The sequence below is a fragment of the Gigantopelta aegis genome, chromosome 6, assembly GCF_016097555.1.
Source record: "Gigantopelta aegis isolate Gae_Host chromosome 6, Gae_host_genome, whole genome shotgun sequence".
Classification (NCBI taxonomy): Eukaryota; Metazoa; Mollusca; class Gastropoda; order Neomphalida; family Peltospiridae; genus Gigantopelta; species Gigantopelta aegis.
Window position 1 is genome coordinate 29,157,368 of NC_054704.1, and position 144,179 is coordinate 29,301,546.

General features: G+C 35.8%; 4 protein-coding genes and 1 long non-coding RNA gene across 13 annotated transcripts; 2 read left to right on the forward strand and 3 right to left on the reverse strand.

Annotated features, from left to right (window-relative positions):
* Positions 1-7,275: 7,275 nt before the first annotated feature.
* Positions 7,276-12,581, forward strand: LOC121374475. The gene is made up of 4 exons (XM_041501573.1): positions 7,276-7,884; positions 8,835-9,144; positions 10,883-11,069; positions 12,455-12,581. The coding sequence occupies exons 1-4, from the start codon at positions 7,276-7,278 to the stop codon at positions 12,579-12,581; spliced, it is 1,233 nt and encodes a 410-aa protein (XP_041357507.1).
* Positions 12,582-21,448: 8,867 nt separating this feature from the next.
* On the reverse strand, positions 21,449-65,775 carry LOC121375930 (regulator of telomere elongation helicase 1-like). 2 transcript variants are annotated; one of them, XM_041503655.1, is made up of 35 exons: positions 65,632-65,775; positions 62,920-63,056; positions 60,671-60,899; positions 60,142-60,226; positions 59,561-59,642; positions 58,379-58,439; positions 57,773-57,857; positions 56,297-56,381; positions 55,640-55,705; positions 54,734-54,884; positions 54,351-54,389; positions 53,631-53,709; positions 53,036-53,136; positions 52,594-52,655; positions 51,147-51,221; positions 48,089-48,170; positions 45,788-45,920; positions 44,716-44,829; positions 44,155-44,195; positions 43,021-43,106; positions 41,896-41,973; positions 41,430-41,507; positions 40,970-41,095; positions 40,237-40,352; positions 39,537-39,660; positions 38,492-38,660; positions 32,454-32,557; positions 31,870-31,908; positions 29,617-29,676; positions 28,567-28,662; positions 27,001-27,145; positions 26,405-26,536; positions 25,243-25,953; positions 23,830-23,927; positions 21,449-22,075 (listed from the first exon to the last, which is right to left on the reverse strand). In XM_041503655.1, the coding sequence occupies exons 2-35, from the start codon at positions 63,019-63,021 to the stop codon at positions 21,986-21,988; spliced, it is 3,924 nt and encodes a 1,307-aa protein (XP_041359589.1). In that variant the 5' UTR covers positions 63,022-63,056; positions 65,632-65,775; the 3' UTR covers positions 21,449-21,985. The 2 variants fall into 2 exon arrangements, with proteins under 2 accessions (XP_041359589.1, XP_041359590.1); XM_041503656.1 differs by lacking the exon at positions 65,632-65,775 and having other exon boundaries at positions 62,920-63,124.
* A 178-nt stretch (positions 65,776-65,953) lies between these two features.
* LOC121376439 (stathmin-like) lies at positions 65,954-96,261 on the forward strand. 8 transcript variants are annotated; one of them, XM_041504306.1, is made up of 10 exons: positions 65,976-66,032; positions 66,183-66,263; positions 79,265-79,315; positions 80,156-80,272; positions 83,118-83,278; positions 83,726-83,917; positions 84,803-84,943; positions 87,982-88,122; positions 88,351-88,468; positions 93,807-96,261. In XM_041504306.1, the coding sequence occupies exons 3-9, from the start codon at positions 79,306-79,308 to the stop codon at positions 88,438-88,440; spliced, it is 852 nt and encodes a 283-aa protein (XP_041360240.1). In that variant the 5' UTR covers positions 65,976-66,032; positions 66,183-66,263; positions 79,265-79,305; the 3' UTR covers positions 88,441-88,468; positions 93,807-96,261. The 8 variants fall into 8 exon arrangements, with proteins under 8 accessions (XP_041360243.1, XP_041360240.1, XP_041360244.1 ...); XM_041504310.1 differs by lacking the exon at positions 80,156-80,272 and having other exon boundaries at positions 65,986-66,032; XM_041504307.1 differs by lacking the exon at positions 66,183-66,263 and having other exon boundaries at positions 65,996-66,032.
* Positions 96,262-100,084: 3,823 nt separating this feature from the next.
* Positions 100,085-116,956, reverse strand: LOC121375039. The gene is made up of 4 exons (XR_005958270.1): positions 116,729-116,956; positions 112,070-112,169; positions 101,955-102,070; positions 100,085-101,134 (listed from the first exon to the last, which is right to left on the reverse strand). It is a non-coding gene; the product is annotated as an uncharacterized LOC121375039 (long non-coding RNA).
* Positions 116,957-136,945: 19,989 nt separating this feature from the next.
* Positions 136,946-138,575, reverse strand: LOC121374476. Its single transcript, XM_041501574.1, has 3 exons — positions 138,362-138,575; positions 137,928-138,121; positions 136,946-137,473 (listed from the first exon to the last, which is right to left on the reverse strand). The coding sequence occupies exons 1-3, from the start codon at positions 138,573-138,575 to the stop codon at positions 136,946-136,948; spliced, it is 936 nt and encodes a 311-aa protein (XP_041357508.1).
* Between the last annotated feature and the right edge of the window lie 5,604 nt (positions 138,576-144,179).

Here is a 144,179-nt window from a genome sequence, read left to right on the forward strand (position 1 = left end):
TTTAATTTTTTTCATCTTCAGAATGTGTTGGCATAAAGTTGCATTTTAAGTAGTTATTAATACATGTTATGAAGGTACACTATACAGTACATAGCCGTAAAACATCATCTTCAAATAATTTCACTTTTTTACTAACGTGATGCTTCACCGGGTGGGATTTAACTCATTCGTTAGAACACTCAACTGAGATCGAAGTCCCCCTCGGTAGCTCATTCTCAGATCTTTCCAACCAATAACCCATGATTGTTTTATTGGTATGTGCTGTCCTGTCTGTATGAAAGTGCCCATAAAAGATAGCGGGTTTCCTCCAAGACTACCTGTCAGAATTACCAACTGTTTGACATTCAATAGTCAATGATTAATATCATGGAGGTCGTGGACCCAGTGTTTGACACCACTTGACGTTTTTAATGAACGCCCAGATGATTCCGGCTGATCTCCGCCTCCGCCACGACACGCCCCCCGCTGTCCCGCCCGCGCCATTGCGTCCCCTCCGTGCAGACGTCTCGTCCGTCCCGCCGCGACATTCCATCGGTCTTGCCGCGCGCCGCTTACCGCAGCCGTCCCACCGCGACATCTCATAGGTCTTGCCGTGCGCCGCTTACCGCAGCCGTCCCGCCGCGCCGCCCCCGCTTCAAACTTACAAAATATGGAGTCAGACTGCATTTGAAATGTTCGTGTCAAACATTGTACTAAGAAGTGATTCATTGACGGAATATATTATAAATTTGCATATAACAAGTAATTCCAACTTGGGGGGAAATCATGGGGGAGGTAGGTGTGTGTGTGTGTGTGTGTGTGTGTGTGTGTGTGTGTGTGTGTGTGTGTGTGTGTGTGTCTGTGTGTGTGTGTGTGTGTGTGCTTGAACAATATATTACTTCTGGTTTTTATATCGAAATAACCTGTTAAAACCCATACACTTATATTGTATCATAACAGAAACATTCACGGATCAGAGTTAAAGATGTTCAATGCACACATGGTCTTTGTTTTGTTTTTCTTTCCTTCCCTTCAGAATTGCTTCTGGTTTTTATCACGTCTAGAGTTCAAACGTAAGTGTGAGTATCCGGTTTCAGTCTCACTCTGTAAATCATTTCTCAAATTCTTTAAGTGGTCAGATATTAGGGCCAGAGCATCAAGCAGTAATGAATATCATAAAACACGATCCATTCAGCGTATACAAACGTTGTATATAATCACCCCCTCCATGACAGACCCTCTTGGACCTTTAGCACCATAATATGATACAATTCAGAATCGGATGTTTCAATTGCATTTTTCTCTATGTTAGCATAAGTGTATGACATATATTGTGATAGACAGTGTATTAAGGAGTGGATTAAAAATGCATTATATGGATTTACTTAAAGATGTATTGTATCTTCAAAAGTACGAATATATTATATTAAGAAACAAAAATCATATTTCAAATAAATAAAATATGTACGTTAGGGGCACTCCGCTCTCACACACTCCCCCTCCCCTATCCGTCCCCTTCCCTTCCGCCCCTCCCTCCGCCTCCCCCCCCCCCCCCCCCCCCCCCCCCCCCCCCCCCCCCCCCCCGAATCCAACACTATATATATTATCGTCATCGAGATGTGTGTCTGTGTGGGGTAAACAAAATTCAAGTGGGCTCACACATAGTTTAGATTATAAGGATATCAGATGAACTGAACGATTCACAGCTGACAGATATCGCATTTCAATTTGACTCCCGGACTGTGGCGCCTTATAATATAAGTTATATCGTATAAGATTAGTTGCTAAAATCATTCTCACAAGTAAGCATCTATGTGGATTTTTCCTATGGATATTATTCTAATATAGGTGAATGTGGCAAGACTTCCAAACGTTCCAGCATCCAGTTTCATTCAGGACTGCATCATAACGGTCGGTACCACACACACCTATGAATCATGTGGGTTTTTTGTTATTGACTGAATATGTTACACTTTTTTGGAAATACGAAACAAGACTACATAGGAATGGTTTTGCTGATAAATGTATAATACAAATATCAATGTATCATTTATTAACGTTTCACATCCAAACATTACTTTTTCTTCTTCTCTGGGATACTGGTATTCAATGTTGGGTATGATGTCTTTAATAAGCTGCTATATAATATGAAAAAAGGGGGTGGGGGTATTAATTAACATATGTCTTTTTTAGTAATCATTGTCTTCAAATACGCATTTAGACAAAATACTGTATTGAGCATTACATCGTTTCTTAAAATAAAAACTGGAATGTACACAGTAAGAGTGAAAAAAAATGGGTGGGGAATATTAATTAACATATGTCTTTTCAGCAATCATTGTCTTCAAATACACATTTGGACAAACTACTGTATTGAGCATTACATCGGTTCTTAAAATAAAAACTGGAATGTACACTGTAAGAGTGACGTCAATATTACACCAATTCTTAAAATAAACGTGTCCACACCCTTCTGGGGGGGGGGGAGCGGGGCATAGTGACGTCAGTATTGCATCAGTTCTTACAATGAACACGTACGCACCTTTCTGGAGGCGGGGCCTAGTGACGTCAGTATGGCATCATCCCCCTACAGCGCAGATTGGCGGCCATCTTGGATGTGAACTATGCAATAGTGAACTCGATATACCCTATAGTGAGGCCCTTACTACTGTTTCATATTATTGTTATTTATGAGAGCAAACAGTAACGGCACTACGTTTATTGACATTTAAGCAAACATACTGCGGTGACACTCCATAACTCACGTATTCATTTATAGTCGGCAAACAAAAGCATTTCAGTAGCAACTTTACGCTGAAAGCCAGAGGCGCGCATAATACAATTTATATTCCTAATATATATTAACGATACTGAAATACACCCTGGTAATAACCTCTATTTATATATACAATCAGTGCCCCACGATTGGTATGTTGGAATGTGTCACCCTGTCTGTGGGAATGTGCATATAAAAGACCCCATGTGGTGGGTTTCTTCTGAGACTACATGTCAGAATTACCAACTGTTTGACATTCAATAGTCGATGATTAATAAATCAATGTGCTCTAGTGGTGTTGTTAAACAAAACAAACTTTTCCCCCACTCATGGTCAGGTCAGGTCAGATTATAGGGTTTTACGTGCACATTCAGAACAAGCTGTTGAAGCGCACGCCTGTGAAGGGGGGGGGGGGGGGTACAGCGCTCGCTCGCTGTGCGGTCGGTCTGGGATCGATCCCCGTCGGTGGGCCCATTGGGCTATTTCTCGTTCCAACCAGTGCACCACGACTGGTATATCAAAGGCCATGGTATGTACTACCCTGTCTGTGGGATGGTGCATATAAAAGATCCCTTGCTGCTAATCGAAAAGAGTAACCTATATGGTGGCGACAAAGGGTTTCCTTTATCATTGTCTGTGTGGTCCTTAACCATGTGTTTGACGCCATATAACCGTAAATAAAATGTGTTGAGTGCGTCGTTAAATAAAACATTTCTTTCTTTCTTTGCCTGTGATGGACGCAGATGCCGGCTCCTCCGTCTAGGGCAGGAAAAGGGTTGGGGTGGGTGGGAGAGGGGACCGCCCGCGCTGGCAAGTGCAAGAGAGCACCAGCAGCCCGACAGGGATCGGTAGCGGGTGGGGGTAATTTTGGTGCTATCGAATTTTGAATATCCCATAGAATTAAGTCAAAAAGGAAAATATTTTGCGCATTTATGAAGTGATTTTGGCGCGTTTTGGAACGGTTCATCAAAAGACAAAGAAGAGCTAGTGCTTAATTTAAACTTAGTTTGCCGAAAGTAGCTCTTATTGGAACCTAGCCTATTCGTGGCCGTCGTTGTTAACTTCCCGTGGTTGCTTCAGCCCTTAAAATGGCTTGATCTGACGAGGGATCATGTTTTTTTCCCCCGGTTCTGTCCTTAAAAGGACATGGCTGGTCCGCAGGGGCAACTCGTGAGAGACTCGTTGTTAATTTGCAATTGTGTATATATGTATGTACGGACCAAAAATAAACGAGACAAAGAAGAAAGGATTGGACTATTTAATAATACCAAAAAAAAGAATTAATTTGGACAAAAAAACTTCGAATGAAGGTCGTAAAGAAACCCCTAGAGTGACAGTCATTAGATGTGGAAGGTGTAGTGGTGTGCTGAAATACAGGTCCTTTTGAGAAGCTGGATACGCCTTTTTAAAAAACAATATTTATTCAAATAACTGAAGTGGATCTGCAAACAGGCGATAAGCCTATATAAATGCCTCTTCACGAGATGTTACATACTGTATAAATGTCAATGAATGACATAAAATATAACATTACAAAATATAATTTCAGCCATTACAACTGCCCCCCTCCGCCCCCTCCCCCAGGGGGTACGGCCCTGTGAATTATATATATATAGTCAAACTTCGATAACTCGATATTGAAGGGGGACGAGGAAATAGTTCGAGTTTTCAGGGAGTTCGAGTTTTCGAAATTAATATATAAGAGTTCAAATTTGTAACTACATTGCAGCTGGTTGATTTCGCATAATATTGTAAGAAACGTGCGCTTCGCTGCCTACCTCTGAACTATGCATCCCCAGTTATTGTCACCATACTCCCACGCCACCCAGTCCCATCCGTTATTAGTAGTTTGTATAGCAACTCGGCCGAAACCGTCGCTTCAGATCGAGATATCGAAGGGGGAGTTATCGAACTTCGAATATATAATTAGAATTTTGAAGCGAAACATGCAAATGGTGCACCAGACTAATATTATAACAGCATAGTAGAACATGCATAATTTATAAAGTAAACCGCTGTGATAAGATGATGAAATTGTGTACAGATTGTACTATCTGAACAAGAACATGACACTAAGGTATAGTTCAGTCGTTATGGCTGGTATAGTGGTATTAAAATGTAAATATTTGACTATCTGTTGAAAAGATAAGTGGAAAGTGCTGAGGTAATTTCACCTCGTAAAGGAACCTGTGTGTTTAAACAATCGTATTATTATATATCAAAGCTTATCTCACTTTGACACGTACATATTGTCAGATGAACGATTTACGCGGCGAGTGAGTCATAATTTTATTTTCTGTACTAAAACGAGAATAATGAAAGTAAAATTATAGGCGTTATTTTTTGTATGAGTCGATCAAGTCACAGAAAACAATGTTTGTTTGGGTGTTTTTTCATAAATCTTTTACAATAACTCATATTTATGCATCTTTACCTGGATAAACAAGGAAGGTAGGCATATTTGATATCTTTTTATTTCCCGTTCTTTCTTTTAAACAATTAAAACCCACGATCACATCTAACATGTTTTCCCCTTCTTTTTCTTTCTTTCTTTTTAGAAGGGGCGGGGGAGGGGGTAGTTGCTTTTAACAGTTTATTAGTGAATAACGGGGTTTAAAAAAGAAAAGAAGAGTAATATGAAAACAAAACCATTGTTTAGTTATTTTGTTCTGTTTAACGGCACCACTAAAGCATCTTGATTTATTAATCATCGGCTATTGCATGTCAAACATTGGGTCAATATGACATATAGTCCCATTAGCAGCAAGGGCTATTTTACATGCACCATCCCACAGACAGGATAACACATACCACGGCCATTGATATACAAGTCGTGATGCACTGAATGGAACACGAAATAGCCCAAATGGGCTCACCGATGGGATCGATCCTAGACCAACCGTGCATCAGGCGAGCGCTTTACCACTGGGCTACATCCCGCCCCTCCTGTGTTGTGTTTAAAATACATTTTCAGTGAGGCATTATATTTAATGATTTTGCAATTACTTTAGTTTTCACTCCTTTCAAACTTGAAAATAGATTTAGAAGTTGAAAAGGCAATTCACAATTAGAAAAGACATCTCCTTTCATAAAATGCTTTATTTTAAACAAGCATTGAAAAATATAGTACCAAAATAATAATCTTATTCAGCCATTCTGCAATGCAAAATTGTTATTATAGCAAAGCATAAATACATCCCAATAATGAGTTGGTCGTGGAAACAAAGAAAACGCATTGTGAGCCTATTTTTTAAAAATCACATTATAACCAAAATCTGATATGGAGTTTGTACCCGATCCGTCAGTGCCCCCCCCCCCCCCAACACTCCCAGATTCGTTCCTACGAACCTGTATCTGCTAGTTTCACACAAAAGACTATGAAAACTTAACCCTAGTATACTCAAAGCAATCCGTAATGTTGATGATGAAATTAATGATAAATAATTTCCATACATAAAATGTTGTTTAAATTAAATTTTACTTTTGACAAAGTTTTGGAAAATCTTCGTTTATATAGTCAGTTGAAACTGGCGAAGAGATGCAAATGCTAGAATATATTTATTAGCTGTCCAACTCAACAGTTATGTAATAGTTCACTATATTAATTAGTTTCATTATTGTCTGAAACGTTTTGGTTCCACGTTAAACGTACCGACAAATGCATATTACTTTATATAATTCAATAATTGTGTTTCTTGATGCTAAATTTAAGAACACATTTTTTTTAACGACAGTGTGTTTATAATAACAAATAGGAGCAATAATGCACGCGACTATATAAATAAGTGACATGGAATTGGTCAATCACCTGATGACGTTTTTGGGTATCCCTTTCCAGTTTCTCACACCAGGCCTGGTGGTTATAAAACGTTAATGTCATTAATGTCAGTTGTATAAGCACGGGCCCTAAACATGTTGTTTTCAGTTACCTGGGGGATGTGGACCTGTAAACCGGAACTCTGCCGTAGGTCCGATAGAGGGAGAACCTTTGTTTGTCTGTTAATAACACCCTTTGCTACTGCTGAAGGTTCTATCATCGAACAGTTCTTGTGTATCGTTGCATCCAAGTGCGATTTTCACGAGACAGATTTAACACTTTATATAGTCCGTATGCTTGAATTTCACGTATACGTAATAGTTACATGGGCGTCCTCAGCAGAGGTGGGAGCACACCTGTTTCTGGACTTCAAAGTATATGTTGCTATGGTGAATTTTAATTGTAAAATGCAGGGAATTGCGTCGTAGAGCATCAATCATGTTTTCACACTTTCTGCAAGAGGATGCCCCCGAACCATATATATATATATATATATATATATATATATATATATATATATATATATATATATATATATGTTAACGCCACAGATTTCATATAGGTTCATATGGATCCATGTTAGACCCATTTGTGTATGCTCAAGTCCCGTCACTGGCAAAATAAGGAATAGGGGTAGACGCGTTTATTTGATATATTCATCTGCTCTTATTTCAGATGTTGATTTTAATGCAACAGTCCAACTATGGATGAAGTAGAAAGATACAAACAATCCAGAAACAATGGTTGCTGTATGTATGAAGATTGTCCTTATCCATTTAACGGTGATGTCAGAACACATATGGAAGAGTATCACAAGTGTTACGAGTGTGATATGTGCGATCGATCTTTTTTTCTTAAGCAGGCTCTAATCGACCATACGAATTCAATGGGACACAATGTTGTATGTCGTGCTTGCAATGAAACATTCTCCACCAAATTAGACCTTCATTTACACCTAAGGGAGAACAAACATTATCGCCGGCAGCAACACTTCTCTGAATCGTTTCAAGAGCAACCTCATTCGACAGAATACTCTTGCATTGACATTTCCATTAACTTTTTCTCATCAGAGTCACGTGAAGTTTCATCACAACCAGACATTGTTATTGAAAATGACGAGTCTCCAGTTTCACTTAAAGGAAGATTCCCACACATCTTCAAAGGAAGTCGGGAAGGAGAATCACTAAATAAGTTCATGGAGAGACTTGTTCGGCCTAATGACGAGTACATCAGACGGTGTGAAAATCTGGTGAACAGACTGAAAAAGTTCATGGAACACAACACTAAACTCCACGTGAAAAAGGTGTTTGTGGTTAGTATTAAAATACATTTGGTCCTCATGGTATTTATGTCCAAAACGTAGTAAAACAAAAATTTGAAATAATTAATATCTAACACCTAGCCATCTAACATTTATTTCGAAGGGCCCATAAATTCGCTCGGCACTCTATATATGCGGAGGGTTATTTCTCGTTCCAGCCAGTGCACCATGACTGGTATATCAAAGGCCGTGGTATGTACCACCCTGTCTGTGGGATGGTGCATATAAAAGATCCCTTGCTGCTAGTCGAAAAGAGTAGCCCATGAATTGGCGACAGCGGGTTTCTTATCTCAATATGTGTGGTCCTTAACCATGTCTGACGCCATATAACCGTAAATAAAATGTGTTGAGTGCGTCGTTAAATAAAACATTTCTTTCTTCTTCTTTTTTCTATATATGCGAAAGTTTTCAAACATTTTATCAATATTATATCAATTATATATATCAATGTTTGTCAATACATTTATCAATGTTTGTTTGTTATCAATAATTAAAATGTTCTGAATTGTCACACCCTGACGACTTCCTATGGTGTATCTTTAAAAGGTCCTCACAAGACCCAGTATCACAAAAATCCTGGCGCATGCCGAACCGTCAAATGACTTGTTAACGCTTAACTTTGGTTTTTAGGCTGGCTCGATGTTATTGAAAGACTTTTTAATGACCAACATTTCAAATATTTTCAGCAGAATATATTAGTGGCGATATATTAAACTTTGGTCGTTCTAATATTTGTACTAGGTTAAATTTAATTTAATTTCCTACTGGACAAAATCCATGAAGGAGTTTGGGCTTCTTACAAAACTAAGACGACCAGAAAACAATTGAATATACGCCACTGTTTTCTAAACAAGAAAACATATCTAATATGTAAATATAAGAGTCGGAAACATCTTACAATGCAGCAAACTCAGAAATGTCCCTTTAACTTTGGTTTTCAGGCTGGCTCGGTGGGGAAAATGACCAACATTTCAAATCATTCAGATGTCGATCTTATTGTGTTCATTGATGACTATTCTACCATGAAGGAGTTCAAAACTAATCTTGGAAGTGTTTTGGAAAAGTTAGAGCGACATGTACGAAATGATTTAAATTGGGCAAAAGAGGTGACACACAAAAACACTACGCCTCACGCTGTTCAATTCGAAGTAAAACTGAAAGGATACGATGATGACGACGATGACGTGATTCAAGTGGATCTGTTGCCAGCACTGGATCTTTTTCCAGCATCAGACGAACTTGATGAACGAGGTACAGGTTATCAATCAGTCCATCTACCGCTAAACTCAACCTGTCGTCAACGGTTACGACGGTTGTGTTGTAATTTCCCAAACTCTCGACTTACGATGGGTGCGCTCTGATTAACAACTTACAGGTCGTACGAGAATCAAGTTGTAAGAGCGCTCAGACTAGCAACTGAACAGTCATAGAAGTCGTGACAGTGGAAAGTTAGCCAAATTAGTACTTGCAGTTGGTAGTCTGAACCGAGCATATCAGTCAACCACTTGAAACATAATTACACCCACTGAAGGTTCAAGCACATATGTCTTGGACACGCCTTCAGAGTTATCAGCGAAATGACAGGTATTAAGTTCGATATGTTGCCCATTGTTCTGATAACCAATTTCGTTTTGCATAACCTGTAAATTATATCCTAAATTTAAAAAAAGAATTTTGTTTTGTTTAATGACATCACTAGAGCACATATATTTATTAATCATCAGCTATTGGATGTCAAATCTGGTAATTTCGAAATATAGTCTTAGAGAGGAAACCAAGTACATTAGTAGCAAGGGATCTTTTATATGCTCCATCCCAGACAGGATAGCACATACCATGGCCTTTGATATACCATCGGTGATCCACTGGCTGGAACAAGAAATAGCCCAATGGGCCCACTGACAGGATCGAACCCAGACCGACTACACATCAAAGCAGGTGCTTTACCACTGGGCTACGTCTCGCTCCTTTCTAAATTTAATGCGAGAATGAAAATAATCTCTTTTTTTTTGCAAACTTGGAAGTGTTGACAATTATATGTAGCTTATAGCTCGAGGGTCCTCAAGTCACATTCAGTTTAAAAATGTAAAAATATGTGCACTCTATGCAACAGATTTCCCCACATTTTTCGACAGCCAAACAGTCGACACATAGTCTAAAATACAAGTACACATACTTTCCTGAATCTGATGTCATAGTGATTTAGTGTGATTGTTTTTAGTTTACTCATAACATTAAAATTATGTTATTAATGACTAGAACTAATGCTACAAGAGGGGCGAGATGTAGCCCAGTGGTAAAGCACTCGCTCGATGTATGGTCGGTTTGGGATCGATCCCCGTCAGTGGGCCCATTAGGCTATTTCTCGCTCCAGCCAGTGCACCACGACTGGTACATCAAAAGCCGTGGTATGTGCTATCCTGTCTATGGGATGGTGCATATAAAATATCCCTTGCTGCTAATCGAAAAGAGTAGCCCATGAAGTGGTGACAGTGGGTTTCCTCCCTCGATTATCTGTATGGTCCGTAACCATATGTCCGACGCCATATAACCGTAAATAGAATGTGTTGAGTGCATTGTTAAATAAAACAATTCTTTCGTTTTTTAATGCTACAAGAAAGCCCCACCCCACCCCACCCCTATCTGAAACCAGCCAGGTTTCTTCTGCATCACCTGTACAGAAATATATAAATTTAATGTCATAACTGAACTCCAAAATAATCAAACTAAAGGTTTGTGGTATCAAATTTACGAAGCTGTGTGTATTTAAGACAGAGTACTTAAAAATCTTTTGGATTAAAATAGACAGATTTCACGTATAAATACAATACAGCTCAAAATTGACATATTTCACATATAAATACAATACGGCTCAAAATCGACACATTTCACATATAAATACTATAAGGCAAGACTATACTCGAGCTATGTTATATGATGATTTTAAACAAATAAAATAATACAGAAAACACAATCACTGTATTTTTAGATCTCATGGAGGAATGTAAGCTGATCTATAAAGACATGAAGTCAAAATCTTCCATAGAGAGAAGATACTATTCTGTATGTTTTGCCGAGATCCAAACAGAATTTGTGAAATCCACTCCAAGCGATGTTAGGGATTTGATTAGACTGCTCAAGTATTGGAAATATGTATGTATGATGTACATATTTATGCAATATTTATCATCTAATTCTATATTAATTTTTTACCATTATTTACTAAATATAGGATATATTGTCATTAAAATGATTATGTCAATTTTAAATTTGTTTTGTTAATTTTAATACATATATTATTATTATATATTTGTTTAGTTATAACGAATAATAAGCCATGAACGTTCTTCAGTAAATACTTTAGGGAGGTGTAGTATGCATATTTATGGTCATAGTTTGGTTCATATATTATATTAACCATGTATGTTAACATTGTCATCTATATTATTCTATTTGGCAATGTGCATCCTTTAACAGTTTGCTAATAGTATAGTCAGCTATTTTGGGATGGGATGTGAAGAATGATTAGACGAGTAAAATTAGCTCTACTGGTCTACCAGTAAACAAAAATTATACAAATGATTTTGCGATTAAATGATGTTTATTAATGACAGTATGATTCATATGATATTTTACACTCTTTTATTTGCGCAATAGCTCGATGTGGCCCCTAACTCTTACCAGCTTGTACTTAAAATGCTTTATGGTGTAATATTTTTTGAAAATGTTTCTTGCTAAACAGAAAAGAAAAATAATGTTTGTGTCACAACACAACATATTTTAAAACTATTGCTATTTGGAAGGAAATGTTTTATTTAATGACACACTCAACACATTTTATTTACAGTTATATGGCATCAGACATAAGGTTACGGACTACACAGATATTGAGAGAGGAAACCCGCTGTCGACACTTCGTGGGCTACTCTTTTCGATTAGCAGCAAGGGATCTTTTATATGCACCATCCCACAGACAGGATAGTACATACCACAGCCTTTGGTACACCAGTTGTGGAGCACTGGCTGGAACGAGAAATAGCCCAATGGGTCCACTGACGTGGATCAATTCTAGACTCGCTATTTGGTGTCTAATGTATGGTTATTTCAGCACTTGGTCTTAAGAACAAGAAAAGAAACCTGTTGCTACAAAAGCTATGCCTACCAAATAGCAGCAAGGCATCTTTTAGTTGCTTTGTCAGACAGGAAAGTACCTTTGGCATACCATTGGAAAGGCACTGGTTGAGGTGGGGAAACATTAGGGAGATACATGTGCACCCGTCATCTTCCCTAAAAGATTGTGTATTTCATTAGCTCATTTTATTCTAGTATTCTTAGCTCACTTTGGTGTGTGTGTATGTCTCTGTGTGTATGTATCTGTATGTGTCTCTGTGCATGTGTTTGTTTTGTGTGTGTGTGTGTGGTGGTTGTGGGGGAGGAGGGTTAAAAAAAATTCGTCTAGACCTCTTATTAAATTAAGTGTAAATGGATTTCCATTAAAGCTGAATAAGATAATAATCAGCTAATAAAAGTAGACCTTTTACAGGATTCATGTGATTTTCAGACTGAACATGTTCCGGTTACATCATGTTTCCTGGAGTATTTGGTTATACACTTATGGCAAAATGAATGGGATGAAGCTGAAGAGCTGGATGTTCATCCTAAGGTTAAAGAGGTTGTTTGTCAACTGAAAAACATTCATGAACTGGAGATAACATGGCCAGACAGGTACACATCTACAGAGTATAATCCTCTACGGTAAGTATTCCACATACTTTATATTCAGTTTTCTCATTTTTAAAGGAAAGGAATGTTTGAAAAAAGAAATTTTGCTTTGTTCAACGACACCACTGGAACACATTCATTAATTAATCATCGGATATTGGATGTCAAACATTTGGTAATTCTGGCTTGTAGTCATCAGAGGAAACCCACATGTTTTCCTAATGGAACAGGGAATCTTTTATAAGCACTTGTACATATGTACATGTTTATATAGAAATGATGTGAACCACTTTATGCACTGTTCAGAGCAGATCGACCACCACTGATTGGGTTTTTCTCATTCCAACCAGTGCACCACAACTGGAAAAAGGCGATGGCATGTGGTTGGTTTCCTGTCTGTGGGAAAGTGCATAAAAAATATCCCTTGCTGCATTAAGAAAAATGTAGCAGGTTTCCTCTGATGACTACGAGTCAGAAATACCAAATGTTTGACATCCAATCACTGATCATCAATTAATCAATGTGCTCTAGTTGTGTCGTTAAAAACAATACTTCTTTTTTTCTTTTTTTTTGTTCAGAGTATTGCTAGAACTTTGTATTTTAATCACATTCACAGATAATTTTCAAAGCCCAGTAGTAAAGTGCCCTCTTGATGCATTGGGCTATTTCTCATTCCAGCCAGTACACCAAGCCCGGTATATCAAAGGCTGTGGTATGTACAATCCTGTCTATTGGATGGTGCATATCAAAGATCCCTAGCTACTAATGGAAAAAATGTAGCGGGTTTCCTCTCTAAGCATAGATGTCATAATTACCAGATGTTTGACTATTGCCAATGATTAATCAATCAATGTGCTCCAGTGGAGTCGTTAAACAAAAAAAACTAACTCTCTTGAATAGTGATGTAATTTGTATAATTTCTAGTGTAAGATCCTTTTCAGCACTTACATGAAAACAAAAGTAATAATAACACTTTTTACACATTATTGGGAATACAAAGTGTACAGTAAAATAAATTCATAGATCATAATTTTATTATAAAGTTAACCTTGAACTCATCCTGAAGGCTAACTGAGCCTCTGAACCTCTACATATTATTTCAACCTGTTTAGTGTTAAAACCTACCAGTACAGCAATAACACCATAAATAGTCACATTTTCAAATAAGTCAAACATTTCATTGCTGAAAGCAATTGTTTTGACTGGTAACAGGGACAGAAATAAGCAGAATTTTTCCCTAGTCCACCAGACAAGTACATCTACAAATCTACTTGTCTAACAATATTTTTACTTGTCCAAATAAGTTGTTAGGGTTTTTTCATGTGCAAGGACAATGTTTTTCATTATGCATTATGCATTTTTACTTGTTCACTGGACAACTGATGTACATTTTGCTTATCCAAGCAGATTATTACTTGTCAGGACAAACGAATAAATGCTTACTTCAAACAATGGATAAAACTTTCCACAGTCTTCTACTTTATTCTTCTTGTTTCTCTGGTTCTAATTTATATACAAATATTTATATTTTGATTGGTTAAAAATGCAGTAGTTTTACTTTTCTCAATATTCTTTTATTTTATCTCAACATATCCATGTTGCTGATCAATTGTATAATGTAGGTCAGGTCAGGTCAGAGAGTTTAACGTACACATTCAGAGCAAGCTGTTGTAGCGCACGCCTGTCCTGGGCGCAGGTGTCGACCTCAGCGGGTTCCTCCGTCCAGGACAGGACATAATGTAGGAAAAGGTCTTTATATAGGCTATGCCTGTTGATCAATCCCATCTGATCTGTAAATATCATAAACAGAAATAAATATTGTTTAAACCAATACTGTTCATATTCCGTCTTTGAAATATTTCACACATATTTTAGGAAAAAGCCAGTTCTGTTGGATCCTATGAATCCCCACATCAATGTGTTGTCTTTTGGTAATGATGAGTTGAAAGACATTGTGGAGAAATCAACTGAACTTCTTAACAGAATGAATACAAAGAAAAGAAGAAGAAGAAGGAATAAACAGAAGCCAACAACCCAAAGGCAAATTCAGAAGCCAACAACCCAAAGGCAAATTCAGAAGCCAACAACCCAAATGCAAATCCAGAAGCCAGAGAAAGAATCCAAGAAATCATGTTGTAGATGCATTATAAGTTAAACACATTAGAAGTCTGGTACTGACATATCATGTAGTAATTAATTTATCATCCATAAGTCAACGTGCCACCATTTGTCATGTCAAGACCAAGACCAAAGTGTTTAACGTGAACATTCAGAGCAAGCTTTTGTAGTGCACGCCTGTCCTGGGCACAGGTGTCGGCCTCAGCTGGCTCCTCCATCCAGGACAGCAAAGGGTTGGGGAGGGAAGAGGAGAGACCGCCTGCATTGGCAGGTGCAAGAGAGCACCAGCAGTCTGGCAGCAGCCAGCAACAGGCGGAGGGTGGTATGGTGCTATGTAATTTGGAATATTTTCCGTAGGATTGAGCCAAAAGGAAATGGGTGCGCATTTTTGTGAAGGAAATTTTGCGCAATTTTGAACAGTCAGTCTAAAGACGGTCAGTCTCTATTTGCTGTAGCAGCTTAATATAGTCTGGGTTAAAAAAATAGTTCCTCATAAAAAAAAAATAGTTTCTCATAAAAAAAAAAACACCTACAAAATTCTGATATGCCTTTTGAAATCTTTCTTTGATGATTACAATCGTAGGTCAACCTCTGTAGTATTTAAATAACCCATTGGTTTGAAGTTACTTATTATAATGTAGTACTAAATGATAACAACTGTGCAAGTCGTATAGCTCCACTCGTATAACAGCAACACAGGGCGGTACTCTGACTGAAAATATTTAGTGGTCGTCCCATGCTGATTTTTTACACAGTACTCGTCAGTTGAGAGCACTCCCTAAAAATAGTCATGTGACCCTCTCGACAGTGTTGTATTTTTCACAGAATATATTCTAACATAGAAATTGCATTGAATTGCATGGAGTTGGTGTGCAACCTTAACGAATGTGTTAAATTCAAAAAGTGGTATTCCTGAGAAAACATTTTAAAAACATTTTTATGTGATGCTCAGTTTGTACTTATATTTTCTGTTCTATCCAAAATAACATGAATCTTATGTAACGGTCACATTATAGTTATTTGAAAATGCTTAAGGCATTAAAACAACATGTCGAGTGAGCTCTGAGGTCTTGTGGATAAGCTGCTGGACAATCAAGCTGATGACTGTGGTTCAAATCCCATCAAAGCTGGCTCACACATTCATTCATCTTTCTCATCTATCACCCTCTGCCTATCATTCTCATTATCTTAATATAAAAAAACATTCCAATTTCTCCTACGATTTTAATCTTTTTTCCATCCTTTCTGTCAGTTTCCTCTGACTCCATCACCCATCTGTCTCAACTTCCTCCATGGTTGCAGTCTCTGTGTATTTCCTGCACCCACATGGCATCCTCGTCCTCTGCCGCTAATAAAGCTGGTCTGACCCATGGCACTAACAATGCCAGAAGTAATTACTGAACACTCCCTGAAGAGGTTAGACTAAGCCCACAGCTAAAAGCTGATGGAGAATGGCAGGTGTGTGGCACATATAACCACAAGAGACAAGCACCTGTCGTGGTTGGAAAGACAAGGACTGGGATGTGGAGGTGGACAGCGAAAGAAGTTGAAAGACAGGAATTGCCAGATCGGGAAGAAATGAGACGGAATTCAAAGGAGAGAAAGGAAAGGGGGCAGTGGGATAAAAAAAAAAGAGCCAAAAACCAAACAAACAAAAAAACAAAAAACCCAACAAAAAACAAAACAAATGTCATATAATAATGGTAAGTATTGAGTAACTGATTTTAATTTTTTAATAGGTGGAATGTAGTTTACATATGTCAAACTAAGTGGACAATGCAATCTGATGGATATTGTTTACTTATACCAAAATGTGTCGATGATTTGAAATGGCCACACCTTTGGTTTGTTCACTGGTTTTCATTAATATATAATATTTGTGTTATTTTAGGCTATTATGGTATATCTGGAGTATGCAATTTGGTGTCTAACATATGGTTATTTCAACACATGCTTGAGAGAGGAAATGCTTTTGTCACATAGGCTACTATGACCAAAAAAGCAGCAAGGGATCTTTTATATACCTTTTTTATTGATATATCTGGGTGGTGGGACAAAGCCCAGTGGTAAAGAGACCGTCAATGGGCCCATTGGGCTATTTCTCTATTTACCACTGGTATCAAAGGCTGTGGTATGTGCTATCATGTAAATAATGATGCTGGTAATGTTATTTTCAGCAGTGTATTGGTAAAAAAGACGACCGTCTTTTTGCGAAGTGGACGTTGTTCACAGCAGGGTGGGATCTAGCTCAATAAGTATTTACCACTGGTATCAAAGGCTGTGGTATGTGCTATCATGTAAATAATGATGCTGGTAATGATGTTATTTTCAGCAGTGTATTGGTAAAAAAAGACGACCGTCTTTTTGCGAAGTGGACGTTGTTCACAGCAGGGTGGGATCTAGCTCAATAAGTATTTACCACTGGTATCAAAGGCTGTGGTATGTGCTATCATGTAAATAATGATGCTGGTAATGATGTTATTTTCAGCAGTGTATTGGTAAAAAAGACGACCGTCTTTTTGCGAAGTGGACGTTGTTCACAGCAGGGTGGCATCTAGCTCAATAAGTATTTACCACTGGTATCAAAGGCTGTGGTATGTGCTATCATGTAAATAATGATGCTGGTAATGATGTTATGTTCAGCAGTGTATTGGTAAAAAAGACGACCGTCTTTTTGCGAAGTGGACGTTGTTCACAGCAGGGTGGGATCTAGCTCAATAAGTATTTACCACTGGTATCAAAGGCTGTGGTATGTGCTATCATGTAAATAATGATGCTGGTAATGATGTTATTTTCAGCAGTGTATTGGTAAAAAAGACTACCGTCTTTTTGCGAAGTGGACGTTGTTCACAGCAGGGTGGGATCTAGCTCAATAAGTAGAGTGCTCGTCTGAGCTGCTTGTGTCGCAGGATCGAACCACCTCATTGGACCCATTCTCTGATTGGGTTTTTCCCATTCCAAGCAATGCACCATTACTGGTATATCAAAGACTGTGGTGTGTGCTGTCCTGTCCATGGGAAAGAGCATATAAAAAAAATCCCTTGCTGCTAATGGAAAAATGTAGCGGGTTTCCTCTAAGACTATGAGTAAAATAATTACCAAATGGTTGACATCCAATAGCCAATGGTTAAAGGAATGCTTAAGCAAGGCTTTTGGACTGGTATGCATAGTCAACGATATATAATGCACATTATTGCTTAATATCAACAAGTATATTATTATATTTAATTAATAAAACGGTTAAATGTGATGGCTATTATATATAACGGGTGCAGCCATTTTGTTCCATTCCAGTGAATATGCCCTCTGGCGGTTACATAATACTTAACTGTAACGGCAGGAATGAGTCTTAGAACTAGAGAAACAAATCTACCTGCTTTTTGCGGAATGATAAAATAGGCATGCATTGCAATGTTCTGTAATAATATACATCCCAGTAAGCCAGCAATAAGTATATATTATTTTTCAATACAAAATAAACCACCATTGTCAAAGTGGCTACACAGCAAGAAAAATAATTATACCATGTTTTGTCCATGCATTAACATACATACTGAAATGATACACAAATTACATACTGGTATTGTGTAAGATTACCTGTCGCCCCTAAAATGGTAATGGGCATGGTTTATTACTGTAACAAGTTCTGTAAAACTATTGATTAAGTAGACTTTTCCATCTAAAATCAAAGAACTGACCAATTACATAGTTCCAAAGAATAGAAAATTATCACTTGGGTATCGTGTATTGTCGTTTTTGCTCCAAAGTAGCATACCAATAGGCCTAATAGTGTACATTTTTCCTTTGGATTATTTAACAGAGAAAATACTATAACCCTGTTTCGTTCAGTTAATGTAACTTGAAATTAATTTAGTTAAATAGTTTATTACATTATCACGTCATTTATGTTGTTTTACAAGTCAGGAGAAGCGCCTTGTCGTAAATTATTGCTTTTGTTTACACTGTGCATACAGGAGTTGGGAGGAGCTGACATCACTTTGCCCCAAGCTAGAGTACCGAACGCCTCGAAATAAAAGAAAATGGCTGCCCCCAGTTAGCAGGAATAATCACGTTTTTTTATTAACTCTAAACTTTCGTGTTTTTCATTTGTTAAAGTATGTGTTGGTGGTCCGGATATGAATCTTTCCAACACATAAGGCTTATGTTTGAAAGGAAGACATGTTTTATTTAACGACGCACCCAACACATTTTATTTATGCTTATATGGCATCAGACATATGGATAAGGACCACACAGATATTAACTGACAGAGGAAGTACACACTAATGCATTTCCCACATTTCTAGCACATACTAAAGTCCTAATAAAAATTATACCACACCATGTTTTAATGATCCACAGACAGGACAGAACATACGAAGGTACCATCATACCCCAGGTTAGCACCATACAAATGAAACTATCCAGCCACCTTATGCATAGAGATACATAAGGGTATTAGATGGGTAACTAACCCACAATTAGGAAATTATGGATTTTTTAAAAAAAATTAGGAAAAAAGGCTGAATGCTTTTTTGTGATATAGGATAACACATCATGACTGATTTCTATAACTTTTGCTGTTTTATGCTTTGTGAAATGATTATGTCAACAGAAGAGAATCCTCAAAATTTCAGGACCCTACTCCCCACCCAGCCAGCTCTGATAGTGTTATCCCATGTACATATGACCTGTCACATGGTAAAACCTACAACTTTTGGTAAATAACAGGTAATATTCATAAAAAAATAAATCTCAGGTATTTGGGCTCTATCTTAATTATATCTTGTAAAAATACAGCATCAATGACATCACTTTAGATGACATCAAAATGAAATTTCAACATTATTACCATATTCTAGGTTACTTCCTGCCCAATTTCAGTGAAATCAAAGTTTTTGGAATCAGTACTCTTTTTTTTATTTTCTGTTTACCCAGTATTTTAAGTTATATATTCCGATTTAAAAAAACTAATTAAAAAATTTAAAGTGATATATTCTGATTAAAAACAATAAAATGTACAGATCCCATACATGAATGTAATACTAAGTAGTGACAGATATGAAATTTAGGGAACTACATTTCACCCCACTTTATTCAGATTCCACCGGCCTCGGTGGCGTCGTGGCAGGCCATCGGTCTATAGGCTGGTAGGTACTGGGTTCGGATCCCAGTCGAGGCATGGGATTTTTAATCCAGAGACCGACTCCAAACCCTGAGTGAGTGCTCCGCAAGGCTCAATGGGTAGGTGTAAACCACTTGCACCGACCAGTGATCCATAACTGGTTCAACAAAGGCCATGGTTTGTGCTATCCTGCCTGTGGGAAGCGCAAATAAAAGATCCCTTGCTGCTAATCGGAAGAGTAGCCCATGTAGTGGCGACAGCGGGTTTCCTCTCAAAATCTGTGTGGTCCTTAACCATATGTCTGACGCCATATAACCGTAAATAAAATGTGCGTCGTTAAATAAAACATTTCTTCTTCTTATTCAGATTCCTGTATTCACCATGGAGTAATTTTATATTTTGTTGGTGTTGTACTATCGAACAATATCGTTTCATTCTTAGGTTGGTAGGGGACATGTTGTATCCTGGAGTGCGGGATGTAGCTCAGTGGTACAGCGCTTGCCTGATGCGCGATCTATCTAGGATCGATTCCTGTCGGTGGGCCCAATGGGCTATTTCTCATTCCAGCCAGTGCTCCACAACTGGTGTAACAAAGGCCGCTGTGGTATATACTATCCTGTCTGTGAGATGGTTCATATAAAAGATCCCTTGCTGCTAATCGAAAAGAGTAGCCCATGAAGTGGCGACAGCAGGTTTCCTCTCTCAATATCTGTGTGGCCCTTAACCATATGTCCGACGCTATATAACCATAAATAAAATGTGTTGAGTGAGTTGTTAAATAAAATATTTCTTTCTTTCTTTTTGTATCCTGGTAATTCGAGCGGACAAAGGGTCAAATGGTTTTTTATATATATATATATATATAGTTTTCTTTCTGTTGTGACAAATGTTCTCGTTACTCCATTTAAGCAGGACGGCCGACCTGCTATTGCATTTTGCTGCCCCACTTTCATGTTTTGCCGCCCCTTTATTTTTTTAACCACCTCTCTTTATTTTCCCACATACAACTATATTTTACAGCACCCAGCTCCTTAATTTCATGTTGCACTTTTTTTCCACACTGAAAAAAAATCGATCAGTCTACATCAAAGAAAACAAGCCAAGGTGTGGAAAAACTTCAGTAGCTTATGATAGTTACCGTAAAGTAATTTAACACTATTTTAACAGCCTCAGTTGTGCCCCATAGCAGTATTCATTTGTATGTTTGATACACACAATTAAAGTTATATTTCATTTGAGCAATAACAACACTTTATTTTTATTGTTTTATCATTTATGGCATATAAGATTATCTGTCCTATTTGCTTACAAATTAAAAATATTCTAAAGATGACAGCTTTAAAATAATGCAGGACAGCTTTAAGTAATTGTATCTGCAACTTGAAGATGTGTTTTGGTACAACTGGGATATTTGGTACAATATCTATAAAATTAATATGTGCATGTGGTACTTATTTATATAAATGAACAAAGTTAAAAGTTTGTTTTGTTTAACAACATCACTAGAGCACATTGATTTATTAATCATCGACTATTGGATGTCAAACATATTATAGTCATAATGGGGAAACCTGCTACATTTTTCCATTAGTAGCAAGTGATCGTTTATGTGCACCATCCTACATGTAGTTATGGTCTTTGATATACCAGTCGTAGTGCACTGGCTGGGACAAGAAATAGCCTAATGGGCCCACCGACGGGGATCTATCCTAGACTAACCATGCATCAGACTTGCACTTTATCACTGGCTACGTTCCGACCCAATAAATGTACAAATACAATTTGTTTGTAAATATATTATAAAAAATATTATACAATACATATATTTTATGTTAAGATTAAATTGAACAAATTGATTAACTATCTGATTTGCAGATCTGGGCCCGTACTTATAAAACTTTTAGAGTCCAGACTCAATCTCAAATGATGTCACATGACATTTATGTCTCAGCTTTTATTAGTCTCGAGTCTAGACTCCAAAAGTTTTATAAGCACAGGCCAGAATGTACAATAGATTTTGATCTGCTTAAAAATAAATTGATCAACTATACAATAAATATATATTAATCAAAAATATATTATCCACATTACAATATCACATCAAATTATTATTGAGCAAAGTATGTTCTACTCCACATTAGGACCTGAGGTAAACAGAAGCTGCTTTAAATCCCTCCTCCTAACTGGAGCTCCACAACCAGGACACATCTTGTTGCTCTGAAAGTAAAATATATACTGATCAATCTATAGAAGGAATTGTCTTATGCAATGTCAATCTTAAAAACATTTCAGAAACAAGACTATTTTCTTTTAATCTATGGTTTTACACTGTGCATAAAGGTAACCAAAAACAAGAATACCAGTGAGGTACATGATACGCCTGTAATACGGCTGTCAAAAGTAGGTCGCAGTGACCTTGTTATGGTACCTAACACACCACTATCCCAAACTGTACCTGCATGCAAGGTTTGATGATCCTATATGAACTGATAAGGAAGATATGACCTGGACACGGATTTCCTTTAATGTGCAGTAATGCATGAAAAGTAGTTTGGTGACCTAATTATGGTATGTGATACACTGCCACCCCAAGTTGTAGTTGTATGCAAGGTTTGATGATCCTATATGAATCAATAAGGAAGATATTCAAGGCTAGTAGCTCTGGGTAAGAAGAAAATTTTACTAAATTACCTATTAAATTTTTTAAAATGCAGAGATTTGTTTTTTTAAATATCAATTACCTTGTACTAATAATCAGGAAAACTTTGCAAGGTCTGCAAAAGTAGAGGCTCATTGTGAATTTTTCATTAATAAGTACAGCAGCCTTATTATTTAGATAATTCATAACTCCTCTTAGAGAGTTGGTTATGCTATTATTACCCATTGTTACTTTTAAAAAATTGTGCTATCTAACCATTAGTCATTACATCACATAACTATACATACATTACACAATAAGTAAGCTGCATTTTTTTATAGCCAAATGTTAACAATACAAAATAATACAACTGTGATTTTATTAAAAAAAAATTAAAAAAAATAAAAGTTATGAAACAAATGAGTCCAAATTTTCCTCCAAATGTTTGTAGATCCTATAATGTGTATGTTTGTGTAATCTGACTCATGAATGGAAACATTAAATGAATGAAAGGGAAGTTCAGACTGTAACGAACAACCAACCAAATGTCATTGTTTTTAAGCCAGCCAAAGTGTGCAATTATCGAAAAACATATTACCCTGGATATTTTAACCCATATGGCAGGGAACATATTTTAACCCATATGGCAGGGAACATTTTGTTCAGTATCAGAAAATGCCACAGGCGTACAAGCTCCCATTTTTTAAAGGGGGCAGGCTGGCTTATGCCCAAATTAAAAAAAATGCCCGAATCTGGATAACAACATTTATTTATATTACCATTACTACCAAACAGCTATATAGGTTTGCAAACAAATTACTACGCATTTTTACAACTAATTTTGAGGGTAGAATTATGGAAATACATGGCAAAAAAGGTTTCAGGTTAGCACATTTTGCCCGAATATCCAATGATATGAATTATTGGCATTTTAATAAAGGGATGATAATAGGAATTGTATTAGTGCTCAGCCTCGTATCTATGGTAACCAGGGGTTCGATCTTAACAATGGCACCAATGGTAATTGTAGTCGTTGATATATACCGTCGGCAAAGATCCTCAATGATGACAAAATGTATATACCTGGTGTACATTATCTGCCAGTGTATCACATTTGTATATTTGAAATATGTCTACATACAAAAAAATAACCTTTCAGTCATGTTTATTTGCTGCAAAAATAACTTTAAAAAAACTGTCGTCGGTGGGTCACTTCACCCATGACAATCTTTTTTTTTTAAATTGCTGTGGGAGAAATCTTAAATTCAAGTCCTGTACATGGGTTACCAGGCACTAAGTTTTACTTCGATGCCTGCTGCTTTCAACAACTGACCTTGATCACTTGTTTCCAGCACAAGTAACAGCAGACGTGAGAACAGGACGCTTCAAATGGGATGTGAGCATCAGAACCACATCGACCACAAGTGTAACCTGCAAAAACAAAAGTGAAAGAAACATGCCCAGGGATTTATTCAGGATTTTTCACCATGCTCCCATGTCCGATATATGGGGAATTTTCTGTGCCACTTTTGAAAAGTGGTCTTACAAAAAGGATTTTGAAACAATCGAAGAAGGAAACATTATTAAATTGAGATGTTATAATATTTATTTTTATTAATCTAATCATGCACCAGTGAATTGCATATCAGTGTTTTATAGTTAAGAGGAACTGGACATTTTTTTTTTTTTTGTAGGTTTTTTAATCTGCTATATACCAAATTTTACATATTATCAGTGCCAAATGGTAGTCTTTATTTGTTGTTATTAATGTATTTTTTTATTAGTCTAATCAAGCACCAGTGAGTGTTGTGTGCTATTCTTCACTGGAACGAGGGAATGAACATTTTCCCTCCAAATCTATGTATTTTGTTTCAGTACTGGGGCTGATATTTAGTCCTTTTACAATGTTGTTAACTTTAGCAAGCATTAAAGAAACTGTTTTAAAAAATGTTTTCTTTTGTATTTTGTGTTAACTTTATGTTTGAGCTAAAACTTATGTATTTAAAATATAATTTCAACGCAACTTTGAGGTAACCGATCAGTGTTACCTATGGGTTATGCAAATATAATTCACATAACCGAACAATTTGTTACCTAGGTAAAAACCACGTGAACCGACTTCCGGTTATCTCAGATTTCGAAATATTGTCCCCTGCTATTAAATATCATTATATAATTACATTACAATTATATACTGCAGACAATGAAAAACCCTGAACATACCAGACTTGGAAAAATTTACCATTGTTTTTGACATCTGTATTGCATTTTCATTTTTTACAATTATTATTGAAGTAAAGTTTGTTTTATTTAACGCCGCCACTAGAGTACATTGATTTTTGATTTTATCATCGGTTATTGAATGTCAAACATATGGTCATTATGACACTGTTTTTAAGAGGAAACCTGCTGTCACCACATAGGCTACTCTTTTACGACAGGCAGCAAGGGATCTTTTATTTGCGCTCCCCACAGGCAGGATAGCACAAACCATGGCCTTTGTTGAACCAGTTATGGATCACTGGTCGGTGCAAGTGGTTTACACCTACCCACTGAGCCTTGCAGAGCACTCAGCGTTTGGAGTCAGTATCTGGATTAAAAATCCCATGCCTCAACTGGGATCCGAACCCAGTACCTACCAGCCTGTAGACCGATGGCCTAACCACGACGCCATCGAGGCCGGTGCAATTATTATTATATCATATGACAATTATATACTGCAAACAATGAAAAATGTTGAACATACCAGACTTTGAAAACCTTGCCGTTGTTTGTGACATCTGTATTGCATTTTCACACCTCTCAACATCATTACTGAGATCACATGCAGCTGACAACTGCAACTTTCCATCACCTGAACACTTTTCACAATTTTCAGACAATGTTTTATCACTGACAGCCGAGACCTGTACAGAAGTGACTCCTGGTTTAGTCTCACAGTTAGTATCAGTCAATCTGTTGTCAGTGAACAACACAGAAGTTGATGGTGTTTTGGGAGAATTAATGCTTTTTTTAACTTGTGTCTTGGAAATGTTGTTACTCTCTTTGAGTTGTGTCTTAGAACCAGAGTTATTGCTCTCTGTGATTTGCGATTTGGAAAAGACAATGTTTTCTATGTCTTGTACCCTAGAAGGGCTATTGTTTTGTTTGAATTGAGTCTTAGTGCAGTCTTTGCTTTCTTCGACTCGTGTAGTAAAACAGACTTTGCTTTTTGTGTCTTGCATCTTAGAACAGTCATTGTTTTCGAGTCCATTTAAAGTCACTGAGCTGGGAATGCAAGTCAGACCTGTGCTAAGTTGCTGAATGGTTTGTTTATCACTGGACTCCACATTTGGTTTATTCACTTCAGAAGCAGACGTCAATTTTGAACGAGACGTGCCAGCAGTAATGCCATCACATCCAGAAATGTTTTTATATTCTGATGATGAATTTGTTTTACATCGCTTCCCAGCAGGTTCTGAAGTGGGTCAAAAGATATCCTCAGTTAAAAAGAACTAGTTACTGCTTTTGGTGTTTTCAAACAATCAAAAAAACAATTTTTACTTAAAATATTCATAAAAACATTTTTGACACAGTATATCTGGATATAGTATTAGGGTCTAAAAGAGACCAATAAGTAATAAATTTATGCTTTGACAAAGATACAAAAAAAAGACTTGTTTAAGCATGTATGTAATGGTCAATAAATGGGATACCCTAAAGTCAGTCTAAAACACCCACCAACAACATGAAAGGAAAAGTTTTCTTTTTTATCTTAATTTCAAACCATATTGCATTTCCACTTATTACCATCATCAATTAACCAATTATATTTCTGTTTTTGATTATCACTCTTGTCCAGTTTTAAAATTAAAAACATTTTTACTTCACATGGATTAATAGCCAACATATTTCCTAATAAAACTAACCTGCTATCCCAGAATGCATCAGTCTCTTTGCAGCAGAATGTTCTGGAGTGTAACCACAGCTCATCCCCGTTAGGTTAACACATATCTCATCAAACTGCTGTTTGTGGTGGGGCCTTGCAAAATTGTAGAATTCTGACAATAAATCATACTCATTCATTTTAAATGTTGTTTCCTCAGGTCAACATGATATTGTTTCCTGTACTCTGATTTAGTAAACAAGCATTCTGAGTACTGATACCAAACCTAAGAATATTTTGTATCTCTTAAGTTCCAAGGGCCATAACTCCGTCAAATTTTTTTTAAATCGCCATGAAAGTCAAACTTGATCTGTAACAGTACATGATAAAGCTATAAATAAAATTTCAGTTGTTGTAAGAAATGTCTGTTGCCATTTTGCCAAAATGCAGTAAGCAACACTCAAAAACAAGTGACACACTGTACCATTGCCAATATAAAAATAAAGAATTGAAAAAAAAAAACACACAAAAAAAACACACAACTGAACAAAGCCTAGAAAAAAAAAAAAGACTGCCAACTGAATTGTACAATTATTACAATGTCAAATCAACTTAAAACATCCTGATAAAACGTCTCACTTCTGAACAGATGATGGTTGGCAGGATCCTCTGTGAACAGATCAGCAAGAACACTGGAAACCTTTTCCAAATTCTCCATCTTGCGATATTCAATCAAAGCTTTGGAGAAAACTTTATAAGACTCTGCTTTCAAGATCTTTTTTACCTATAATATAAAATAAAAACATGGTGGAATACAGTCATTTAAAATCTGCAACAAGATAAAACTTTAAAGGAAATCAAATGGGACAGGTAAAAAGGAGAATTGATATAATTGATAGAGCTGGGAGGCATTGAAATTTGAGCTTCAGTATCAATATCGGTATTTTTGGGGTGATTTACCTCAGTATCGGTATGGTATTTGGTACTGACACAGTACCAATACCGATACCGATATCGAGCAGTGTTTTCGGTTTTCTTGGCTATAAATGCATGCCCGAGTTAAGCCTCATTTAAAAGGCTCATTTCATCTAAATAAAATTAACTTCCATATTCAAAGCTCTCATCTGATTTATACCCAACCCATTTTACATTTGTCAGATATATTGTTAGTGTTTTACTAAATGGCGGGAAACATTTTTCAATACCAAACGTTTAGGTATTTTGAAATTTGTTTGATATGGTAAATCGGTACTGACATAATACTGTGACCGAACGGTATATACGGTATACTGCCTAACTCTAATAATTGATGCACAAAGTTTAACTGGGGCACATAGATGAACAGACCTAAAGCAGGGCGTTAGACTGTACCCAAGCTGAGGCAATAAAGGGTGTGCCCAAAATAAGTATAAGCATGCTAATCTAAGAATCAGAGGTGGGAATTGGTTAACTGTAAAAAAGAGGAAATCTCGAGGGGTCCCAGAAATTCTTGAAATCCTAGGTTAAAATCTGTGCCATGTGACACATTTTGGAGGAAAGGAAGATTAAAATGCGAGGAAACGTAATGTTCCATGAGAGGAAAACAGCGGATCCAAAGAGAATTCCCACCCCTGAAGAACATTTCACCTCAAAATCAATGGAATGTTAAGCTGTAATTAGATTAAAATAACTTGAAATGCATTTCTGAATATGTACAACTCTCTACCAGCTATTATTAACATTACTACTCCAAAAAAGCCTTGGTGGCTCTGAAAGGACAAAACACTTTTTGCGTTGAAATGAGTGACATCTAAAGCCTAAGGCTCTATTTTCTATGAAGAAGAAATTTGTTTTGTTTAACGACACCACTAGAGAACATTGATTTATTAATCATCGGCTATTGGCGGTCAAACATATGATCATTTTGACAGTTATAGAGGAAACCTACTACATTTTTCCATCAGTAACAAGGGTTCTTGACAGTCATAGAGAGGAAACCCGCTACATTTTTCCATTAAAAACAAGGGATCTTTTATATGCACCATCGCACAGACAAGATAGCACATACACGACATTTGATATACCAGTCGTGGTGCACTGGCTGGAACAAGAAATAGCCCAATGGACACACTGACAGGGATCGATCCTAGACCAACCACACAACAGGTGTGCACTTTACCACTGGGCTACATCCCACCCCCTATTTTCTATGACGAAACCAATCACCTCTTTGATGTAATCCTCTGCTTTGTTTACATGCACACTGGAGATGGGTTTTGTCTCCACCATCACGGAACATGATACAGTCTGTTCATTGGGCTTCTGAAAATAAAGAACCGTTACAATTCCATTTACACAAAACAATAAACTTGATACACGCATCTTAAAAAAAAAAAGGTACAACCAAAACATATCTCATAAACTGATAAATTGTCTCAAATTTTTAAAGAATAATAAAGCAATTAAAACTTTTCAACTATTGAGCTTTCGCAATTTTAATTTTAAAGTATAACTATCTGACCCGGGCCAATATTTTCAAAGCTATCTTAACATTACGAAATCGTAAACCCACCGTAGGCTGTGACGTCACTATAGCACATGCCATAGTGACGTCACAGCTTACGACAATTTTACGATTTCGTAGGCTAAGACTGCTTTAAAAATATGGGCCCTGGAGGTAGACTGATCTTCAGGAAGCAATATATCACCACCCTTGGGTAATGTTCTTAAGACAGGATTAAAATAGGTTGGTTTTTTAAATTACAGTTTTAATTTTAAAAAGATAGGTTTAAAATAGGTTGCTTTTTTAATTTACAGTTTTAATTTTAAAATACAGTGAAACTTCTAAATCGGACACCTACAAGACACCCCCCCCCCCCCCCCCCCACCCCCAAAAAAAAAGTCCAGTTATAAGCGCTAGGTATCCAGTTTTGAGAGGTTCTGTTTTGTATTGTTTGTATTGATATTTCAAAAGGGACTGTAAAAAAAAACCCATCTGGTTTTAAAGGAATTCCTGTTTACTGAGGATCCAGTTTTGGGGGTTTCACTGTGCATGTGCATTATTATAAAAGTAGATTTGTCAACATTTTTGGTAACTAAAAAATTGCAAGTTCTTGATCAAATGTTCTTGGGACTAAAGTTTAAAAGGTCTGTCAACTGAATGGGCTTTCAGAGCAAAACAACAATCAAACACTCATTAAGCCAATTATCACAATAGTTCTTAAAAAATATAATTAATACAACTGAAAATGCTTTATTGGGGTTTTTTTTATATACCTTTATCACAATTCTTCTTCTCTTTGGCTGGTTTGTCTTAATAGGTTGGTGAGATGGAATCTGTAAGAACAAAACATGATTTTAAAGGTGCTATATGCCATAGATACATTAGCTATTTTTACATGTGTAATAAATAACTACAAATTAATCAATGCCACACATAATCTTTGCAAAAATAACGTGTAAATAAAAAAATGTAATCTGTTTATTCACCATATAAACAGTCATGCTCTGTATGAGCTGCACAGCGTAACACATTTGATAAAATTGACAAATCCACAAAATCTAGGGAGATGACTAGAGAGGGCCACCAGAGACAGATAATTTGCACAAAGACAGATATTTTGACATCATCCACCTGGCATAAAGTTACAGTGTATTTGCTTCAACAGAAGTCCAGTTATAAGGGGTATCCGAGGTACTCAGTTCTGTTGTCCACTAAAGATTTTCCAGTAAAAATATTTTGATGGTTGTATATCCAAAGGTATAAAGCTTACATTTTAAAGCAGAAGTTATTAAATTATGTGACTTTAAGACAGCACCTTTAATATAATAATAAATAATAATAATAATAAAATTCTTTATTTTCAGAGGGTAAACACATTCAGTACAAGGTGACTGGTCTCCCACGAGGCCCTCTCTAATCTATACATGATATTATACATAAATACATTCAAAGAAACAACATCAACATACATGTAATATGTATAGCATGAGGAACAATAGCACATATTATGAATATATAAATAATATTTAAATCAATTTGTTAAGAAACTTGAGTCAGTGATAACTCAATACATCATAATTATTTTAATAAACACAAAATCAACAACAAAGGTATATCTTAAAATTGATTATTATTTGAATAGTGCTTAAAATAACTGGATTTGAATGAGGCGATGACTAAGAGTTGATAGTATATATATCCCCCCCCCCCCCCCCCCCCCCCCCCCAATTACAATGCACTACATTGTTTATGTGCAGGACATTGAATTTTACTTTGGAAGAAGAAAAAAACAATAAAGGAAAATAAAACATTGTACATTTTCCATTGGTTTCAATTATAGACATTGCAAAAATATTACAGGGTATTTCACCAGAATCAAATGTCTGATAGGATTCAAAATATTAGCACCAGCAAATCATACTTGGGATAGGTTTTCAGACCACTGAAGGATGCAGTACACCACTGTTGAATTAATATATTAGAACAGTCATTATTAAATATATATAATGGGAATTTTTCGTACAGAAATTGGGAATTTTCAGTGCCATTTCCTTTTGGGAATGGGTCTATGTTCTGACCCACAGAATGCCTGGATAAATCCCTGGTTAACTACATCTAACAAACAGATGACACATATTTCCTATGAACAAGACATAGTTTATGAAATCAATATAACAGCAGAGGGGTATAGCAATTATTGCTTTAGATGGGCATGGGATAAGGAGGGCATCACAGCAATGTGGAGGGCACACTTGGGGCACAACGGCAAATTAAGATGATCTTAATGGGGCACGAAATCACACAAAAAATTAATGAATAAAAATTAAAATTAAAATAGAAAACAATTAAATTAAATTAAACAAATTTGCTGGAACGAGAAATTATTTATCTTTATTATTTGTAAGATTAAATGGGTATGTAATAAAACAAGATCAGAGATCACCGAGATTGCATCAACACTAGATGTGTAATAATATGGCATGAGGTTCACAATATGATACAGATTTTAGGTAGCTGCAGCACAACAAATACATCTCTTAAAGTCACTGTCAGAACTCAGCTTCATGCATAGCTATCTTATTTTTGTTTTGAATACAAAATAGGGATGACCAAAAACCAAACACATTAGATTTGCTAAAATTTATAACTTAAGCAAAATTTTTTAAGTTATATATAATTTAATTGTAAAAAAACCCTATAATTCAGAAAATATTTTGCACTGCCTAATAATCAGGGTCAGTATCATTAAGTATCGCACTATTGTATGACGACCAGTGTAATAAGAAATGTATCATACTACGACCTACCCTTGTTTTTACACCTCCAGTCAACACTTTATTTCTGGCCAGATAGATTATTATTGTGTTTTGATTGTTGAATAAAAGATTATCTGACTTGGTTTTACACGGATCTATTAACACAAATCTCCAGGACAATAAAATCCAAGTTTGGAGATATTTTGACTATGTTTCGTAATCAACAATAATATGTATTTGTTAATTAATATGCAAGGTGTTTATACATACCTGTGTTTCAGAGAGAAAATCGCTGTCATCTGAGGTTTTCTAAAATATAAACAAATACAAGTAACAAACACTGTCCATTTTAAACAAGAATTAAAAATGTACTTATTTCAGAACTTGCGTAACTGTATTCCTACACATAATCATGGCTAAAATATACTGAGCAACAAAAGAAACACAAAATTTTAATATATTTATGTTTTCATGATACAATAAACAGACTGTCAAAATGAACCTCAAATGTTCACCGCCTGCTATTTAGTTTTTTATGGAATACTCTTCAAGAAGGGTGGAAGTCATTATTATGTCACATCCTTCCATCCCTCTTGGAGAGTATTCTATTAACAAGCAAAAAGCAGTTGGTGAACAAAAATTGTATGCTTTTTGCTCTTGGAGATCTTATCGAAGTCGATATAGGTGACATGGTTACTATCTAGTATGTGGAATCTGTGTCACTGTAATGGGATTTTTTTACAAATTCTGTTTGAACAAAATGTGTGGGATATCTATTGGTAATTAAAGGTAGGAGAGTAAATTTTTGTAGTTGTTAACAATGTGTTTTGAACTTTAGAATGAGCTTAACTAACCTCAGAAAACTCCAGAGCTTGAATGAGTCCTTTCTTCTCGGCTTTTTGCGATGGTCCCTGGTTATAAACTCTGCTCAATCTTTGCTGCTCCGATAATTCATTACCTATTGTCAACAAAATTCCAACACAAAATCTTAAGTTTTAATCAAATAATTATACTGACTTACCTTTGATTTGAATTTCTTTCCCAGCTTAAATTGTTTTAATAAATACAATCAAACCTGCTCAAACAGTCACCTCTATCAAGCAGACACCTGTTTTAAAAGAATGCTAAAGCAAGGCTTTTGGACTGGTGTGCATATTCAACGATACATAATGCACATTATTGCTTAATATCAACAAGTATAATCGTATAGTTAATTAATAAAACGGTTAAATGTGACGGCTATTATATATAACGGGCGCAGCCATTTTGTACCATCCCAGTGAATACGCCCTCTGGCGAGCTGGTGGTTACGTAATACCTAACGTGTCACGTCAGGAATTAGTCTTCGAAGTGAAGAAACAAAACATACCCGATTTTTGCGGATGCATCGCAATGTTCTTTAATAATATCTATCCCAGTAACACAGCAACGTGTATATGTGGTTTATTTTGTATTGAAAAATAAACCACCATTGTCAAAGTGTTGAAATAACTATTATATTTTGTATATAAATTAACCCACGTACTTAAATAATAGTCGGGAGTGTTTTCTTGCTTAATTGGTCTTTTCTTTTCGTGGCCTGTACTTGTGGCTCTTGATTGGCAGGTGTATATTTAGACGGTCCCCAGACACTGTGTCTAGACACACTAAAAAGATGTGCCTCTTTTATTAAGATCACAGGGTATTGTGTAATAACCTCAAATCGTAATGGACTTTACCAGCTTTATTACTGTAAGTAATTCTGTAAAACCCTTGATTAAGTAGACTTTCCCATCTAAAATCAATTACGTAGTCCCAGAGAAATTTTTTTTATCACTTAGGTATCGTGAGTGGTCGTTTTTGCTCGAATGTATCCTACAAATAGGCCTAATAATATGCATTTTGTCTTTGGATTTTTTAAAAGAAAAAAATACTACAACTCCATTTCGTTATATTGATGCAAATTGAAATATATTTAGTTAGATAGCCAATAATCAATAAAATATTTACATGCTCCTATACCACGAAGGTTTCGAGCATGTCTATCCCAGGTTCGGCCACCGGATGCCAGTAGTCCAACCTGGGACAGAACAATTACTGGGGCAATTTTGTTATTTAAACAAACAGGGAAAAAGGACTTTACAATAAATAATTTTGTGCGTTATTTTCCCAAACAATATTTAATATACAGCAAACAACTAACAATTTGTAACGCAAATTTAGATCGGGCAGTCCTAAATATAAATATATTTTAAAATGTTTTTTAAATATATTAATTAGCCCTCAAAATAGGGGTGGCAGGTGACTAGGAGGTTAGGCTTCAGCCACAGGAGGTTTTTTTTAATAGGGAGATATGTTTTACTTAGGGGTACCCATCGTATTGGGGACTTCGGTGTGGCCGAAACCGGGGAAGGCTCCAGAAAAAAAAAAAAAATAATAATAATAATAATAAAAAAAAAAGTATTTAAACAGGGAAAGTTAAGCGTCTGGTGAGTCTGGCAATGTAAAAACGTATCCTGGCGAGTTAGATAGTTTATTATTCTATCAAGTCATTTATGTGGTTTTACAAGTCAGGTTGATGAAAGCGAAGCGCCTTGTCGTAAATTAGAGCATTTGTTTACACTGTGCATAATAGAAACGTTGGACCTGAGCTGACGTCACTTCGCTCCACGCTATACCACCGGACGTCACAAAAACTAAACAAAATGGCTGCCCCCAGTTAGCAGGAATAATCAAGGTTTTTTATTAATTCTAAAATTACGCGTTTTTCATTTGTTAAAGTGTCAGTATATGTTGGTGGTCCAGGTATGCATCTTTCCAACACATAAGGCTCTTGCTGGAGTTTACTCTACCTTTAAGGCCACCTTTTTATTCAGTCAAATCTAAAAATGTTTATTTTGTTTAACAACACCACTAGAGCACATTGATTTATAAATCATCAGCTATTTGATGTCAAACATATGGTTATTTTGACAATCATAGAGAGGAAACCCTCTACATTTTTTCATTAGTAGCAAGGGATCTTTTATATGCACCATCCCACAGAAAGGATAGCACATACCACAGCCTTTGATATACCAGTTGTGGTGCACTAGCTGGAATGAGAAACAGCTCAATGGGCCTACCGACAGGGATCGATCCTAGACTAACCCTGCATCAGGCGTGCGCTTTACCACTGGGCTACATCTCACCCCCACCAGTCAAATCTAATAACAGTACAAACCAGCCACCTTTTTATTCAGTCAAATTCTCTCAAACAGTACAAAATTACCTGTATTAAGCATCTATCTAAGGCCTCATAATTTGAAATGATAATAATTTCAGCAAAAACAAATTTGAAATAAAGTAGAGCAGTCCCACATGTCAAAAAAAGAAGAAGAAAGAATGAAATAAAGAAAGAAAGAAAAATGACGAAAGGCAAGTGCAGAAACAGTCATCACTTTAGCATATTTGGGGGAGTATGCGAAGAGTGCAAGTCATGAAGAGGTCTGTACATGTCTTAAAGTGGCAGAGCCTAGATTCAACCTGTAAAAAATGGACACTAAGTTTGGTGAATCTACAAATCTGCAATACGTTGGGATACAGTTGCATCAGAGAGAAACAAGAGTCTGTGATGTTACAGACGTACATGCATTTTTTTTAAATATGAAAAATGCATTTTGTGGTATTATAAATACCAGGATGACCAGAACCACTTCGGTAGTAGGGAAACTGATATTCTAAATGATAAAAATGTCATTTCAATTATCAAAAACTGCTCTAATAGTTAAAAATATGCTGTAGTGTTTAGGGTCTGTCCCTTTAATAGGCCATCTTTTGGTGCTCTGATCGGTTATGGCTTGTTAGAGGTTTGACAGTGTTAACACATGCAGTCTCCAGGACTACTTACTGTGATCCTGTCTAATGGTGGGTACATGACAGACCACCGTGCTCTGATCGGTTATGGCTTGTTAGAGGTTTGACAGTGTTAACACATGCAGTCTCCAGGACTACTTACTGTGATCCTGTCTAATGGTGGGTACATGACAGACCACCGTGCTCTGATCGGTTATGGCTTGTTAGAGGTTTGACAGTGTTAACACATGCAGTCTCCAGGACTACTTACTGTGATCCTGTCTAATGGTGGGTACATGACAGACCACCGTGCTCTGATCGGTTATGGCTTGTTAGAGGTTTGACAGTGTTAACACATGCAGTCTCCAGGACTACTTACTGTGATCCTGTCTAATGGTGGGTACATGACAGACCACCGTGCTCTGATCGGTTATGGCTTGTTAGAGGTTTGACAGTGTTAACACATGCAGTCTCCAGGACTACTTACTGTGATCCTGTCTAATGGTGGGTACATGACAGACCACCGTGCTCTGATCAGTTATGGCTTGTTAGAGGTTTGACAGTGTTAACACATGCAGTCTCCAGGACTACTTACTGCGATCCTGTCTCATGGTGGGTACATGACAGACCACCGTGCTCTGATCGGTTATGGCTTGTTAGAGGTTTGACAGTGTTAACACATGCAGTCTCCAGGACTACTTACTGTGATCCTGTCTAATGGTGGGTACATGACAGACCACCGTGCTCTGATCGGTTATGGCTTGTTAGAGGTTTGACAGTGTTAACACATGCAGTCTCCAGGACTACTTACTGTGATCCTGTCTAATGGTGGGTACATGACAGACCACCGTGCTCTGATCGGTTATGGCTTGTTAGAGGTTTGACAGTGTTAACACATGCAGTCTCCAGGACTACTTACTGTGATCCTGTCTAATGGTGGGTACATGACAGACCACCGTGCTCTGATCGGTTATGGCTTGTTAGAGGTTTGACAGTGTTAACACATGCAGTCTCCAGGACTACTTACTGTGATCCTGTCTAATGGTGGGTACATGACAGACCACCGTGCTCTGATCGGTTATGGCTTGTTAGAGGTTTGACAGTGTTAACACATGCAGTCTCCAGGACTACTTACTGTGATCCTGTCTAATGGTGGGTACATGACAGACCACCGTGCTCTGATCGGTTATGGCTTGTTAGAGGTTTGACAGTGTTAACACATGCAGTCTCCAGGACTACTTACTGTGATCCTGTCTAATGGTGGGTACATGACAGACCACCGTGCTCTGATCGGTTATGGCTTGTTAGAGGTTTGACAGTGTTAACACATGCAGTCTCCAGGACTACTTACTGTGATCCTGTCTAATGGTGGGTACATGACAGACCACCGTGCTCTGATCGGTTATGGCTTGTTAGAGGTTTGACAGTGTTAACACATGCAGTCTCCAGGACTACTTACTGTGATCCTGTCTAATGGTGGGTACATGACAGACCACCGTGCTCTGATCGGTTATGGCTTGTTAGAGGTTTGACAGTGTTAACACATGCAGTCTCCAGGACTACTTACTGCGATCCTGTCTCATGGTGGGTACATGACAGACCACCGTGCTCTGATCGGTTATGGCTTGTTAGAGGTTTGACAGTGTTAACACATGCAGTCTCCAGGACTACTTACTGTGATCCTGTCTAATGGTGGGTACATGACAGACCACCGTGCTCTGATCGGTTATGGCTTGTTAGAGGTTTGACAGTGTTAACACATGCAGTCTCCAGGACTACTTACTGTGATCCTGTCTAAAGGTGGGTAAATGACAGACCACCGTGCTCTGATCGGTTATGGCTTGTTAGAGGTTTGACAGTGTTAACACATGCAGTCTCCAGGACTACTTACTGCGATCCTGTCTCATGGTGGGTACATGACAGACCACCGTGCTCTGATCGGTTATGGCTTGTTAGAGGTTTGACAGTGTTAACACATGCAGTCTCCAGGACTACTTACTGCGATCCTGTCTCATGGTGGGTACATGACAGACCACCGTGCTCTGATCGGTTCTGGCTTGTTAGAGGTTTGACAGTGTTAACACATGCAGTCTCCAGGACTACTTACTGCGATCCTGTCTCATGGTGGGTACATGACAGACCACCGTGCTCTGATCGGTTATGGCTTGTTAGAGGTTTGACAGTGTTAACACATGCAGTCTCCAGGACTACTTACTGCAATCCTGTCTAATGGTGGGTACATGACAGACCACCGTGCTCTGATCGGTTATGGCTTGTTAGAGGTTTGACAGTGTTAACACATGCAGTCTCCAGGACTACTTACTGCGATCCTGTCTAATGGTGGGTACATGACAGACCACCGTGCTCTGATCGGTTATGGCTTGTTAGAGGTTTGACAGTGTTAACACATGCAGTCTCCAGGACTACTTACTGCGATCCTGTCTAATGGTGGGTACATGACAGACCACCGTGCTCTGATCGGTTATGGCTTGTTAGAGGTTTGACAGTGTTAACACATGCAGTCTCCAGGACTACTTACTGCGATCCTGTCTAATGGTGGGTACATGACAGACCACCGTGCTCTGATCGGTTATGGCTTGTTAGAGGTTTGACAGTGTTAACACATGCAGTCTCCAGGACTACTTACTGCAATCCTGTCTCATGGTGGGTACATGACAGACCACCGTGCTCTGATCGGTTATGGCTTGTTAGAGGTTTGACAGTGTTAACACATGCAGTCTCCAGGACTACTTACTGCGATCCTGTCTCATGGTGGGTACATGACAGACCACCGTGCTCTGATCGGTTATGGCTTGTTAGAGGTTTGACAGTGTTAACACATACAGTCTCCAGGACTACTTACTGCGATCCTGTCTCATGGTGGGTACATGACAGACCACCGTGCTCTGATCGGTTATGGCTTGTTAGAGGTTTGACAGTGTTAACACATACAGTCTCCAGGACTACTTACTGCGATCCTGTCTCATGGTGGGTACATGACAGACCACCGTGCTCTGATCGGTTATGGCTTGTTAGAGGTTTGACAGTGTTAACACATACAGTCTCCAGGACTACTTACTGCGATCCTGTCTCATGGTGGGTACATGACAGACCACCGTGCTGGCCTGCTCGTAGTAAATTGCCTTTCCACTAGTCTGTTTCTGGGCTGTTCTAGACAATGTAGACTGAAAATGTGCCCCCTCACAGTTCTGGTTGGTTCGTCTTTTGTTCGTAACTTGCACTGGCATCTAGAAAAATCCAATCAAGTTGACCAATGAAATAAATGAATGGATGAATCAATGCAGGGCTAGTTCTGGCATTCACCTAATTTGCATATTGCAAATTTTAAAAACAAAAGGGCGAATTCTATTTCAATTTGGTAAAATAATTTATTGTAATGATTGATATTTTGTTGGAAAATAAGAAAGTTTCTGCAATTTTTTAAAGCTGAATAGGTAATTTTGCAACATTTTCTGCTCACCCAGAGCTACCTTGCAATAAATCAATGAATTACACACAAATATATTAGGTATTGGGATGTTGACCAAAGATATATAATTAATGTAGGCTATATATAAAAATGAAAGTCACTTTAATGGCACTTCAAAATATTATTTAATAAAACTGCAACACTTGGTCTAAAGAATAAAAGAAAAAATCTATTGTCATTATATCTGCTTTAAATGGACACCAAAGAGTAAAAACAACATAACTTCAAGAAGTACATGAATGTACAGTGTTGTTATGATGCCACTTTGTCGATACTTGTAAAAACATTTTCTCTAAATTTTGTGAGTTGGACAGTATTTTATTTATTTAAAAATTATTATACTGGCAAAAGGAAGGAAAAAATGAAAGCAGCTATGGCTGAAAAAGTTAGCAAGTTGCATTACTTAAAAAAGTAAATTTTAAAGGTTAGGATTTCTGAAGATGCCCTCACAAAACGATTTCCATGTGGGCGAAAAGCTACTTGCCACATCATATGTGGATATTGCTAATTTACCGTATTAAAAATTACTGTAAATTTGACACAGAATGACTTCTCTTTTCTCTTTTCCATAATTTCATGAGAGTAGTTTATTACTCACTATCAATTTTCAAATCATAAGCATTGTTAGCCATACCAGTTTTTCTGTATTCTTGAAAAATGCCATCACATCACGCATTACATGACCAAAATTGTCATGCTTGATGATATATGGTCGAACCCACACAGGAAGCTGTGATATGAAATCAGAGGATGAAAACCTGTTGACAATAAAAATAGTACTACAGGAATCACTTATTTAACACAATAATTTTGAATAACCTGCCAATATAACTCAGAGGCTGCAAAATGCATTACACTGGCCATTGAATTATCAGTTATAGAGTACAAACTGGTATTATTGGGAACACACACGAGGTTGATGCTGTATCACAGACTGCTAATTTTATACAATCTAAATCTGCCAGTTGCTAAACAAAAGGGAATACATACTTAATTCACAATACAAGGCGAATCAACAATTTGCAAATACAAATACAAGTCTGCAAAACTAAATAAATCTATTATATAAGGGGAGTCAATCATTTGCAAATACAAATGAAATAACCTTTACAAAACAAAAGGGTTCTGCCATTTGCATTAAAATAAAATTGTCTATCTACAAAACAAAACGTCTGCCATTATAACACAAGTAGAATCATCCTTTTAATTAATAATTTTGTGTCTTAAACAGTTACCTGAGAATAGAAATAATTACATCCAATGATGTTAATTATTTTTGCTTTCAGTAAATAAAACAAAATTTGAAAAAACAGGAGACACTATTAGCTATGTACCGTGTATCACAGAGAATAATTGCTCCGAAATCATCTTTGTGTCTGATGACACGCCCAATTGCCTGATTGACAGCTCTTGATGCCTGCTGACGATACCACTCATTTCCACTAAGACCCTAGAAAACCACCATCAGCAAATTAAATCAGTCATGAATGGTAGAATAACCATAATATTGTACAACTTGTATATAACATGGAAGAAATCACAAATGATTCCCTCACTCTGAACTGGTTTACTAAAAACTCACCTCAAATAAAATAAATACATATACTAAGAAATTATAAAAATGGAGACCCCAGGGTTTTATTACCCACCTGGTGAACGTCCGAGTGTATCATACAAATGTTTCTAAATGACATCATTTCATCAATAGGAGTAAGGTTGGAAGCAATTGTCTTATTTTACATTATTTGATAAATAAAATACCACTTGTTTTCACTATATAATACGAAACTTGCGACTTCCTATGGTATCTGACCAAACGAAAGAGAGGGTCAGATACTAACATGGGAAGTTCTCCTGTTTAGTAAAAATGATATCTAGCAAAAACTTGTGTAGTATTGCCCCATTTTGCTCAGAATGCTGGAAATGCCATATATGATATGACCGTCAAAATGTTCACGAGCACTCAGGTCTCCTGAACATGCCACATGAGTTCTACAAAACCATATAACTTTTTCATGTTTTTAAAATCTCATTTCAGTACTGTAAAACAACTGTTGCTCTGCTAACCTTTCTCATCTCGTTGAGAAACTGCATCTTGAGTAAGACCTTGGGGTCCATGCGTGGTGGGTACGGGAGACCGGTGATCACCACCGCTCGCCCATTGATGTCAGAGAAATCCAAACCTTCACTAACCTGACAAAACAAAATAGAACTCTCAATGTCAGTATCTCCACAGAGGTATTCGAAATATATATAACATTTGTGTTTTACGAGATAATAATACACATACATATTTATTCATTTAATGTACCTTTAGCACATTTTTAACTACAACTATTTGAAGCCTAACATTTGGCTATATAGTTAGAGAGAATATCCATTGCCGACAGTTTATGCCACAAACGGTTCTTTTTTTAATGTGTGTTACAGCTAAAACAGTAAAAATATTTATGAACTGCCCTAAAGAAAAGACAAAAAAACACACACCCAAAAAGGAGCTTTTTCTTTATATACATTTTTAACTCACCTTTCCACGACAAACTGCCATAAATATTGCACCATTTAGAGTTGTATCCTGTATTTTATTATAAAATTCATCCATCACCTAGAAATTAAAAAGATTCGATTAACAGTAATTTTTAATAAAAGGCATTAGTTCCTCAAATGATTTAAATAATTATAATTAATGAAATTTATGTTTATGACAAACTTCCTGCCATTATACCACTTACTCTATTCAGATTGGATTATGTCATTTAAAAACCTCAGAAGATGACATCATTACATCAAACAGGTCAATGAAAGGATATTAGAAACTGGATTTTGTGTATTTTTAACTAAGTAGAAGTATTGTTTGTAATTATAAAAACTGTTTGTAATGTTTTTGTGAATTTATCAATGTAAAACAGTCACAAATTCAGTGTACAATTTGTGACTGTTATACATTGATCAATTAGAATTTTAAAAAAATAAATTCTTATATGAATACGCACATTATTAAATGCAACTTTTCCTTTTGGCTCCACCAGGATGGCCTTATACTGGGTGATGCGATTCCAAATATTTTTATCCTGAAATGTACAAAAGTTAGATTGATATATATATATTTTAAATTGCTGGATTGAAAAAACTAACTGACGTATATTTTAAAATGATTAATATTACATAATTATATCCATCGACAGTTCAGGCATGCACAAAACTCAACTATTTCCAGAACAGAAGTTAACGATATAGTATGAGAAAGAAAATTCAATCCTGATGCATAGGGTAAAGTTAAACTGCAGAAACATTTTCAAGACCCAGAATAACCAGGCTGAAGATTTTAAAACCTATCCTAGTGCTATATCAAAAAACCGTCATAAGCTATGTTACTACAATACACGTGATATTGCAGAGATGCCAACCCTAGTTGGAGTGCCATAGGAATCCAGGCCTTCAAAAATAGCAATCCCCCCCCCCCCTCCCAAAATAGGAATGTTATCAGTGATGGCTCAGAAGCGCATTTTTCACACTTTTGGTAAAGTCAAGTTCAAGGCCGTACCCAATCAGCAAACATCGGGGCTATTCAGAAGACCGATTGCTAGACTGGTTTATTCTATATTGCCACGCTTGCTATGCTCGCTATTCGGAATCCATAAGTTTAAAGAACAAGGCAGAAAACCAGTGTACGATTGTTGACGGTGAAGAGGGAAAAAGTTCCATTTCTCCAGAGTTAACATTTGTGCCTTCCAAAATACAATCCGACACCAAATACACAAAATTACGATTTTTTGTTATAAAAATCTGAATTTCGAACAAGACAATCGTAATAATGTAATCTATGCTTCAAATTCGTAATGATTCCACGAAATTCGCAATGGTTGGCATCTCTGGATATTGTAGATGGTTTTACAACATTGTAGCACTAAGACAGCTTCGAAAATATTAACTCAGAATTGTGGTTACATTGTTTCTTATCCACATAACATACCCAGGTCTTACTTGATCATTTGGTTACATCAATTACACTTGCATAATTGGTTATTTTAAACTAACATGAAAATCTGAAACACCAAATTAGAAATGTTTTCAATATTTTTAATAACATTTCTATGCAGAGTAAACAAAATACTTACTTTCCAAAATTCAACACATTTGTCCATGACTGGGTAAGATGGGAAAAAGACAAGAAGACCATTTGGAACAACACGGGCAAAGTTCACTGAAAAATAAATAGAAGAATGTTTTAACAAGGCGATCATAAAAAAACAAACCCTGTTTGGTTTACCGGAGACCGAACTCATTTCACCAGCTGTTTAGTAGTAGTCATTTAGACACTGAATGAAAACATTAGGGTGAACTAGGTCATACATGGGGTAATTTTTTTTTAAATAACATTATTATAATAAATACACAGTGAATTAAAATATCTGCATGATTAATATACTGTAACATGCATGTGTAAGTTGAAAATTTCGCCAAATCAAGTATTTAAAGTTAAAAATTGCAAAAACCCAGTTGTTTTCTAATAAAATAGAAATTATTACATGAAAAGTATTCACCAAATTAAAATAAAATTTGCCAATTGTTTTTAAAATTCGCAATTGGCGAATTTGGTAAGTGCCAGAGCTAGCCCTACATCCTGTAAGGTTCACCATGTCCATTGCCAAATTAATCAACTTCTAATTTTTATACAAAGTGGCTACAACATTTAGTCATTATTCTTTAAATTAACATCATTTTAAAATTTGTTCCAGCACAATCCCTAATAATCTGTGGGAGCATAACATATTGCTCGTTCAGTTTTGACCTACAGTCAAACCTGCTCTAGCAGCCACCTCAGTTAAGAAGCCACCTGGGTTAAAGATTCCAGACTTCAATTCTCCCAAATCGTCTAATACAGTTTAAACTTACCTGTATTGTTGTTGTTGTTGTTCAATTTATTTTCATGCTTATATCCAATTAAAGTTCAAGCATGCTGTCATGGGCACACACCTCAGCTATCTGTCCAGAACAGTCGGTTAGTTGTTAGTGGTTAGTGAAAGAGAAGAGGGTGTAGTGGTCTTACACTTACCCATTGAGTTATGAGAACTCACTCTGGGCGGCAGTCTTATGTCTGATGCCACTACACCACCAAGGCCGGTATTACCTGTATTAAGCTGAAACCTGTTTTAAAAGGCCACCTGCTGTTTCTGGCTGTTAAAGACAGGTTTGTCTGTATTTATTTAAGGTAAAACCAGAAAAAACTTTTCATGCAAAAATATACTCACCAATGGAATTTCCTAGAGAAGATTGGTATGCAGGATCAAACCTGAAAGTTGAACAATGCCTTAAATCTAGTGTGAAATACTACCAGTAAGGGAGGTAACTCAACATAAATATTACAGTAAATTTACATCCCTTTCTTCTACCACAGACAAATATTATATCAAGCTGAAAATGTTTGCCAGACAGTCACTGGCAATGGTGCTTAGTTATTCTTGTTATTACATCTCTTATTGTCCGTTATTTATTTTATTTTCATCATATTGTTAATCTCAACCAGGGGCACATAATTTGACAAAACATCGTAAGTTTACGTCTGCAACTAGCAGTTATACCAGACATTCATTTTACATGACATCTTTTTTTATGCAGAAAATTACATCATTACAGAAGATGGAGCATTTTAAGGACAAAAGAAAGTGAAATATGAGTTCTTCTTACTATATTTGTTGTACTATAATAGTAATGAGGATTGTGGTTTAGTCATAGATTTATGTTTATGTGCAAAACTAGGCTTACAATGTTTTATGAAATTGGGTCCAAATATTTGTTAATGAGTTTCATACCGTGTTTGGTAACTTGAGTTTAGAACTGTTCCATCTGGACCTTTTCCAAGTAAGTTTACAGACACCTGGTATTTCTGTATCACATGTGGATTCTCCAGTGTTACGGGAAATGGACTGAAAGTAAAACAAGTTTTGTAAAATGAAAAAAGACACAATAAATAGAAAAAACCCCAGCAACTACACAGTTTTCTCCATTAATTTAATCAGAAATCAATCACCATAGATTTTATTTTTTAAGATATGAAGGTCACCCACTGTACATATAAATATTTTTATGCTGCAACCAGTTTCTATTCACCAATTAAGATGACCAATTAAAACAAAGTTATAAACCTATACTAGCAGATTATAACTTTTGATGTTATGCATGCATGACATCATATGCATAGCTACATTACAAAATCATGGTACAGTGTTGCTGAAATAACAAAACTAATAGCATTTCCCCTTAATTGTTTTGGAGTGCAGGATAAAAAAAAAAAATAGTTATGACATAGGATATCAGCTTTATTCTGTTCAGGTTGAATGGAAAATTCTGCTCAACACGATTTGCAGAATGTTCTATTCTAACTTTCACATGATACAGACGATATACTACAAGTAGCTCAACACACGTTCTGAAATATCACAAACAAAATATACTAATTACAGCTCAACACACTGAAATATTACTAATACAAGATCTTTCATACATTTTTTTTTTTAATTTTTTTTTTTTTTTCATTCTCTATTTTTCAATCTGATGCAATTATCCTGTGTCATACAACTTGTTTCTTTTGTTAACTTGACATATAGCATGGGACGTACGTTTTTGGCAAGCAGCCAGTTGCAATAATGACAAAAATTATTTTATGCATTTATTCAACCAAGATTCTAGCATGTTGTCATGGGCACTAAAAATGTAGTGCAGGCTATCATCTACTCTGCAGAAATTAATATATCCTTTACTGCTGGTTCAGCTAAACTGGAAAAACAAATTAAGAACTGAAATCCTTTATTTACACAACTGTACATTAGAACTTATCATGAATGTAAAGGCACATTTGTGTATGTATTTATGGTGAAAACTCACATCTGCATTTCCATTGAAAATGAAGAAAGCGGTGAGAGTGTGCCACTCGTTAGAATGATGGACTTTACTCCATGAGCCTCAAGATCTTTCATACTGTGACCAGGGCTAAAACACCAGTAGCTCAACACACGTTCTGAAATATCACAAACAAAATACACTAATACAAGATCTTTCATACTGTGACCAGGGCTAAAACACCAGTAGCTCAACACACGTTCTGAAATATCACAAACAAAATATACTAATACAAGATCTTTCATACTGTGACCAGGGCTAAAACACCAGTAGCTCAACACACGTTCTGAAATATCACAAACAAAATATACTAATACAAGAATTTTGATACTGTGACCAGGGCTAAAACACCAGTAGCTCAACACACGTTCTGAAATATCACAAACAAAATATACTAATACAAGATCTTTCATACTGTGACCAGGGCTAAAACACCAGTAGCTCAACACACGTTCTGAAATATCACAAACAAAATATACTAATACAAGATCTTTCATACTGTGACCAGGGCTAAAACACCAGTAGCTCAACACACGTTCTGAAATATCACAAACAAAATATACTAATACAAGATCTTTCATACTGTGACCAGGGCTAAAACACCAGTAGCTCAACACACGTTCTGAAATATCACAAACAAAATATACTAATACAAGATCTTTCATACTGTGACCAGGGCTAAAACACCAGTAGCTCAACACACGTTCTGAAATATCACAAACAAAATATACTAATACAAGATCTTTCATACTGTGACCAGGGCTAAAACACCAGTAGCTCAACACACGTTCTGAAATATCACAAACAAAATATACTAATACAAGATCTTTCATACTGTGACCAGGGCTAAAACACCAGTAGCTCAACACACGTTCTGAAATATCACAAACAAAATATACTAATACAAGATCTTTCATACTGTGACCAGGGCTAAAACACCAGTAGCTCAACACACGTTCTGAAATATCACAAACAAAATATACTAATACAAGAATTTTGATACTGTGACCAGGGCTAAAACACCAGTAGCTCAACACACGTTCTGAAATATCACAAACAAAATATACTAATACAAGATCTTTCATACTGTGACCAGGGCTAAAACACCAGTAGCTCAACACACGTTCTGAAATATCACAAACAAAATATACTAATACAAGATCTTTCATACTGTGACCAGGGCTAAAACACCAGTAGCTCAACACACGTTCTGAAATATCACAAACAAAATATACTAATACAAGATCTTTCATACTGTGACCAGGGCTAAAACACCAGTAGCTCAACACACGTTCTGAAATATCACAAACAAAATATACTAATACAAGATCTTTCATACTGTGACCAGGGCTAAAACACCAGTAGCTCAACACACGTTCTGAAATATCACAAACAAAATATACTAATACAAGATCTTTCATACTGTGACCAGGGCTAAAACACCAGTAGCTCAACACACGTTCTGAAATATCACAAACAAAATATACTAATACAAGATCTTTCATACTGTGACCAGGGCTAAAACACCAGTAGCTCAACACACGTTCTGAAATATCACAAACAAAATATACTAATACAAGATCTTTCATACTGTGACCAGGGCTAAAACACCAGTAGCTCAACACACGTTCTGAAATATCACAAACAAAATATACTAATACAAGATCTTTCATACTGTGACCAGGGCTAAAACACCAGTAGCTCAACACACGTTCTGAAATATCACAAACAAAATATACTAATACAAGATCTTTCATACTGTGACCAGGGCTAAAACACCAGTAGCTCAACACACGTTCTGAAATATCACAAACAAAATATACTAATACAAGATCTTTCATACTGTGACCAGGGCTAAAACACCAGTAGCTCAACACACGTTCTGAAATATCACAAACAAAATATACTAATACAAGATCTTTCATACTGTGACCAGGGCTAAAACACCAGTAGCTCAACACACGTTCTGAAATATCACAAACAAAATACACAAATACAATACAAGATCTTTTATACTGTGACTGGGGCTAAAACACCAGTAGCTCAACACACATTCTGAAATATCACAAACAAAATACATTAATACAAGATCTTTCACACTGTGACCGAGGCTAAAACACCAGTAGCTCAACACACGTTCTGATATATCACAAACAAAATACACAAATACAATACAAGATCTTTTATACTGTGACCGGGGCTAAAACACCAGTAGCTCAACACGTTCCGAAATATCACAAACAAAATACACTAATACAAGATCTTTCATACTGTGACCAGGACTACCTTTTTTGTCTGAATCACCAGATGTGGCCCAAGAATCAATCTTCTTTTTCTTGGCAATTTCCTCCTTAAAATGAATATGAACCTGAAATAATAATCCAGAATATGCTATACACTGCTCAAAGAATAGTGACCTCACAACAATATTAACAGTTACAGTACCACTTGATGTTGCTACCATTGTGGGACCTGCACAATTTTTTATTCAGAGTCCTCAACAACTCAAAGCCAGACATTATTTTTTATGGGGAGCTATCACTCTCGCTCCTCATTGATGGCTCCTTTGAGACTAATAGAGGTATTTCACATTCCTATTGCGCATGCGCGCGAAGAGTAACGTCCCTTGACAAAATAGACTGAAACTAGTCTATTTACAAATTGGGGGGCGTGACAGACAGGTTGTTATGGGCGACTTGAGTAGCTTCGTAGGAGACTTTTAAACTTTGGCAACTAACATGTACATATTTCGAATTAGATGGTATAATGGCCGTAGAAAACGGTCCGCTGAAATTTACAGCGGAATGGTTCAAATTAAAAAGCAGTGCAACAACTTGGACAAAGTCTCTGCGACTTTCATCCGAGGGTTTTGATAACGCCAGATTAAAAGACTATCTCGTAAAAAGTATAAACAAAACATTTGACAGACATACACACACACATATATATATATATATATATATATATATATATATACAGTCAAACCTGTCTTAAGCGGCCAAACAAGGGAGTAGATAAACGTGGCCGCTTAAGACAGGTGGCCGCTGAGTACAGGTTGCCACATATATAGTCTTTAAAACATTTGTTGTTGTTTCTTGTTTTACCGTCTGTACTGCTAATTAACGGATGTGTGCTTCATAGTTGACTATAAATCAACTTTTGACATGTTGTCTCCTTCAAAAATAATGCAAATAGAATATATTAAATTAACCGTTTTCCACAAGTTTTTCTTTTTCCATTTAATTATTTAATTCCGACTTCATGCGATGTGTTGTTATAGTAAGTGAATCTACAAATGTCAAGCGTAGCCTGCCCAGAGGCAATTCAGATTGTCAGATTCATACTTCCTTAATTGATACACAGTGGAGATGTCGGGATTGAATGGGTACTATTATTCCTGAAGGTGTGAAGATCGGTTATTTGCTGCACCTATCGCTGTTGTTAAAATATCCCTTTTATATAAGAGTAAAACTTTACTGTGGCCGCTTAATGCAGGTATTTTAGCGATTTGGGATCAGATTTAGGTGGCTGCTGGCCGCGTTAGACAGGTGACCGCTTATTACAGGTGCATTTACATTATAAATCGTTTGGGAGGAAAAAAGTGGCCGCTTAAGGCAGGTGACCGCTGAGTACAGGTGGCCGCTAGGACAGGTTTGACTGTATATATATATATATATATATATATATATATATATATATATATATATATATATATATATATATATATATATATATATATATATATATATATCAGAAGGTGTTTTATTTCATTTTTCTTAGTGTCTATCTAATTGGGAAAAGTTAAAAAAAAAAAAAAAAAATTATGCTGTTACATGTATATCCATAAAGTGGGAATTTAAAAAAGGGGGATTGGGGGGGGGGGGGGGGGGGTTGAAGGTAGGTGCCGTTCTGTTTACCCATACACACGTTTTTATACAGTGTCAACATGAACGCATTGAGTATTATACAAAATATATTTATTTTCTTTACTGTTAATGTGTTTTCCACCATATCTAAGTATATAAAATACTAGACGGACCTGTGTAGGAACGTCCTGTACAGAGCCGTCATCACTCTATATATATATTTATGTATCATTATTATTATTATTATTTAAGGAGTGTCTGTTATTTCTTTTACGTTCATCGGGGTATGAACAAAATAAATCATCCGTAAATTTTGTGAATCGGCGAAGCCGTTCTCACATAAGTTTGTGGATGATTTTTTTGTTCATACCTAGATGAACGTAAAGTAATAACAGACAATACTTATAATTAAATTTGAAACATACTGAGTAATAATAACATTAAAAGTTCATATATATATATATATATATATATTCTGTTGAGTATTGTCCGAAATATACATATATTTTCTGTATATACAAAATAGATATTTATTTTATTTTATTTACTGTTGACTACCATATCTAAGTAGAGAATACTAAACCGCCCTGTATAGGAACGTTCTGTACAGAGCTGTTCTGACTACATATATTTTTTATATATTTACACACGCACACGTTATATATTTTATTGAGTATAATCCGAAATATACATATATTTTCTTTATATACAAAATATATATTTATTTTCTTTACTGTTAATGTGTTTTCCACCATATCTAAGTATACTAGACCGCCCTGTGTAGGAACGTCCTGTACAGAACTGGTAAGGTTTTGGTCCCTTATGCGTTCACTGGCTTCCCTCCTACAAAATGTGCCGAACAAACCCTCGTACTTAGAGTAACATTAAAATCGTTTTCTACGTGAAACGATTACCCACAATCGTTTCCGATATCCATTGGCTGGATATCGATGGAAGGATAACGAATTTCCCGGACATATGCGGTTGGAACAGTTAATAATTTAACAATGGTCGTGGCCTCCCATTGCTTTTGCCCCCCAATTTGCAGATAGGTCTATTTTGGCGAGATCTCGCGGTTTGCGTCCTCGGGTAACTCCACAACGGGCACATGCGCAGTGGAATGTTAAAGAAGTCTATTCAAGGAGAATAATTTTAGCTCCCTTAGCATGGTGTCAGTATGGTAATATCTTAAATGGCTCCCCATGCTCTAAGTTAGGGGAACAATTAATCATGCCCATCAAAAAAAAATTCACAGTAAAGTCTACAAAGAGTGCAAAATAATTCCCAACAAATACGTTTAGCATATGCTACATTAACACGTGATTTTCCAATTTCAAATGTGACTAAAAATCTGAATCATCATTTCCTACTGAACAATATAACAACTAACAATTTTTTTTCTTTTGACACAATAAGGATACCAAAGTTGACTAAGACCTAAACACAAAATACTGTGAATATATTCTAAAACTACAAACCTTATAAAATTTAGCGATTCTTTCTTGATGCTCTGGGAGGGACGCACCAATAGATGGTTCTTGGCTAAACACGATCTACAAACCAAAACAACTAGATTAGTGTCAAGATTATGCAATAAACGATAAACTGTAGAAAACCTAAATAATGACATCCGGAAAGTACCGTATTTCCCCGTGTATTATGCGCATTTCCCCCCCAGAAAATACAGGTTAAAAATGGGGGTGCGCACTATACATAGCAATAGAAAAAATATCTTTTAAAAATGTCCAGCGATCACCCATGAAAAATCGCCGATCGGTAGTTTACGGTACTTTACAGGTTATTGACAGTGTTCATTACAATGAAACGCCAAAACCCTCTTAAAAATCGCTTTTCACTTGTGATGGTTGTAATAAATGCAAAATAAATCTACAAAAGTATCCATACCTCGCCAAAAAGTGCACTAAAATGACAAAACTGGACCGTAAATATTTTTAATTTCCATGAGATTTAATTCGACCATTTCCGGCCAACCGGAAATATACCACACTATTATAAATTTAGAAATCTCGCGCATTCACGTTAGCCACGAGAACGAAATGTATTATGCTATATTTTTGTTTTCATATATTTATTAGTCATTTACAGTGTATGGGGTATATAACTTTGTTTTGATTTATGCACGTGTGAGTCTGTGACATGTAAGTACACAAGTACTAGCCTTTGTTTAATGTGACATGTAGGTCTATGTACTCAAATACCTAACTTAAGTTTTGTTTCTTGGTTTCTTGAATATACCGCTTCTTTCGCTTTTCGTTAATTTTGGTGACGGGGGAAAAGCGGTACATCTTGCATTCACTGTCGATTTTGTGGTTTAAAAAAACGGTGCCCATTATATTGTGGTTCATGTTTTTTTTCTTGGAATAAACGTTCAAAGTGGGGGGTGCGCATTATACACCGGTGCGCATAATACATGGGAAAATACGGTAACAGCAAAGGAGAAAGAAGGAAGTTTCAGTCGTCTGACTGAAAGAAGAAGCAGAGGACTCGTCGGAAGATTTTAAGCCATCTCATTGGCTGATGGGATGTTTGGGCCAATCTACCAACATAGGGGAAAACATCATTAGTAAGGCTATGTTAAAAAGATAAAATATTCTGTATTTTTGGAATCCGATACTCTGTAAAACTGTATTCACCACCTGTTTATATAAAACATAACTATCAGAAATTTAAATCAAAATCAATCAAACATTGAAGTGTTTAAAAATTTAAGTTAATGTAATTAGATACATTAACTAAAACACTGTTGACAAGTATATTCTGTTTAAATGTTTTAAATTTTAATGATGAATAAAGTTATTTTAAAAATACTGTGCTGCAATTTATGGTATGTGACTGTCAAATTCAAGTTACATTTGTGTAATTGAAAATAAAAGGTACTAATTATTATTAAATACAAACACATACCCTTAGGATCTCATTGAATTTCCCAAGACCAGCTCCTTTGGTGTGCAAAACACTACCAGCACCTTTAATACAGAAAATAAAACTTGATTATGATAAAAATAAACTAAAACAGAAAACACTAAAAAAAAAAAAAAATTAGTAGTGATTTTAATCTGCTGTCAGAAATTTCATTATAAATTTTTTAAATATGCAATCAAAAGTTTTATTATCAGGTTGCAAACATTCAGTCAGCAGATTCATTATCAATTTTCTGACCTGCAAACAGAAATTTTATTATCAGTTTTCTAATATGCATCTAATATACAGAGAGAAGTATGCTTCATAAAAAATAATGTTAAAGGCAGATTATATTTAGAAACGTGCTACTAGCTGGGAAAGCTGAAAGCCGATTCCACTTGTCTCACTGGTCAAGTATTAGTTTTTAATCCTACATCTTACTTACCTTCATTGGTCAGATACGACACAAGTTTCTCCAGCAAATCCAGAAGGTAGTTCTTGCTTTCAAATGTAATACCAACTCTTGACAACAATTCAAATATAAACCTGATAAACAAAAAACAATACAGTTAACAATTTAAAAATGTAAAAACAATTACACCTTTAACAACAATGTAGGGTATTTGTTATGACAACTTAGTTTTTTGTTGAAAATATAGATATTTTTTAAAATATGTTATCCAGTGAAATTTATTTTTGAGTTTTCAATCTGTAAAGCATTCCTTAATCCAAATTTTTCAAGGATATCTTTAAAGTCACTGCTCCACAACTGGTGTAACAAAGGCTGGGGTATGTACTATCCTGTCTATGGGATAATGCATATAAAAGATCCCTTGCTGCTAATAAAAAAAGGAGACCATGGAGTGCTGACAGGTTTCTTCTCTAATTATCTCTGTGGTCTTTAACCTATGTCTGACACCACATAACCACAGTTAACTCTGTTTTTTTCTTTCTAAATTTTGTGTCGACTATTCTGTAAACAAAACAAATGTTAGTAACAAATCATAGTTTTGTATAAAGACGACAAAAATAAGACATACATGCCAGGCTTAGTTAATCCTGGTCCATTTTTAGGAATTTCAACTGTATCCAAGCTGTCTTCTAAATCCTTCAGAACAGCTGCAATGGTAACAAGCAATACATTGAAAATAGAAAACTCAAATACCATGTCATGTACTAACAATACAGGAAAATAAAATTATTAACTCATTATTACATTTCAGTTTCAGTTTAGCAGCTTAATATAGTCCAGTTTAGAAAATGCATGAAAACTATAATATAACATACAGAAATACTGTTCTGAATTTGTCTTTGATGATTATAAATAGGGTTACCGTTGCAGTATTTCACTTATTCAGTTATTTGTTAAACAAACTTGAAAAACAATAGCAAACTGAATATCCCATTTATTATCATGTTTTAAACAATATGGCTTTGTGAAATTATGATGAAGAATGGACAGTGTATATGTTCAAATCTGATAAGTTTGTAATGTCAAGAACAGCTGCCATGGTATATATCATTACCTAGTGGGATGTATTACTTTGATAACAAACATGTTATTGAATTCTATTGAGTAGTGATATAAATTATCAACTAAAGTACATCTCTTGAAGTCAGAAAATTGTACAAGAAGTAAATCTTGAAATAATTTCAACAAGAAGCTACAGTAAAAATCAACTGATATTGAACAGATTCAAATATGATCTAATTTACCAAGTAATACAAGAACACAAAATTCCATACTTTAGACATCATACCTTTCAACTTGATGAGATCTTCCAAAGTAAAATCAGGTTCTGAAAAAGAAAACAAGTCAACTCACTCCATACGAGCCAAATATCTTTTCATGAAGTGGGGTAGAAGGCAATCATTGCTTCTCAGATTTCAAGATGGAAGCAAATGATATTTGAGGAATTATTTTCAAAATTAGACTGGTACTGTAACTTTTTTAACAGCGATGTGCAATACTTAAAATAAAAGCATAAGATTTACATTGTCATTGTTGAAAACATATTATGCATTTTGACAAGCATTTGCTGCTCGTTTCATGTGACTATCAAGCCTTGCTTTTACTGCACTAAATTATGTGAATAGCATTACTGTCATTCAAACATTATTTTGTGTAAGACTAACAACCTACCAATGGCAGTAGAATCACCAAATTCAGTAACTTGGTTTTCTATTTCACTCAAGTCAATGATTTTCTCCATCAGTCGAGTTGTCTCCTCAATAGCAGTTGCCAAGTCAACAGAAGTCAGGTCAAAAGAAGAACTCTCTTCACAGATTTTTTCCTGTAAAACAGTGATAATGTGATAAGCAGATTTTTAAAAAGTAATGTACATGTCATCCTGAATACTTTATACCATTCACAGAAATGGAAGTAAAAGATATTACAAAGGTTAACGTCATGAAATCCTAAGGGCAAACCTTTAAAACATGGCCAAAGTTGCAAAAGGTTATCATTGCACATTTATTTACGTAATAGTTTAACATAGACAAAAAATAATGTATGCAAATGGATAAACAACTGCTTCAGTCATGTGACCCAAACAGGAAGATGAGGACTCACTCAATGGAAGCTTTAAAGCCATCCCATTGGGGTTGGCATGTTTGGAACATTCTACTAATATAGGCAGGGAACATTTTGTTTTCAAAATCTTGATAAGAGATATTTCTAGTCAACTGAAACCTAATTAGCAACTACTGTTTAACATTTTTTAATTTGTGTAGTGATCTCTGAAACTTGCATTGCAAATTGTTCCTTGAAAACACAATTAGTTATGGTCAGGCCAAATTGAAAAGAAAATTCCTGCTATTTACAAACGTTACACATGAATAGTGTTTAGATAAATCTGAACCAGAGTTCAAACTTGACTGACTCATAAAAGTCACCATGATGTTTTTTCTTCTAAAAAAAAACAAATTCAAACTATCTTGAAATTTATTTATTTTACCATCCTATGTTCGTGCCAATGAGATTGCACTCTCAACTGTAACAAGCACAAGAGTTGAAGAAAGATTTTAAATGGCTGTTTTAAGTACACACCAAATTATGGGCTTCATCCAAAATGAGAATATTTCCTTGAAGTTCAACACCGTGAGCACGTCGAGACTGAAATATAAGTTAAAATCTCTGTTTTAATTCTTAATGATTAAACATACTGCTAAAACAATACATGCCCCTTACCGGGCTCAACAAATTTTTATATTTCCTAAGTTCAATGGTAATAAAATTGAAATAATTGGTGAATTGCCACACAAAAGTCCAACAGTACATGATAAAACTATATGTCAGCTATATGTCACAAAATTTTAGCTACGTATATTGAGGCATTGATAAAAAAAAGTCTGGAATTTTATTTTGTATCTCTTACATTCAAGGGCCATAAGTCATAAAAATGAGTAAATTGTAATGAAAGTCAAGCTTGATCTGTAACTACATGATAAAGCTACACACAAAAATTCAAAAACAATTTTTAAATTACAGACCTCTTACTAGAACCTTTAAACATAGGAGAGAAAACATGTTTAGGATGTTCTCCTTTGTTATAAGAAAAAAAAAAAAAAAAAAAACATTGGAAGTTAAAACTCGCTAGTATATTTCATAAAAAATATACATGTACCCAAAACAAAATTCAGGAATGAGCATGCAGCAAAATTATTTTTCAATTCAAACTGTTAATATTGTTATTTATGCAAATACCTTTGGATCTAAGAGATAGTTGTAAGGCATAAATATAATGTCTGCATCTGTTTTCAACTCCCGAGCCAGGTAATATGGACAAACTCTGAAAATAGAGTTTATTATATTTTTATTTTGTGAAACACTTAAAGCTGGGTGGTATACCATATATACTGTCCAGTATCGGTATACTGTCAATACTGAACAAATATCAAAATACAGAAAAAAAAATTGAAAAATTGTTTCCTGCCATTTAGTAAAACACAAACAATATATATCTGAAAAATGTAAAATAACTGAACAGAAGAGAGAGATGAGGGCCTTGTGAATGGAATTTAATTTTATTTAGAGGAAATTAGTGGGTGAGCCTGAACTCGGGCATGCATTTAAAGCCAAATATACCAAAAATACCGCTTGGTATCGGTATTATATCAGTAATGAATACCGCTACCATACCGAGGTAAATCACCTCAATAATACCGATAACGAACCTCAGAAAGTCAAACAATGGCAAAAGTTGTAATTAGAATATTTGGCTAGTAATTCCAAATGACCAAAGTCGCACTGACCTAGACCTTTATATTAAGCCCAGTAGTAAAGCGCTCGCCTGATGTGTGGTCTGTCTGGGATAGATCCGCAGCAGTGGGCTCATTGGGTTATTTCTTGTTCCATCCAATTACCTATTGTTTGACATCCAATAGCCAATGATTAATAAATCAATGTGCTCTAGTGGTTCTGTTAAATAGCTTTTTTAGACATTTATATTTTGTGAGATTATAGCACTAAACCTGAAATTTTAACAATTCACAAGAATGAACAAATTCACAAAAGTAAAACATACATCTCACCAATCAATCTTGTGGTTGTAAAATGAAAAGAAACAATAGAGAGATCAATAAGTTAATAAGGCTTTCAAAGATGGAATAATTTTTTTAATTCTAGAACACCCACCAATCATTAAAAAACCCAATTATGATAACTTTGTGAAGATGTCTTAGTGTCTGGTTAAAAAAGAAAAAGAAAAAAGAAAATATATTTTTTAAGTTTTGTACAGCATGTATGGCTAGTGACCGGCCTCGGTGGCATTGTGGTTAGGCCATCAGTCTACAGGCTGGTAGGTACTGGGTTCAGATCCCAGTTGAGGCATGGGATTTTTAATCCAGATACCGACTCCAAACCCTGAGTGAGTGCTCCGCAAGGCTCAGTGGGTAGGTGTAAACCACTTGCACTGACCAGTGATCCATAACTGGTTCAACAAAGGCCATGGTTTGTGCTATCCTGCCTGTGGGAAGCGCAAATAAAAGATCCCTTGCTGCCCGTCATAAAAGAGTAGCCTATGTGGTGACAGTGGGTTTCCTTTAAAAAAAAAAGTGTCAGAATGACCATATGTTTGACGTCCAATAGCCGATAATAAGATAAAAAATCAATGTGCTCTAGTGGTGTCGTTAAATAAAACAAACTTTGTATGGCTAGTGTGCGCAGCATTTCATCACTTACTTGGTCTTCTCTCCATGTTTGACAAGATCCTCTATATCAACCACATTTCCCACTCCACTTCTAGGGTCTCCAGTTCTCTTCTGATCTGAATCATATTATTATTAAGTTATACTAACCTATCTGCAGTATTTATGACATGAACATCTTTAAAAAGTAACATGGTCCACAATGTTTTTAAAAAGTCACACATAATAATTTTGAACATTTTGCATATTAGTCAAAAAGTATGTCATGAGACAACAATTTGTATATACAGAAGATTAAAAATTAATAATATATAAGATTTTATAATGAAACTACAAAGTTACTTGGTGACTTCCAGTTCAAAAATCAAAGATAATCAACCACGTATTTAACTTTTAACAGAGGTGCTTTTATTATGAAAGAAGGATTTACAACCCTTCAAAAGGTATACTAAAATCAATAATAAATAAAATACAATTTGTGAAACTATGCACAGGTCCCCCAAGCTAAGTCTATACATCATTGCTTTTAAACACTGCTCTAATCTAGAATAACAGTATTAAATTTTGTACTGAATATTATTATTAGGAGTACTTAATGGTTTCCTCATTCACTAACAATATTGCTACTACAATAACCTACCTTCCAAAGTATTATAAAAGAAGCATCTCCGTGTTTGTACTTTAGCTCTGCACATGTGCACCTGAGAAGAAAAAAAAGACTGTCATTAAAATGAACATTAAAGGTTGATTCCATAATAAAATGGGTCACGTTGAAGTACAAAAAGGTTTTAAAAATTGTTTCTGCAATGCATAAAAATTTGGGTATGGTCAAGTGTCATCTTTATCACTCTTTTCACCAAAATAATATATATACATATATACTGTGTACTAGTATAATTCAAGACAGTAAGAGAGACGAGGCAGTCTTCCTTTGTTTAGGGGCAGAGTATGTGGGCGTGGATAATTTTTGGCATGCTTCCATCAGAGAACTGGTCAAGCATGCCTGTCATGAGCACAACCTCTGAGTTCTGTCCATGACAGGGAATTAAGGGCAGATTTACCCGGGAAGTTTTTAAGTAAAACTTAGCACCTGACCGAAAAATCAAGTGTTAATAATAAATTAACGGTGATGGAACTTCTTGTGATATTATTACAGACAGACCTGTAACAAATTGCAATTATTTGCAGGGCTTCTAGACTGTTTACAAAATCCACTAGCCATGGGATCAGTGATTTTAAAAATGTACTAGCCATGATTAAAACTTCACCAGCCCTACTTTACTTAATATAATTTTACTAATACATTGTAGTAATCATCACATATATTAACTAAAGAGGGAGATAGCAATTAGTAACACTAAGATTGGGGGGGTTTAATTGGGGGGCAGGATATTCATATTTACAAAACAGACTTAAATGCAACATTTGACAACTTTTTTTTCACTAGCTGTTGGGCATGGCAATATTAGTTATTTACTAGCCCAACATTATATCACTAGCCATGGGAGTGGGGCTACCATAATATAGAAGCCCTGTATTTGGTATGATCGCCAGCAGTAGTACCAAAAATAATTTATTTAACTTATTTGATTACACATGTACATATATGTAGACATAATCCTATAATATAGTTTACTTTTGGTAAAGCCTGGAATGGCCAATGTGTTTTTGTCAGTGGTGTATTTCCATATATTCCGCTATTACCATAATATTTAACCCTACGTACTGGTCAATCCCTCTTCCCAGGTTGGTATTTAGAGACTTAAAATGTTGATTAATACAGTGATATATGATAAAGATATCTGTTTCAATAATGTCTCACCTTTGCAGTGTTGTTGGGTTCTTTTCTAACCTGGTCATGAATGCAGAACTGTTCTCGTGATCCCAACACACAAGCTTTTACACTGTAAACAAAATGAAAAAATGCCTTATAAAAAGTTAAAACTGAAAAATAAGGTAATGCATGAATGAATCAGTCAATTAATCAATTGAATGTTTAACAACATTTCTTTCCATTACATGTATACCCATTTAATTTTACTATAGTAATGAACATAATTCTGACAGTGTAATAAAAAAGTATTTTATTCATCATGTGTGAATAAATACAGAACCACATCAGGGCCGTAGCTAGCAGGGGGGCAAGAAAAAATTTATAGAAACTTAAAGAAAATTGTCTTCTTAACTGTTTAAGGAGTTTTAGACTATTAACTACTCAGTTGCCCCCACCCCCCCCCACCCCCAACAAAAAATCCTAGCTACGGCCCTGCACATACCAGTTATTTTGCTATTTATTGCACTTGTTTATATAATGCGCAAGAACTTGTGCAATAAATAACATGGCAAGACAACTTGTATGTAGTTCTGTCTATATATTATATGTGATAAGATATCTGAACGAACCTGTTGTATGTTGTTCTTTTGAGCTCCTGGACTGCCTGAGACAGCTGGGAGTGAGTCCTTGATGCATAAATGATCTTGGGAACAACTGAAATAAAATAAAAGTTTTGTTAAAGACTGATGAAAACTAGTACCAAATTCACTAGTTTACAATGTACTTCTTAAGGACTGCTGAAAACTAGTACCAAAATCCTTTTGTTCTTCTTAAGGAATCTATCAATAACTACCATCAAAATCTCTGTTCCGCATTAAAAAAATAATTAAAGAAAAAGGAAGAAAAACAACAATTACAAAATTCACTATTACCATAAAATATAATATACTCAATTGTTTTGTTAACTAAATTAACAAATTCACAACTACTCTACATACTTCTTGAAAATTGCTGAAAAATAATAGCAAATTCCAAATGACTACTATCGTGCAGAAAAACCAATTAAAAACGGTTATCAATTCACTAGTGACATGTACCGTACTCCAAAGGTACTATTTAAAAATTATTTAACCAAAAAACACAACAGAAAATTGTTACCAAATTCACTAGTGCCCCAGGTACTTCCCGAGGACTCCTGCAGTTTTGATGCCAGTCTCTTGAGTGTGTCATCATGTAGATTGTCACGATCCTGCAGAACACTACCAAGTCCCGTCTGCTTCTTAAACTCTACCGCAGCCTTCTTTCCCACAAGCCAGGCCAGACTGGAACACAGCAAACACAATGTCTTCCCAGTTCCAGTGGGACTTTCCAAGATTCCATTCACTCCCTGCAGTTTAAAAAATAGGTATATGCCATAATGGAATGGATAGGGATTCACGCCTAACTCTGACACTTGCCAAATTTGCCAATTGTGAATTTTAAAATAATAATTGGTTTCCTACAAAAAAAATTAAGTTTTATACATATATGAGCAAAATGTTTTGCTCATTCAGAAATAGACCTGAGATTTTTCCAGAGACAGGGTTTCTGCCAGAGAATAAAATGGGTATGGCGCCATACCCAATTTTTTTTTCAGATTTGATATTTTTAAGTTAAACTTTTGACAAAATTAATGACTCATATCATTACTCAGGGCACAATATTTCACAAGAACTGTTCACATGTCGGTTACGCAACTTTAAAATCACGAGAACTGCCAATCGGTTACATGGTGAACAATTACATTCTAAAATTAAAAGTACTATATATCAGTAATGAAAGAGAAAATCAGTTTGATTTTAAATACATTTGAACCACCAATGTAGCACAGAACCGTAGTCCATGTGTTTTAGGATTAGGTAGGTCTAACTCATCGATTAACAGAACTATATTCATGTAACCGAATAATCGGTTACCTAAGTAAAACTCATGTGAACTAACTTCCGGTTACCCAAGATTTTGAAATATTGTCCCCTGATTACTGTATGATTTTCTGAACCGTAACCCTAAACTTAACCCAACTTCTTTCTGTAGGAGACCCCCATACTGGTTGCATTCAATTCCACAGTGCCATATCCAAAAAAAAAAATTCTGGCAAAAACATTGAGAGGGTAAAAGTCAATATCCTACTCTTTTTAGAAACGTAACCTCAAAATTTGCAAAGTGACATAACTTTTAAAACATTTACAAAGTAGTGCTTTGTAAGGAAGGAAGGAAATGTTTTATTTAAAGGGACATTCCTGAGTTTGCTGTATTGTAAAATATTTCCGACTAATAAAATATTTGTACGATTAAACTTATATATTAAATACATTTTCTTGTTTAGAATATCAGAGTCTGTATATTCAATGTGTTTCTGTCCTAATATCTGTCCTGTCTTAAGAACCCTAAACTGGATTTTATCTTAAAAATAATTTTGTACGTATGAAAAAAAACAATTTTAGGAATAAAATTAAATTAAATTAAATTTACACTAGTACAAATATTACAACGATCAGAAATATGTTTAATATACAGCCACTGATATGTTATGCAGGAAAATATATTTGATATGTAATTACAATCGTTAAAAAGTCTCAGTTAATCAATAACATCTTAGAAATTGCAGCAAACTCAGGAATGTCCCTTTAACGACATACACATTTTATTTACAGTTATATGGTGTCAGACATATGGTTAAAGACCACACAGATATTGAGAGAGGAAACCAGCTGTCGCCACTTCATAAGCTACTCTTTTCGATTAGCAGTAAGGATCTTTCACATGCACCATCCCACAGCCTTTGTTACACTAGTTGTGGAGCACTGGCTGGAACAAGAAATAGCCCAATGGGTCCACCAACGGGGATCGATCCTAGACCGACCGTGCATCAAGCGAATGCTTTACCACTGGGCTACGTCCCGCCCCTGCTTTGCAAGGAGTCTGTGACATATAGTAAGTATGCCAGATTAATCATCAGAAATGCAGGTGATACTCTTCCAGGATCGTAATAAAAACAATAAAGGGAATCATTGAACTCTGCACCATCAAAACACTAATTCTGGCCAAAACCCCAATTGATATAGCTTAATGCAAAGTGTTATGGGTTCACTCTACCTCTGTGGAGCCAGTGTGGCAGCACAGTCTATTTTGTACATTTGTTTCATTTCTTCTGATGAATAATTTTAATCTATTTATCTGATTTATGTGTGTGGGTTGTTGTTGTTGTGTTGGGGTTTTTTTTGGGGGGGGAGGTTGGAGGAGGGGTGAGTGGAGAGAATTAAATACCAAAAAGTAAAAACTGACTTACATGTTCTTCTTCTTCATCACCACATATACAACACTATGCATTGTTTTTATTTAGACATTTGAAAATGAAGAATCCTCACCGTTTGAAGACATTCTATCACTTTCTCCATGTATGTAAGTTGACAAGCATATGGGTCAAATGGAAAGTCCACCTGGACACCTTTGATGCTTAAAGATGGCATGCTGCTTGGAGACCAGAGAAACAACCTAAAACATTCTGAAAAACAACAACTAATCAAATTTCAAAACTACTGCAAAGATAATGATTCAATTTAGTCGTTTTCTGTGTTAGAATGAAAGCCAATTAATATTTCCAGTTTTTCTCAAGATAATTAAAAAATGTTGTTTAAACTGATAGCATATAAACATAATTTATATAGTATAATTCCATATATAATTTAGTGATTTCCCTAGAAATTAGGCAAGGCATGGTAGACCAAACACTTTTGGGGCATTTTCAAAAGATATTAAATGCATATTTTATTAATTAATAATACCTTTTTTGGTGTTTTATAAAGGCAATTTTAGAATTAATTACTGAAAAAGGCTTGTTTAATCTCAGGGCAGCATGGTGCTGATTAAGGCAAGATGGTGCTAGACTACTGAGGCATAGTGCTAAAACAAGTTAGGGAAAACACTATAATTAATATATACTGAACAGCACAGGTATTGCTCAGGTATTCTTTTCAAAATCCAAACATATCTTGGTCATGCGTTTTCAATGTTGTTCAGTATACGGTATTTATATATATATATATATATAGAGAGAGAGAGAGAGAGAGAGAGAGAGAGAGAGAGAGAGAGAGAGAGAGAGAGAGAGAGAGAGAGAGAGAGAGAGAGAGAGTAAAAGCTGTTTATGAAGTTGATTATCAAAAACCCATTTTATTGTGCATTTTAAGTGACATTTGCAGCCTAACCTGCCAGTTTCAAGCCGTGGTTGTAATAATTTATGTATGAGGTCAGGATCTAGCTCAGTCGGTTGTTAAATAGAGCTGGATGATATAGCGAATATACCATTCGGTATCGGTATCAATATCATGTCAATACCGTTCAGTATCGGTACCATGTCAATACCGATTTACCATATCAAGCAAATTTCTAAATACCAAAATGTTTCAAACCTTTTAGTAAAGCACTATCAATATATCTGACAAAGGCAAAATGGGTTGGGTATAAATCAGACGATAGCCTTGTGTATGTAATTTAATTTTATTTAGATGAAATTAGTTGGTGAGCCTCAACTTGGGCATGCATTTAAAGCTGAGTATACCAAAAATATTGCTCAATGTTGGTATCGGTATTGTGTCAATACTGAATACTGCACCGAAATCACCCCAAAAATACCAATACCAAACCTGATATTTTAATACCGCCCAGCTCTATCATTAAATAAATTAAAGAGACTGTCCTATTGTCATTGTTGAAGAGAATCAATGTCCTCATTTTGTAATCACTGTTTCATCTGTTCCACCAATATGTACAAATGTACTTGCATTTTCTGGCTTAGAATACTAAAAGTATGATCCACTGGCATAGGAAGCAGGGGTGGTGGGCAAGGCCCCACCCACCTACTGTTTTTGATCCAGTAGCAGCAGCGATGGTTTATATATATATATATATATATATATATATATATGTACATACACACAGTCAAACTGAAAACTTGACATGTGTGGATTGATCAAACTGTCATTGACGATAGTATTTAAAAGATGAATGAATCGTCAATCAGACCAGACAAGCACGCCTGTTCCAGGTGGTTTGGACTGTCGAAGATTACGGTGATAAATACACAATAATAGATCATAGACTATGCAGAACGAAATGATCCTGTGAGTGGTTGTCGGTGTTCATACATGGCAGAGGGCCTCACTACGTAATACAAAATTACAGACATCGTCTGGTTAACTTCAAAGAGCACTTGTACTAATTGTTAGCGTGATATTTTTTTTTTTTTTATAAATGTTAGTTCCTGATTTGCATTTGTGGGTTTTTTAAATGACTTTTCTGATTTAAAATAATTAAAATAATTACAAATAATTTAAAAAAAAAACAATATGTACAGTGTTATTCAGCATTCAGTATTTTATTTGCTAGTTACGTTCCACCTTGTTTTGACATCTGCAAAATACATCAAAGTTCATATATTTGTTACGTACATGTAAATGCCTTTGTTTATCATTGTTTTTTCTGTCAATAAATACATGTATATATGATAATATGCCCAAGTACATGTATTTCATATTAAAAAAAAGTATTTTGTTGTTTACTTACTTTTACAATATACACAAAATAAATGTATCATTGACGTCGAAAGATGCCAACAAAAGGGTCAGGTGACAGTGATATATTGATTCACCATAAATACATTTTGTGATATTAAAAACACCAGGGTGACCAAAAACACCTCGGATGTACGAAAATTTATAATATAAACAATAAAATCTAAGTAAAGTATGATTCAAGTTATCAAAAACGGTTATAATAGTCAAAAATATATTATTGGGTTCGCCTTGGATTACAACTATCACATTAATGAACTGACACAGAGGGGCACTGGAACAAACACTTCTACAGTGCCTGTGTGTTCATTACTGCGGGGATGTGGAGCTGGAGCAAATACCGAGATACGAACCCAGAAACTAACATCCGATTACATCGAGTTTGAAATAGTTCTTTGAAACACAATACGATGGCTACATCATCAATATATGTAATAATATTAGCTTAAAGGTGATCATATAGTGGTACTTCACGATTGTCAAAGAATAATTATCAGTAAAACTTCATACCAGTTTAAGTTACTGTACAGTGTATACAAAAAAATGTAAACAAACTCGTGGAAATTGCGTTTTCCCGCGCTTTTATGCACGCGCCAGGTAAGTGATTCCGGTTATGAAATCGACAAATTCATTGGTGATTTGTAGTAACAACTCTTTCTTTTGTCAATTAAGTAACTATTTGGTATTGTTTACAATACATATACAAAGCAAACCTAAAACGTCTGCACCAAACTATACAAAAATAATATTAAAAAATAATCCCCAATGGAGCTAACCAATCACATTACACGTTACTAATCTGACAGTCCAATCAAAATTTGTTTTAGTTTGAGGAACCAGTCGTTTGATTTTTTACGTTGCGCAGAGCGAGCGGGGAATTTAGTTTTTATGTTGGAACCTAAATTCTCCATGTAAGTTGGTTATAAGATGTCATACATCATAATTAATGTTTTCTACATTATAATATAGTGATATAATTGAATAAGAAATAGGTGCATGTGACTTTTATAATTTCTATCGACAATTAAAAACGGTAAACGTTTTCTCTTTAAATTTTAAAGGTGGTCTGCTAAAAAGTAAGAAGCAGTTGGGTCAACAACTCCAGTATTCGACCAGTTTGTATCTTCCGTTGCCCTGTTTCGGTGAGGTTCACATTTCGGTGGTTTCGTTGTTTTTGACAAGTATCTGTAAAGAGTTACCAGCATATTTTTAAAAAATTTGAGTGGAAAGTAAACTGTCATGGGGAGGTTCGGTAATTGCCGCGGACACTTTCTGCACTCGTTACATTTGACATTTGTCGCTTTGTATCCACAATATTATAGGTAAACACTTACATATAATAGTTGAATAGCTGCTTTCTCTTTTCGTAAATATTGAGGCCAGCCACTGGCTAAACATTCTTTTGTTGCCGTAAATTAAAGGAAAACATAGCTTACAACGGGGAAATGCGGACACAGAATTCATACTACTTATTGTCCGAACCAAATTGTTAACAACCATGAAAAATTACTCTCCTACCTATTAATTGATGTTAGATTTCCTCCAAAGTTTGTCCAGACACAAATCTTGAAAAAACCATTACAATGACACAGATTCCACATACCAGATGATAACCATGTCACCTATATCGACTTCGCTGAGAGTGCATAGGGAAAAAAGCATGTAATTTTGTATCGGCTGCCATTTTGACTTTTTATGGAATATTCTTCAAGAGGGGTGAAAGGATAGGACTTAAAGGGACACACCCTAGTTACGTTTATTTGTTAACCATTACGGCATTGTTTTTCGCTATTAAACCTCATTTTTCACAAATAAAATTGCACTTTACTTACATTTTATTATTTAGAATACACATTTCCATTCACCTGAAGTGCTTTTTGGTAACCCTGATGTTTGTAAAACCACGAAATGCATTTTTTCACAAGACGTGTTGTCGAGAAAAAAACGTTAAGCAAGGCGAGGTCCAATCTATTTTTAGAGGGGATATTTCCATTTCAATGTCACAGACGTTGGTATATCACGTGACCGTTATCATTTTGGTTCGGTTTGTTTTCTCGTGCACGGTTCGTGCAATCAACATCCGATTTGTTGTTCATTTGTGAGATTTTTCTTCACAGTTCGTGAACATTTTCAGTAACAATAAAGTTCAGACAAGTAAGTGTCTCAATACAAAACGTTACAAACCCTTAAAACCAATAATTTTGCTAAGTCTTACGATATCTGGAGAGGGGATACAACCAGGACAGAACAGTTGGAACATGTCCAGGAGAGGTGAAACGAACACACCCCAAGTCTGTGAAATTTGTCTTCGAGCTACATCTACTGGTGACATCAGAATACTAACTTTCAAAATTATTTCAACAATTGGGACATGGGGATTCCCATGGTATTTATCAATATAAAACCTGCTTTTTCACTCCATTTGATAAAAACATGATCTAAGTGTGTTACAGGTTTGTAGATTAACCAAATTATAATTTATTTTCGCTGGATGGAACTAGGATGTGCAGCTTTAATCTAACAACGTCATAACATGTTATGATATAAAAGCAAACGTGATGATTTCATATTATTTTTTTATTATTATTATTATTTTAATGATACCACTAGAGATCATCTATTTCGTATTAATTGTGTCACATATTTTGGAGGCTTTCACCCCTCTTGAAGAGTATTCCATAAACAAGCAACATGGCAGACGGCAGAAAACTGCATGTATTTTTCCGTATGCAATCTCAGCAAAGACAATATCGGCGACATCGTTGCAGTCTCGTGTGTGGAATCTGTATATTTGTAGTGTTTTTTTTTGCGATTTGTGTCTGGACAAACTTTGTAGGAAATCTTAACGGCAATTAAAGGTAGGAGAGTAATTTTTGGTAGTTGTTAACAATTTGGTTCGGACAATAGGTCACTGTATTGCAGCTTTGATCATTTGTTCTTTAACCGAAATTGTCAGTTAAAGAATATAATAAATTAAATTATTACTGTATACTTAAATGACATACCTATAGCAGACAAAATAACATTTAATAAACGCCATTAAAACTGGTCATCATCAACCAAATAATACTTAATTGAAAGTCAATGTTAAACTGCAGGGCCCAATATTTCATGCGGACCACCGTTCTGTTCACGTGTCTGTTACACAAAATTAAATTTACGCAAACCGTAAATTGGTTACATCATAACATGTAAATGTTCAGGAATTAAAACTTGCAACTTAAAGATTACAGAAAGTTTATTCACGCAGACATACTACTAGTATTCCGACAAATGTATTAGGCACAGCAAGCCAGTAAACAACTTTATATTGCAACAGTTGTAACTTGCGACCAGTCTAAACTAAACGTTCAGTATAGAGTCGAGCCAAAAGCTTTAAGAAATGTGCACAGACCGATGGGCATAACTAAATTATCTGCTGCTATTTTATCTCTAAAGGAATATATGTAGACATAATATTGGATTGGCTATAATTTTACATATGTTGAAAAATGTTTTAAAGCCGCACACCCTAGTTCCATCCAGCGAAAATAAATTATAATTTGGTTAATCTACAAACCTGTAACACACTTAGATCACGTTTTTATCAAATGGAGTGAAAAAGCAGGTTTTATATCGATAAATACCATGGGAATCCCCATGTCCCAATTGCTTGAAATAATTTTGAAAGTTAGTATTCTGATGTCACCGGTAGATGTCGCTCGAAGCACAACAATGCCTACGTCACGACAAATTCACAGACTTGGGGTGCGTTCGTTTCACCTCTCCTGGACATGTTCCAACTGTTCTGTCCTGGTTGTATCCCCTCTCCAGATATCGTAAGACTTAGCAAAATTATTGGTTTTAAGGGTTTGTAACGTTTTGTATTGAGACACTTACTTGTCTGAACTTTATTGTTACTGAAAATGTTCACGAACTGTGAAAAAAAATCTCACAAATGAACAACAACATTTTTCGGATGTTGATTGCACGAACCGTGCACGAGAAAACAAACCGAACCAAAATGATAACGGTCACGTGATATACCAACGTCTGTGACATTGAAATGGAAATATCCCCTCTAAAAATAGATTGGACCTCGCTTCTTTAACGGTTTTTTCTCGACAGAACGTCTTGTGAAAAAATGCATTTCGTGGTTTTACAAACATCAGGATTACCAAAAAGCACTTCAGGTGAATGGAAATGTGTATTCTAAATAATAAAATGTAAGTAAAGTGCAATTTTATTTGTGAAAAATGGAGTTTAATAGCGAAAAACAACACCGTAATGGTTAACAAATAGCCGTAACTAGGGTGTGTCCCTTTAACAGAAACAGGAATCCAAAAGTGTCATAAAAATTGAAAAATACTAACCTCACATAATGAGCTTTAAAAAACAGACATTTGGAATGTCACTGTAGTATAGAAGTACCATCGATAAAGTGAAAGTAGCATAGCCACCGCAAAACGAAAAAAGGAATCCCTCCAAATGTTTATGTATCTATTTTGTTTCAGTACTGGGGCTGATATTGAGTTCTTTTACAATATTGATAACTTTAGCAAGCATTGAGATTAAAGACATTTTGTTTTGTAAAATGTTTTCTTTTGTATTTTGTTTTAACTTTATGTTTGAGCTATAAAAAAAAATATAATTTTGAGGTAACCGAGCTGGTTACGCAAATATAATTTACATAAGCGAACAGTTCAGAGCTTGACAGTAAGGATTGTCCGCCTTTTTTTGACTGGCCATTCGGGCCACTCACAGCAATACTTTGACTCGCCTGTACAACTTTCGAATGGTCCGCGACTGAATTTCGTTAAAAAAATAACTAACTTAAATTGTACTTTAAAAACATAGCATACAAACAATAATAACAACTCAAAAGAAGGAAACAGAATTTGTTTGAGTTATATTGCAAACTGTTGTAATTAAATTATAATTAGGGCCTATTATGTTGTCACGGGATCCACACAATCAAACGTGGAATATTTGATCACGGTTCGGTCTTGGAATGATTGTCTGTGGTATCGTTTGCAGTGACGATGGGTGTTAGGAAAAGTAGACTATGTATATTCCGTAAGAAACGAAAACGTTCCAACAATGTAACTTCGGAAAACCTCAGGCTCGTAAACAAAATCTTTCTGCGAAACATAGCATAGCGATTGAACCTACAAATTCATTTAGGTGGTTGAGGTTTCCCGAATACATAAATCAAAACAGGTCAAGGCATTTTGAATAGTTTTAGACTGTTCGATAGACTGGGGAAGTGTTCGCTATTATGTCCTATATGGGTTTGGTTGCGCAGATACTAATAAGAAACCAGTTGAAAACAGTAAATAAAAAAAACCTTTCTGGTCTCTTACAAACATTAGTTATTTGCATTTTGATACGTAATACAATATGCAGAATTTTTGCGGACGACACACGATACGGTTTTGACTTGCCTGACGCTAGTTTGACTCGCCGTGGGCGATCGGGTGACCGTAAAGTGCACACTCTGCGACTACCCGATTTCACCTGTCTGACCAGAGAGATGCTTCAAAATCCGATGATATCGCTAATTTTTCGCATTTATTCAGCGTGAACACGATCTTGTTGATTCTGTCCCAACTTCAAAAGTTGATATTTCGTTAACTTCCAATACGCATGCGTTAAAATGCAATAATGCAACCGATCAATCGCGATACTTCTTATGGCAAGCCATGGTTTTATGTAGTGTACTGTCACCTGCAGTATGTCGTCTGCTGGACTAGAAAAGTATTTTTTCACAAAACAACCCTTCTTAATCAATAAAAAAAACATGCAGTGATTTCAGTAGAATTCGGAAGTAATTGGCAGAGTAGCAAATGTAAATGGCAAAAGACCTACATGTACATACATCATACTTCCATCTGTATAAATAGTTGAATCAGCAAGATTGAAAGTAGACAGCAAAATAATTTAATTATGGTAACATAGATGGACAATTTCACACCATAGATTATAAGTTGTCAATGCCGGTACCTATTGAAAACAACATGTGACATCCAGTAAAAAAAAAAAAAAAAAAAAAAATTTTTTATCTGCCAAATAATTTAATTTGTATCACTTTCTGACGAAGCATAAACTTGTGTTTTGCATAATAATTAATATAACCACGTCATGAAAACATGTTTAGACGTCTATGGTGTGGTCTTGTTTTGATCTTTGGAATAATATGGAGCTGAAGTTATTGTTGGTACAATATTAATGTTCTGTCTGATGAATTGTATGTAGTTATTTCTCTTATTTGACAACCTATATTTTTCTGCTTTTAGGCTTATTTTTAGTATAAAGGCATACAATCATGTGTTTATTTACATATTTCATGGTCAATATTTTGCATGTATAATTCATATTTGGTCAGTTGTGTAGAGGGGATGATTTTCCGCGATCACGGAAAAACGGGCGGAATTTAGTAACTGAAATGGAATTTGCGATTTTTAAAAAATAACCTTCAAAAGTTGTATTTCTGGTTCAAGCACCATAATAACTATTTTTGGTAGTTTTAAGATTCAATATTGATAATATACACATAATTGTTTTGGTATGCGAACTTTCATGGAGTGCACTGTATGCCTAAATATTTTCAGAACTGTTAATTCTCGGAAGTTAGGTTTAATTGCCATACACTTGCAACAAAGCATATGTGACTGTTTACCCGTGTCACTTTATACAGTGAAATTTAACTTGAAATATAAAAATAAACATGTACTAATACAATTTTAGAATGTTGATTATATAATAAGATTTCTAGTTCGTTCAATTTTGATATTTTTCAATAATACTTATTACGATTCATAAGCATAGCCAACTTACACAACGCTTTTGTTGGAAAACGTAATTTCGGAAAACTTCGGGCATATTCGTTAAGCTGTACGGAAACATTTCACATTTATAGTCCGTCCCACGGAGAACGCCTTTTTTCATGCTACGGAATTTACTACACATTATTTATTTCCGAACCGATTATTTTCTAAATTGCACACAAAAATAGCATTTTACTTTTCTTATCACCGGTTTATTTTTGTAACACATGTAGCACGTTCTACAGACCCTGCGGTTCAGGGGGTCCCACGGTGAGGCATTGTGTACATTTTCCCCAGATAATTTTTCCCTCTCCCCAAGGGGGTTACAAAATATATATCTTGGTAATTGGACCCAGCTATTATTTGTGCTACAGGCCCCGCTGATCTTTAAACCGGCTCTGAATATATAATTCTAGGCAAATATATATTTTTTAAAGTTATAAAATAATGTCGAAACTTTAAACGATCGACAGAACAGTGCTTAGTTTTGGTTCACTATATATCCAGATTGACCCGACCTCATTTGAATATGTAATTTGTGCACATGGCACGCTTTGTAATCATACTGGAACTTATAAAATGTTATCATGTATTTATTTATTTATTTATACATATTTTTTGGCAATTACGAACAATGCATTACCAAAGTTCTTGTTCATATTTTCGTGAAAATAGCGGACTTTGTCAATGGTGTGTTTTGTTTACAAATGAAACTTGCCCATAATCCATCAGATGAAATGAAACTGAAAGCCACACAATCAACAATTATTTATTGTTTGAATTTAAAGGAGAATGGATCTCTATTACTATTAAATACAAAGAATAATTAACCCTAATTAAGTTTGTGGCTTTGTTTTAACTGCGGTTTATTTACGGATGAAGGTGGGAACCAAGTGGTGCGGTTTATACACTTTTTTTTTTTTAACTTTTTTTCAAATTTGTTTGGGTTTTTTACAGGTATTTAAAAAAAAAAAAAGCAATAGCAAACCTGCTCAGAGCTGGAACAATAAAACAAATGTATATAGCTTATAACAATGAAACATGACACTAATTGAAGAAAAAAGAGGTATTTGCAAAAATCTGAAATGGAATGTGGCAAAATCTGAAACAGAAAATCATCCCCTCTAGTTGTGGCAATCAATGTATGCCATTGTGTGTGTTTCAACTGCTTCAGTGGTGCAAGCAATTTAATATGCATTAACATATCAGATATAATATATTCGTGCCATCACAACCTACACCGACAACTTTTGACCTCCATTCATCAATAACGAGATCTCGGAATGCTTGGTCGATAGCATGATACGCACCATCAGCATGTGCATGTTCTACTGGCTGGCAGCACAGATACTGATTTTGGGCTTGTCCATTGATGACATGGCGAACATAGATGAGTTCAACTTCACTGACACTTGTGTCAGTTGCTCCATCAAACATGAGCCCCATCACTGAACAGTGATATTTGTTCAATGGTTGTAGCTTGACATCTTCGTAGGCGTACTTGATGAATCATCGACAAGCATTGTCACTTTGATACTGGTTACCCATCTTAGCACCATTCTTTTCATGGAGTGACAATAACTTTGGGTAGACAATGAAGGGGAGCTCCTCCTTCACAACAAAGTAAGCTGTATTAAATAGCTTTTCCATTGAAGATTTTATTGTTAAGTTCACAATCTTATTTTGTGATGCAATAAAGATTCTTCTAGTCGACTCCTGGATACTGATTTTTAACTCATGTCATGTGATGAATGTGGGGAATTAAAAAAAAAAAAAATAAGGACATGTGGTATATCTGGTGGGACAGGTAGTTTTATTTTTTGCATGTGCTACAGGACAGGTGCCTTAAAAAGTTAATGTAGAGCCCTGCAATTGGTTACCTAGGTAAAAATCATGTGAACCGACTTCCGGTTACCTCAGATTTTGAAATAGTCCCCTGAACTGGATATGGTAATGTTCCTGTTTTAAGAAATGCAAGCCCACGTGGTATAGTTGTTTGTAAAACGAGCACAAGTGGTGTAATTTGTCAAGATAGTGATATTTATCCGTATGCCTATATAGTAACATCAAAGTCCATTTTAAAATTATGTACAAATATACATTAATAATGCAACAACAAGGCAAGCACAAACAAATATTTCGCTAGATATGGTTCTCTTTCGATTTTTTTTTTACATTATTTGCAGGGATGAGAATTTTCTGCGGATTTTGGACCCCCACGGTCGATCCTGTGAAATGTGTAAAGTCGTTGAGAAAATTTGGGTGGTGGGGTAGAATATAGGTATATGCCTTGCACTCTGTGGAAATATCAGTTAAAGTTGAGGTCGTCGTGCAGCTGCTATCGTAATGTAGTGGCCGCCATGTTTATTTCGACGCACTGTGTGTATACGAAAATGAAGCAAAACTAGCTTTGTGTGTATGTGTTTAGTACTGTTTACTATGACCACTGTGATTGGCTAAAATTGAGACGTCTGAGATATTGAGACCAATCAGCGTAGGCCTTGCAATTATAAAAAACACTATAGCTTCAGGGGGGCGTCGCCTCCCTTACCGACTGATCAGGACTCTGCCCTGGACCCCGGCTAATTTCAGCTGAAAATACAAATTGTCATTCTCATCCCTGTATTTGGTTTGGTGTTAGATTTTTAAAGTCTTTTTTTCTTTTTTTTTCCCTCATTTTTTCTTTTTAAAAATGTTTTCGTCTTCTTTATCTGCTTTTTTCTCGGCTATTTCCCATTTTTATGCTACTATTTCCTCACTGGTAAGAAGACGATGTGATTGGCAATGAGATGTGGATGCTTTCTTTGGTTGACAATGGGTGCTTGTCTTTTTCCTTTGGTAATCATGAGTGGGCTCATTTGCTGGCTTGCTACATTTTTCACATCCTTTTCTGTTATAATTTTGATAGGGTTAAGTTCGAATGTTTTTCCAGTCTCATGACAGTTCCCAATTAAATTTGGTTTTGTCAAAAGCCAGATCTTTGAAGTACGCTTCAACTTTCGAATGATTCATCATGCAGCAATGAAGGGTCCCTAATTTTTTGGGTTTTCTAATTGCCAGGTCACAATGTCTCTCTTTCATACCCTGCCACCAGTCTTTCTCAGGCACAGACTTCTTCAAAGGGGTTTTAATTTTTAATCGTTTCACTACTATCCCTGTTCGCGCTAACAGCTGCTTTCTACTTGCACCCATCTGTGATGCTCGTTTCAACGTTTTAGCAATTTGTTCCTCAATAGCTGATGGCAACGCAGGTTTTCTTCCTATGCCAACTTCCATGGCATGTTTTCCCGAAAGCCTATCTCCTATAGTCGATTTCGGAATGTTGAAGACTTCCGAAACTTTTCTGATGCTCATTTCTTTAGCACTAACAGTAACACACTGTACAGCTCTTTCCAAATTTATCCTGTCATAAGTGTTCTTTGCAGGCGACATTCTGAAATATAGTAATTCAGACCTTCGTTTTTGAAAAACACAGGAGTGCTAAAAATCGCACTCCTCAAAATGCTTAGGAGGGGAGTGGAAATGACATTCCTCAAAATGCAGGGGAGGGAAAAATCACACCCATCAAAATAATCAGAATTAGAGGCAAGAGACCGAGAGGAATTGCACCCATGAACATTATTAAGATTGAGGAGTAATGATTTCTAAATTAAATATCTTGAGTTAATGTTTTGTGTTATCCTAATTTAACTAATATGATAGTTGTTCTCAAAGATGAAGGAATGGGCCATTGCAGTCTTTCACAAGAAAAAGAAACACCATGAACACAACATTTATCGATTTCTTATGTATTATATGCATATTATGTTACATTATACCACATTTTCTAAATCTCCAATTCAAGTAATTTCCACAATTTTAACAAGATAAATCTTCCCACAAAAAACTATCGCTGTCTTCCCTAGCTTTGTCATGTCATGTGAAATCCCGGAACAAACCGTATACTACACTAAGTAATACAAAACAAGGAACACCTTCTGCCGTATATTGTGTTTACTGTTCTACCGTGTAAAAAAATTCTTAATTTTTTTTTTAATAAAACGATAAACATGATGGACATCAAGTAAAATATAACTTTAATGTATTGTTTTCTTTATGATTAACAATTTTTTTATTCCCAGGTAGAAAAAAAAAAAAAAAAAAAAAAAAAAAAATATTATTTAAATACCAACCTATATAACAATATATATATATATTTTTTTTTTTATACGCCCATCTATGAATCGTATTATGGTTTGGTGTTGTCTGTACATCTCTTAACTTTTTCTTGTTCGGACCATATCTTGCATACAGGACCATCAAGCCTCACTTTTAGGAACAACTTGGAATGGCATTGTATCGCATACTATTACTAGGTCACTATGACTTACTTTTCATGGTCTACTGCACATAACAGTAAATCCTTGCCTGAACCATATCTTGCATATAGATGCATACAGGACCATCAAACCTCACGTGTAGGAACAACTTGGGATAGTGGTGTGTCGCATACTATTACTAGGTCACTGTGACCTACTTTTCATGGTCTACTGCACATAGCAGTAAATCCTTGTCTGGGTAAAATTTTGCATACAGATGCATACATGACCATCAAAACTCACATGTAGGAACAACTTGGGATGGTAATTGGTCCATCCCATTGCAAAAATATCACATAATTAGAATTGTATCATACCTGTAACATATTCATTAATATAGATATGGTTTTCCATCAAAGTCCTGATTGGCTATCATGTACCTCACCGGTACTCTATGTTTTTTAAGGTGCTCAATCACAGATTTAGCGGGACTTATTTCTCTTAATATGGATTATAAAAGACAATTACATTAATTTGGAATATCAAACCTCGCTATTGTATCACCCAAAACATTTGAATTGAACTATTATTGAGGGAATCCCATGACAACCTGTGAGCAGCTTTTTAAAAAATTGGAACTTTGTTATTAGCAGTCTAAAACAAAATCAAGTATTGATGAGGCTATATATACGACAGCCATTTGAACTGTATATACAGTGCACGGCCGCTGTGTATAGAGACTTATATATTATTAATATATTATTTCTTGAAAACTAAATTTGCTTAAGCAGGGGATTGGGCAAGCGATTATTATTATTTTTTTATTTATTGGGGGGGGGGGGGGGGGGGTCTTTTTACGGAGCTCCGTACACAGTACCACTGCAGACGCATGGGGAGGGTCTACACAGACTTTTTTTCTCTTTTTTTTTTAAAGACGAGCAAAGTTTACAGTGAGGGGGTCGAGACATGTTCCCCGAAAAATGTATCACAAAAAAAAATTGCTTGAACAAGGAGATGGTATGTGTGTGCACAGACAAAAAACATTGTGGCACAATCATTTTTGCTTAATACATAACATAATGTACTGCGTTGCTAGAAAATGAAGCTTTGTCTATTTGTTTACTAATATGTTGATTACAATGTCGTGTCAATAAAATTTACCTCATTGACCTCATTAATGTACATCTAATTTGCAGTTATCAAATTTCGAACATAAAAATATGGCTTGTGCCTCCCATATTTATATATATATATATATATATATTATCTGCATGTATTTAAAAATATACAGAGGTTTCTCAACTATACCGTTACTATATGGATAGTGATTGGTCACCACTTCGAGTGTAGTTGGTGACGCACTAACAATTTGCTTCCAATTTACGATTAAACGGCCTGCTATATGTAATACAGTTCGTGGCTAATATATAATTTAAAATAATAATAATACTTCTAAGGATGCCACCTTTAAAATTAACATGAAAAGCATGGTTGCCAGCAGGGCTAGTTGAAGAAAAATCTTACTGGCCCTGCTTAAATTCAACTAGCCCTCCAATTATCAGATTGAAATTTAATTGTACAGCAAAAATCAAAACTAGAATAATGTTTGTTGAATAATAACCATGTGCTCACCCTATAAAGTCTGTTTCTTTTAACAAGAAAAAAAATGTTTCTTTACAAATTACCATTACATTATACAGATTAAATCTCATTTTTAATACAGGGGTGAAGACAAAATGCTAGAACAGCCAAGGTATGCAACTTGACAGACTATTTAAAGTAAAATATAATGTAGGGGGAGGGGGAGACTAAAGGTAGAACAGCGCTTTGTAGCAGTGTAAGACGAGGCACTAGAGATCCAGTCCTTGCCTTTTGAAAAGCAAAGGCGAGTGAAAAATCACACACCTCAAAACACTTAGGCGAGTGAAAAATCGCACTCATGAAAATGCTACGGCGTGCAGATATTGAAAATGTTAAATTGACAAGCACCACCCCTGTTGCCGGTCTCCTCCTACATCACTATCCTGGCTATAATCTTAATACCAATCCCTTGTCATATGAGTGCTTGTTTTTTACCATTAATTAATATTGCAATAAGAATTAATAAATCTGTTATATTTGAATATCCCCTACTTATTTAGAACATTATATTTATGTTCCATTTTTCTCTCTATCTCTTGTACAAACCTATCTTTTGTACCATGTACTGCATACTTTATAAATAAAACATCAATGCCTTACCACCGATTGACCCCAGTGGGAAGGGCAGGCACTGCCAGTATTATGTACAGTATGATGGCCACCCAATATACTTGCAGAAACTATAGCCTCCATTGCACCTAATTTTTAAATTCATATAGAGATCATGGTTCTTTGTAATTAAAATGTCCTTTATACAGAGGTGGTGGTTATTAACAGGACCCTCTATAGCAAACTAAACTCTGTGTTTGGAATCTATACGATACAATCTGAGTCATCATTCTGCTGACTATCCTCAATGCCAGTCGCTGCTCTGTTACCAATATTGATTTTTCAATTGGATTCTTACCCTGCAAGTTCCCATCTTGCTTTTGATGTAACCAAAAATAATAATACTGAACAAATATTTATGCTAGTTAGTTAAGGTATGTGTACATTTTTATATGCATTGGTATTTTAGTGCATTAATTTTTAATTGTTATTATTTGCAAGTGTATTATATAAATTAATGAATTATTATAATGGACTTGGTTGTCTGTTGAAGATTGAGTCATTCTTTTCATTACAGCATACATTGCTCTAGCAGTCACTTCATGAAAGCAAGTGGATTTATCACTACATGCATGCAGAGATGTGCTTTATATTTTAAATTATAACTAATTTTGTTTTTCCTGTAAGGTAAATATTTTATTAATCATAAACATTTGATTTCTTTATATATTTTATGTAACTGGTTGCATTCTAGATTTCATCTCAGTGGTGGATGTTCACAATGGCCGCCGCTAGATTTGTATTCTAGACTGAAATATTGAAATACAATATTCAACTTGTGTTTTTCAGAACGTGCCTTTCTGAACAACTACACTAATAACTAAATAACAATGTCTTCAGGTAAGTACATTTATTTTAAGAACTTCTTTTTTGTGTTACACAGTCTGTTCATTCAAGGTCAGACATTTACAGTTGGTCATAAACAATGTGTTTTAGTCTTTAGAGAACACATCATTTTCATGAATAATTTTTACTATTTTAGTTAAGGAGGTGACAGTAAATGACGGAGTAATAATTATACATTTAATATCGATAACATAGCTCATTAAGAGTTCAATAACTGGGTGTCTGTATCAAAAATTAGATTTTGTGAATAAATTTGCTCAACAAGTTTAGTCTTGTAAATGTTTTTAAGTGTGTATAACAGATGTATTTGTATGTATCTTTGGCCGATATATTATTGTAACAGTATATCTTCATTGGCAGATCCAGAGGGGTTCGTGGGGCTCATGTGACACCCACCCATTTTGAAGTGCTCTTTTTTGATGACCTATTTAAAAAATCATCCACAATATACAATAACGTACCGGTACCCTTTTTAGAATATTGTGACAAAATCCTGGATCTGCCTCTGGTGTTATTGCTATGAATTACATAATTAATTTGTTTCAATAATTCACCAACTTCTTATCAAAATATCTGTATATATTATTATTATTATTATTACCAGAGTGTTTTTCGGTATTGTCAGTACCGGTATCATATCTTAGAAATAAAAATTGTATTATGTGAGCCTCTAGTAAACAATACATTATTTTTATTTGTAATATATGATATTGACGATCCCAACACATATACACACACACACACACACATATATATATATTATGTATGTATGTACCTTCATGTTCCAAGATTTGTAAAAGCAATCTGTTTGCATTCTCTTATCGCTGCCCTCAGTTTGTAACTGGCTAAGTTTATTCGTTTGCCTGCGTGATTCACCCAAGAAGCCCAAGCACAGGATTCATCCTAACCACCGAGGGCACTATGATGCTGTGGTTATGTGGAAGGGGAAAGGTAGTGCAGTGTTTGTCTCAATCAGTCGCAGCTCAGTCTGGCATGGCTTTTTCAGCTATCCTGCTTTTTAATATTTTATGGAAATGTTATCTATTGATTTTTCAGAAAGGAGTTCCATTTGCTTGATATCTATTAAAAGTTTTGTTTTAACTTTTTTTTTTCCTTTTTCTTTTTCTTTTCGTAATAATTTGCATTGCAGCTGGACAGGTTTGTTAATTTTATTTATTTATTTTGGGGTTTTATTCTTGTGCCATCCTATAATGTATTTTGGTTTTTCCCCCAAGTTTATGTCACTGCTAAGCATGTTTAATGTATAGATTCTGTGATACGCTGCATCTTCTGTAAAAGTAATTTTTAACAACAACCAAAACAAAAATTACTGAGTAAATGATGGTATATATGTCAAATAAAATTGTAAAAATTGAAACAATCCATTCGTCATTACATGGAACATTCAATATCATGTTGTGATTCACTATCACATTTCAGAGATTAGTAAGCAAATTCTAAAACATTAAGTAGTAGTGGCTAGTCAATTTTCAACTATTATGAACTATTTGCATTGGCCTGGTGGACTAGTAGCGTACAAATATCCATGTAAAAATAATTTGCCTTCACACAATTATTGGTTGGAACCATATGACTGACAGATAATGTAACATTTATTGCTTACCCTGAGAAACTGTAAAATTAAGTAAAAATGTCAACATGGGGAAATATTTACTTGCCCAACAATTTAGCATATGAGTATTCCATAAATAAGTAAAATGGTAGACTGCGAAAAATTGTATGCTTTTTGTCCTAGGAGATCTCAGCAAAGTAGAGATCAATGATATATATAGTGTGGAATTTGTGTCATTGTTTTTTTCATGATTTCTCTCTGGATAAAATAAGGGTAAAATATATCAGTCATTAAAGGTAGGAGAATAAGTAGATGTTTTGTTTTTATTACGAAAACTCATTCTTTTCTAACCGGCCTCGGTGGCGTCGTGGTTAGGCCATTGGTCAACAGGCTGGTAGGTACTGGGTTCGGATCCCAGTCGAGGCATGGGATTTTTAATCCAGATACCGACTCCAAACCCTGAGTGAGTGCTCCGCAAGGCTCAATGGGTAGGTGTAAACCACTTGCACCGACCAGTGATCCATAACTGGTTCAACAAAGGCCATGGTTTGTGCTATCCTGTCTGTGGGAAGCGCAAATAAAAGATCCCTTGCTGCCAATTGTGGCGACAGCAGGTTTCCTCTCAAAATCTGTGTGGTCCTTAACCATATGTCTGACACCATATAACCGTAAATAAAATGTGTTGAGTGCGTCGTTAAATAAAACATTTCTTTCTTTCTTTCATTCTTTTCTAGCAGTGGTGTCATTAAATAATCAAAATTCAAAAATAATTTCACAAAACTGTCATATTAAACTAATGGTTTTTGCTGATAAATGTAAACAAATAGCCAGAATGACCAAAGACACTGTTTCTGTAGCACAATTCCATTCAAAATAACTTCATGAAGCTTTGTGCAAGTTCTAGTATAGTTGTCTAGGAGTACCTTTTGCTGTAAGAGAGGTTTTTTAAAAATATTTTTTTGTTATTGAAACAAAAGCCAGAATGACTAAATTCACTGTTTTCAGGGGTCAGCTATTAACAAGATAACTTTTTTTAAATGTTAACATAAATTGCAGCAGTGTAGTGTGGTTGTCATTTCATTAGTAGTTGAAGTGGGGAGATATTGACACCTGTCTTGTTTTTGTTTTGTTTTTATTTGTATTTGTGTCATTATGTTGTATTTGGTGTGGTTTGTACTGTATATCATATGGTTGAAAAGTGGGGGGCTGTCATGTTTTTAATCGTCACATTTGAAGGAGAATTTTATTATAATATAGCATTAGTTGTGTAGTTACTGTTTTAGCTATTGAATCTGATAATAATTAGTTAAATCTGCATACATTGGGTCTTAACAAGTTACATGCACAGGTTTAGGAAGGTGCGGGGGGGGGGGGGGGGGGGGGGGCGCACATAAATATATGTATAAATAATGTGTACACACACACACACACACACACACCTCCTTCCTACGCCAATGACATGTATGTGAAATGCTGAACTATTTTTAAAGATTTATAAATATTAATGTTTTTAAACTATGTCCATGTAGCATAACAAAATTGGAATTAAAATATTTTCTACATTTAATGCATCCCCAAGAATGCAGTCTTCACATTTTATCTTTCAAGCATTTTTCATGTTCCAGTTCTTTTTAAGTCAATGACTACAGTTTAACTGGCAGTAATGAGATACTCTACTAATAACTTTTTCAGTAGTAAAACATATTTGTATGCTTCCAACATTAACATTTTCTTACTTTTTTCAGTGGAAGAAATTTAGTACTGTTAAGCAGTATACATGGTTTAGTTTGTATTCAGCTATTACATTTGGATATGTTGCATTGTTTTACAGGACACAATATTTCATGTGAACCGTCGTTCTGTTTGTGTAACAGTTACTCAACTTTAAATTGACAAGAATTGCCAATCACTTACGTGGTGAATCTTTACAATCTAAACTTAAAAGTTACAAACATCAGGATCATCAGACTTTTATTAACTATGCAAATATACTTTGTGTAACAAAACAGTCAGATAGGTCATATCACATGAACCAAATTCAGGTTACCTAAGATTTTGAAATATTGTCGGCTTCAGAATAGACTTGGTTACAGGTCCATTCTTGGCAGTAATTATTCTACAGATTACTGTTATGTTTTTGCATTATATAACAAATGGTCAATATATTTATGATAGGTTTTGAACCAGTCGTTCTGTATCATTGTGTCTGTTTTGTTGATCTAGAAGCTGCTAAACAGAAAACTGGAGGTGTTGCCTATGAGGTCATATTGAAGCCGGCAACAACGGAACTAGATGCAGCACGAGTGTTGTCTCCTCCAAAAGGAAAGGTCTTAACACAGGATGACATTGTGATGAAGCTGCAGAAAGCAGAAGAAAGGAGACTGGTAGTTACTTGTGTATTCAGTTATTTGGACTTGTATTTATTAATGAACTTTAAAACTTTGTTTGTTGGGGTGGGTATTTTTGTTAGTTGGTTTTATGTGGATGGGGGTGTTAAAAAAAAAGAAGAAAAAAAGCCATCATCAAAACAACCTACTCTGTATACAGAACTTTTGTTTTAAGCGAATCTATTAGTGGTTCTTTATGCTTTCAAGATGATTTGGACCAGGTCATAATCAGCCCCTCTCCATTTCAGCTCCACAATCCTAGTCGTTTTTGCCCTAGTTATTTCTCGATTTAACTTGTTTTTAAAAGGTTTCTTTAAAAAGTAAGGCCAAATTACCTGATTTGATTATAGTGTGTCAACTCTTATCACCCAAAACATTGACCATTACACTCCATTCATGACCCCTGTAGAAGCTTGACGCATAACATTTTTGTTTTCTTGATAGTCATATGAACAAATGAAACTGGAAAGGATTGCCCAGGAACGTGAAAAAGCGCAGGCAAAAATAGCCAAGATACAGGCAGAGTCGGAGACCTTCTCCAAAATAACCCAGGAGAAGTTGAGACGATCGATGGAAATCAGCAAGGAAAAACGTGATATGCAAATTAAAGCTCTTCAGGAGAGACTACGTGAACATGTATGTATTTACTTCTGTGTTTTAAATTTGTCTGTTTGAAAAACAAATTGATATGCTTGTTGTCTTCTCTCTCTTTCTTTTTCTATTTGCCACAGTGTTTTATTATTGAGGTTTTTTTGGTCCTTTATTTTTATTTGTGTAGTATCTTGGCATGCATGGATTTTTTTATTGTCTTTGTAAACCGTTTCAGTAGAAGTTGCAGACAAGTATTTTCTTGTTCAGGACTTATAATTGTTATAAAATTCACTAACCATGGGATCAGTGATTTAAAAAAAAAAAAAAGGGTACTATCCACAATTAAAAATTCACTAGCCCTACTTTACTTTAAGTTAATACAATTTTACTAAATAATAGTAAGAATCAGATATGTCACCTAAAGAGGGAGAAAAAGCTTAAAAACACTTTTGCCACATTTGACCAAAAATTAATTCACTAGCCGTCAGGCATGGCAATAGTAGTTATTTACTAGCCCAACATTGAATATCACTAGCCATGGGAGTGGGGCTACCATAATCTAGAAGCCCTGCTGTTCATTATACTTGGGTGGTGATTTTGTTAATTTTTATTATGAATGTGTAAGAAACAGGCTGGAAAGCTTTGAGTTTGTTTGTTTGGTTGGGTTTTTTTGCCATTTATTGATAGATTTTCTAGTTAATATAACTGATTAGCCTTTATTTTCGCTAATTTAATAAAACAGTCTCTCTTTTTTAAATCCCGAAAAGTAAAATATCACGCTATTGAAAGTTTTTTTAAAATCAAGCTAGAAGTATTTTGTTCATAGTAATGTGTTTTCTTTACTTTATTATTTTATTGATTTTTCTTGTGTACATGTTGTGGTCTTTTTACTTTTTGTTTATTTTGTGTGTGTATATTTGACTTGTACAGCTTGCAAAAGTAGAAGCAACATGCAAAAAGAGTGACTTAATTAATAAAGAGCTGCAGGAAAAGATAACTCACAAATTTGAAACATACGAGGAAAACAAACAGGCTCAGTTACAAGCACTGATGAAACGTTTGAAGGATCATGTAAGTTTTTGTTTTTTAACATTAGGAATATGTTGCATTCAGTTGTAAACTAAAAATTATAGCTTGTTTTGTTCAGATGCACTAGTAATGAAGCAATTTCTGGTTTCCTCAAAATATTCAACAATATATTTCACTGACAAATTTAGCTATGTTTACTAATAATAAAACAGTATCTTTTAAAAATAATAAAAATAAAAAGTTTATAATGCAGTTTTGCTACACCAATTATATTGTTATCAAATATTTTGTAAATTTTGAATTTGGTCATTTTCCCAATTGAAATGCATGAACCATTAAATAGTATCCCACTATTTTTGCAAATTTGGGGGGGGGGGGGGGGGGGGGGTGAACTGTTTAAAACTGAATTTCATGAAACATATTCATTATCATGCCCCTGGTTATGTGATACTGGTTGTAATGGATTTACTGGCCCACGATGAAAAAGGGTCAACACCTCAGGTGATTACTCTACCAACGAACTACATGCCACTCTTAGAGACATTTTTAACAGTACATTGCCATGTTTGTCGTGTCAAACAAAGTTAGGAGCATCATGAGACTGGTGCTGCTTCAACATTCTTTTAAAAATGTGATCTGCTAGAGAATCCAGTATTGTTAAAGGTGGGCTGTTGCTGTGAGGCCCTCATCAGCTCGCCTGTCGCCCTGATGAAAATAAAATTAAAAAGAATTGTAATGATAGTCAGCGTTTTAATATTTTCTTGCATGGTCTCACAGGTACCCCTAATCAATAATGCCAAATGTGTTATAGTTACGTAATATAATAAAGAGTAAAGGTAGGACACTTCAAGATAAACAGATTTTTAAAATGTTCTAAAAACAATAAAGAAAATATTTAACAACAAAAAGTTACATAATAATTTGTTTAATTTATGAAAATGAAATAGTTTGTGGATTGAATGCAATACAGCTTTTAACAATGTGCATGGTATGCGATTTGTGGTGATCTTTTCAATACATGGACATCGTAAATTCTCATCTGAAAGTGTCTTACCTTTACTCTGGAAGTGTCTTACCTTTACTCTTTTATATGTAACTATAGTATTAGTACTTAGGGTATATGTTTGGAGGTACCTGTGCATGGTCTCATGTCTGCTATTACATCTTAGTACAGTAATTTATCTCACATTAACAAATATCTTTACCTTTAAAACAGATTGACAATAACTAGTAATGTATTTTGAATGACTTGATAAATACTGGTAAAGTAACTTTAATGACGACAAATACTAGTATTTTTAATGAGTTGACAAATACTAAGGTCGACGACAGTCACTTTTCACACCCTTGTTTTGGGTTCATACACAATAAATATAGCATTATCTTACCGTAATTTCACTTGAAATCCATATTTCCTAAAAGGTACAATTTTTTAATCACAAGATTTTCTTCAAACACATTCAGATGCATTAGTAATGTTCAAACAAACAAAATTCAATAGCAAGTTTGCATTGGAATTTTTCCAGCATTCTTAAAATGGAAACGTTATGTACCCAGTGTATGGTTATTGTAAGGCGATTCAAAGTTACGTCATTTAAATTCAAAATTAGCTATATTATTACTATGCTTCGCCACATTAAAATAAAAACTGGTCTACTAACCTTGACACCTGTCAAATTTCTATAACAAGCAGACAACGTTTACAGGTTGATATTTTGTTATTTTTCATAATTTTGGACAAAATATTAATTTTAAGTTTCAAAAGATGAAAGAAATAAAAAGTACTTTTTGTCAAATATATCATATCAAAAACTTACCGTTGGATATGTTTTATTTACTGTGTACGAAGCCAAAACAAGGGTGCGAAAAGTGACTGTCGTCGACCTTAGTAATGTAACTTTAATGACTTGACAAATACTAGTAATGTAACTTTAAAGTACTTTAATGAGTTGACAAGTACTAGTAATTTAACTTTAATGACTTGACAAGTACTAGTAAAGTACCTTTAATGACAAATACTAGTAATGTACCTTTAAATGTTGATGGACAATACCGATAAGGTACCAAATGATCGACCATTAATACACAGATAATTAACTGAACTATGAACACAGTAAGCTACTAAAATATTCTCAACATAATCCTACAAGAGGTTCATTTCGCTGAAACCAATTATTTGACATTATCTGCAACTGTAAGTCTCTAAATAAATAAGTAAGACTAAATAAATATCCAAATATGTCCAATTCTAATTACTTTTTTAATTCCCAACAAAATTATTATTTTATTTACTATGGGTATGATTACTCACTTACAGCTCTCTTCATTACATTTCTTAACAATTAAACAAAATAAATCAAATTGTTTCAAATTTTAACTTTTGTAATTATAAGTTTGGAGTTCATCCAAGAAACATAACTCTGACTTCACTTTTATGCTCTGCAGCTAAAACTACAACTGAATTCAACAATTAGCTCCGTTTGTGACACTGCCGTAACAAAGAGTTCTTCTTGATAAAATAAAATGATAAAAAGGCTAACAGATTGTCAATTTTAATTAAAAAAAACAATTTTATATTTCCACTACCTATCTGACTTAATGCTGTGTGGCCTTCAGGTACCGCCAGACATTTTGAACACTAAAATATTGAAATAAGACTAAACTAACATTTTAATAAAAATATAACATATATTTTGTGTTGAGGACATTGATACATATGAGGGTTCACTTCTTTTTTTCCGGTGGACATCTTACATGATGACAATAAAATGAAAAAGACTTCTAATGAAATTTCAGCATTTAAATATTTTCTTGCATGGTTAGGGAAAATGCATGACCCACACTTCATTTACAAATATACTATTTTCTAGAAATCCATGTTCACTAACTTTTTGGCACCAATATAGGTTAAATAAAGGTTATTTAATGTCTGTTTTCAACATTGTACAGCTAAGACAAGTATTTTGTTAATTCAAGAGGTTCGTTCTTTGGGGGCTTTAGTTTTACTTTTTTTTCCTTCTGTTTTTTAAAGATGAATATATAGTCTTTGTTTAAATATATATGTGTCTTGTACTATCCAGGCTTCTCATATCAAAGAGGTTTGTGAAGCAAGTAAAAACATGAACAAAATGTCTGAAGAGAAAATTCTTCAAAAGATGGAAACTGCTTTGAAAAATAGAGAAGGACAACTGAAAGCCTTGCAGGAACGTCTTCTTGAACATGTAAGATTTTTTATTTTATGTAGAATGTTCACTACTGTATCAGTAAAAATAGTAGGCATAGTAGTTTATGTAGACATACCAGTAGAAACTCGAGATCTTAATATTCAAGTACAGTGGACTCTTATCCAAAACAAATTTGTCTGTAAACCAGCATGATTAAAGACTACTCCAGCAAGCGTTAATCTATTATGAATAAACTCTGTTTACTCTGCATGCTGTCTATTCCAGATTTTCGATGTAAATTCAAGAACAAAGAATAGTTTATGCAGTAATTTGCTCCGTCTACACCAGCATGCGATTTTACCAGTTGGACAATGATGACAGTTCTCCAGTATTTTGGACACAAGTATAAAATTAAAAAATCACACTACTGAAGGATTAATGGTCAATAAACTGTATCTATTCTATCTACCTTGATCAATCGGATTATTATTTATATTAGGGTAAAGTAATCATTAGTTAGACATCCTTGGCGTTTTAAATTACAAATAATGTCCGTTGATCATGTTTGATGCATGAAACTATTATTATACAATAGCTGGCATTCCTCAGACTTTATTTTACATATTTTGTTTCAAATAAGCACCGTAATAAAAGAAATGTGTTAGAAAGATGCATACAGGGACGACCAACACATACTGACACTTGAAAAAATGAAAAACTTTAATTTTAATGTTAATAAATAATATAAAAAAACCCGTCATTATTCCTGCTAATTGGGGGCAGCCCTTTTTTCTTTTCTTTTTTCCCGATGTGTCAGGAATTCTAGCTTGGGGAAAAGTGACATCAGCTCTGACCAACTCCAGTATGCACAGTGTAAACAAAGACAGTCATTTATGACAAGGCACTTCGCTTTTATCGATCTGACTTGTAAAACAACATAAATGACTTTATAATATAATAAACAATTTAGCTAAATATATTTCAATTTGCATTAACAGAAAGAAATGGGGTTATAGTATTTTTTTCTTAAAAATCCAAAGAAAAAATGCATATTATTAGGCCTATTGGTGTAGGGTACGTTGGAGTAAAACCGACCACTCACAATACCCAAATGATAATTTTCTTTTCTTTTGGGACTATGTAATTGGTCACGTTTTGTGATTTTAGATGGGAAAAATACTTAATCAAGGGTTTTATTGAATTATTTACAGTAATAAAGCAGGACAGCTGATAATGTCCATTATCAGTTTAGGGGTGGCCGCACGGCTACCCCACAGTACCCTGTGATCTTCATAAAACATGCACGTATTTTTTTTTGTGTCTAGACACCTTGACTTGGTGACCGTCCAAAATATACACCTGCCAATCAGGAACCACAGGTACAGGTCACGGAGAGAAAAGACCAATTAACTATAAAAAACCCCACTCCGATTATCATTTCAGTACGTGGTTTAATGTAGGGACAAAACATAATATAATGAAACCTGTGGACCTAATATTTATCCGGTGTTTAGAGGGTCACGTTTTAGAATATAAACTTATTTCCCTTGACATCGAATTCGTAACTGCGAACAAACATGTTCAAGAATTGCCGAATGAATGTGGCTGTCGAAGCGACGACTCATAATATAATGTCACTATATCCCAGTTTTGTTATGTATCTTTCTTATTTATTTCTAAGTTTTTTAATCATAACCAGTGCATCGACATGTGACATTTCACAACCATTAGATAGAAAACTTTCATCCGATAAACTTTCACTTTCGACATCACTTGAGCTTTTATCACATTCCTCTGGTTTTCTGTATTCATTCACAAGTTCATTTTCCCATTCATCACTTGGATCCTCAGTTGGCAACTGGTCATCAAACGTTGCAATAGTGGCCAGATCCACATTCACCCGGTAGTCACTGATTAGTTGCAAAAGGGGAATGTTGTCGTCATAGTCTTAATCGTCGTCGGTAAATCATCATCAATGGAATCCACATTTGTCGATGTTGGAAATCCACATGCTCGACAACACTTTGATATGGTTTCAGGCAGAGCGTCTTTCCATGCACGTGATATCCAGTGTACAGCATCGAGGACCGTAATTTCCTTACAAAACTGCGCAACAGAGTTGGCAGTGTCAATTTTAACAATTAAGTTTTTAAGCAGGTGTTTTCTGTATCTGGTTTTAAATGCACGAATTACCCCTTGGTCCAGTGGTTGAAGTACTGATGTTGTGTTGGGTGGTAGAAACTTAAATGTTAACATTTGAAAGTACTATTTTCGCATGAGAAGTTGCATTATCCAAAAACATCAGGATCTTTCTGTCCTGTCATTCCATCTGTATGTTGACACTTAATCCATTTTTCAAACAACTTGCCATTCATCCACGTTTTATGACAGGCAGCTGATTAATGTTCACATTTTTGAAGCATCTAGGTTTTGCCACTTTCCGATAACGAGTGCCTTCAACTTTTTTCCCAGTGCCGCTACATGTGCCGCAAACATAATGGTTAGCCTTTCTTTTTTTGTTCTTTTATTCCCTTGGTAGACTCGCCTTTGGCAGATAGGGTTTTGTCAGGTAAAGCGCGCCAGTAAAGACCAGTTTCATCACAATTAAAGATATTTTGTTGGTCATAACTGGAAACAATGTCAGGAATTCTGTCTTTGTAATCATCAATTACGTTGTTATCTATACCGGCACTTTCACTGCTGATCTTGAAATGTCGAACTGAAAAGCGCGTTCCGGATATGGGAATATTCTTTGCCCACGCATGCTAAAACCATTTCCATGTCCGTTCATTCAGTTCGTAATATTTGCAGCCTGTATTGAATCGCGTTTTGTTGGCACTAGAGTTATTTTCATATCCTTGCAGATAGTCTTTTTCTGTAATATGTCTAACACAGTGAAATGCCAATGCCATACTCTGCTACCAAATCCTTTTGAGTTCATTTTGGTACAGACTGCAAATCTTTAATCAAATCGAATTTTACTTTCAACGATAATTCTACACGCCTACGTTTAGCATGTGGTGGTCGGGATATGTTAATTTAGTGGGGGTTTTTTAGCAAAATTCAGCATGCATGTTTTTCGTATTTATCGCAGAAAAGAAGAAAAAAATTGGTTTGTATGTAGTGTATACAAATTAAGTCACGTGTGTATATTTTACTCTAAATTAAGTTGTTTCTAACATTTTACTCTGTGTGTCAGTATTTCATTATCAAAGTGCATTGATTAAAAATCAAAGGTGAAACAGCTGTAAAGAATTTGCTAAGCACTGCATTGCACCAGACGGGACAATTGAAAAAATCAAGCCTTAAGTACTCTGCTGGCTTTTAAGCAGGACTGAGACCGTGGAAATCGCTGACCCGTGACGTTTACACTGTATGCTGGACAGCAGAAATTCCGGTCTGCATTGTTTTCTGGAAGTCTTGTTACTCTTCATTCGTTCAGGTTAATTAATAAAGGATTTTACATTTCTGAACAAAAAATCAATCCAGTTTCTGAAATGACAGGTTCCAGTTTTATCAGGTTTTTAATACATAGTTTTAATAAGAGAATGTTCAGGACAATGGAATTTGGCCGATTTTGGTATGTTCAGGGTCCGTTTTAGACAGGTTTCTCTAACAATGATTGTTTATTTTGTATTGAAAAATAATATATACTTATTGCTGGCTTGATGGATATTATTACAGAACATTATGATGCATCCGCAAAAATAGGTATGTTTTGTTTCTTCGGTTCTAAGACTAATTCCTGACGTGACACGTTAAGCTTTATGTAACCACTGGCTTTCCAGAGGGCGTATTCACTGGGGTGGTACAAAATGGCTGCGCCAGTTATATATACTAGCCGTCATATTTAACCATTTTATTAATTAACTATACGATTATACTTGTTGATATTAAGCAATAATGTGCATTATGTATCATTGAATATGCATACCAGGCCAAATGCCTTAATTGTCAGTTCCTTTAAGTCTGACTCAAGACCATAGTGTGTTTGCTTGTCAGTAACGATCCATAATATTTTGCTTACGTGGAAGTTCATTAGTTTCTTAGTTAACACAAATATCTTTCAAGGTTTATACCTATCACTAAAGCAAACATAGCCTTGCTTTCATAGACATCTTGCACATTTGAGGAATACGTTTTATTTATGTTGTTACTTTCTGGTCATATCACAATTTGTGTAAACTAGCATTATGCATATATTCGTCAGTTCTAAAAGAATCTGGTTTATACAGAGTCCATTGTAGTTTGTTTATATAATTATGCACTAGAAAGTATTAAAACAAACAGTTGAAGTATTTCTTAGTGCAATTACTTTTTCAGGGCTTACGAACTTATGTATAAGACTGTCATTCCAATTTAGGTGTTCTCACAATACGATTCGATCACATGTGACAATTTGGTGTGACTCATTGCATAATGAGAACGTCCTTTAGGAAACTTTAAATATACATGACTTAATAAAAGTTTCAGCCATACACAGGGCTCACCCAAATAGCATTTAGTTTAAAGTTTGGAGATGACACAGAGGGCCAAATTTACGAAGCTTGTTTTCATTAAACGCAGGTGTTCAAGCATTGTAGATGTATGTAGTTACAAGTGTGTCAGTTTAGCCCCAAGTCTTTAATGTGGATGTTTCGCATGAACTTTCCTTTCCTTTTTATTCCTGATCAGATAAGTAAGGTCCAAATCCTGCTTACAGTAATGCAATGCTTTATGACTTCTTTTTTCTTTTTTAAGCCTACCAGTCCAACCGGAAGGAACTATAGGTTTTATCTGTCCCACATAATTTTCTGGATGTTTTTTCAACAATGCCTTGAAATATTGAGCTGAAATTGTGTGTGTAGCTTTATCATGTACTGTCACAGATCAAGTTTGACTTTCATGGCAATTTATCCATTTTTATATGCCTGTCTATGATGGGTCGTATTATGGTATGGCATTGTCCGTCATCCGTCTGTTAACTTTTTCTTGTCCAGACCATATCTTGCATACAGATGCATAGAGAACCATCAAACCTCACATATAGGAACAACTTGGGATGGTGGTGTGTCACATACAGTTACTAGGTCACTGTGATGCAAATAAATCAAATAATTTGTCTATTCTGAACATTATAGGAAAATCTTGTTTAGCCTTTGAAAAGTTATCATTGCAAAAATTTCACATAATTAGAACTGGATCGTACACGTAACCGATGGGCGTATCATGTACTCTTGTTATGGCCCTTGAGATGAAAAAACAAATATTGACTTTCTTCTTTTTTCTTTTTTGCATAGTTTTATGAAATTTGACTTTCATGACGATTTACTTATTTTTGACAGTTTTGGTCCTTGAATTTGGGAGATGGAGAGAAAAAAAATCTGGATTTTATTTTGGCATTGCTTCAAGAGATATTTTGTGTATGGCTTTATCATGTTCTGTTGCAAATCAAATTTGAATTTACCTATTTTTTCACAGTTATGGACACTGAACTGAAAAAATTCTGACTTTTTGTTGTTACAGTGCCTGAAAATATTGAGATGAAAGTTTGTTTAAATAGTTTTATCATGTACTGTTATAGATCAAGTTTAACTTTCATGGCGATTTACACATTTGTCACAGAGTTATGCCCCATGTATTTAGGTGATACAAAAATTTGTTGAGCCTAGTAGGTGATACATATTACTTTAGCAGTACTCTTCGAATGCTTGTGGGGTTTTTTCTTCTTAATATGTAAGTTAGTTATTATCTTGTTGCAGGAACGGAGAATTGAAGAGGTGAGGAAGAAGAAAGTGGACCGTCAGGCCACGGATGACGTAGAAGCCGTGTGATTGGAGACTTCGACCTTTCAACTGAATAAGAGCTTCTGTCTCTCTGAACTTTCTCTTTTCTCACTATTACTGTCTCATTGCTTGCGGAAAGCAGCTCTTCTCAACGGTCTGACTGTAGTACAGCATTAATAGTTGCTGCTAATTGTATCGGTATTACTGTTGTCAAGCTTCGGGTGTATATTTAATAAACTTTATGATCACATTTTTATGCTAGTCGTGCATGACAAAATTCAGACTAATGAGACTTTACTAATTGTAATCACTTGTTTGTGGTTTGAATTTGATTGTCAGTTTTAAATATTCTTGCATATATATTTTGACACTGCCACTTGTTTTCATTATTCCATTGAAAAAGCTATGCATTTTTGTAAAATTAGGATTTATGTAAGACAGTTGACCAACCCAGAATATTGTCATTTGCGTTCATTCAGTTCATTTGTTTATATCTCATTGTCATAATTTTCACTATATATATTGTATGTGTATGCACACTTTTGACAAACATTGTTTGAAAAGTCTTTAAAAATTATGAAGCTCCTTTTTACTTCCATATATTCATTGACCACTTGTACTTCCAGAGAAGGTTTTAAAACTTTTTGTGGAATAAATTTAGACAATTTCTAAATTCTGCACTTGTATTATAAACCAAAAGTTAAATTTAAAAAATCCAGCAGATCCTGTCTGAGGTGTCCTTTAAGATTGGTAAACATTTTTATTTTAATTAGAAAATCGTAGCATAACTAAACCATTAACAAGCTACAGGTATGAATGTGTATTTTTGGTGATATGTCAATTGTCCTCATGTAGTTCACAATTTTTTTTTCTATCCACCTGCATTTAGAAAATGGGTTTTTAAACAAACAAAACTCCATTCAGGAAAAATACTCAGGGAGTTTGGGAAAGTGGGGAATTTAACTTCCCATGTTCGTGGAGCAACAGCTAGTGTTGTCATTGTGAATCTATGGTCTCCGGAGATTGTTACAGGTGGGCTACGGTTGTCTCCATCTTTTGTGTAGAGGACCTTGTGACATTCTGTAATATTAAAAACTTTAAGGTATGGGCTTTTGTTTTTTTAACCACTCATTTATAGTAAAGTTATTGAATATGTGTTAATAATAAATCAATCACATCAGATTTTATAATAGCATTAATTTGACAACACACACACACACACACACACACAAGAAAAAAAGAAACTAGGAGTTTTGTGAGCTAGTATTCAATGGTTTTTGGTGAATTATGTTTAGATATTTTTTAAATTTACTCTACAGTATTCCTGCAAACAAATATTGTCCTGTCTAATTTGCATCATCCATATTGCCTTCCATTTAATTGTAAATTTTGTTATTGCATGTACTCTTAGTATTATTTGAACAACTTGCAAACAAAGCTGATTGGTGAGCATTTCAGAGGAAAAACCAAGATATGTTCAACATCATTTAATTAGAACATTATTTATGCATACCTAGCTGGTGCTTCTTTGTGTTTAAAATAGTTATATTTAGTATTTGCCATTACACAGACAATTAAGATATTTGCTGTATTAAACTATAAATGCTGAGTTACATTCAAGATATTTGCAAAGAACCAACAAAGAAAAGACCTAACTCAAATTGATATGAAAAGAAGCAAAGTACACATGACAGATGCATTAACTTGTGTTTTGAGTGATTTTTTTAAATAGTGTAATCATTTGATAACAAATTTCCTGCAATTACAAATTACAAAAAGTTAATGTATGTTCATAAGAGTTGTGGCAGAAACAAAACTTGTGCTTTAAACATTCCAACTTGTGAATGTGAGTATGAAAACAGCTCTTGTGTATACAATACCAAATGTCTTTAAAAATTAGTCCTCTTAAATAGATCATGAAAATTTCAGTGATCGTAATTAAAAGTTAAGGATTGCCTATGATTTTAGTTATTAATATAATTATTCAATGCCATTCAAAGGAATAGCCCAATACAAATATTAAGATTAAAAGAAGAAGAAAACGTGCTTTATTTATTAAAAAAAAAAAAAACCGTTTAAAATCCTTTTTGTCATAAAAACTAATATGTGATTTTTGATCATTCTTCCTGTATGCTTTTCATATCATTTTGAAGAGTATTCAAGACATTGTTGCCATGTTTTATTGCCATTTCATTCTGTGTTACATAAAGTGATATCATTTTCATACTGGTAGATTCAGTAAGACTGATAGAAATTGACTTTACAAATTATTTGTTATTAATGGTTCTTAAAAACTTTCAGATTTCATCTGCTTAAAATGTGGCCTATATCGATGTATGATGAGAAACAAGTATTACAAACATTATATATTTTGTTTTCGGACCTTAGCTTGCATCGGTTTGTAGCAGTCAAATAAAAAAGTATATCAGTTTCTTTTTGTTTGTTATGGTTTATTATCATGGGATGGTGTGATGAAGGCCTTACCAATTATTTTTGAATTGTGGTTGATTGGTGAGAAAACAAATGTTTTGGTTGATAAGATAGGACAAGATATATTTTTGGGAGGTTGGTCAATATAGAACTTGCCTGGTATAGCAAAAGCTGCGATGTGTGCTAGCAGTCTGTGGTAAAGTACATATTCTCAACTGTTAAGTGACAATAGATTGGTCAGTGTTCTGTAAGTTTTGATCATATACGATTTCTAAATGTAAAAACCATTTTGACCGATGTAAAGTTTTGTATGCTTTGTAAAACCGAAAACAAATTATTTGTTCATGAATGAAAATATCTTCTGACACTTAGTTTTGTTGAGTATATAAGTTTTCTTGCTGATAATATAGCGTATTTTATATTTCATATTTTAGATAACTTCTTCAAAATTACTTGACCAAGTTCAAGTCCAGTCAAATTTATTGCAAGCTTCCTTGGCACATACAGAAACAAATTCATGAGTTTGGTCATTCTGACGAGTGGGGCCCAAAATAGGAAAATTAATTGACATCCATAGATGATTCATTTTGATTTATTTAACTATATTTTAGCATTATTCATTGTTATAAACCTTGGTTTGGGGTACAAAATGAGCTTATTTTACATACTTTTACTCTGAAAATGTTTTCGATTTGAAAGTAGCTCAAAATCTAATGGCTTCTCAGTCAACAAATACTGTAAGCAGAGTTCCACAATGGCTATGGGCCTAACGTTGTACTTAATGTTTTCTTCAAACATTCAAACGAAGTACCTTATGACTGCGCATAATAAACCCTCACGAGTTTATAATAAAGAGACCATCCTGAGTTTGTAGCTATATTATCAAGCTGTTGGCTAGTCTAATCTGTTATAAATAAAACTTACATCTTTCTTAGGTTAAATAATCTTGCTTCGAATTTAAATAGCTGTATATGCAATACTGTTACATTTCTGACCATTCTAAGGTCGGTAGCAACCAAGAAGTCTGAGGGACTATAGCCCCACTTTTATAAACCCGGTTTAAAATATGGCTTCCCCCACCTCTACAGATTGTGCCCCCTCCCCTCCCCCAACTCCAGATATCGTTCCTACGGGCTTGATTGTAATGTTTTATATACCATAGCTCAAATTTTATATGTATCATTTAATTTTATTCCAAATACCGAACAAAATCTTAAATAACTTGGTGAAAAGAAATCCCGACAAGAATCCTGAATGTATTTATCTGTATAATGCTTTATAAATATTTAAATCATGTTAAATATAATAAATATCTGCATATATATATACACGCACGCACACATTATTATTATTTCAGCCCATATCTGTTATTTATTGTGTACGAATCCGAACCGATGGTTTGTCGGGCGTTAACAATCTAATATTTTTTATTTCATGATAAGCAATAATTCACAAATGTCTCCAATAAGTCTTGTTGGATGTCGACAGAATTTTCGGTTTCCCTACTGATAATTAATCATGGAGATATTCACATTCCTATTGCGTGGCCTCCCATTGTCAATCTCTCTCCCCGCCCCCCCCCCCCCCCCCCCCAAATTGTCCACAGGTCTATTTTTGCGTGAGTTCGCGGTTTGTGCCCTCGAGTTACCCTGCAACGGGCACATGCACAGTGGAATGTGAAATAGGTCTATCTGCATACCACCATCAACCCACTTGTCCTGCACCCCACCCCTAAAAAAGAAGAGTGGTACGTTGGGTCAGTAACTAACTCGGGTGACTGTTTAGGCCCATGGGACTGTGCTTTGCTGTTATGTAATAGGTTCATATAGCTTTCATAAAAAAATTGTTTTTACTTTTATACAATTCTGATTGTTTTTATACACACAGAGATCAGAATGCGAATGATTGTGCATATCAATGACAAACACATATTGCTCTAAATTTTTATTTTTTTCAAAATACTGAAATCGCATGAAAAATAAAAATGAATATAATTGCATATGTGGCCGAGTGCATAATGCACTCACACAAAAACTACACAAGTTCGATCTCAATTATATTCTTTAATCCATGATGATAACATATAGACAATGTATATAATATGGAGAGTTGGCCCCAAACGTCTTTCTCTCGTGCCAGATATTCTCTCTCTGTCTCAGTGAACTATCTTTCACCCCAGTCCATCTGATAACATCACACACGCCTGACCAATACTGGCAGACCATTACTGTCCTGGGTTCCTTAAAATAACCCCAGTGACAGTGTTTACCATATATTAATGTCCCATGTGTCTTGGAGGAATTTCCCAAGTACCGTAAGTCTAAACGAAGAGAAATAAACCTCGGACGCCTTAGTGGTGTTTATGCATGTTTAGTATAATAACACATTATGCTGGGTGCTTTAGTTGAAACTCTCACACAGATTTAAAAAATAAAAAATAAAAATTATACATTACTCTAGTGTTGGTAATAAACCCTGTTTGTAGACTAAGTTTGTTCATACATGCTAATATAGCATATAATTATCGTACACTAATAAAGTGTAGATTTAACAAATGTGTATTTTGTTTAAAAGTAGTTTTCATTTTTTGTTTTGTGAAATTGTAGATTTCCTCCTAAATCAAACGTACGTTACATGCTAGTATACTTGTGTGTCATAGAGGTGTGAAATACTTGTGGAATTGTAATTACAGATGTAAGATATCCACTTAATTGATAAACTGCTGGTGATCAGTTTTAGAAAATGTTATCATTGGTTTGGTTAGTGTAGCCACGTGCTGTGGATTAAATCTTTAAAAGTTGGTTTGCTTTATTTAACGACACCACTAAAGCACATTGATTTATTGATCATCCCCTATTGGGTGTTAGACGTTTGGTAATTTTTACATGATCTGACATTTTTCTGTTAGTAGCAAGGGATCTTTTATATGCACCATCCCACAGACAGGATGGTACATACCACGGCCTTTGATGTACCGGTCGTGGTGCACTGGCTGGAATGAGAAATGGGCCCACCGATAGGGATCGATCCCAAGTGAGCGCTTTACTACTCAAATATTGACTGCAACCAAAACCTTCATCCACAGCATAAGGAAATTAACTGTATTACTGGCGGTCTGTCCCACAGTACTGATATTCAGTTCCACGGTCCCACCAACGGGTTTTGATCCTAAATCAACCACCCCAACTCTTAAAAGGGCACCCCAATATGTTTGGAATTCATAACATTATTATGTAGTATTTTTAAGTAATACCGGGTAGGTGTATAGAAACGTGTATTTTGTTTTTAACATTAGACCTAAATAGTAAATAATTCTTTTCATTATCATTGTCACAAATACATGAACAAAAAGTTTCAAGAAATAAGGTACGGATTGTTTTATCTTTTTTGTATTACTTTTTTTCTCTGTTTTTTGTTGTTGTTTTTGTTTTGTTATGGGATTCTGCTTCCCCACCTCTTTGATCCACCCTTGGAGGGGTTCCACTTATTTGGCAAAAACAATCCAACAGGTAGGGCATGTGTGTGATTGTTGATAAAAGTAGTATTTTTCTTATTAAAGGGACATACCCTAGTTTTTAAACACTAAGGCATATATTTCACTATTAGAGCCGTTTATGATAACTGATATGAAACATTACTTAAATTTTATTGCTTAGATTATTCATTTTCGTACAACTGAAGTGTTTCTGGTCATCTTGGTTTTCCTAATACCACCCCAAAAAAATCATATTTTTAAAAACGCACGTGCGTCTGAGAAGTGACTGTCACGGAGTCGCGTTTTAGTCTATTTTTAAGGGTATTTCAACGTCACAGTCTCTTGTTTCACTCTGTTGTATCCAAATTTATTACATGTTGGTGAATTAACCAAACTTAGTGTCCATTTTAGAGTCTAGGTGAAAAGTATGCCTTAGTGTTTAAAAACTAGGGTTTGTCCCTTTAAAGAAAAATGTGATTAAAAGAAATAGTAGTTGTACATCTACTCTTCACCAGTCTGCCGTCATGTCTGGGGCGGGGGGAATTACATACCGTATAAAAGATGCCTTGCTGCTAATGGAAATGTTTATTGGGTTTCTCTCGAAAACTGGATTATCACATTTTTTGACAACCAATAGCCGATTTATTACAGTAATGTGCTCTAGTGGTGTTGAACAAAATAAACTTTCATTTCTACATACTCAAAAAAAACTTTGATCAGAAAATTTCACTGTTAACAGTAATATATTTTTGCAATTTAAATATGAACAGAAATAAATATTCTGAGTTATATTATGTTAAATTGGTCCGAGGTCTGGAATTGTATATTTACTATGACAAGATAAATGACAAATATGTATCGTCTATTCTTGGAAATTATATACATGTATATATATATATATTGGTTCTTGTTCTGGTAAATTTCAATGTTTTAACATTTTAAGCTCTCAAACAATACATAAGAAATTGGGAATATTGTATCACTAATTCCTAGCATTTGCGTTATTAATTTCTCAAATTTCCATTTTCCCACTGAATTTGTAAAAGTGAAAACAAAATGAATGAATAAATGTATAAATGAACACATGAGGTTAAATAACGGAGTCTTAACGGCCTAAATTAACTACAGTTTCAATTTTGTTTTAATGATGATTATAACCAAGGCCCAGAAGGTATGGTTTTCTCTAATTATTTAAAAAAAAAAGATTATTTTTTTCCCCTATCTTTTTCTGACATTTAAAGTCCTGGATATAAAATGTTTTTAAAATGTACATGTACTAATCCAGTGGTGATCAGATCACTCCTGGCTATATTAAATTTGCCAAGTGTTCAAGAAACATATTGCAGTGCTGAGAACAGTACAATCAAAACTAAAGATGGTGTCAACGTGGCAGAGGAATCTGAAAAAAAATATAGAATGTAACATGTGAGCATGTTCATAATTAGGACATCCGAATTTCATTGTTTTCTAGTTCAACAAGTTGTAAGAAAAATTATATATTCAGGTGACTTAGACTAATTAAAATACTGACGAATCAAATTAACATCGTTTAATCGGCTATTGTGCGGTACCTAGTGGAATATGTTTGGCTGAGTCACGGTAATAGTCCGGATATAAAAAAAAAATAATAATAATAATAATAATAAAAAAAAAAAATTCCCAGGATATATATTTTGCAACACCCTTGGGCAGAGGGGAAAAATTATCTGGGAAAAATAAATGTACACATCACCGCGGGGCCCCCTGAAGCGCGGGGCCCGTAGCACGTGCTACTAGGATAAACCGGCTCTGTGAGGAACAATGCTGGTGACAAGATCTATGTCCAGGGCCCCGTTCCACGAAGCGATCTTAGCCCTAAGATTACTTTAAGCGCATAGCTACCCTATGCACTTAAGTTGATCTTAGGGCTAAGATCGCTTCGTGAAATGGGGCCCAGGAGTTTAATTTGATCAAAGTCTGTTGACACATTTAGACTGTTGTACTTTTTATTTTAAAATAAACTGCAGACAACTGCTATAATTAGTGATGTACACCTAGTTCCCTATTAATACTTGAATATCTCCAATAATTATAACATTGGCAATGGCAGCTTTTATGTCAGCAAAAACGACAATCATTTACAAAACAATTTTACATGTTAAAATGTTTTATAATATATTATCAGTTGTTTAAGATTTTGATAACTGACAAAGCTATTTAAAGTGTGTTGCTCTACTCACCACACGTTGGATGTTCCCTACGAATGTCTTCCATTTTGTGTTCGATCCACGCGTGTTGTTCAAACAGGCATTGCTGCTTCGATTCTTCGAGACAGTCTAACGCTATATACACATAACTGAAATATAATAAATCATAGTAAATATTTCTTATAATTCATTTGATGTCCTATATATCAGGGGCGTAGGCTAAGGGGGTTCGGGGGGTAAAAAAAAAAAAAAAGCTATGCTAATGAGAGCCTACATTTACGGCACGTACTGCCAGGGATCCTCAATCGTTTCCCCATTTTCCTTTCACAAAGCCCTTAGTGTTTTTCCAAGGATAAATAAACAAATTAGGGTCGAAATTTATCTATTTTGTTGCAGTGTCTATTTTATTTGTATCTAACTGCTGAGAAATTGCGGGTTAGCTATAATAGCAAATAATAATTTGGTATACAGATAATAGTGTTTTTTTTTTTTTTTTTTGTTTTTTTTTTTTTTTTTGGGGAGGGGGGGGATTCGGCCTCCAAACTAAAATGAAAATTGTCAGGGCGACAATATTTCAAAATTATTTTAACATTTAAGATAGAAAAAACGAACATTTGAACGTTTACTATATATTTTGTATATTTTTGAAACATATTTTCCAAACTTAAAACAAATGACAATTTCAATAAAATATTAAAATTAATAATTTTAAAAAGTCATAAAATACAAGAAAATGTCCTGCAGATGGAAATACAATACTGTATCGGGTCATGCACGAATGTACACAGTTGTTTAAAAGTGTGAGTTGTCATGGTCATGAATCAAGCCAAGAACATTATTAACTTGTATATGTATATATGTAAAGAAAGAAATGTTTTATTTAACGACGCACTCATTGGTGGACATGAGCTCCAACTGGCTGGTGTTAGATCCACATGTAATAGTGGAGTTAATTTTAATTAGATTGCGAAGCAAGATGATACAAATTTGACGTATATAGAGAATACTACATGAACGGCCGTTAGATACCGTTTATCGTACAACGAGTTTAAAAAAAAAAAAAACGTATCAAACCAGTTGTAAGATAAATGGTATCTAACGGACACGAATGTAGTATTCTATTTCTTACATATCTTCAGACAACAGTTTTAAAATAAATTTAAACACCTTTTTCAACTAAAACCTATGTACGGCCCTAGCGCTTATAGTTAACTTGTGCGTCACAGACAAGTCAATTTCAGGTTAACTTGTAGTCACAGAGTGATGATTCGATCGTGCATTTTGTTTTCATTGGATGGTATGGCATTGGTGACCTAGGAGCAGCCAGTCGTATGTCTTTAAAATGTTAACGCACGTATGTGTGTTAAGTGTTAACACTATATGTGTTATCAAAAATAACGAATGTTCGTACCAAAGAGTGTGTAAGAAAGTCGTAATTAAACACACACCGCAATAGTCACAAAACTAGAGTAATATTATATTTCTTAAGTTTAAACTAAACAACAGGTAAACGTGGATTACCTTCGTTGCTAACGTAAATTGCAAAATTAACATAGCTATGTTCATAATATTAACTGATTTTTTATTTTATAATACTATATTTAACAATGAACACTGGAATTATTAACACTTTTGTTTCATATTAAATAATTTTGACAAAAACCCCTTTATTTGTTGCAAAGATTAGAGTTGCGTTCTTTAGGCCTACGTTTATACAATTTTTATTTCGTCCTGTCTTTCAACTTTGAGATGTAATATATTCGAAACAGAAATAAAGGTCAAGTTAGATATAAAATTAAACGGTAATTATCTCTAACAAGTATGTAATCTATGTTACCAGCATTTACGTCAATATAACCTAATATTGTGAGAGAAGGCTTTCACAATAATTATTAATGGGTAAGTAACATAATACTGTTAGAGAATGCTTTTACAGAAAGAAAGAAGTGTTTTATTTAACGACGCACTCAACACATTTTATTTACGGTTATATGGCGTCAGACATATGGTTAAGGACCAAACAGATTTTGAGAGGAAACCCGCTGTCGCCACTACATGGGCTACTCTTTCCGATTAGCAGCAAGGGATCTTTTATTTGCACTTCCCACAGGCAGGATAGCACAAACCATGGCCTTTGTTGAACCAGTTATTAGATCACTGGTCGGTGTACGTGGTTTACACCTACCCATTGAGCCTTGTGGAGCACTCACTCAGGGTTTGGAGTCGGTATCTGGATTAAAAATCCCATGCCTCGACTGGGATCCGAACCCAATACCTACCAGCCTGTAGACCGATGGCCTAACCACTACGCCACCGAGGCTGGTCATGTATATATATATATATATATTTATATATATATATATATATATATGTGTGTGTGTGTGTGTGTAAACAGCTCAATTACGACCACCAGATGGACTTGTTATGCTTGGTCTTAATATAGTGGGGTGGTCCTAACGCTGATGGTTTGGAATATATTATCCCTCTGCCACATTAAGTTGTTAACATTTGATGGCAGTAAATAGGCATTTACAAAGACATTAGATTTAATAGATTTAGATTTAGACAAGTGTCGAGTCTACTACAAAGTTATTTGTGAGCCTATATAACTGTCAGTAGTATCAGGGTCACTTGAGCGCCAAGATATGCAAATGAGCTAGGTCACGTGATACTCTAACGTTGGGGTGACCTAACTGGGTTAACAGCATAGAATATAATAGACGTTTAAGGACACCCCAGCACGAAAAAATGCAGGAGCTACATTTCGATCAACTAGGTCAAATCAATCAATCAATTAGCTCCATTTTCAGTTTTGACGAACCATTCTAAATTATGCGTCAAAATTACCTTCAAGAAAATACGCAACATTTTCTATTTGACTTTATTCCTACAGGACATTTGCAAATTGCGGGCGAACCTTTTCCTGTCCTGGACGGAGGAGTCAGTGAAAGTCGACACCTGCGCCCATGACAGGCATATGCTACAACAGCTTGTTGTGAATGAGAACGTTAAAACCTATGACCTGACCTAACGATTGCCATTCTCTCAGCTAGAGGGAAGACGTACAACGTTGATGCTCTTCACGTTTTTGTGTCTACTTGTGCTGTATTTTAAAAGGAGAAAATGGTATCGAGGTTTTCGAGAAGCTTTGCAGAAGGCAACAAAACGAGATGTCAGATAGATCTTGGCAGTCAGGTGTTTGTGCCCCCTCCCTCCCCCCCCCCCCCTTTCAGATATTTGCTTTATAATAGTGTAAATATAAACGTGTGCCGCCCCCCCCCCCCCCCCCCCCACACACACACTTTTTGGCACCTTCCTACGCTCGTGGGTTATTGACATTCATGAGTTTGACGAGGCTCGCGGTAAACTGTTGCCCACAAAAAAAGGCATCCCTTTGACAATGAAATAGTGGCTGGAACTAGCTATATTCAAACGGGACATTTTATACATCACAGCTTCTTGGCGACACCATCTACGCTGAGATTAGTTACACGGATGTGGACATTCTTCATTGGTTTTATTGCGGACAGGAACTGAAGCCCTCTTAATTGTCGCAGTGTTCTACTGAATTAGAAAGACTATTGCTGTTCAGAGTTGTGACGTTATCCCCAGAAAGTGTTCGGGCCACAGGTACCCCCAAACAGAAACCCCTAGTACAAATACTATAGTTACATGTATAACGTAAGTATAATATATCCAACGTTATTGTTTGGGGATACCTGTGGTTTGGGCATGGCCGTCTATTGTGTATAAAAACCTTAGATTTAGCACTGTGCGTCATTCGTTAGTCGCACTTTCAAATATTGTAGACGGAGAAGTGCAGTTACCCCCCCCCCTCCACCTGGGGGGACTAATTGCAACGTACGGAAACCTGGATATTCGAGAATGTTCATACCAAAGAAAGGAAGGTGGAGGAAAAGGAGACGTAGTACCGGTGGCTAAAAAGCGACTCCGTCTGCTAAAAAAAACTGGAAAAACGAAAAAAGGAGCGGTAGCAGTGACGACGTCTTGGTCTGCAGATGTTTCGACAAAAGACACACGATCAAATGACCCTTAGTGAGCCAAGCCAAGTCGCCCCTCCAAACCGCCGAAGCCAGATAAAATCGAACCATGGACCGTAGCAAAAACCCGGATCAGCTGATGAAGACCAACGTAGAAGACGTGCGCCAACTCACTAGTGAGCCACAACACAAGGCGTACCAATCTGATGAAGAACTTCGCCGTCCACCGAGTCCATGAAATCAAACGGATGCTGCTGCAGAGAATACGAAACGGGGACGATGCCTCAAGTTGTTGATGATCTCCCACACCTTGACGTCACCCTATGACAACTGATGACGACCTCCTTTTTGGGATGGACTTTAAACCTCTCGAGTCTAACATTTTACTTTCTGTCAATCGCTCAAAAATAAGAGCAGTCTTAGAGTCCGGACATGTCTAGGTATGCAGTAATCTTCATTTGGCTTCACCGTGGAATCGAAATTCATCCAATGAGAGCAGACTCCGAGGCTTTATGAAGTCGCCAATGCCGGTTTCTTCTACACAGTAGATCACGATGTCATCGTCTGTTGACTGTTGTGGACTACGCGCCTGTTCAGGTGAAAGAAGAGCGGTTGACGTTTCAAAAGACACCGATCAAATGCCTTAAGAATATGAATCGAACCGTTGAAACGGATGCTACTCGTCAACCCAGTGAAATCGTGAATGAAGAACCCACAGATCAAACGGATGCTGCCAGAGAATACGACGGACGATGCCTATGATGTTGCCTATATTAACAATGTGGCCTCTCGAGACATCGTAAACATGGCACATTATTGCCTGCCGGTTTCTTCTACACAGTAGATCACGATGTGCGTCTGTTACTGTTGTGGACTACGCGCCTTCGGATGAAAGAAATTGAAACCCGTGGGAACGTTAAGGCTATCCCCGAGATGTTTGTTTACAATGTGTTCAGACATTATTTATTGTTGGATTTGTAAAATAAAGGGGAATAACACATTTTGTTTACTTTTAATGTTGGGATTGGGATGGAGAACAATTCCAGATATTTTGTATCAATATCGACAACGGCACAATTAAAGATTTTCGGAAAATTGAGGATAATTGGTAGCCCTGAAATTGTAAACAAATTATTTCTTTTTTTAAAGAAAGAGGATGTCTAGGAGGGACAGATTAAGCCATGATCTGCCCTTGATCTATATTCTGCACACTCACCGTTCTATGGATTTGTTTTACACTTACGCCTTAGTTATTGTACAGCCCTGGTATCGAATAGCACATGACGTATACCTTCATTTTGTTTCCTTTTTATTTAAAAAAAATGGATTAATAGTACAGGAGTATGTCATTGCTTGCTAAAAATCTACCTCCATGCAACTACTGTCCAAATTTTGTTCCATTAGGCCTATAATTTATAAATTGATTTTCCTGCCCACCAAGCCTTGTTTTTGTTAACAGGTCGTAGTAAAGGCAACGCCAACGTGACCTTTCATCCGGTTAGTCAAAACACCAGTGGCGTAAATTTATGTGCTTACACCTTTGTATTTATTTATGTATTTTTTATTTTATTTTATTTATATATTATTAGTAGTATTTAAAAAAAAATTATTTGTTGTTTCACTGCACCCCCTGACATTGTTAGCCGTGTCTAAGTTTAAGGGGAAGGCTAGTGTAGCTTATAATTCAATGAGTGATGAGTGAGCAAGTCAGTACGACCTAGTTACGGCGGCAGTGTTTAGGGCGTATGAATTACGACCGGAGGATTATCGTTTACGGTACAGCGAGTTGAGAAAAACGCAGGGTCAGTCTTATAGTGAGTTTGTGGCTAAGAAGGCAGGGATGTTTGATAAATGGGTGGTGTCTCATCGGGTAGAGTCATATACCGAGTTACGGGAGTTGTTGATCTTACAGGACGTTAAAAATGGATTACCAGTTAGCTTACGTATTCATTTAGAGGATCGTGATGTCAAAAAGATAGAGGAGGCAGGCATAGTGGCAGATGATTACGTGTTAATACACAAAGCTCAGGCAGTACCGGGTAGCTCTTTACAACAGGGTGATAAGAAGAAATTTCAGCCAGGTTTTTCCCGGGAAAGTAACTATCGGGGAGAGTCATCTAGTTGGTCAGCTAGTCGGGCAAGGAATGCACCTGGTGGGCAAAGTAAGGATAAACCTGCATTATCAGCCAATGCACGAACTTTTCGTCCACATTGCAGTTACTGTAAAAAGGATAACCATCTTGTCGGGGACTGTTTTAAAAGGAAACGCGATCGGTTTAGTGAGGTCAGCTCCGTTAGCGAGAGAGTTAATGGTTAGTCCCATGGCAGAGAAAGTAAACCCGTATGTGTCCACTGGTATGGTTTGTGATGTGAAACAAGAGTTGTGTCCTAAGGCAATATCAATCTATAGAGATACCGGGTGTAGTCAGAGTCTGATAACGCAAAAGTGTTTAGCTGGTATTGAAAATTCAGATACGGGACGTAGTTTGGTTTTAACCTCGGTTACTGGGGAAAATATGGCTGTCAGGTTACATAAGGTTTTCTTGTGTTCGAAGTTTGTGACGGGACCAGTCATTATGGGTGTTGTGAAGGACTTGCCTGTTGAAAACATAGGAGTTTTGTTGGGAAATGATTTGACTAGTTAGTGTTGTCAGCCGAAATGTGACCAGTTGTTAATTAAAGACAGCCCTTTACGTGAGGTTGATGAGATTAGATATCCTGCGTGTGTAAAGACTAGGGCTATGGCCAGTAGGGTAACACGATACCCAGAGGATATTTGTGATTTGTCTGATACGTGTGTGAGCCATGAAATTGGAGTGGATGAGGTTATCAGTAAAATGGTAGATAAGTCAACTGAGGAATTAAATGTGGTGGAACCTGTTGATCTCCCGCAGAGGGGAATTGAACCAGTTGTGTTTGATAGAGGGGATTTACCTTGTGATAGACAAGAGTTAGTTCTAGAGCAGGGGACTGATCCAAATATGTTGGCAGTTCGCACTACGTTGTTAACTAAGGGTGAGATGGAGGATCAGATGTCAGGTTATGATATGGACAAGGGAATATTAATGAATAAGAGAGTTAGAGATAGGAAGGCTAGGAAGCAACTGAGCCATGCTCAGAGCAAAATAAAATCAGTGTTTGATAGGAAGGCTAGGAAGCAACTAAGCCATGCTCAGAGCAAAATAAAATCAGTGTTTGATAGGAAGACTGGGAGTCGGGAAATTAAACCAGGGGATAAGGTGCTGCTGTACCTTCCCATTAAACGGGGTTCTGTGCAAAACAGGTATTTCGGGCCCTATGTTGTGCACAAACGGGTTAATGAGACAGGGTATGTGATAAACACTCCTGATAGGGTTAGGAAAAGTAGGTATTGTCACATCAATTTGCTAAAAGGTTATTTTGACAGACTGCCGATAGTTCCAGAGAGACCGGTCCAAATTGAGAGACACTCAATTTCCTGTGATGACGTCAAGACTGCGGAGATCAAGTTGGCCAACAGCTAGATTCTAGCAGACTTGAACCCCCAGCGAGCAAAGTTAACTACGTTGAAACAAGACAATGTTTCCAGTTGTCAGGACCTTCCAACGGTTACCAACACCTTAAGCCAGGATGTGCGCTTGGAACCCAACGCTACACCGATTCGACAGCATGCCTATCGGAAAAAAACCTGGAAAACGTGCGACACTGAAAAAGAAAGAAACGAAGTTCCAGTGGTCAGGTGAATGCGAGAAGTCATTCAACCGTATCAAGCAGATGCGCTACTCGTCTCCCGTGATGGCAGCACCAGACTACCGAGTGCCTTTCAAGCTAGCTGTGGGTGCCAGTGACGTGGGTGCTGGAGCTGTGCTGTTCGAAGAAGACGAAGACGGACTGGACCATCCTAATGAAAGCCTCCAACCAGAGAGAGTTGAGATGGAGTCTTCTTCTGCAAGAATACCCAATTACCATTGAACATATCAAGGGCACATCCAATGTAATCGCTGATGCCCTGTCCCGAAGTTGAACGTTATGATAATGTGTTGACATTCTTGATTTCTGTTTTGTTCTGATATATTTTATTTGTATACCAGGGACTCAGAGACTCAGTGTGATTACTGGTAGTCACCTTATTATTACATGTGTTATAAATGCCCGTATGCGTCGGTTAACGCACTTTTTGTTTTAATGTAGTATATTTCCCTATTCCTAGAGTAGAGGAAATATCCTTTTTGAGGTGGGGGGTGTGTGACGGTACATGCTCTTAATTTCTTTTCGCCTGTGGCGTTATTAATTGTTTTAGAAGGCCGTGTGCAGTTCCAAATGCACTTAGCTAGGTGGGGAACTTGTTACGTAATACTCCTGCGCGATGGTCGTCTAATACACACCTCTGCGAGTGCGGTTTTTACAACCGTGATTTGGCGACGCTGGCGTCAGTAAGTCTGGCGATCAAAGAGAAAAATGCGTCTCTGGGAGAGGTGGAATATCAGATGATAGGGGGAGGACCGCCTTGTACCCCCAGGCGATATTCTGATTTTTATAATAAATAGCTAGAGTTTGAGAGTTATGGGGAGAACGAAATAGGAAGGCGTCCAGGGGGAACGTTAGTCCGTTTGGACTTTGGTAAATATCATTTCTGCTCTGTTGTATAACCTTGATGTGATTGATGTGACTTTAAATATTTTAATACTGTATTATACCAATATTATTTAGACAGTGTCTTCGGTCATCTGACGAAGTAAATCGTAGTCTTACTGGTCTATATTTATACGAGTATTTGGTAATATAAGCTTAGCCAGTCATCCTAGAAGACCTAGGTAAACTGTAGGTTATTGTCTTTATTGTGATAGGTACCAGTATTAATTTTGTGTTACAAGGTTACTGAACGAGTAGTTAAGGGTTAATTAAAAATTAACCAGTTAGAAATAGAGCTGTAATTCCTTTATTAATTAAGTTCCCCTAGAAGCGTTTCTCAATTATCACACGTGTGGGTGTTGTGTCACGGTGAAGTGATTCGCATTTTGTGTAAACTAAACACCTAGAGATTAACTAATTAAGTGATCAGTTCTGGGTTGTTATTATTGTTGTTATTAATTAACTACTGCGGCTGTATATTTGTCAGCGTAGGTTAATACAGATTCCAAAGTGTATTGTGTTTTGTTGTGTTTTCTAGTGAACTAAACGTGCTATAATAATATATACTTTATATAAGATCGTATCTCTGATCATACCTAGAGACGAGCCACAGCGGGTATATACCGCCTGTTACAGAGAGATCTAATAGATATACAGTTAGGAGAGATATTTGGATAATCGTGTTTTATTCAGTTACGGGTATTATAGAATCCCCGTGACAAACACGTATGGGGTACCTGTAAAACAAAGTACTCAAATTCAAAGATGCTACCCGTTATTTCAGTAGCTACTTCTGGCATTCAATGTTCTATAGTGGTGTCGTTAAACAAAACAAACATTAACTTTTTGTTAAGAAGCATTTGTAACCATGACCACCTCCAATACCCACTACCAACAGTTTGCGGCCTTTACGACAAAAGGTCACTTGGACAAACAAATAATAAAATTTGATTAACAAAAACACGGCATAGTGGCCAGTAGGATTGGAATTCAGTCAGACCGAGTCATAGCTTTAATTTTATTTTCCTTTTTATATTCAATAAAGGTTCAAGCACGCTGTCATAGGCATACACTTCAGACGACTGGGCTATCTGTTCGGGGCTGTGAATTAATTATTTGTTAGGGGATACGGAGAGATAAATTACGACACCACTAGACACATGATTTATTAATTATCAGCTATTCTGGCATTCGGTCATTTTGACATTTATAGTCTAAGAGAGGAAACCCGCTACATGTTGCCATTAGTAGAAAAGCAGGATAACACATTTCAAAATATTTGATATACCAGTTGTGGTGCACTGGCTGGAACGAAATTAGCTCAGTGGGCCCACCGACGGGGATCGATCCAATACCGACCGCGCATTTGGCGAGCACGTTACCACTGGTTTAGTAGGCCTACCTGCGCAATGAGTCCATGAAAATATACGCTGGGTGGCTGCCGGTACCCTGATGCGAACCCATTACCTACCAACCTTAAATTCTGATTGCTTAACCAATTTATACCGCTGAGGCCGATGTCCCATGATCACTTACTGACAAAGGCCTTGTTGGTCCGTGGCCCGTTTTGCAGATTTAATAAATGCTGTCAAACAGATGTCAGCTGCGGGACATTGTGTTTCATTCTTTACAAGTCCTGTAACAGAGAGAGAGAGAGAGAGAGAGAGAGAGTGAGTGAAAAAGTAATAACATTAATTAAAATAAAATCTGTATAAAATCAAGTTTCAAATTCAGCTCTTCGTTAGTAAATAATCTAACCAATTCACAATTATCACGGCGACCAACCTAATGCCAAAACAATTCCGGAATGTTTTGATATTTTAATTTTCAAGTCCGTGAACGCCCTTTTCCAAACAAGACTTTTAAAGCGTGCGAAAACGCCCTTGTCATAACATAATAATTTAAACAACATGAAAAGTGCAATTTTTAAAATACATATTTGCTAAATAACAACAACACATATACATATTACTTATTGGAATATTATGTATTGAATAGTAAAAGGATAAATCAATCCACATATGTGGCAGACTTGTTCTTCTTTTTAAGGCATAGGCCTACTTTATGGTTTGTCTAGTAAAACACGCTAACTATATTTATCAGTGTAAATAAAGTTACTGTACCTAGTGCAGCAATTAACAGCATTAAACAAATGCATGCTGTCACTTGTAAATGAGTATATAACTATATACATGTGAATGGGAACTTCCCCCTTGAAATTGAGCATGCGCGCGCACACACACACGCTCGCGCTCTCTCTCTCTCTCTCTCTCTCTCTCTCTCTCTCTCTCTCTCACACACACACACACACACACACACACACACACACACACACACACACACTCACTCACACCTCTCTCTCTCTCTCTCTCTCTCTCTCTCTCTCTCTTTCTCTCTCTCTCTCTCTCTCTCTCTCTTAATATCACCACGAGAACGACAAAAACAGCATTAGCACATGATACTCAGTTTCTCTCTCTCTTTCTCTCTCTCTCTCTCTCTCTCTCTCTCTCTCTCTCTCTCTCTCTCTCTCTCTCTCTCTCTCTCTCTCTCACACACACACACACACACACACACACACACACACACACACAGACCTCATTTGATTGCGTTAGGGTTGTTTAAAAAACAATCTAATTAAAAATAGCTCCACTATTACATGTGGATCTAACAGCAGCCAGTGGGAGCTCATGTCCACCAATCAAAACCTTACTTGCAGAATCATGCCAGTGATTTACAAATAATTTGAAAACATTACGAATTTTTTTTATTTTAGGAAATTAAATTAAATTTAACCAAGTACACATATTACAACGATTAGAAACACGTTTAATATACAGCCACTAATATTTTATGCAGAAAAATATATTTCATATGTAATTACATTCGTTAAAAAGTCTCTGTTAGTAGATAACATCTTAAAATGTGTAGCAAACTCAGGAATGTCCCTTTAAACAAACTTTTTTTCAAAAACTGCAAGTTAACTGAGTATTTTGAATTGCAGAAAAAATTATTAATTATGATCAGCATATTTTGTGAATATTAATTCAATATAAGTACATTAGAAATTTACACAATCTTGCCACCACTTAAAGGTGCTATACCATAGTTATATATCAGCATCTGTTTGTGATAAAGATTCTCCAATAAACATGTATTTTCTACTAGAAGATAAAATTATTTGTAGTCTTTAAATTTTAAAGCAAAATTTATTTATTTACTTTTTTTTACTTTTTTTATAATAGTTGTCATTATGCAACTTGGAGATAACACCTTTCATACATAGCACCTTTAATACCGGTGTAATAGATCACACACTCAGAATGGTTCTTGACAGTTTTGCTCAAAAGTTACTTAGAAATGTCTAGAAATATTTTGTTTTCGGGAGGGATAGGGGTAAACCGTCAGCAGAGACAGTCCCTGACATATCGAAACAGCAATGAAATTGACACAAAGTCATGGCGATAAAAATTTGTTATAGTCTGTTCCAATAAAGTGCACAAATCACCTGTTTTACTGACATTTTTCTTTTAATTCCAAGAGTAAACACCACCTTGTACATCAATTAGAGCCAAAACAAGTAAATGCTAAATTAGGTAGAGTATCATTAAATAGATATTTACCAAATATTTACCAGTCAGTTTCATATGAAAGAAATAATCAACGAAAATTAGTTTTATTCTATTTCCGACACTACTTTAGTATAGTTGAAAATTAACAATACATAACGCTGATCATAACAAGCGTAAACGTAGTCCCGTCCCCAATATACTCAGGACAGTCTTCACATTGTGTTTACATTTACCATAGTTTGACACCCAATAGCCGATGTATTTTTCTTGCTGGGGTGTCGTTAAACATTCATTCATTCATTCATTCATTCGTTAACAATAAGATATCCAGCGACATGTATTTGAAGTGCACAGCGGAACTTGTTTATCAGGTCACTGATGATTCACACGTACCTTCTCCATATCTTATGAATATTTATGATTTCGGAGTGCATGTCTGTCATGGATTCCAGCGTATAATGTATTGTTCACTTTAATATTCTAGTTATCCTACAATCACTTTATATTTCATACTTATTACTATATGTATATTTGACATTTGCAGTGAAAATGTTATTATCTTAGGCCAAATATTGTTAAAATAGCAACAGATTCAAAACTGTAAATGAAAACAATGCGACAATATATTATTTTGACTTGCAATTTTGAATCTGTTGCTATTTTAAGAATATGTCACCTATAGGCCTCAAATTGGCGCTCGCTTGATGCGCGGTCAGTTAGGATCGATCCCCGTCGGTGGGACCATTACGCCATTTCTCGCTCCAACTAGTGCACCACGACTGGTATGTTAAAGGCCGGTTTCTTTTCTAAGACTGTGTCAAAATTACCAAATGTTTGACATCCAATAGCCGATGATTAATAAATCAATGTGTTCTAGTGGTGTCGTTAAACAAAACAAACTTGTCTTTTAACTTTTCCACAAAAGGTTGCAAATATCCATATAATAATAAATGTGAAATATAAAAGTTACAATCTCCATAATGTTTAAATAATTCCATATTCAGTTGGGTTATATACACATATGTACGTGAATTGGTATATACATAATTAAATACTGTACATGTATTAACATATTTTTATATATTCCTCAGTGTGCGGTGTTTGCGTGTGCATTTTTCGTTCGTGGCGTTGTTAAATATGATATAAATCACATACAAATATGTTCATTATAATATTAGCTGATTATACATCATTAAGTAAATACTGACAACAGCAAAAGTGTATTTTTATCACGTTTATTATGATTACAGTAGGGCCTTTGCTAGAAAGTATGACAAATAGGAAGGAAGGAAATGTTTTATTTAACGACGAACTCAACACATTTTATTTACGGTTATATGGCGTCAGACATATGGTTAAGGAGCACACAGATATATAGAGAGAGGTAACTCGCTGTCGCCACTTCATGGGTTACTCTTTTCGATTAGCAGCAAGGGATCTTTTATATGCACCATCCCAGACAGGATAGTGCATACCACGGCCTTTGTGACAGTTTTGTAGGACTGGCTGGAACGAGAAATAGCCCAATGGGGCCACCGACGGGGGTCGATCCTAAACCGATCGCGCATCAAGCGAGCGCTTTACCACTGGGCTTCGTCTAACCCGTGACAAATAGGCTAAGCCTCTTATATTATTAAGTTTGCAAAGCAAACAAAATAAATACAATGACATGACATTGTATATATGTTTATACAGGTATATTATTTACACATACATGTATGTATTTTTACAATGTATTTATTGTTTTAATTTGTCCGTCATAAAAATAATAAAAAATTATTATGATAATTAAAAAATTTGCTTTTTACCAATCAAGGCCTATTATTATTATTCTTTTTATTACGCAAGAAACCGACAGCGTGGTTACTTGCTTTAAATACGACAGAGGGTCGGGACGTAGCCCAGTGGTAAAGCACTCGCTTGATGTGTGCTCGGTTTGGGATCGATCCCCGTCGGTGGGCCCATTAGGCTATTTCTCGTTCGAGCCAGTGCACAACGACTGATATATCAAAGGACGTGGTATGTGCTATCCTGTCTGTGGGATTATGCATATACAAGATACTGATGCCAAAATGTAGCGGGTTTCCTCTCTAAGACTATATGTCAAAATTACCAAATGTTTGACATCCAATAGCCGATGATTAATAAATTAATGTGTTCTAGCTGTGTCGTTGAAACAAAACAAACTTTTAAATACGACAAATTTAACGTTATTACATCCCTAGGCCTAGACATAGAAATATCGCTGTTAAGTGTGTTCTTTGTCATTATTTAACGTTATTACATCCCTAGGCCTAGGCCTACAAATATCGCTGTTAAGTGTGTTCTTTGTCATTATTTAACGTTATTACATCCCTAGGCCTAGGCATAGAAATATCGCTGTTAAGTGTGTTCTTTGTCATTATTTTATTAAATGGCATTGGTCTTTTCATACTGGCTGATTATATTCAATATACAGGTAAATGTTTAATTATACAAACTTACCTGTGGTAATTAACAACAAGGCAATCTTTAGCCTACGTTACATTAGAAAGGTATAAACAAAAACAGTTTAGCAAGTTTAACAATTATATTTGCATATATTTTATCCAATACAATACAGGTAGATCTGTCAACATGTACCTACCTGTCATAATTACGAGTAAAAGTATCTTCAACATATTGAAATCGTTCGTGACAAACCACGGCCCTGCGGTGCATAATCTAATTTCCTCTTCTGGTTTTGAGCTCGCACTGTGTCACCACTACATCACATTATAACATGCAAAGACGACATACACATTCCGACTTCGCTTCGAGAGGATGTTCGGCGTCAGTCCGACTTAAAAGTAGGTTACCTGTCCCGATACCTGGGTTAGCGGGGGTCAACCTAGACTTGGCCGGGCTTTTTGAACAAAAATTGAAAATAGTCGTGTTTATGTTATTGTTGACTTTTACGTTGGTGGTATGGGCGAAAACCCACCGGTTACGATATTTCTGTCAATTCTGTTTTAAGCAATAGCGTATGAGACAAGGGGCTGGTGCAAAACCTCAAATTCGGGCAACACAGATAGAGATATTCGAACAAAATGTGATAAGTTGATACCTTTTTACCATGCATTTCCAACATTCTACCCTCAAAATTAGTTGTAATCCGTGTAAAAATGCGTAGTGATTCGTTTGCAACCCTATGTAGCAGTTTTAGGTAGTAATGCTAATATGAATAAAGGTTTTTATCCAGATTCGGACATTTTCGTTTAATTCGGGCAATGAATAACTCATATCATATAAAACTATATTATGAAATCTACGTGATGTTTGTGTATATATATACATACATACATAGTATAATAAGTAAATGACATGTTTTCATAAATGAGTCATGTTTAGTATATGCACACCATAACAACTGTGACATGTTACTCTTTCCCATTGAACCCCCCCCCCCCCCCCCCATGGTTGAATTACAGTGGTTGAATTATCTTTTCATAACGAACAATCAGCAGTGTTATATCATTACTTGAAGAAAGTGCTAAAGGCTCATGCTTGTCTTTTCATAACGAACAATCAGCAGTGTTATATCATTACTTGAAGAAAGTGCTAAAGGCTCATGCTTGTCCGGGTGATTCCTCCCTGTTGTACATAAATTCCTATCTCAGATTACGGTAGGTGTAAAGGAACTACAAAGTAGAATTAAAGTTAATTATATATATTTATTTAGACAGGTACATAGATAGATAGATAGAAAAATTCAACCTACGAAAGCTATACATGTCATGAACTGATGGTAAAATAGATAATCGATTTATTAATGGAAAGCTAAATTGTAAAATGGAACTGTAGCATTATCGCAGTTCAGATACATCATGACATAGATAGACAATTAAATTAATTGGCTATTTTAATTAACATGATGTATTCACTTACCTTTTCCGTGAATATTTCAGTACACAATTGGACAGAATTGTGAATGAATTGTAACAGATTACAATCAGATAAAACTAATAATTGAAACCGTCAGTATACTTTGATATTGAAAATGAACACCATATTACTGTTGTTTTATCGATAATAGTATGCCTTCTTATAGGTTGGACTATACCAATTCAAATCCCATAGGCGACCATGTTAACGTTTGTGTTTAAAAACACTATATGCAATATATCAACCAAACTATGACCCATAAATATCAGTACTACAACCCCAACCTCAAAGTATTAACTGCAGAAAATGGTACCTTTCATGGCTCATTTTCGGTATAACCAGATGTTTTTACAACACCCCTAGTTTCGCACAAAATTTTAGTACTTTTTTTTTTACATGTACCCCATACATGTTGCAAGAAGGCTACTTGACACAGTGGTACTAGATGAATTAAAATTGTATACATTTTTAGCCCAGATGAAACTAATTTTTTTTACAACCAACACACTCACATTTATAACCAATCACAGGACTTGTGGTGTTAACTTCTCTATCAAAAGTTCGGTGCACCTCGAACTTCGACCCAGCAGGAAATTAATTGGTATAGTGCTACCTATACCTATCTACCGGCCTCGGTGGCGTCGTGGCAGGCCATCGGTCTACAGGCTGGTAGGTACTGGGTTCGGATCCCAGTCGAGGCATGGGATTTTTAATCCAGATACCGACTCCAAACCCTGAGTGAGTGCTCCGCAAGGCTCAATGGGTAGGTGTAAACCACTTACACCGACCAGTGATCCATAACTGGTTCAACAAAGGCCATGGTTTGTGCTATCCTGCTTGTGGGAAGTACAAATAAAAGATCCCTTGCTGCCAATCGGAAGAGTAGCCCATGTAGTGGCGACAGCGGGTTTCCTCTCAAAATCTGTGTGGTCCTGAACCATATGTCTGACGCCATATAACCGTAAATAAAATGTGTTGAGTGCGTCGTTAAATAAAACACTTCTTTCTTATACTTCTCTAAGCATTCTCTAACAGTATTATGTTACTTACCCATTAATAATTATTGTGAAAGCCTTCTCTCACAATATTAGGTTATATTGACGTAAATGCTGGTAACATAGATTGCATACTTGTTAGAGATAATTACCGTTTAATTTTATATCTAACTTGACCTTTATTTCTGTTTCGAATATATTACATCTCAAAGTTGAAAGACAGGACGAAATAAAAATTGTATAAACGTAGGCCTAAAGAACGCAACTCTAATCTTTGCAACAAATAAAGGGGTTTTTGTCAAAATTATTTAATATGAAACAAAAGTGTTAATAATTCCAGTGTTCATTGTTAAATATAGTATTATAAAATAAAAAATCAGTTAATATTATGAACATAGCTATGTTAATTTTGCAATTTACGTTAGCAACAAAGGTAATCCACGTTTACCTGTTGTTTAGTTTAAACTTAAGAAATATAATATTACTCTAGTTTTGTGACTATTGCGGTGTGTGTTTAATTACGACTTTCTTACACACTCGTTGGTACGAACATTCGTTATTTTTGATAACACATATAGTGTTAACACTTAACACACATACGTGCGTTAACATTTTAAAGACATACGACTGGCTGCTCCTAGGTCACCAATGCCATACCATCCAATGAAAACAAAATGCACGATCGAATCATCACTCTGTGACTACAAGTTAACCTGAAATTGACTTGTCTGTGACGCACAAGTTAACTATAAGCGCTAGGGCCGTACATAGGTTTTAGTTGGAAAAGGTGTTTAAATTTATTTTAAAACTGTTATGTAAGATATGTAAGAAATAGAATACTACATTCGTGTCCGTTAGATACCATTTATCTTACAACTGGTTTGATACGGGGTTTTTTTTTTAAACTCGTTGTACGATAAACGGTATCTAACGGCCGTTCATGTAGTATTCTCTATATACGTCAAATTTGTATCATCTTGCTTCGCAATATAATTAAAATTAGCTCCACTATTACATGTGGATCTAACACCAGCCAGTTGGAGCTCATGTCCACCAATCAAAACCTTACTTGCAGAATCCTGCCAGTGATTTAAAAATAATTTGAAGACATTCCGAATTATCCTGAGGGTATACGACATGTTTCATGTGAATTACGAATGCCTTATTTAGACCAGTAGAACTAATTTTAATCGGATTGCTAACAACACTGCGTAGTCCCCAATGTCCAGGTAACATTTCGTCTGTAAATAATAATTTAAATATTGATCAATCACACTTCGCCTTTTATAACATTATTTGGGAGCATACAAATTCTAAAAATATCGGGCGAGTTTATTTTAGTGGCCGCAGTACAGCGAACCATACCAATACGTACGGGGTGGGTTATCAGTCTTCAATTTTACATTAAAAATTATTTATTTATTTATAAAAAACTAAAAAAACTAAATCAGTCTTCAGTTTTACATTACAAATTATTTATTCTATAAAATAAAACCTGTTTTAAGGCATTCGTAATTCACACGAAACATGTTGTATACCCTCAGGATAATTCGGAATGTTTTCAAATTATTTTTAAATCACTGGCAGGATTCTGCAAGTAAGGTTTTGATTGGTGGACATGAGCTCCAGCTGGCTAGTGTTAGATCCACATGTAATAGTGGACCTAATTTTAATTAGATTGCTTGCTTCGTCAACATGATCCAGGCACTGAATTTATCATACAAGGTAACTGTGATGCGTTTCAGAAGCTGCATCGGCTTTTGTGTAAGGGTTGAGCGTCACATACGTTTTTACGACATCCAGTAATGTTCTGGTGTATATATATAAAGTATTCTAACTGTAGATATTAATGTAACAAGTATTTAATAATATACAATGTGGTTAATAAATTGTGTAATTGAATGTTACGTAGCGTATATCAATGTCGTTTGTTGTTTTCCTACTCTTCTTCTGTGGGATAATCCCGCCGATATTTTGATGAATTTTACACCAGTGGTTACGGTTATCTAAACGTCAAAATTGTAATGCACGTCAGTACAACTTAATTTCATAAACAAATAAACAAACAACAACAACAAAAATCATTCAAGAACTACAGAATATATAATTACTTTATAAATGAGTACAGGTCAAACCGATTAGAAAAATGTTGTCCACTACTTTTAATTATAATTATTTGTAATAAATAAAAATAATAACAACAACAACACAACAGTAGTTACGGTAGGTTTTTGGAAAATTATAAATTTAAGATTTCAGTAGGTTGGATTATAAATACATTATCTCATTACCAAGTACACATGAAGTCATCCACTGATGTAGTTAACAAATTACACACTTCATGGCTAATGTCTATTTCCTCAAAGAAAAAATCTACTTTTGTAGACACAAAATTAATCAATTATCTAAGTGATCAGAGTAGATTTCTGTTTCTTTATTTTTTTAAATATGATTTTTATTAAATAGATTTGAATAAAGTACCACTGAAGGTTCATTTACCTTTAATAATAACATACATGTATACATGTATACATATACATACATACATACATACATACATACATACATACATACATACATACATACACACACGCACACGCACACACACACACATACATACATACGTGCATGTGTGTCTGTGTGTGAGTGTGAGTGTGTGTGTAACCAGCCTCGGTGGCGCAGTGGTTAAGCCATCAGACTACAGGCTGGTAGGTACAGGGTTCGCAACCCCGAACCGGCTCCAGCCCAGAGCAAGTTCTTAAGGACTCAATGCATAGGTGTAAGGCTACTACACCTTCTTCTCTCTCCCTAACCACTAACCAACTAACAACTAACCCACTGTCCTGGACAGACAGCCCAGATAGCTGAGGTGTGTGCCCAAGACAGCGTGCTTGAACCTTAATTGGATATAAGCACGGAAATAAGTTGAAATAAATGTGTGCGTGTGTGAAATACATATGTATAAGTAAACACTTTTTTTTTTTGTTTAACGACACCACTAGAGCACATTGATTCATTGAATGTCAAACATTTGGTAATTCTGACATATAGTCTTAGAGAGGAAACCCACTATATTTTTTCATTAGTAGCAGGTAATCTTTTATATGCACCATACCACGGCTTTTGATATACATGTACCAGTTGTGGTGCACTGGCTGTAATAAGAAATAGCACAATGGTCCAATAAAAATGGATCGATCCTAGACCGACCATGCTTTACCAGTGGGCTACGTCCGGCCCCTCCAATTTATGTAGACACTGAAAATTAAATATGAATATGAATTATTCATCAACTATCTAACTGATCAGGGTAGATTTCCATTTTATTACATATGTGCATTTACATTTCCATTAAAATTATATTATTATTTTTTAAGTAGATGTGAATAATCTTACTGTATGTTTACTACCGATGTCAGTGGTAGTTTTCAGAAAAACAGACACATAACATTTCAAAAGGGTGGATTTTATGGTACTTAACTACTTAGTGTACATGAATATTATCCAAGGGTAGTTTTCCTTTAGTATGTTATATTGCATTACACATATGTTGGCTAATGTCTATTTCAGCTACGTAAACACCGTCTAATGTAGACATGACAATTCAGTATGAATGTGATGGCTTAATCTATTATTCAACTTATCAGGGTAGATTTTCTTTTCATGTGTGAAATTTTTTTTTTTTTTTTTTTCTTCTTATTTTTTTTTTTGTAACAAGATGTCAATAATGTTACTACATATTTACTATCCATGTCAGGAGTGGTTTTCAGAAAAGATTACTCTTAAAATTTCAAAAGCATGGATTTTACCATACTTAACTACCGAGGGTACATGGACATCATCCACCGAGGGTACTTTTCCTTTAACATGGTATATTACATTACATATATGTTGGCTAATGTATATTTCAGCTGAGTAAACACCTTCTAATGTAGACATGACAATTCAATATGAATATGATGGCTTAATCCATTATCTAACTGATCAGGGTGGATTTTCTTTTCATATGAGAATTTTTGATATCATCCACTGAGGGTACTTTTTCTTTAACATGGTATATTACATTACATATATGTTGGCTAATGTATATTTCAGCTAAGTAAACACTTTCTAATGTAGACATGACAATTAAATATGTATATCATGGATTAATCCATTATCTAAATGATCAGAGTACATTTCCAAATTAAAAGAAATTATTATTATTATTATTTAAAAATATATGTGAATAACCTTATGGTACATGTATGTTTACTGTCAGTGCTAGGGATAGTTCTAGGAAAATGAGACACTTAAGATTTCAGTAGGGTGGATTTTACAGTACCCAACTACCGAGGGTACATTATCGTCCACCGAGGGTACTTTTCCCAAAAGATGTTATATTAATTTACATATTTGTTAACTAATGTATATTTCAGCTAAGTAAACACCTTATGTAGACACTATATGTGATAGATTAATCCATTATCTAAATGATCAGTGTAGATGTCTAAATTGTATGTAATGTTTTTATTTTGTAATCAAATATATGTGAATAACCTTACAGTATGTTTACTATCCATGCTAGTAGTGGAGCGACTTAGCTGATCAATTGTGCACTTTTCTGTGAAAGCATGAACATTGGCAAATGGTTAGAGTAACCCAATACAAGGATATTTAGTCCAGGGCCCACTGGAAATTGCACCCTGTATGGCTGCCATCTTGAAATCCAAGATGGCCACCATTGTGGACCTGTTTTGTTTAATATCTCCTTAACTAATACACATATCGAGAGAGTTGAAATGCCTATACCCACATGTTAGGGGACTAGGAATCCAGTGGTGACAGAAGTGTTTGCAAATTGTGGCTGCCATCTTGAAATCAAAGATGGTCGCCGTCCACATGCTATTTTGCCAATCTGATTAACAGCTCTACTGGGTCCACCAGTAGTTCTAACAGCATTGCATGGACTCTCATGTCCAGGTGACATTTCATCTATAAATAACAATTTAAATATCGACCAATTACACTTCGCCTTTTATAGCGTTATTCGGGAGCATACAAATTCTAAAAATATCGGGCGAGACTATTTATGCAATAGGCAACCTTGTTGGTCTATTTCAACACTGAAAAAACAGGGGGGAAAGTGCAGTAATAAACTCTGGATTGTATACTAGTATAAACAGATTTTATGGCTATACCATCACAGGTTTTTTTTTTTGTCTTGAAACAAATTTTATATAAAATTTTATATTGAAATTAGTTTTCGGCATACTTCGTAATTCACCCGAATCATTTCGTATACCCTCGGCATAATCCCGAATGTTTTCAAATTCTTTTCAAATCACTGGCATGATTTTGCAAGTAAGGTTTTGATTGGTGAATGAAAGGTCAACTGGACATGAGCTCCAACGGGCTGCTGTTAGATCCACATGTAATAGTGGAGCTAATTTTAATTAGATTGCTATTTTGCTCAATATCTCATTTAGTAGTAAAGATATCAATACAGATTTAACACCTAGACTGACATTTCAGGGGTCTAAGAATCCAATGGTGACATCGAATATATGGCTGTCATCTTGAAATCCAAGATGGCCACCATCCACAAGCTATTTTACTCAATATCTCATAAAATATAAAATATATCAATACAGTTTTAACACCTATAATAACATTAATCATCGGCTATTGTCACTATAGGTACTTGTGCGATCATACATCAAAATGACAAATCTTGCAATAATAGTGGTCATCCTGTTCTGTTATAAAGACAGGCTGCAGGTTCTGAAATCAAAAGTCTTAAATGAGTGGCAAGCAGTGTGGACCATACCACTAACAAGTCAGCAGGTGTGCAGGCAGAATTAATGGAATTTTCTGTAAGGAGACTGGAATTTTAGGTGATGGTAAAGATCTTGTCACAAAGGTAGTGTTGGACAGCTCAGTATTTTATATAGCGCAACTGACAGAAACAAGCGGACACTTATAAACAATGGGGAATGGGGAAAGCTAACGAAACATGAGTGGCACCCAGAGGCATCAATGGCTTCACTATGAGAGCTGACTGATTTCTTCAAATGCACTTGCAAATTTATGGCTCATTAATAGGAGATGGTATAAATATAATATAAAAAAACCTCCCAGAATTACAGGTAGTGAAATGTTTAAGCAACACTTTGACAGCAAATTAGAATTTACATTGTCAAACCATTAACAAACATAACTGAACACATTTTATTCTGACTGAGCACATTGAGTTTGCATCTTTTAATGTCAGGATACCAACTTTTAAGTATGTAAATACTGTCTGAGTTTCCAATAACAATTACATTGTATCTAATCACATTAAATATTTATTATAAGCAATTCCTTATTTTTATAAACCATAGTCAAACATTTAAAACAACAGAACATGTCGATTAGATTTGGATGTCCAAAGATACGTATTTCAAAATTTTCTTGCGGCCATTTTGAAAAATATGGCACCACTCCACCTGTTGCCCACTAATTTTATATAGTACCTATCATAGCATCTATATATATATATATATGTATGTATGTATTGATGTATGAATATCTATATATTGTATGTATGTCGAGGTTGACTGTTACATACATAGATATTAACGCACTGGCGCAGGGGATAATTAAATCCTTTCTGGCCTCACAAATTGTCCCATGCTGTTGCTGGGACTCGAACCTGTGGCACTGAATCGCCTGCAAATTGCAAGACTAACCACAATACGCTCTGAGCTATCGAAGCTTCCATAAAAAGGAAGTTCTTTAACTCAACCATATGCATGGGGCCTACAATCTACGCAGTCGATCCCGCTTACGTGCATGAAACAGTGGGCAGACCTGGCACTGGCTAGTATGTATTGATGTATGAATATCTATATATTGTATGTATGTATGTACGGTATGTATGTATGTATGTATGTATGTATGTATGTATGCATGCATACATGTATGGATGTGTATATATATATATATATATATATATATATATATATGTATGTATGTCTGTGTGTGTGTGTATATTTCATTCTTCTCTACACTGTAAGCCTACAGTTTCTGAGAATAAAGGTCATTGTCATTGTCTTTATCATAGTCTCGAAGAATTACCACTTGGGTGTGCAAAATTTGACACATAGTTGTTATCTATGGATTCTGACACTGTTGGGGGTTCACATCGATAATCCAATGGGTGCCATCCTTGAGAAATTTTAAAACTCCAAGATGGCGGCCAAGATGATGGCCAAATCAGAAAACAAAAAAGAACAATTTTTATATCTACCCCATGGTTTTAGGAGCCAGGAAAGACACTGGTGCCATCATAATTGGTGTCATCATAATTCATGAGGGCGGGTAATGCGTTCACTTGATGCGCAGTCTGTCTAGGATCGATCCCTGTCGGTGGACCCATTGGGCTATTTCTCGTTCCCGCCAGTGCTCCACAACTGGTGTAACAAAGGCTGTGGTATGTACTATTCTGTCTGTGGGATGGTGCACATAAAAGATCCCTTGCTACTAATCGAAAAGAGTAGCCCATGAAGTGGCGACAGCGGGTTTCTTCTCTCAGTATCTGTGTGGTCCTTAACCATATGTCTGATGCCATATAAGAGTAAATAAAATGTGTTGAGTGTGTCGTTAAATAAAACATTTCCTTCCTTCATAATTCAGATTTCATAAATGGGTCACCTAAATACAAGATGGTTGCCAATATGGTGGTTCAAATGGAGAAAATGGCAATAAATTGCTTATTGTTTGATACAGAAAAGTAATTCTTGCATTTAACCCATGGTTTTAGGGATCAATGAACACAATGAAAGTAGTTCTTCTATACCTGTTAATTTTAATTTATTCAAGATGGCCACCAATATAAGTAATGAACCAAGGAAGGTGGAACTGTTAAAAGTAACAGTCACACAAAAGACTTGTTGGTTCAAAGAGGATGATCTACATGTAATAATGAAAAACCAGCCTTGGTGGCGTAGTGGTTAAGCCATCAGACTACAGGCTGGTAGGTACAGGGTTCGCAGCCCAGTACCAGCTCCAACCCAGAGCGAGTTCTTAAGGGCTCAATGGAAGGTAAGGTCACTACACCCTCTTCTCTCTCACTAACCACTAACCAACTAACAACTAACCCACTGTCCTAGACAAACGGCCCAGATAGCTGAGGTGTCTGCCCAGGACAGCGTGCTTGAACCTTAATTGGATATAAGCACGAAAATAAGTTGAAATGAATAATGAAACACTATATTAAAGTGACCCTTTATTGGGTTTTTTGTTTTCTCTCGGGTACTGTATGTGTTGTTTAGTGAGCATGATAGCGTTTTGCCAGTTTGCAATGGAATTCAGTTTTAGCTGGTCTGGTTTTTTATTTTTATTTTTACAATAATGGTATTTAACACGGGGTATAAATAGCAAGTACTAGGCTACCTAAAATAATATTACATTGCAAATTAACAAAATTACATCATGCATACTACACCACGCACAACACTACCAAATATCTTACATTCTATTGGCCAAGAAAAGGTCACTGTAAAATAATGTTACAATGCATTTTACATCTGTCGATCCATTCAACTGATTGGGTTCTTTCTTGTTTCAACCAGTGCACCACAACTTGTCAAAGTCCATGGTATGTGCTTTCCTGTCTGTGGGAAAGTGCATATAAAATATCCCTTGCTGCATTAAGAAAAATGTAGGTTTCCTTTGATGACTATATGATTCAGAATTACCAAATGTTTGACATCCAGTAGCCTATGATTAATTAATCAATGTGCTCTAGTGGTGTCGTTAAACAAAACAAACTTCTTCTTTATATCTGTCAAATTATTTTATTATTATTAATTGATTATCTTAAACCCACAAGTTTTTTTAATGACTGTGTTAATCATTTTTCAAATATACAGTGGCACTTTATTTTTAACAGTTCCATCTCCTTAGGTACATTGCCTGTATTGGTTGGCATCTTGAAATAATTAAAATTAACTTGTATAGAAGAACTGAACTACTTTCATCGTATTCCATGACCCCTAAAACCATGGGTTAGATGCAAGAATTACATTTTAGTACCGAATAATAAGGAAGTTATTGTAATTTTCTCAATTTGGACCACCATATTACATGGCCCATTTAGTTAAATCTGAATTTTGATAGCACCATTGCCCTCCTTGGCTCCTACAACCATAGGGTAAATGCAATAATGTTTGTTTATCTATAGCCATTATAAGCAAGCTATAGCCATTTCCCTGATTTGGCCACCATTTTTCTTCCAGGGTGCCCAGGTGGCACCCAGTAGATTATTGATGTGCACCAAACTGTGCAGACTTTGAACCCAAATTGGCATTTGGCTATTCACATTTTTTTTTTTTTTTAATTATAATAATAAAAAAAAAAAAAAAAATTCTTATAATATGGAAATCTACCCTGATCATTTAGATAATGGATTAATCCATCATATACTTATTTAGTTGTTAGTGTCTATATAAGAAGGTGTTTACTTAGCTGAAATATATATTAGCTAACAAACAAGTAAATTAATATATACCATATTTTGGGAAAAGTATCCTCGGTGGATGATCTTGTAACCCCGGTAGTTAGGTACTATAAAATCCACCCTATTGAAATCTTAAGTGTCTCATTTTCCTAGAACTATCCCTAGCACTGATAGTAAACATACTGTAAGGTTATTCACATATATATTTTTATTTTTTTTAATTAAATTAAAAAAAAAAAAAAAGAAAGTAATTTCTTATAATTTGGAAATCTAGCCATTTCATTTGGATATTGGATTAATCCACCATATACATATTTAATTATTAGTGTCTACATAAGAAGGTGTTTACTTAGATAAAATATACAATAGCTAACAAAGAAAGGAAATATTTTATTTAACAATGCACTCAACACATTTTATTTACGGTTATATGGCATCAGACATATGGTTAAGGACCACACAGATATAGAGAGAGAGGAAACCCACTGTCGCCACTTCATGGGCTACTCTTTTCGATTAGCAGCAAGGGATCTTTTATATGTACCATCCCACAGACAGGGTAGTACATACCACAGCCTTTGATATGCCAGTTGTGCTGGAATGAGAAATCAATAGCTAACAAATACTTAAATTAATATACCATATTAAGGAAAAAGTAGGCCTACACTCTGTGGATGATATTGTACCGTCGGTAGTTAGGTACTGTAAAATCTACCCTATTGAAATCTTAGTGTCTCAATTTCCTAAAACTATCCCTAGCACTGATAGTAAACATACAGTAAGGTTATTCACATATATTTAAAAAAATAATAATAATAATAATAAAAATAATAATAATAATAATAATTTCTTATAATTTGGAAACCTACCCTGATCATTTAGATAATGGATTAATCCATCATATACATATTTAATTATTAGTGTTTATATAAGAAGGTGTTTACTTAGCTGAAATATATATTAGCTAACAAATAAGTAAACTAATATACCATATTTTTGGAAAAGTACCTTTGGTAAATGATCTAGTACCCTTGGTAGTTTGGTACCATAAAATCCACCCTATTGAAATCGTAAGTGTCTCATTTTCCTAGAACTATCTCTAGTACTGATAGTAAACATAAAGTATGTTTATTCACAAATATAAAAAAATAGTAATAATAAAAATAGAAAAAAATAATTACTTGTTATAATTTGAAAATCTACCCTTATTAGTTAGATAATGAATATACATATTTAATTATTAGTGTCTACATAAAGTGTTTACTTACCTGAAATATACAATAGCTAACAAATACATAAATTAATATACCATATTAAGGAAAAAGTACCCTCAGTGGATGATCTTGTACTGTTGGTGGTTATGGTACTCTAAAATACAGCCTATTAAATTCTTAAGTGTCTCATTTTCTATTCCTAGCACGGATAGGAAACATACAGTAAGGTTATTCACATACCCGGTATATTTTTACAAAAATAAAGGAAGGAAGGAAATGTTTTATTTAACGATGCACTCAACACATTTTTATTTCTGGCTATATGGCTTCAGACAGGAAGGGATCTTTTATATGCACCATCCCACAGACAGGATAGTACATACCACAGCCTTTGTTACACCAGTTGTGGAGCACTGGCTGGAACGAGAAATAGCCCAATGGGTCCACCGACAGGGATTGATCCCAGACTTACCTCACATCATTTTTGCAAAATCTACCCCAGCATATATAGTACATGTGCAGCTTTGGTTCAGTCTAAAGCCCTGCCATTAGCCAAATAGCATGTACCACATTGTTAGGTCAGTTGTTAGGTCATTTAACTCACACCTTACCTGTAGGTGGTAGATAATGTCATGTCATGTCATAGGGTTTAACGTGCACATTCAGAGCAAGCTGTTGTAGCGCACGCCTGTCTTGGGCGCAAGTGTTTGAGGAGCAAGCTCTGTCGTCCAAGACAGAAAGTTGGGGGGGGCTGGGGGGGGAAAGTTGAGGAGCATGGGGGTGGGGGGGGGGGGGGTCGTCCAAGACGAAAGGGGGGGGGGGGGGGGGGGGGGGGAAGAGGGACCGACTGCACTGGCAGGTGCAAGGGAGCACCAGCAGTCCGACCGGGATCGGTAGCAGGCGGGGATGGGTGGTGGTGCTATGGAATTTTGAATGGAGCAGTTAATATGCCAAAGAGAAAAGGTGCGCAGTTTTGATTTGAAGGAATTTTGGCGCGAATTTTGAATGGTCAGTCTAAACTGTAAAGGGTAGTAGAGCTAGTATAAGTTTTGACTTTAGTATATCGAGAGTAGCTCGTTAATTAGACTCGTGCAATGTGGTAACACCGGTAGGTAGGCGGCCGTTTCAGGGGGTCCAGATCGTTGTGTCGGTCTTGCAGCCGTTGTTATTCCTCCATCTCCAAATCAGTGCAATTTTTTGTACTCGGAGCTGATAATATTTTGTTTAGCTCCTTATTAGAGTACGTGCTGGGCCATTAACTGGGTGCGGGTGCATTGTTATGATTAGGCAATGCACCCTGTGTACTGTTGCAGAGCATGTTGGTTTGTATGTGTTCCCTATTATGGTGTTTAGGTTGTTCCTATTGTCCTAGCATCCTAATCGAGTGTAATGCAACCAACGTCTTTTCAGAGCCACCACCCCCCCCCCCCCCCCTAGCCTTGGATTATAATGAAATACAAGGCCAGAGGGGGAGTTATTCTAACTTATCTATCTAATTTGAAGGGGTTGTCCCTTATAGTGTAGTATATTGGTTAAAAAAGCAGTTGGGTATAAAGATAGCTATGTTCGCATAACTCATTAATGAATTAATCATGGTTCGAGTTGCTATTTTTGGCAGTAGTTATGTAAGGAGATTGGAGCAACAAACCGGTGGCGATTTGAAAGTAGATGCGGAATGCCGTTTTTATGGACGGGGTGGTATGCGGTCAGACCGCATACCAGAGGATTTGCTAACAGAGGCCCTTGGCTATAAGCCGGATTTAGTGATAATCCATTTGGGAGGCAACGACTTGATACCTGAAACCGACCCGAAGAGCGTGGTGCTACAGCTGGTATCATTGAGAGAGTGGTTTTTAGCAAATGGGGCAGGCCGGGTATGCTTCCTGGAGCTATGTAAGCGGGGCGTATTCAAGAAATCCCCTTATGACTATGGCGCATTTTAACACTATACGGAATGCGGTGAATCGCCGGCTGCGGAAATTAGTCAAGCGAGACGTAGTGCCCCTCTTGATGCACTATCCAGATGATTACCTGCCGGATGGGGTTCATTTTGGACCTCGTGGAAAAAAAGTAAAGTTTGTTTTATTTAACGACGTCACTAGAGCACAGTGATTTTTTATCTTATCATCGGCTATTGGACGTCAAACATATGGTCATTCTGACACTATTTTCAGAGGAAACCCGCTGTCGCCACATAGGCTACTCTTTTTACGACAGGCAGCAAGGGATCTTTTATTTGTGCTTCCCACAGGCAGGACAGCACAAACCATGGCCTTTGTTGAACCACTTATGGATCACTGGTCGGTGCAAGTGGTTTACACCTACCCATTGAGCCTTGCGGAGCACTCACTCAGGGTTTGGAGTCGGTATCTGGATTAAAAATCCCATGCCTCGACTGGGATCCGAACCCAGTACCTACCAGCCTGTAAACCGACGGCCTGCCACGACGCCACCGAGGCCGGTGGACCTCATGGAATGCGGAAGTACTTCTTCCGCATTCGCAACACTATTAGGCGACAATAGTGTTGTATATAAACCGGCCCTTTTAAGGGCCATCAATTCACCTGAAAGTGAATACCAATTGCAATTTGTTATTTTAACTCCAATCTTTCTCTTTACTCTCCCTTTAATTATCTTTCTATTTCTACCTAGTCTATGATGGTAATCACGGCTCGGGTCTAACATTCACAAGATACATATATTCATACAAAAATCAATGTTAGTTTTTAGAATATTCGCTACCGACCCACCTTCGGCCACTTTCACTAGAGTGCATCGGGTCCGAGTTCAATAGTGGTTGAAGCTCTTATGAAGGGGCTTACAAGTGGGTGGTTTTGAGTAATCCCTATAAATGATTTATTAGCACTATAGTGGGTCTTATCTTTACTTGTTCACCTTTGGCCCCTAGGTTGGAAAGCATCGAGTAGAGTTCGAATTGGTCGCAGTTCTTTCTTAGCGGCGTACAAGTGGGTGGTTTTGAAAATATTAATAGCACTGTTATGTATTATAGTTTTGGTTTGGTAGCTTGAACATATTGGTAGACTGCCTTAAAGGCTTTATGTTTATGTAATTTATCTGGGTTGAGTATCATGTTAGGCGTAATTGTTATATTTTGGTTGGCTTCGAATATTGAGTCTAACATTATTTTCCTTTGATTGGTGTGCAGTGTGCAATCCAGGAGATAATGTTTCATATCTTCCCGGGAACCGCATACACAATTAGGATTTCTATTTGTAAAGAGCAGCTATTAAGTTGAATTGATCTGCCTAGTCGGATTTTAGTAATTATTTTATCTATGTAGGTATTAGAGTGTTTAGGCCTGATGGAATTAACTACTGGTTTTATATTGTAGTGCCAAACGGATTTGGTTTGGTCCCAGCCTGACTGCCAAAGATTAATGTAATGTTTCCTTGCTTTTGACATAAGTTCTGAAATTCCTAGTGGTATATGCTTGATATCAGTTCTGAATGAAATGCTGTATTGGCTTCATAGTCTGCTACTTCATTGCCGATGATGCCTACATGGGCTGGGACCCATTCTAGTGTTACTTCTAAGTGTAATTGGTTAGTTATTTTACGTTTATCATAGATTGCTGCCAGGATGTCTGGTCTAGTAGACTTATTATTTTGTAGAGATTGAATTGAGCTGAGACTGTCTGAGAAGATAACACTTTTAGAGTATTTTTTAAATATAATCCAGTTGATGGCTTCATAAATGGCTGTCAGTTCTGCTGTGTATACTGATAGGTTATCTGACAGCCGGGAATATCTGACAATTTTAGCGGTTTTAGATACTTTTTCTTCTGCTACAGCGAAGCCAACCCTACCATTATCTGGGGTTTTTTAGCCATCCGTATAGATATGGACATGCTCCGGATAATTTTCATTAGCTGCGGCTTCGAATATGATTTTTTTTAAAGGTGGGAACGGCGTGGCATCGGTTGCCTTTTTAATTAAATATGGCGTATGGCAGTCTATAGGTTGGTTAATGTGGTACATTGCCAACAGCGTATTATCTATGCCAGTTTCTATTTCTATTTTATTGGCCGTAGTGGCGAATGAATCATTTAAATTTGTATTGCCTTTGCTTATCATTCCTGGTTTAGTTGTTACTGGGGTAAGTTCTTGAATAGGGTGATCTAATATAAGTGAGTGGATTTTAAGATGATATTTAAGATGTTGTAATTTCCTTCTGTATTCCAGCGGTATGATGTTAAATTCTACTTCTAGACTCTGGCCGCTGGTATTGGAAGGGACTTTAGCTATTATTCTTAACGCTTTATTTTGAATGATATCTAGTTTTTGAAGTAACTTTGGTGAGGCACAACTGTATGCCTGAGCTCCGTAGTCTATCCTTGACAGTATGCATGCTTTATTGACCATGAGCATTGCTTCAGTTTGTGCCCCCCAGATAGTACCTGAGATGGCTCTTAGAAGATTAAGAGTATTTTTTGAGCTATTGATTATTCCATTGATATGTTCTTTAAACGTGAGTTTGGAGTCAAAGGTGACTCCTAGAAATTTAAATACTTTAACTCTCGGAATTACTTTATTATTTGAGGTTAATTGATAGTTTTCTAGTTGGGTGGTAACTTTATTGAAAAGCATACAGACTGTTTTAGTTTCTGATAGTTTAATACCCCAGTCCAAGGCCCATTTATTTATTTTGTCCATCTGTTGCTGCTTTTGGTTAAACAGTGCCGGGATTGACCTGCCTGTGCGCCAGATGGCGCAGTCATCAGCAAAGAGAGCCGTGTTAAGTGGTTTAAGTGATTTTTTTTTTTTTGGCATTAAGTGCGTTGGTTATATCATTTATAAAAATATTAAATAAGGTTGGTGAGATGACCGAACCTTGCGGGATACCATTGAAGATTTCAGTTTTATCAAAGAAGTGCCCATTTACCCGGACTGAAATAGATCTATTGTGAATAAAGTTATTAATAAAATTAAACATGTTTCCTTTTATACCTTTGGTTTCTAGTTTTTTGAGTAGGCCTTCCTGCCATACCATATCGAATGCTTTTTCTATATCTATAAATATTGCTAGTACTTTATCTGATTTGCGGAAGGCATTATTAATACTATTTTGTAATCTTACTATCTGATCTATTGTAGAGTGTTGGGATCTGAATCCACTCTGCACATTAGTGATAAGTTTATTTTCTAACAGATAGTTACTGAGTCTTTTATTATATTATTGTTTCTAAGGTTTTACACATGTGTGATGTTAGTGTTATCGGTCGATAACTCCCCGGGAGAGAGTGATCTTTATCCGCTTTAGGGAGGCTAAAGCACTCTGCATATTTCCATGCAGTGGGCATTTGACCCTCCCTCCAGATTCTGTTAAAGAGCGATAACACCACCCGTAGGGCAACATCAGGCATGTGCTTGAGTAGAGTATAGCTAATTTGGTCAGGTGTCGCGAAATATATTCGCCCCCCTAGAAAATCGCCGGCCGGCGATTCTATTTCGAAATAAAATCGCCCCCGGCGAATTTATTTCGAAATAGAATCGCCGGCCGGAGGATTTATTTCTCGCCCCCCTCCAAATATTTTCGCCCCCCCTCCCCCCTTACTATATAATGTGTTATATATAGGACGATGATCTATTTCTACCATAGTCCATACGCATACAAATTATGTGCTGTCTTTAATAGTCATCGAAAAAAGAGAGAAATATCCTTATTTATTACATATCCATTCAATCTTAGTATAGTAATAAAGACCATTCCGATCCGTGCAATTAAAAAATCTTTTATTGAACATATGTCCAATAAAAGCCTGAACTATTTTTGGGGGAATCCCCCATATTATTGTTTGAGAGTTAGCTCCCTTGAATGTTTATTATTATTTTATTATTTTATTAATTTTAAAATAAATAAATAAATAAACTAAAGAAGGTATGTAATAAATACAGAACTTCACATACGTTTTTTTTCGTTCCTATTTATTGCACTTGTTTATTGTGCGCAAGAATATATAGCACTCGACCGCTACCGCGTATAAATTCTTGCGCACAATAAAAAATAGGAACGAAAAAAAAGTATGTGAAGTTCTGTGTATATATTACACTTTTTGGAAACAGTTCTCAAGCGAAATTACTCTCTAATTATACAACATTACATTAGAAGAATACCCTCTATTTTACCTTTAGTTTACACGGTCTATGATTATAATTAATTTCTACTATAGTATTAGACGATATTTTATTTCTTTATTTCATTTGTGAATGCAGTGCCCCGATTTCCTCCATAAGGTATTCATACGTCATGCATTTTAAAACATTTCAGAAAGACATTAATCCATGGATATGATTTGAATAAAAACATACTCTCCGTCAAATATATAAAACTCAGATAATAGGTTTCGCTTGTAGTGACGACTTCTCTTGTAAACTGAATTATATAATTATAGGGGTCACTTTATTATCCATTATACAAGTGATTCTACTGATGTAGTGGCGTATATTTAGGAGAGTTTTGGGCTATCCTGGCAGTGTACTTATCTAATATGATGATGTATATACACACACAGGGTGAGCTTCTCTTGTTTCATTCTCCTGCTAGTGCACTATTATAATTTGCATAGTAGAGAAAGTTTGTTTTACTCCACCAGTAATATATTGGTCTACTATGATAATGTATTTAGCTCTCCGGTTAGTCTATATAATAAATAACTATGTGATAAATAGAATCTCACATCCGTGCTAATTTTATTACAGTGGGTGTGTGGGGGTGGGGTGGGGTGGAGTGGATAGAGGATATATAGTGGGAACAAATAATTCCATACTTTCTCAGCTCTTGGTATCGTATAACAACAAATGACATTATATTCAAATCAAACCATAAACATTTTATTTCAAATTAAGTATCCATCAGGGAACCAAAATGCAATACTTGCATAAAATATAGTAAATAAAGAGAACGAAAATACGAAGTTATGAAGTCCTATCATATAAACACGAGTCTTTTTTTTCTTCTTAGATGCACACGATTTTATCCATCGATTTTTTTCTCAGTGACATATAATCGAATGCTCGCATCTTCCTGTCTTCAATACATTTTAAGCTATGATTGCGCATATTGGCAATGTTATATTTCACTGAGGGAGACATATCCTGGGCCAATTGGAAGGCAATGGCTATTGCAAAGACCCCACAATCATTCCCATTCGGCTGAGGCTGAACATCTAGAACTGTCACTGTAAGTGACCCATCTGTGTTCAAACGATTCTTGAAAATTTCTTTCATTTACCGTTTTATGTTGTCAGTAATGGGATGAGATGGAATGCTGTCAGCGAATTGAATTCCATCCTTACTCCCAGAAACAGTCACCCAGTGATCATGGTCATGTAAGATTTGCACAGTGGTATCCATTGGCTTGAATGCCGTCTGCTTCAGTAGTGTAGACTGATTTTGAATACCAGTAGACTCTGTGATGAGCATATGGCAAGCATCAATCACTCTGTCGCTCAACCATGCACCGTTGAGAATGTCGCATCGATCACTCTCGTTCAGTTTAAATTTTGGTACCCATTTCGACGACCTTTGTGGCAGCTCTTCTGTCCTGACAGATTTTGTTGCACTTTCAGGTTTGTTCCACCTCTTAAGATTCACGGCATTGTATTTGGTTTTCAGCACGGCATCACCCTTCTTCAATACGTAGAGTCCTTTCCCTAAAGTTTGCGTCACTGTATATGGCCCCTTGAATCGTGGTGCGAGTTTGTCTCCCTTCCTGGTATCTCGTCGACGGTTGACTATCGCCACGTGATCGCCAATCTGGTAATTAAAATGTATTAAATTTAGTAAGATGTAGTCATTGCAAACATTGATCATTTCGGTTGAACCCTGAGAAAGCCTACAGGCCTTGAACTTAACTTTTTACAGGTAGCCACCCGGGCTACCAGCTTATGCCTTTTGGTAGCACTGAAACAACATATTAAGTCAGTGATTTTAAAAATGCACTGGCTCAGACTGAAAATTCACTGACCCATAATATATTTTATCATATGCATGTATACCAAAAATAATTTTTAAACTAATACAACTCAATACAAAATGTATCGGTTAATATACGTTTTGATAATATAATGCTCTTTTTTTTACCAAGGAATATTTAAAAAAAAAAAAAAATATTTTTAAGAAATGTTTCGGTTTTTTTTTTTAATTGTATAGTTTACGTATTACAGCACAATGCTTGTCTACGCATTGTCAATGCTTGTAAATTAATTACCTCAAATATGGATCCTCTGTGCTTAATGTCGTATCGTTTCTTTTGTTTCTTCTGGGCATCTGATATGTTGTCCTGGGCGGTGTCACGATGCTTGGTCAGGTCTGCCAGCTGCTTCATTCTGGTGTCGACATCATCCATGTCCACATCACATGTTGCATCGTCTACCTGGTATTCTAGGTCGACGGGTTTACCAGCTTCATAAGTTGAGTAACCATGGTTTGATTAAATCGTTCTGTTAGACCATTTGTCTGAGGATGATATGCCGATGTCATTGTTTGGTCCATGTCCATGATATCGCACAACTCTCGCACTAGTTTATTGCAAAACTCCAGTCCTTGATCGTGCAGCAATACCTCGGTTGAGCCGTATCTGTATACCAAACTCAATAGAAAGGCATGGATACTCTCGGCAGATTTGTTTTCTAATGCTCCTACCTCGACCCATCTTGTCAAGATACTCTGTTGCGACGATGACGTAAAGCTTTCCGTCGGAGGTCTCCTTCAAGGGTCCTACAAGATCAATCCCCCACCTGTGAAACAGTCCTTTCACAGGAACAGGGTGAAGGGTGGCAACCTGCGGCTTATTACTTGCATTCGATCTCTGACATCTTTGGCACTGTTGACAAAATGTTTTGATATCTGCCGTCATCGTTTTCCACCAGAACCGGTCAGATAATTTCTTGATGGTCGCGTTTTGGCCAAAGTGACACCCTCCTATAAGGTGACTGAAGGGATTGCATTAAGGTAATTTTTTCTTCTTCTCCGATAACAACCTTCTGACGCTTTCCATTGTGTCCTATGTGGTACAGCGTACGGTCTTCAAGTGTAAACACCTTTGCCTTTTCTCGCAGACGTCGCTTTTGACTCTTGGTATAGTCTTCTGGATAGTAGGACGAAGCAAGATAGTTGATCAAAACCCGAGCAGCAGTGGAGTTCATATTGCGTAAGATAATTAGCTTCACATACAGCAGCAGCAAACGTTGGCAAAATTACATAAGAATGAGTGATGTATTGTGAACAAAATTTTACCTTCCTTATATAGGAAAATATTAAATAAGTTTAGTTACATTGTATCAGTCATTATCCTTGATATTTTCTAATTACTACATTGTATATCTAACATCAAAGTGGACAGGAGTGTTCGTGGGTGTGAAATTGTATTTATTGTATCACGCTTTGGAGTCGGTACCTTTGATCTTACCCGTGGTGTATCCTATAGTTAAACGATGTGCGCGTCTAACCTATTTTTAACATTGTTTCAAAGTACGCTAGGAACTCATGAATGAAAAATAACATAGTAATACAAATCCCATTGAACATAACTGAGACGTGAAATAGAACATTGCTTTTAAATGTAACAATGACACCGACATTGCACAACAATATAAATCGGTAAATGATTTATGTTTTAAAAAACATTAAAAACACGAAACATTCGGTCAGATGAAATCCAAAATTAACGGTAAAAACGAAGTTCAAGGTTTAATTATTACACTTCAAACATTGTACAGTATTTAAATGTGAACTCATTTCCTCCTGTGGGTGTTTGAAACCATTCTTATAGTTCTCATTTTTAATATGTACTTTTAGTTACATTCTGACCTTAAACAATACATGGAATTTGTACATGTACGTTGTAAAATATCATCTAAGAACCTCATTTTAGGTAGCGTTATAACAGATATAAAATGTTTAGTACCCACCACATTAAGACAGGGTTTACTGTTTGCAGAAAGGAAAGAAACCATTCTTGAAGAAGTATCTAGCTATAAACTTTCATTTATTTTGCTTACAAATATTTGACAATTCAAATGCATAATTAATAGGCTACATTATTCCAGTAACTGAAGTGGATGTGTGCGTGTGTATGTGCGTGTGTTTATCTTTGCGAGGGTCTGTATCATATGTGTATATGTATGTATACGTGTGTGTGTCTATGTATGTGTGTGTGCGCGTGTGTGGCATGCTCACGTGTATAAAACATAACAGTGATATAAATATGTTCAACAATAATTTACCTGAATATTGTTCATTAAATGACAGAATAACTAAAAATGAGTAAGGGGCGAATATTTTATGGGGGTGATTCTATTTCGTGGGTCGGGGCGATTCTATTTCAAGGGGGGAGGTTTTATTTCGAAATAGATTCGCCGGGGGGCGAAAATGTTACGGGGGCGATTCTATTTTGTGACACCGGCCCTGTGGCGGTACTTTTTTTGGCTTTAAGGGCTGTTTTTAGTTCGCTAAGCATTAAAGGTTTGTTAAATTCTAGGTTGCATTAGTATCATGATTAGTTGTAGGCGTATTATTTGTTGGTAAGGTATTATTTTTTGTCAGTTTACCTAGGAATTGTTTAGGGAAATTTTTATTGCTGCTATTTATACCGAAAGTTTTACTAAGAAGATTGGCCATTTGAGTGGTAGCATTTTAATTTTTTTTGGAGGACTGTGGGTGGTCGCGCGGTGTCCCTAGCTTTAACTTTACCCCACATTTCTCTAATAGATGTTCTATTATTAATCTCGCTACAGAAAGTTTGCCAGCTGCTTGTTTAGCATTGGTTATTAACTTATCATTTTTACTATCATTAGTGTGATATTCTGGTTTTCTGTTTTAAAAAAAAATTTTTCGCATTAATGCGATAACCGCATTTTAGTTTTGATTTCTTCCGTCCACCATTTGACTGGTCTTTTTTAGTACTTTGTTTAGTTTTAGGTATGTTTTTTTTCGGCGATTTGAAGTATTTCATTAGTTAATTTGGTTGTTGCTTCGTCTATGGTTAGTTCGTTGTCTAATTTAATATTACAATCTTTAGTGAAATTTTCCCAGTTGGCTTTGCTGAATTTAAATTTAGGTTTAAATATTTCATTTTCTGAGTAGTTAATGTTACATTTGTAGCTAGTTAAAATAGGAAGGTGGTCGCTATTGAGAGCGTCTAACACCTCCCATTGGGTGTTTGCACCTATACAGTTTGATGTTATGGTTAGATCGATGGTAGAGGAGCCCACTAAGTTATCATGAATGAACGTAGTGCTACCATCATTGAGACATACTAGGTTATGTACGTTAATAAATTCTTCTAGTATTTCTCCCTGTGCGTCGGAGTTCTGACCTCCCCACAGCGTATTATGGCTATTGAAATCTCCTACCAATATTAGGTTATGATTTGGTTTTATAAGCTTGTTATAATCGTTTAGAGTTAGATTTTCATACGCCGTTCCCGGTGGGCTGTATACGTTAGTAATATCTATTTGCATTTTATCATTTAAGACTGTGATCCCTAGTACTTCTAGGTTAATACTGATGTCTTTATACTTAACCTCAGTATTTTTAATTAAAGTGGCTATACCTCCTCTGGTGGAATTATCTCTATTCTTATAATACGTAGTGTAGCCCGGAATTTTAAATAGTTTAGCTCCCTTATGTTTATTTTTGCTGGATCCAGCTCCTAACCAGGTTTCTTGAATGCAGATTACGTCCGGTTTGTTGTTACTGGTGCTTATAAATTGGATAAGATCGGCACCATGACCCATAGAGTGGAGGCCCTTAGCATTCCACTGGAGTATGCTAAGGCCCTTTTTGTTTAGATTGTTGTTATTTTTCCTGGTGTGTGGAGACGTATCTCCCATATTTGGGTCCTGTAATTAGGTTAGTTTACTATTAGTTATGTAATTATTTAGTTGTATAGTTTATTTGTGATGCTAATGATTTCTAACACCAGTTTATCAATTATGGTTTTTAGCTCTGCTACTTGATTTCTGTCATTGGTTTTAACTACGCTAGCGTAGGAGACGCTAGCTGTTGTTGGGTTTGCCCGCGCGAATGTTGGAGTTATTTTGGGTTTATTATTATTATTCATGTTCATGATTCTCAGTGCCCTTTGGAAGTGGTGGCACCGATTATCATGGGCCATGTGCCTACTCAGACAATTGGGGCATTGTATTTGCCTATTGCATGGGGAATTTATGGAGCTCCTTGGGTGCTTCTGTCCGCAGCGGAAGCAGGTGGGGAGCTCCCTATGTTGTTTGCATTTATTGGCTCCGTGCCACTGCTGACAGTGGTGGCATTTTGCTGGTTTAATTTCATAGGGGAGCAGTTGAAGTCGGCGGCCGATTACGTAAATGAATCTATTTTGGTTTGTTTCTGCAGAGATTAGGATATATCCGTTTGTCCAGGTTGTTGCCGCGTTTATGTCAAGATGAGGATTATTTTTTTGGAGCATTACTTTAGACGTTTCTTGGGGGTGTAGGGGGTGCATCTTGATGAGGCACTGGTTGGTAGGTCTGTTCGGTAGGTCACCATTGGTTCTGGGGTTGGCTCGAGTTTGGGACGGGGTGTTGGTCTGGGTAGTTGGATTGGGGGGAGCGGTCGGGGTGGTAAGGGTTGAGGGTGGGGTGGTGGTGGCTGTTGTGGTGGGGGTTGGGTTGGGGCTAGGGGTTACGGTAGGGGTTGGGTTGGGAGTGAGGGTTGGGTTGGGGGTAGGTGTTGGGGCGGTAGTGAGAGTTGGGGTGAGGGTTGAGTTGGGGGTAGGGGTTGGGGTGGGGGTGTTGGTTACTGGGTTTGGCGAGATGGCGGGGGTATCCTCCTGTGGGGTGGTGATGGAGTTGGTCTTAATCGGTTCTGGTATGGGCTCTGGCTGGGCTCCTGTTGTCGCTTGTAGAGTAATCCTAGCCGGGGTGAGGGATGGTGGTGGGAGGGTGTTAGGAAAGGTGACCGAGAGTAGGGAGGGTATGGTAGAGGTGTTGGGTCGGGGGGTGGGTTTTAGGGCTTGACTGGTAACTGCATTCCTGTTTTTTGGTCTGACAACTTTTATTGGGTTTTTTTTTTGTACCGTCTTTTTTTTAAGGAATAAACTGGCTGTTGGGTTTTTGTTGGTTGCTTTATTAGCGGTACGTTTGGTTGTATGGTAGATAATGAATTAACCCACGATTATATATTAATTTTTACATATACTGTATCATGTTTACATATCTGATACAGACGTTTAAAACCCCCCAAAAAACTATGCGATATATTATATTATTCACGTATAATTAATAGTGTGTCAAGTTTACAAACGATTAACTTTACAGTGTTGTTTGTAGTCCGATACTGAGTTGACGGCAGGTGTATCGGACTACATCGGTACGTCAAAACATCGGAAGTACAGATTAGAAGAAGAAAAAACACATTGAAAAACGCTCATTTATAAAACTATTACTCAACATTTTATTAAATGCTCGATAGGGTTGGCTAGCAGTTCCATGCACACCAGGCTGTCTATTTTTTCCAAAGATAGCAAAGTAGTGTCACATCCTCTGTAGCTTTTTTAAGAAAGGTAGAGTGCAGAGATTTATCTTTACCCAGGATGTTATATATACCATACTGTTTGCTTTCTTGAATACCTTTTATTGCTTTTTACTTGCGGTAGCCCCAGTACTCTGACCGTAAGAAAGCAATACGGACATGTGGACAGTTATGACGCTCTCATTACCAGCATCATTTCTGTCCCTTTGTTCATCTAGCTCACTCTACGGTCAGAGTTCTCGGGCTACCCTTGTGGATGCTATAATTAGCTGTTTGTGATGTACGGGGTTGGCATCGAGTCTCAATTGTGGCTGTCTTCCGAGTGTATGACCCCACATGGACAATGCTTCGTCAGCAGACATTGCAGGATCCGTGTATCCTGGGATCGGGTGATATCGAGATAGCCCAAATGACAGTAAGTATGGCGCACAGTCCTGTCAAATAGTCCCATACCCAAATGGAAATACTGCGGTTTTATAATTCATCTCATCATCATCCATGTTCGAGTGCATGACCCCACATGGACAATGATTCCTCAGCAGACATCGCAGGATCCGTGTATCCTGGGATTGGATGATACCGAGATAGCCCAAATGATAGAAAGTATGGCGCACAGTCCTGTCAAGTAGTCCCATACCCAAATGGAAATACTGTGGTTTTATAATTCATCTCATCATAATCCATGTCTGTTTATGTCAAAAACAATGTGTTCGTTCAAGTCCACAATGTGACCACAGGGAATCAGACATCACACTTTTTATTCAGGATGTTGGCACAGATGTGAATGTGTATTTATTTAATTTGATTAGTCTGTTAACAGATTAAGGTTGTACTTTTATTTTGAAAGAAACTGCAAACAACATTTATTATTATTATTATTGTTATTGTGCACCTAGTTCTCAATCAATACTTGATACGTAAGTTATTAATACTTGATACAGTATATCATAGCATGAAACAATGCCAAAAA

Bases quoted from the DNA above. Each gene is read 5' to 3' on its own strand.
- LOC121374475 (XM_041501573.1), top strand. From the start codon at position 7,276: ATGGATGAAGTAGAAAGATACAAACAATCCAGAAACAATGGTTGCTGT. The intron at 9,145-10,882 runs GTACAGGTTATC...CTGTATTTTTAG, and splicing joins AGACGAACTTGATGAACGAG to ATCTCATGGAGGAATGTAAG. The intron at 11,070-12,454 runs GCAATATTTATC...TGTGATTTTCAG, and splicing joins TGTATGATGTACATATTTAT to ACTGAACATGTTCCGGTTAC.
- LOC121375930 (XM_041503655.1), bottom strand. From the start codon at position 63,021: ATGCCATCTTTAAGCATCAAAGGTGTCCAGGTGGACTTTCCATTTGAC. The intron at 58,440-59,560 runs GTGAGACATTAT...TTTTCTTCTCAG, and splicing joins AACCCAACAACACTGCAAAG to GTGCACATGTGCAGAGCTAA. The intron at 44,196-44,715 runs GTATGAAACTCA...TTCAACTTTCAG, and splicing joins AACTCAAGTTACCAAACACG to GTTTGATCCTGCATACCAAT.
- LOC121376439 (XM_041504306.1), top strand. The intron at 83,279-83,725 runs GTAGTTACTTGT...TTTTCTTGATAG, and splicing joins AAGCAGAAGAAAGGAGACTG to TCATATGAACAAATGAAACT. The intron at 84,944-87,981 runs GTAAGTTTTTGT...TGTACTATCCAG, and splicing joins TGAAACGTTTGAAGGATCAT to GCTTCTCATATCAAAGAGGT.
- LOC121374476 (XM_041501574.1), bottom strand. From the start codon at position 138,575: ATGACGGCAGATATCAAAACATTTTGTCAACAGTGCCAAAGATGTCAG. The intron at 138,122-138,361 runs GTAGGAGCATTA...CAACTTATGAAG, and splicing joins TCTTGACAAGATGGGTCGAG to CTGGTAAACCCGTCGACCTA. The intron at 137,474-137,927 runs GTAATTAATTTA...TTTAATTACCAG, and splicing joins ACAGAGGATCCATATTTGAG to ATTGGCGATCACGTGGCGAT.